Source organism: Tauraco erythrolophus, chromosome 4 (assembly GCF_009769465.1).
Source record: "Tauraco erythrolophus isolate bTauEry1 chromosome 4, bTauEry1.pri, whole genome shotgun sequence".
In the NCBI taxonomy this organism is placed as follows: Eukaryota; Metazoa; Chordata; class Aves; order Musophagiformes; family Musophagidae; genus Tauraco; species Tauraco erythrolophus.
The window spans coordinates 75,277,728-75,421,906 of record NC_141468.1 but is presented as its reverse complement, the minus strand read 5'-3'; the positions used below and the strand labels follow the sequence as shown (position 1 = coordinate 75,421,906).

Below are 144,179 nucleotides of genomic sequence, written 5' to 3'. Positions count from 1 at the left end.
GTGTGGAGGTGCAATGTGGGATTTAACAGTATGCAAAGTGTTTGAGATCTCATGAGGGCAAAGCACTGTTGTTTTATGATCACACCAAGCTTAAGTCTGGCATCAGTACTGCTCTGATGGAAATGGATTCCCTCACTCCAGGTAAATTTAAAAAAATGAAATAAAAGAAAAGCAGTTGTACCTGACACTGTGAGTGATAAATATCTTGGCCTGGCAATGCTCACAGAATGACCTTTGCAGGTTATGATCACCAGATGGTGATCAACTCTTTTGTTTTGTTGTTAGCTGATGGTTCTCACATGAGCAAGGTGTGGTGCAGGTCACACAGTGGTGGAGGAGGAGAGCTGATAAAAGAGAAATGCTTTTGGGTTCCTTTAGTCAGACTGGCCCTGGAAAAGGCAAGAGAAACTTTCTCTGAACCTGCCCCATCGGTGACCTTGGACCTGATCAGAGGGACCACCCTCAAATCTGGATGCGAGGTAAGTTAAATTACATTCTGCTGAATTGTCCTAATACTGCCAACATTTTGGGCAGAAGTTGTAATAATGATAAAAAAGCCCCAGTGTAATAGATACCATCATAACTCTGTAACTACAGTTTAGGTTTTGAAAATTACAAATATGTGTTTAAGTAAGGCTAACCAGAAAGTACTAGATGGTGCTTTAACTGTGGCCAGCTGTCTAGTGTTTAGAAATTAGAAAAGAATGTTTTTTCCTTCCAAAGTGGAAAAATTACTGCACGTTTGTACACATTGAGCTGGTAATCATTTGTCCAGCTCTACCAGGAAGTGACAGGTTATCTGTTGTATCAAGAGATGACAAAGTACTTTGTAGAACAACTGCACAAAACACAAGGAAAAGTGGACTCTGTAGCCTTCAACTTACGATGTGCTTCACCTCTTATGGATCAGAGATCTCATTTGCAGCCACTAAATTTCATACATATATTTTTTTATCAGACCCTGTCAGTTAACAGGTTGCTGTCAACTTTGCTTTCTTTAGTAACAGTGAGATTCATTTTGTCTTGAATTGTATGTGTGAGAGTTATTTCAGAGATATTTCTTCAACTAATGCACACAACTCTGTTCCTTCCAACTCACCTACCTTTGGCTGCTGATCTCTCTGTAAATGTATATGGCTACAATTCTTTTTCACCTCTACCATGAGTAAGCTTCACACCTGACCTCTTATTCCACCTCCCCTTCCTTAAGTTTCTCAGACGTGGAGCAGCTGGGAACTTCAGCTGCCGATGTCTGTGTCTGTCAAACAGAAAGATGTTCTGCTTCCATAAGCCACTGTGTAGAGCTGCTGACTGCATGTCAGACAGAGACTCGGTGAAGGTTGTGTGGATGAGATGAGCAGAAAGATGCAGGAAATCACCTATGTTAGCAAGCCGAGAAGTGGGCATTAATGCCGCCTGAAAACATATGGGCTTTCCTGAACTCCTCCTTGGCAAAGGTTATGCTGAAATCGTTGGTTGTTCAGGTTTGACTTTGTTTTTGATGTCTGGCCAAACACAGTTAGTTGATAGGTGTGAGTGGCTGAAAGATTGCTCTCATTGAGGGGGATTGACAAAATGAGCTTTTTATTTTCTTCCTTTTTCCTGAACCCACAAGATTACCCTGACGAGGACAACTTCTTGTTGGCCTGTTTCTCTACAAGAAATTAAGCAACTCTGGAGGACAAGATTGTATAGTATTATTTTACTTAGATGGAAAATGGAAAATGCAGACCAGGAAGCAACTGGGTAAAGAAACTGAAAATGCTCAACCAAGAACTGACCAAAACGGAAGAACGATGTAGGCAGAAAGAAAGATTGAACAAGGAGCCAGGGAGAATTAGAAGTGTATGGTTTTGCTTTTCCCTTTTTCATCTGATTAAAACAATTTCGGCCCAATGGATTCACATCTAAGTGGTTGAGTGGCCGCTAGATAATATCAGTGTAACTGCTTAGATGGGAGAAGAGCATTTGATAGCTACCTGTATGTAAATCAGATAACAAGTTATTTATGGACCACAGACTCCAGTATGTAAGAGATGCTATCACTAGGCTGGTTCTTATCAGAAAAAAAATGAGACCTCCCAGTCTGCCAAAAGTGGTGCCAGGGAGACTTCTGTGTGATGTGCCTCTGAGGGTCTCATGGGATCCATCATTGTGGACCTATCAGTAGGAAGTAGTAGCAGCAGGCTGGGAAGTTTTAATCCTATTTTTTTTCTGTCATGTATGAAAAAGCAGAGTTAAATTAACATTTCTCCCCCGTTCACAGAAAGCACATAGAGATTATGGTTCAGGGTGACTTAGTGATGAAGCAGGAATGAAACAACTCTGTCTTATTTTAAATCATTCTCTATTGGCCTCCATTAACTTGCCATCTTTTAATTGGGTTTTTTTGTGTAAATCTATGTATAAAATATACATAGACACATCTTACAAAAATAAAATATAATGAATAGCATAATACAGGAAACTACATAAACTGTACACCATAAATAAATAAAGACCATCAATGTGCTGTTAGAGGAAACTGCCTTTGAAGGAACTAAATTGTATCAACAATATTTGTTGCCCAGTGAATTCTACCAGAGGGCCAGCAAGGGTCTGTGACTGAATCTTCTTAAAAAGGCTGTTGAACTGAATTCACTTCAATGTTGGGGGCTTTTTTATGGAAACTGGTGGGAGCTTTAAATGCAAAACTTTAAATCATCCTGTTCTGCTCCATTTGACTGGAATTTGAGGACTTCAGTCAAAAAGAGGAGTCTGAAAAAAACAATCGTATTGACAGATCCTCACACTGGGAGGGAGGCAGGCTGCAGATTTAATTTGACAGAGAAAGAGAGAGTTACAAACGCTTGTTTTCCTATCTTTGTTAAGAGTGGATGGGAAATGGCTGGAAGTGTAAATGGTTCTGTGTGCTCAGAGCTCAGGTTAAGCTAACAGGGTTCACTTCTGCGCCCCACCACCAACATTTGGAAAAGCAAACACAGGTGAGGTAAGTGCAGTGAAGATAGTGCTCATTCTGAGAGGGAGGATGTCATAACAAAACAAACCAAAAAAAAAAAAAAAAGAGATAAAACATAGCTATAACCAAATTAGCCACGACTAATTTACAATGCTGTGCTGGAGACTATCAGATACAGATAAGTTCAACAAATTGGCTTCAAACCACAGGTGCCTCACTTAAGGTTTTGAGTCCCACACATGTGAGATTAAAGGAAATTCAAGAACGTAGTTATTTGCAGTGTGTTAAAGAGTTTACATCAGATTTTTTTGAAGGAGTTTGTAAAAGCAGGTATATTATAGCCTATTTACAGGCTAAATACCAACCTGGCTATTATGTTTTGCTTATTTAATTTCCTTTGCAATTCTAATTGCATGCACAAGTCTTCTTCCCCCCTGCCCTCTATGGCTCTTCAGTGCCTGCTATGCTCTTTGGCATTTCTTTGAAATATAACATAAGCCACTGTGTTGATACAAACAAGCACTTCTCTGTTCTACAGCTAGTAAATGTTATATGAAACTGAATTCACACTCACAGAAGGAGCACTCAGGTAATTGCAGCCCTGGCTTTGGCTCACAAATGCAACACGCTAAAATAACTTGAGTAGCATCCATGTCTGAACTTACACTCCACATATGTCTTGTCCAGACAATATGCTTTTATTCTCTTCATCCAATTGCAGTTCATGGCCTGAATGACTTTTCTGAAGCCAATGGAGCATTGCTATTAATTTTGTCTAGAGAATTTCATTAATGACTGAACCTTTTCCTCTGTCTGTCTCTCCCCACCCCCTGTTTTGTTTGATTCTTCTACAGTGCTAATGCATTAGACCCTCTATAACACATCAACCTTACTTTTTGCTTACCAAAAAAGAAACTGAGGGGGGGGGGGTGCAGCATGGGGGGACACGGACACAACTAAGCAACAAATATTTGATAGGTTCTGCAGATCTGAAACAGTTTTCCACACGGACAGATTTCTGAAGGTCTGCAGATGCCTGGTGAGATTTTCGTAAGAGTCAAGAAAGATTAGCTATGTGTCATATTTAGGTGTGTTCATGCTTTTTTTTTTTTAATCCAGTCCTTATCTCCTCAAAATCTGGCTGTATAACAAATGAGAAAGTATGTGCTAAGGTATTTACAGAAAGGCTTTAAAAAAAAAAAACAACCCACCATGCTTTCCTGACTAGAACATAAAACCAAAATAGATTGGATTTGGTAGAAAGTAATGTTGTAATTTCCCACTCCCCACCCTTAAATTTAAACCAGAGATGACATACATAAAACTTGAAGCAAATTGACAATGGTATTGGTGCTTCAATTGGAACTTGGGAATAGAAACACTGATATACTATAAGATACCACGGCGATATGATTCAACTAACTGTAAACCACCTACACAGAAGAGCAAATAATCACTTGTTAATCGGTGGAAGAAAGTCTACTGACGGAATGACTTCCAGCCTCTTCACCTTCAGCTCACGGCCAATAAATCTCATTTGAAAAGTAATACTGCCCACTTATCCTTTCAGCACAAAGAGACTGTCATCACCATGCTATATTACTTCTGGCCTCGCAGTATTTGCTCTGCTGCCCTATTATTAATCAAGTTATATCATCATCATCCATGACTAAGTTGGTTTGTCAGAAGCCCATAGGTAGAAGTATCCCAGGTCACTGTGGTGCTCACTGATGGAAATAAAAGCACTTTTCTGTGGAAAAGAAAGAAAAATGAGAGGGATGGGTCCATGTGATGGGGGAGGATGTTGTCTGAGTGCAGCTGGTGACAGATCTGATGTGCATCCTGATATGTGGCTGTAAGTAGCCCGAGATGTTTGGATGCAGTAGCTTATAACTGCACACTTGTTACATGTCTTGAAGAAGTAAGATGCAGCTCAGGAGGGCTGAGCTTTATCTTTACGCTGCTCTTGATGTTCTCTACGGCCTTGAGCAAATTGTGTAGGTTTTGTCTACACTAGCAAGCAGTGAAGCATAGAAGGATCAGATCTGGAAACTGAAACAGTTGAAGGCAAGGAGTTGACGTTCACCCTCCACAAACACACAAACCCTGCAGGTTTGGGGTTTTTTTTCCAAAAAAGTCTCTGCAATACTGAACATCCCTGAGGCTGGCGCACATCAGGAGCCCTCTTGGTGTGCATCTTGATATAGTTTCACCCAGGGTGAATCCAGCTGTTACTCTACAATCTCTCCACAGTATAAACCAAAGCATAGTAGGTGGGGACAACCAGGAGATTAACTTCACAAGGGCACTAATGGTGCAAACAGAAATGCCAATGCAGATAACCCTTTCTCCCCTGCTGTTTCATAGGGATATTACTCTACCACGTTCATTTATGTGTGACCTGTTTAACTACTATGATAATGATAGTAGATGTGATAGCATATTTTATTTCAGCATTCACTTGACAATATGCAAGCAAAGATTACATGATGTTTAGTAGGTGCAGAATTAGCAGAGGTTAGACTGAAAATGAACAAGGAGGTGGTTCTTCACACAATGAGTGATTAAGCTGTGGGGATCCTTGCCACAGGGTATTGCAGATACTAAAATGTCACAAGGTGACAAAAGTGGCTGCACAGGTTCCCAGAAGCAAAATCCATGGAAGGATATTTTTTTTTCAAAGACTTTTCCTGTGTGTTGGGAACTCTGAGCTGCAAATTGCTGGAGGATAGGAGAGTGTACTTGGGAAGAATCATTACATGCTTGCCCCAGGTACCCAGTATTAGCACCTGCCAGAGATGGAGTAATGCAGAAAGACAGACCTCTGATCTAACATGTTATGACAATTCTTGAATACACTTATTTCTTTAAAAACGTTTAGATTTTTCAAATTTAATCATTCAAATAAAATAATTCAATAGTTAATTTCAATGATTCAGGTTTGGAATTATTTTTATTTGAAATATATCTCTCTGGAAATTATGTTGTGGTTTCATAGGGATAGGGAAACTGGATATTCATTCCTTCTTCCAGAATAGCTGAGATCCTTCTACAGACTCAGTTTCACAATAGTGCCACAAGTCTTCCCCTGAAGATGGGAAGTGGTCCATGATGGGAAAGGACACAAACTCTGTTTTCTCAATGATGTTGTCGTAGAGTACTGAAAACTGAATACTGCTATTTCAGCCTCAATATTTTGAGGACTGGGTGTTCACGTTTTTACGCAGAACTGTGATTTCCACAGAACCTAGATGCTTTTTAGGAAAACAAATCCCTTCAGTCCAAATCTCAGCATCCCACCAAACAACAAGGAAAAAAAAAAATCCCTTACTGGCTCACATTGAAGCTTTTAATCTGCTACTGGTGGAAAGCCTCAGTGCACACATATGATGCAGTATAAATCTACAGCTTATATGGGCACAGGCAGCTAGTGTCACTGTTGGCCAAGCTCAGACTTTTCCATATTCATCAGGGGATCAGATGTTCTGGTGGTTCAAACTAGGTCTGAAGGAGCAGCTCCATAATACTCAGAGGGGTTACATACCCTGTGACAGGCTTCCTTCTCAAAGCCAGTTTGAAAATCTCCTGCTGCTCAGTAGTCTTTTCAAACCCTGTGCAGCGCTTTGCTATCCCGTCTCTATGGCTGATGTAACTCTTTAAGCACTTGTGTTGTAAACCAGGTCTTTTACAAGGTCTGTAAAAAAAAAAAAAAAAAAAAAAAAATCACTGCTTTGCTGTGGAAGGTGTTTTAACCCAGGTGCTTTGAGCAGTTCATAGGTCATTACCTTAAAAGATTGCATAAGCACAACAAAGCAGCTATAAATAGCAGCACAAGGGTGTGAAAAAAAAAAAAGGAAAAACCCCTTCACTTTATCACAGAAGTAAGATGCATACAGTTTGGTGTGACTATAATTCCTTTGTCCAAATTTTGGCCTCAAAGCAAGCGGCCTTCCTCCACGATCCCACACACAGTTACGTTCTTTGTGCAATTCAAAATGTGAGCTTTGGTTGACACTGTAGGAAAAGCAGTTTAACTCCTTTTCCATAGACTGGACGAGGTCTGGCACTTTTTTCCTTTTGGATCTGTCTGTCCCATGCCATAAAATGTTTACTAGGGGATGGGGATTAGGAAATCCCATCTATAGAAGTGAAGCAGCTGATACCGATCTGTTGCATCCTAGGGATTAATGAATTCCAAAATAAAACCAAAAAATCCTGTCATGTTGTGAGCCTCCTAGTTTGTAAAGCCTGAGTAAATTTTTTTAAAACCTGACTCATCCTTTTAGAGTAGTTAATTTCTGCAGAAAATTCAGAGGTAGGTTAAACCACTTTCTAAAGCTACCAGAAATCGCATCGTTTTTCTTTATCAGAGGTATGTTTATAAGTATGGCGAACGCCACACTGATCAAAACCATCCTGTGCTGCAAAAAAAAAAAGAAAATATATGGTAATTGATAGTCAGAGGCAAACTCCCAGCTCCTCTTTTCTGTTTTATAGTTGGAGCTGACAGTACAACCTACCATTCCTTGTGCTCAGCACTCCCTGATACTCTTTTCAGCACGAGGGTTTTGGCAAAATCTTAGTGTTTGGGTAGAAATTTTCTCTGCCTTGGGTCAGTTTTTGCTTCTTAGCCAAAACATGCCTGAAGTTTTCAAGCATGAAGCTGTGGCAAATCAGACTGACTGTAGACCTGAGCTGATGGGTGCCAGAAGAGGCAGTGAACGTGCATCCTGCCATGGAGGAGCATATGATGTGCTGCCTGTTGCTAATGAAAAGTCTAAATTTGCAGTTTTCCTGTATTAAAATAAGCATGGATTTCTCCCTCTCTCTTTTTTGGGGTTGTGGAGTTTTTTGTGTGTTTGTTTTCTGGCATGCTGTCAGGCTGCTGAGCAAGTGCTCTCTAGTTCCCAGGTGGGATGGCCTTTTTGTCAGGTACGCAGCTTTTTCCATCTCCGACAAAACCTACAAAAATACAAGAACTGAGAAACTTTTGAAAACCAGCATCCTGCAAATGCTCAGTCAATAGGGATATGTTAGGCTTCCGCACCTGGCCGCTACGTCTTTTTAAGCAGGTAGAATTTAGGTGCACATCTGTTATAGGTGAAACCATCAGATTTCACCAAGGCTCTTTGGTATTGAATCATCTTAAGTTTTCATCACCAAGTGTACTAGAAGCCTAAATCTCTGCTGTGGAGCATGCTCTGAAGTGTCAATCTGACCTTCGAAATTCCTGCCTTAGGTCACGAGGGATTCATGGGTCAGGCATCTCTGCAGCCTCTCAGGTCCCTGGAAAACCCAGTTTGTCAGGTGTGCCAGGCCCTTTTCTTCTCAGGCACTAGACTAGGCCAATTACATGCCACCTCTAGGACAGGCCAAATACTCTGAAGGGGACCTGGTCATGATTGTTCTACAACCTTTGAACAAAAAGACAGGATAAAAAGATGAGGAGAAATCTTAGAATGAAAAATGGGATTTGAAGGAAAAATGCTGGCAGCCAATGGGGTTAAAATACTGATGAAATTAACTGTTTGTTTTTCAAGAAAGAGCATTTATTTGTATAAAATCTCCCAAACCCAAGGCAATTCTCAGTCCCAAAGGTTGTCGTGTAATTGTGGTATGGCATTCAAGCTGTTCTGCTGCAAGAGTATGCCTTCAGCTGTATTGCTTGAGAAAGATTAAAGTCATCCTATTGAGCTGCAGCAGCACAGAGCTGTGACAATCATACTGTGGTTACTTTAGCTTAAGCGATTGCATTTTGAAATGGGAATAATGGATTCAATGCAGAGCTGGAGAAAGCTTTGTGGTGACTTTAATTACTCAGTTCTAGTTGTGTAACTGGATTAAAATGGCATTGCAGAATAGTAGCACTGTACTTGACATCCCAATTTTTCTTTCTTAAAGGCTTTTCCATGTCTTGAGCAGCTTATTTTTCCCTTGCAATAAGATTCAGGATATGAGTTTGGATGGCTTAGGTATATGTTTCAGCAATATCAGGATTACTCTTTCTTTAGCTTTTATGTTATATTGATAGATAAAATGTAAGATGCCAAAAAAAGTGACTTTAAAACCTCAATACATATCCTTTTTAGCAACAGAGCTGTATGAAAAGCAGGATAATGTGTTTGGTGTTAGAAGCTGGTTGTAAAGGGATGCACACAAAAAGCTGTTTGCAACACATGGAAGGAAGTTTGATCTGGTTCGGGAGAAATAAGTGCCATCCACTGAGACTTCATCCATCAGCAATTAGCATATCTCCATACACATCTCCCTTCTCAGAGGTATTACTATTCCGTTTTTCAGTTTGAAGTTTAAATTTTGTGAAATGAAGCTGTGCAGTAAGGACAGAAAATGGCTCAAAGGAGTCAGCACAGAACAGTGAGATCTGTAATCTGGAGTAGAGTCCTGGGAGTGCAGGAAGGATGATTCTGTCATCCCCTTGAGATCACTGCTATGCTGAAGCATATTTACCCATGCATTTATGCAGTACTTTGCCTCGCCAACATGCCAGGGCATAAAAATAAAGGGCAGAAATGAGGGCCAGACTATCCAGCCCGATCCCTTGCAAAGATAATGTTTTGCAATTAAGGAAATTCACTCTTTTTCAGCCAAGGCAGGTAATGGAAACCAGATTAAGCAGGCCACCATCTCTGCTTGTGCTCTCTGTATCGCTGCTGCTTTCCTGCTTTTACCGTCCCTGCTTCCTCGCTGTTCCTCCAGCCCCAAGGAGACTGTGGGTCTCTGCTTTGTGTATGATGGATCCTCAGCCTCTGCTGTGTTTCCCTGGACCCTGGGCTGAGTTTACCTAAGCATTTCCCAGGTATCTGCTTGCAGTTTGTGGTCTGAGATGGAGAGCTAGACCTTTGGTCTGACCCACAGCCATGGCGTTTGTTGCTGTTATCGAGCTCCTGAGCTGTCCTGGACAGAAAGTAGGATGCAGATGCATGAAGAGAGGTTCGTGGCTGGGGATGTGAGGCAGGTTTAGGAGTCTTGGTCCAGCCAAATTTTTCTAACAAGAAGTTTCTCTTGCACACAAACAAAGTGTAGCCAGTGCTAGAGTCTTCACTAAACTGAGATTGGAAAGAATACTAAAGACAAAACAATTCAAGGAACAAAGCTTCCCTTTCTCCTCTGAAGATTTTAACCCACAGGCCAGTAGATTTAGTTGACAAAAGGACTGGAAAATCTGATACATGCAGACAGATGCAGACATGTGTAAGATATATAAAGTAGTTACCTGTGGGCGTAAGGATTATAATACAAACATACCCATTTTGTCCTTGCAGAAGTGGGAATGTCAGTATAAACACTGAAGTGCTGGTTTCTATACCATCATGTAATGAGCCATTTTTGACCCTTGATAATGTACAGGGCAAACTTACTTAACCATTCAGCTGCCGAGCACAGAAGCAATGTGCCCCTCCGATAGCATGGTATCACCTGGACAGGCTGCAGGAATGATTCAGGTGTCTGAAATCAGCTGAGATCTTTTCAAGACTATATTACAACCTGTCTGGGCTCTGGCTGCCCCTCTGGAAAGGTGTGTACCTGCCATAGCTCCTACATCACATCTGCCAGCCTGGTGCAGGTAGCTCAGCTCAGCTAAACCATCTATTGTGGTGCTGCAGATCTGCGTGCAGGCACCTGAATTGCTCCCCTCAGGAGCTCAGCTGGAGCCCATATTCAGAGAGAATTACAGCCAGGCAATAGTGGATTTTCACCATTGGGAAGACCAACACACTGTGGAAGTAAGAAAAAAATAATAGATTACACAGGGATTGCCTGACAAAAATGCTACCAGCTGTGCACGGGAGCAGGGAGCTCTGTTAGAGCTAGCAGGAAAGGGAGTAAAATGCCCAGTCTGTTAGTTTGGGGAGACCCTATTTGTAAAGTTCAAATCTGCATTCAGACCAAAGTCCAGGGTTATTTTGATCAAAGGAATGAGTATAGGCCGCTGCAGAGACAAAAACAATAGCCAGATTGGACGGGCAGAGAGCAAGCTGAAGCTTTCAACCACCAGCTTCTCATTTCTTGGTGGATTGAGCCTGGATACAGCTGTCCAGGGGTGAATTAATGGACAAAGGAGCTGCATTTGGGAGCACTGAGGCTCTGTTAGGTAGATAAGATACTAGGAGTAGATTAGATTGCAGTATGCTGAAGGAGCATCTATTTTGGGGAACTGCAGGAGGAACAGAAAGAAAAAGACAATACAAAGTGCAGAAGTTAAGTTTTTGACAGTGTTGTCAATAATTCAAATTACTGGGTTTCCAACGATGTTCTTGTTCAACTGTCGGTGAACTTCCCCGCTGCTCGCTGCTGGCAAGGAGCTGTGCCATCACAGGAGGTGCGAGGAGTTTGCGTACCACGGATACTGCAGGGGAAAAGGGCCAGTTCAACGGCCACACTTGATTTAAAGTGGGGAACCACACCAAAGGCAGCACTTATGGTGCTGTAAAAGAAGCATCTGCATTGCGCAGGGTTACTCAAGAACTATCTTTATCAAATCACTCGTCGGGTCAGCAACATTAATTTAACAGCGCAAACCCCTCCTGCTCACCTCTTTTTATCTCTGCATGATGTAGTTTTGTCCTGAAAAAATGAAAATAAAAATCAAACTGGTCCTGACAACAGTCATTTGAAGAAATAAAAGTGCTGACAGGACAGAACTGCTCAGCAGCTGACACAGATTTTGCATTTAAGGCTGCAGAGGCTACAGAGAGTTCTGACCGCTGCGTTCCCAATGAGGATAACATCATTGATTTATTTCATAATTTCACCTGCCTCTCACTGCTAGCTGGCTGCTTATTTTGATCCCTGGAAAACAGTTCTGCACAGTAACATAGGTGCATTGAATGCTCCAAAGGTCAAGCAGCTTGAGCATGGGAAAATATTTGTGAATGAGGCCCAAAAAAACTACTGAAAGAGGTGATTTCTGGCTCAAAGATTAGTCTTCATTTAGAGACTGAGAATTTATTGCTGCCCAAACCAGCATTATCAGCTTTCTGTCAGCAACAATCATCAGGATTTCCTTTCCCAATCAACGTGAGCTGTGACCTCATCGTTGCAAAGGTGAAACCCTGACAGGGATTAAAGGCTAATAGAGAGAAATGAGGTAGCAGGGCTAAACAAAGAGGAGATTGTTACACGGCAATAGCGAACTCAGGCAGAACGTTACAGCTGAAACATGAACCGCCAAGCCAAAGGGGAAAAACAGTATTTTTAAGAAGAGCCTGAGTAACGCTGGGTCTCTCCGTCTTTCAGCGGAGAAGGAAGGCAGACTGCCATCAGAGATTTTTGAAGCGGGGATTAGCATAGCCTTGTGGTTTGTCAAGTGTTTAATTGCAATTCTGCAGGGACGCAGCCTGAAAGACACTGGAACCCGATTTAACAATCGTGCCTATCATTATATACACCAAATTGCTCCTGTGCACACATAATATTTAGTAGTCTGAAACAGAGATGCCGCATCTGGGGGCAAGGTTTAGAGCATGAAAAGTGATGAAAGGCAAATACATGTCTGATATTCATCAAAGCAATTTAATCCATGGCCGAATAGTGAAAAGAGGTAAAAAGGATTTTATGTTGTTGATCTGCGAGTTATTAATTTTTTTCACTCATCTCCCCACTCTCTGGAACCAACAAGTGCGGATATTTATTCTGGGGGATCCTCCTCTCTTAAAGGTCACTCTCGGCTGCTGCAATATCTTTTCATCTTAAAGCTCACCGCAGCCTTGATTCAAGTCCCAGTGGAAGCAGTCTGTGCCATAACTTCCAGTGGGCTCTGGATCAGTCCCTTTGGCAGTCTCCAACACACCCCTGTTTTCTCCAGCAGAGGTAAACTTGTGCTGTGGTCCAGATCCAGGTGTTGTGAAAGTTCATAGCGTCCGGGTTGCTTTCTGCATGTTTCAAGTGTCTTCAGCCCACCAATACAGGGTACCATCTCCTCCTCCTGTGTGCTGGGCCCTCTTTAAAAGGGACCAGATAATTTGACCTCCCAGTGGAGCACAGGAACAGTGCCGAAGGTACGCAGCACCTTACTGCACGAGGTCTCCAGGTTGCGATTGTTTGTGAGTGTGCAAGTAGAGGATTAGAAACCAAATCCAGCTCAAACATACAAGAAGAGTATTGAATTTGACATGGACCTGTTATATTTGACATGGTCTACTTGCATCACGTCTCAATCTGGCGCAGTGATTTCAAGTGAATCTTGAGTAGAAAGGCTAGATAAAAATATTTCTATTGTGATGATGATTAAGTATACATATCAGGGTCCTTGCTGATACTTAGCCTTCAGAAACTACTCAGAATAAAAATATCTCCAGCCTAATGCATTTTAGGGCTTTCTGTGAGGAATCAATGCATCTTTAAAACCTTGAAGGTGCTTTATTCTTTATATTTTAGATACTAATGTCAGCCACAAATGCAACAAGGTTAAGTCCTTCTCTAGTAAAGAAATAACCAACTCAAGCAATCTGGCTGATCCCCAGCTCCCAAAAGGTGGAGCTGCAGGAACAGCCTTCAGCTGCTTTTGAAATGCTTTTAGGCTTGCTCCAAAACTTGAAGTCACATGTGAATAATCTCCAGCCCAAAGGGAAGCATTAAGATGCATGGTTCGTATCTGTGGAGGGTAGCCCAACTGAAGTTTGGTTCCTAACTAATGATACAAGCATGCAGCAGCTTTTGGAGGCTGGACAAAGTCAGTGCCCTTTCTGGGCTGAGTTGTGTGGTTTTGGTATGGCTGAAACTTTTTACTCAAGGGCATTAAAATATTTAATTGTACGAAAATCTTAGAAATATCAGGATTTAGCAATGCTATGGCTTGAGCTCTATTTTTTAGTGCTATCGGGCTAAGAAATATGAAGCCTACTGGGGTAGAGGTATGAAGAGTCCTCTAGCAAAACTCAAAGCTATCCAACATCGGAAGGCAAGTGGCAGGCTTTAGATTTGTTAGACAGTTTTCAGAGAGGAAGACACATACATCATGCTGAACTGAAGGGGAAATTAAAGTAGGCACGATGTAATTACCTTGCCTGGAATCAGGCCAGGAAGCCAGACTGGGACCTTTATTCTCAATGAAAACTGCATGGATTTATGCTTGGCAAACTAATTGCCATGAATAATTTATTAATTTATATGGTCTTTTTTGTTTTCAATTTAATTTTTAGTGACGACCACCTGCAAACAAAGTTAACTTTTCTCTTATTTTTCCTTTCTATCTTTAGTTGTGATCAAACACTCGTCAGGATCCATTTCAGTTGCTGCCTTTTTGGCGAAGTTCTTGTTTTGTTTTATTTTGTTCATGCTATTTCTGTTTCATGGATGGTTGGATCTCCAGGTGCAAGAAAACTAAAAATATTTGAAGATCTCAGCCTATTTAAATGTCAGGTTCGAATATTTTTACCAACACTTGAGTTTGCGGGTGGTGGTTTTGCAGACTTCTACAACGTGGGAATATTTTAAAGACAAAATCAACAAGTGTTATGTCGCTTGTTAATGTCTTCATTCCTGATAAACATGGGAGGTTTCGAACTGGCATGTGGCATAAAGCACCTGTATCTCCCTCAAATCACAGGGTGTGTTGGCACAGTAATTCCTACTCAGTCCTGTGAAAACTCTTATCTTACAGAATTAAGATAGATTCCTTCAAGATCTTTGGCCTGGTGGGTTTCAATACAATTTTATTTGTATTGTAATCAACTCTAAAGCACGCCAGCGAGGGAAAATAGCTGTGCTTTCCTCAACATAACCTATTAAGGGCAGATCTTCAGCATAACCCTGCTGCAACTACCAGAGCCCTCCTCGTTTCCTCCCTCTCTCTGCAAACACACTAATTTGGAGTGAGCTGGAACTCTTTTTTTCACTATATATATTGAAGACAGACTCGGTGTTTGTATTGGCCCAGGGCCTGTCATGGCATTTGTGAGGATGAACCACAAGCATGCGTGCTCCAGCTAAGCTGAGCTAGGAAAATGTGTGCTACAACCAGAAACTACCTTTTCCCTCAGCCCTCTGTTTCTAAACCGATAAGGCAAGGAGGAAAAGTGCACTTCAAGCTGCTTCTTTCTAACCTGTAGCCATGGCTTCCTCTCTTACATCTCACCTCTCTTGAGAGGCGCACACTGAGACTGCTTCGCAGCACTAGGAACGGTCAGGGCTGCGTGAGCGAGCTCTGTGGGATGGCTTTTGCAGAGGCGGGAGAGGAGGAACATGGAAGTGGTCATAAATGGACAGCGCTTTGGCTTTTTTTCCAATAATTTGCAAGGCAACACAGCTCAGCTTTCATGGAGGAGAAGATAACGTGCTCCTCATATGCATTGTAACCGAGCATGTTCTCAATTGGAACAAGGAGAAGAGAATACTCCAAGGAGGCAATTACAATTCTATATTGTACATCCTTGTCTCTAAACTGGAAAGACAAGGTTTTGATGGATGGACCACTCGGTGGATAAGCAATTGACTGGATGGTCGCACTCAAAGAGTTGTGGTCAACGGTTCAATGTCCAAGTGGAGACCAGTGATGAGCGGTGTTCCTCAGGGGTCAGTACTGGGACCGGTGCTATTTAACATCTTTGTTGGTGACATGGACAGTGGGATTGAGTGCACCCTCTGCAAGTTTGCAGATGACACCAAGATGTGTGGTGTTGTGGACACGCTGGAGGGACCTTGACAGGCTGGAGAGGTGGGCCTGTGAGAACCTCATGAAGTTCAACAAGGCCAAGTGCAAGGTCCTGCACGTGGGCCGGGGCAATCCTAAGCACAGGTACAGGCTGGGCGGAGAATGGATTGAGAGCGGCCCTGAGGAAAAGGACTTGGGAGTGCTGGTGGATGAGAAGCTCAACATGAGCCGGCAAGGTGCACTGGCAGCCCAGAAAACCAACTGTATTCGGGGCCACATCCAAAGAAGCGTGGCCAGCAGGTCAAGGGAAGTGCTCTCGTGAGACCCCACCTGGAATACTGCCCTCAGCTCTGGAGTCCCCAACACAAGAAGGACATGTAGCTGCTGGAGCGGGTCCAGAGGAGGGCCGCAAAGATGATCCAAGGGCTGGAACACCTCTGCTATGAAGACAGGCTGAGAGAATTGGGGCTGTTCAGCCTGGAGAAGAGAAAGCTCCAGGGTGATCTTATAGCAGCTTTCCAGTACTTAAAGGGGGCCTACAGGAAAGCTGAGGAGAGACTTTTTACAAGGGCGTGTAGTGATAGGACAAGGGGAAATGACTTTAAACTGAAAGAGGGCAGATTTAGATTAGATATAAGGAAGAAATTTTTCACTCAGAGGGTGGTGAGGCAGTGGAACAGGTTGCCCAGAGAAGTTGTGGCTGCCCCATCCCTGAAAGTGTTCAAGGCCAGGCTGGACAAAGCTTTGAGCAACCTGATCTAGTGGAAGGTGTCCCTTGCCCATGGCAGGGGGGGTTGGGACTAGATGATCTTTAAGATCTCTTCCAACCCTAACCATTCTATGATTCTATATCTCAATTTTATCCCTGATGTGCTCCTGGAGTAGCTCTGCTCCTAGCCCCGGCTAGCAGTAACTCACGTTCACACATCGCAGGGAGCAAAACTCCGCCGCGTCATACAAAGACGCGTTCTGTAGCAAGGTTAATCTGAAATGGTGCGATAGAGTGGTTTGGCATGTGGAGCAGCTGCTGAACTGCAGAACATTTTGACTTGATGGTCAACAGTTCAGATCTCACCCGAGCTGGTAGCAGCCCAACTCCCCCAGACAGAGGCTGTCCTGTTCTTGGGCGTCTTTCACAGGGAATCGTGGCTTTCTCACTGTTACCGCAACATCCAATACAAATAACACCTCCATGCCTGGTAGCTGGCCTAAGATAGACTGGTCCTGTGCCAACAGAGCCGATAATTGATTGCATTTCAACAGGCACCATCTTATGGTTCTACCTTCACTGAGGGTTTGTCGATGGAAGTGCTAGAAACTGAACGCCAGCTGAGACCCAGGCTACTTCTGTCCTCACTGCTGCAGTATGGAAAAAGCTCCTGGGATACTGTCCTGGTGGTATTTGTGCCATATTCGTTCTAGGGACAAACCCAGACGTTATTTTCCAATAAATTCACGGACTGGTGTAAGGAGGAGGTGAAACTTGTGTTAGTGTACGTGAGTCAAATCTGATTTAGGGTATAAGGGCTTTCCAAGGACCAGCCTCTACAGAGCAAAGTAGGCCAGGTTCAGTCCCTGGGTATTGAGAGCAATGCTCAGAGCTACAGGAAGCAATCGGATCCTAAGAGAGGAATGGCAACCGCGCACCGGGGTTAGAGAGATGCTCCTCCTTGTTTGGGGCCAATGGGATCTTCTAGATCCTGGAGTAACTTCCATTGTCAAAGCCATCTACTTCCCATCTGTGCTCAGCAGAAGGTTGTTCATCTCCTGGACGTAACTCCTACAAAATATCTTCATTTGCAGTGTGACTGGAAAAAACACTGTCACTTGAGCTCATTAGGCTCATTTGACTAATTCATTCAGTGAAATCAAGTATTTCTTTTGCTAAACAAGCAAATTCAATCTGTACTTTTTTCATGTAATTCCACGAGACTGTATTGCTGGCACTTAGTATTTGCAGTTCTGTACTTCAACTGATAATAAAAGTAGCTGTGTGTTGTCATTTCTACCCAGATTAGGATGCACTCTGTTTTCTCTGGTTTTATCCAAATGCTGCAAAGCTTTTAATGGAAGTTTCTTTCCTCCTTCACATTAAAATGTTCATAAAAATTTTTTAAAACCTGGACAATTTCAGACAATCACCTATCTGAGAAAAAAAAATTATTATTGTTTTTGAAAAAAAACCCTGGACAACACTTCATTTCATCCAAATTCAAAATTTTAAGAATATAAGTTGGAAAGCTTTGAGACAGATGGGTTTATAAACTGTCACAAAGTGGATATAGTCTGATAGGGGTTTTTTTTGTGATCGAAATGGATAAAACCTCTTTCTATTTAAGGTCAGCAAGAGCCAACTGAGACAGTCCACCTGAACATCGCCGCCAAGTGAATTATTAAGAATGCAAAGGTAGACACATTAAGAAACTCCAGTTAATATATTTCCCTGATACATTCCCCGGTCATGTACACATCCTCTTTTTGTTTAATCATTAAATCAGTCAATCTTTTATTTTCTGCTTCACATGTGTCTAACACATTGTTGTGTAGGGATCTTGGACGTTTTTTCCCTCAGAAACCCTTCAGTGATAAATCAAAGGAAAAAAAAATCAAGAAAAGAAGGTTTGTCTTTTAACAAGCAGGCTGGCTTTACTTCTTTTGGAATTTCTTCCCCTTTACTCTTGTTAAGAAAAAATAATCCACCTATCTAGCTTACTATGAAGTCCTCTTGGCAGGTTTCTTAAATGCAAAAGACAAGTAGGATAGTGCTTTTAAGAGATGTTATTGGACAGAGTGTTTGTAGAGGCTGAAATGTAACTTTATAAAGCAGATATTTTTAAGAATCTTGGCTTGAGGAAGAAGGTGGAAGCTGCTGTCAGCCCAACTCTTTGTTTGCCAGAGGTCAATGAGTGATGAGAAGAGATTACGCAGCAAGTAAATAATGTTGAGTAACGAGCTTTGAAACTCTGCTGAAGCTTTAAGCTTGCGTTTACTTCTTTCATTTCTTCTGCACTGGTCTGTATAAATCTTCTTAATTAAAAAAATCAACATCTGGAACAAACATTGATTTGTCCTGTAAACCACAGTGCTCAACAAGTCTTCTTGCTGTTCCTGGCATTAGCGGAGTGCTGAGGGTGAGCGTGTGGCTGCGCCTGCGCTGTACCAGCTCAGGGGACTGACTCTCTAGAGTTTTCTCCATCCACCCTTTCTCAGGAACTTTTTCCCCTGGACTTAATTCTCTAGAGCTTTCCATTCACTGGCATCTTTCTGCCCTGTGCTCAGACAGGTGTTTGGCAGCTCCACGCTCGCCTGTGCCAGGAGGGGACAGAAGGGATACAGATGGCATTTTCTGGTTGAGGAGCTGCTGGTGGCTTGCTCAGGGTCTAGTTTAGGTTAGATCTGCAGTAACTCTGGGCCATGTCGCAGCAGTACAGCCAGCTGTGTTGTCTGCCCAGCACAAACTGCAAAGTTTATCTTCCTCTCCAGCTCTGACCTGCCTCCCCAAAATCACTCATCCTGTCGCGCTTTGCAGGAAGGGTGGCAATGCCAGTTATCATTCACATCCTGCCCTTCCACGCTTCTTGTCCCTCACTCCTGCAGGTCCTCATCTCCTCCCTTGTGTTAAGTGTTGGGCCACCATGTGGTGGACGGGCATCGGGAACTGATCTGTATGGAAATAACGTGGCGAAAGTAGAACAGTCAGATCAGGTCACCACGGATGTGTGGCCACAGAAACACTCACACCAGCACAGCATGGGACGCGGTGAGGTGTGGGACACCAGCAACCCAGAGTGGGCAGGAGGAAGGAGGGCAGAGAGTGCTGGAGTTGGCTTCCAGTCTTCCTGCTGGATCAGCCCTCTGAATCGGCTTGTTCTTCTGCCAGGTGAGTGCAGGGCTGCTCCTTTCCGAGAGCTGTCAGCTCCAACATCAGTCTGTGGCCATCGCGTGCGCCTGGCTCAACTCGCTGAGCCAGACCATTGGCAGTCACCACGAGTGCAGGAGGGAGCCTAGGCAATTTCAAGGCAGATGATTTAAGTCATCTCCAGAGAGGCACAGTCTACCACAGGGTATTTACTACTCTTCCCCTTGTCCTTGTTTACCTGCCAGGGAATGCCACGGGGCAGAAGCAGGGCTGTGAGGCTCATTGGTAACCTCTTCTGGATGTTTGCCATTGCACCAAGGGCTGAAATATGCCCCAGTTAATGATACCCCAGTAAAATACCAGCATATCAGAGCAGAGCTGCATTGCCCATGTTTAAAGGAATATAGGAGAGGCCACACTGTTGAGAACCAAGGTATCTTCTAAAATAAGGAGAGGCATTTTTCAGAAAGGCTTTTTGCGGCATATCAATATGCGTCGATATGGGAATAAAGCAGCCCAACTCATTTAAGACTGGGAACATTGTTAAACAGTGAACACAGCGGCTGAGTCTGCTGTCGTGGTTAAATCTCAGCTATCGTTAATGGGATGGGAGAGAGGAGGAAGAAAGGACAAAAATGGCCCATTCATGACAAAACCAGTCGTTATTTCTTCCTTTACAAACAATGGGGAAAAAAGGGAAAAGTGCTCTCATGAGAGCCTGTATGAATTTCCTTAAGAGGGTATACTTTAGACGGAGAATAGGCTAAACTCTGTGAGATATTGGGGTTTCTAGGGTAGCAATGCAACGTTTTGAATACAAAAGCAAACAGATGTATAAGCCCAAAGTAAATCATTAATGTGCATCAGTATTTTTGAGATGGGTTGGAGTGACTTATATATTGTAGTCCCTCTTTATTTAATATTTCCAAAGTGTTCTTTGATTTAAAAGCAAACACTTAATAGGCCTCTTTTCAGACAATTATGCTCCCTTTTCTACACAGCACTCTGAGAAGAAACTAGTCATTGATGCCATCTAATAGAACAAACACACAATCTTGATGGAGTCAAACAGAACAGAGGGGCCTTGGTACATCAAGAAACTTAAACATAGGCATTATTTTAAGGTTACAAATCATCCCAAGACTGCTCAGTTTCTTGCATACTTGAATTGGCTTCAGCATCCTCCTGAACTAAGGTTTACTTGTTCAATCTGCATTATACTTTCTAATTGCAGTTAACAATTTTCGATAACTTTTTTTTTAGCTAAGTTTTTCTACAATAACAAATGAAAAAGTGAGTATAGATAGCTTGGGGCTGCACACAACTTTTTCCCAAGCAATTCTTACCTGCTTATTCATACCATTTTCCTTTTTTAATACAGTTAATTCAGTCCAGGAGACCTGTTTGTAACTGCATGATGAATAATTCCTAAAGTTAAACGCTCAATTGAAGAGATTTCTTACAGGATCACGACTTGTTCTTGAAAGGTACTGAACATCTAGTTGCTAATGGTTGCTAATAATCGTGAATGAATTTTTCCCCCAAGATCCAACTATTGTTCCAACATCTCTTCCCATCTTCGTCACTATTCTAGTGACATACTCAAAGTTTGGGCTACGTATTTAGCAGTGCTAAAACACAGTCTTTTAAAAATGCTACTAAGATGAAACAAATAGAGCTAGAGGTACTCGGCTCCTTGAAGTTTAGAACCAACAACAGAGGATTATTTCCCAGAAGAAAAAAAAATACTTCACATGCCTAACATTATGGAAAGGAATTAAACTATGATCTGCAATTAGAGAATCTTTGTAACTACTTTCGTTAGTCCAGTAGAGAAACAAAATTCTTCTCTGATACAGGAAGAGTTAAATCTGTGGCAATTTATTCAATGCTGGAGTTTTTGCAGTTCATAATGTACGTGACTGGTTACAAAAATAAGTTCTTAAGAATTTAAGAAGTATTTCTTCCAAGGATTGCTTTTGGAAGTTCCTATTTGCTGCATGTTATTCATCTCCCTTCCCTCCTGAAACGTGGCAGTGAGTTTGTAAGCAGCTTCTGTTGCAGGTCTGAAGAATGTGGGTAGATAAGGACTCCTCTGGTTTCTGCAACTCTGTTATGGTCTAACGAAACATACTGTTTCTTGCAAATCTTGCCTTTTTTAGGCCACCTCGACTACAGAAAAGCCCCACTACTCTCAGACACAGAGGACACCCTGCTACTGGAGCAAGCGGTTTCCCTGCAAAAGTGCCAAACCAGGACACATCTCTCTCGGGACATCCTGCCGATCATGCTGTGAAGAGACATGCACGTGTAGGGGAGAGACAGGATAGAGTGGCTGCATGGCTGAGGCATGGCACAAGGAGGAGGGGGATCTCTGCCGACCTTCCCTGGGGAGCTCCCAGCCGGATGATGGTGCCACACCACATCACTGCTGACAGTTCCCTGAGCAGATTCCTTCCATGGGTAATTAGCCTTCACGAAGCATGAATGGACTAGTTTTCTATCAGGAGACTGAATTTTAGCTGACAAATTAGACAGATTCCCCGAGGCCAGAGTTATGCAGCTTTGCCAGCCTCACTGATTTATAACAGATTCCTCGGTAGAGGCACTCCTTGCTTCAGGAATGAAGGTGCACTCCATACTCAGACTCTTCAGATGGTCTTATAAACCTTTGTCTTCTGCTAGGAAAAACTGACTCTGTTACCTGCTTTCGATTTATCAAGTGACTCCTCTTTTGTCCAACTGACCATGACGGTGCTGGGAAACTACAGTCCATATTCGGAAGTCTGGCATGCACAGGCGTAAACAATATTTTAGGAGGTAAGGTGACGTTAGTTTGGGAAGTTATATCAGATGCATCTGGATGGAATTTCTAGCTGCGAAAACAACTGAACAGATGTTGTCTTAAGATATAGCTCTGGCTTTTGACGATGCTGGCATAAAACAGAAGCAGAGGAGCAGAGATTATGGCCTGCAGAGTTCAGGACTCTTATGTTGCATTAATTATATGAAAAATATCTCATCCTGCATGTTCCCCTGCACCGGGATGCTGAACAGCGTGAATCCTGATGCCTGTTATTTTTGAGCATAGCGCGAGGGGCCCGATGAGCCTGCTATGCTGATTCACCCTGCAGGCAAGGATGGCTACACATCAGTGGCGGGATGAGCACGGGTAACAGACAAAAACAAAGTCTAGCAGACACAAATGCCATATTCTGCTTTATTCCCCTTATCGTCCTGCCTCTAAACCAGACCACATAGAAAGGGAGACAAACAAGATGTCTTCCCAAGACTTATGGGAAGACCCAGAGTCTTGTGCACTTGCAGAGACCCAGGTAAAAAAAATGATGGGCAAGGAGAAAGGGGATGAAAGAAATAAGAAAGAGGAAGAAGGACTTTGAGGTGTTGGTTGTTGAGAAGCTCAACATGAGCCAGCAATGTGCGCTGGCAGCCCAGAAAGCCAACTGTATCCTGGGCTGTATCAAAAGGAACGTGGCCAGCAGGTCGAGGGAGGTGATTCTGCCCCTCTACTCTGCTCCCATGAGACCCTACCTGGAATACTGTGTTCAGCTCTGGAGTCCCCCACACAAGAATGACATGGAGCTGTTGGAGTGAGTTCAGAGGAGGGCCACGAAGATGATCCGAGGGCTGGAGCACCTCTGCTATGAAGACAGGCTGAGATAGTTGGGGCTGTTCAGCCTGGAGAAGAGAAAGCTCCGGGGAGACCTTACAGCAGCCTTCCAGTACTTAAAGATGGCCTACAGGAAAGCTGGAGAGGGACTTTTTACAAGGGCGTGTAGTGATAGGACAAGGGGCAATGGCTTTAAACTGAAAGAGGACAGATTTAATTAGATATAAGGAAGAAATTCTTCCCTCTGAGGGTGGTGAGGCTCTGGAATAGGTTGCCCAGAGAAGTTGTAGATGCCCCATTCCTGGAGCTGTTCCAGGCCAGGTTGGATGGTGGTTTGAGCAACCTGGTGTAGTGGAAGGTGTCCCTGCCCATGGCAGGGGGGTTGGAACTAGATGATCTTTGAGATCCCTTCCAACCCTAACCATTCTATACTTGTATAAGTCGGGAAAGGCTTTAGAATAACACTGTTCCAGACTCAGCTCTTGGCAGCTAAGCTCCACCTCCAACTCACCACTGGGTTTTCTCCTTATTTAGGCCTTCAGTGAAACTGATATTTATATTCAGCGAGTATCAGCATTTGCTCCGACGAAAAAGCAGGCTCACCCATTCCCGACAGTGTCTTGAACATGTCTGTGTTTACACAGTATTAATAGTTAATATTTAATTATTAATTTATATTACTTAATAACCGCATGCAGTGTTACTGAGATACTAGGCACATTCAGAGGCTGGTAAATGATGGGAGGAGAGGCTAATAAAATCCATGTAGTCTAGATCTAGCAAGCGGATAACATGCAGCAGACAGATGCAGACACAATGGGCTGATTTTATTTGTAAGAGTTTTGGCCTTAAGGAGGACAAGCACAGGTGAACAGATGGACAACTCCTTCCTTCAACATTTGCTTTTATCTCCATGTGAGCTGGGAAATTTATAGCTCCATAGCATTATTACTCCCACTCATTAAAGAGTGTGGGATATGTAAATTTAGAAAATTAGAATCCCGTCATGTAAATACAAATAATGACTTGTGCAGAGGCCGCATCTTATAATCAGCACGGGCAGAAGGAAATTACCTATTTGCATTGATATTTGTGGCTGCTTAAGGAAGTTAAGATGGCGGTTTAAAAAGCTGATATTCTATATGTCCCTTAACTTTAGTCTACTGACATGTTCTTGCAGGAAAAAACATACAAAACAAGAATGGATCAAAGCCTCCCTTCAGATACAATATTAGATTAACTTTTTGGACAGCCTTTACGTACTGGTTTAAAAGAAACATAATTTTCTTTTTTTCAGGTCCACAAGTATGATAGCAAACTTTAATCAGGTATTTCTCTGGTGTGTTAAAGTTTTGAAAGTAAAAGGCAATAAAATATCCTCAGATTCACAAATCTTCTGAAATCTTCTGAAGATGCTACTTTAATACCAGTATTTGTTCCCTTTTTTAAAGTTTAGGTTGCTTGTTTATTACAAAGGAATATAAAGCTGGTGTAGGACTATTCTAAAATAAAATGAGATCTGAGGTTTTTAACTAGATCTTCACGAGTTTCATAGTATTATATCAAAAATAGCACCATTTTCACTACCCTTTTCTCATGACTATTAAACTTTTCCTATAGCTGCAAAAAGTGACAAAGACCTAAAGAAAAAGATTCTGGAGAATTGAGTTTCGACCCTTTATTTCTCAGTTCTGTATCTGTCAGTCAGTCTAACAACTTTCTCTATATAATTGGATATATTCTGTCCTTAGAGACAGACTGATAATGTATGTGGCAAATTCTGAGTTACCAACAGCACCTTCTCAAATATTATTTTTTAAGACGAAGTAACACTGGCTTTCATAAATGCTCCAAAACCAAACTTTGTAGGTTTGTCTTTCCTTACATGCAAAGCCCAGTCCTGTTGCCCTTGTCTTACAAAGCTTATCTGCTGACACAGTATTTCAAGTACAGAAAACCTTCTAAAGTCTTGGGTTTATGTGATTTAGTTAAATCCTAACTTTATTTCTGCGTGGACTAAATGAAATGCTGCAAATTTACCTATCATCTCCCGTGATTTTAGTTTACAATAAAGATTCATAGAATCACGCATGAAATTATTTTATATTTCACAAATGGAATGAACAAATGGAATGAACAAATTAAATGAACTGAACATCTGTCGTGAATAATACAGACTCAGTACTGTCATTCAGGGAGACGATTTTAGGTTTTCTGCAGCCCATTATTTTACCTCCACTAGATGTCAGTCTGTGGACAGAGCTGGAGGAGTTTAATCCCTGTATCATAGTAAGGCGCATGGTCAGAATCACAGCTACAAGTCTTCACTTCCAGTCACCAGCAGTAACCCAAAATAGGAGATACTCTGAGTCACTGTATTGGTTTTTCTTGTTCTGTGCTCTTTTAGCCCCTGTCTTTTCCCTCCAGCAAATTTCTCAGCATTGACAAGGTCCAACCAATGCTGATAAATGGGAGCAGTGACGAGTAATGCAGGATCCCCTGTGGGCATTTCCCTGCGTTCATCCATTCATAAGGGGCCAGGCTTGACACATCTGCTCAGGAGGACTACTTCACTTGTGAGTTCCTCAAAAATATTTAAGCGCATGCCTTTTTACTCCCTGACAGTGACCAGCTGGTGAGGAGCTTTTTGGTTATTTCTCTTCCTTAGGAGAAATATTTATTTTTATTTTTTTGGGAAGATACAATTTTAGAAAGTATTCTTACCACTCCAATAGTATATTTATAAGACAGCTGAAGGAGCCAGGCTTGAGTGCAGGCTTAGCAGATGAATTAAATTCCCCAAGCAGCAGAATCAAGATAATATTTCCAGGTCTGTACACAGAATTTTGGAGGAATTTGCACACAGATGGTAACTGGTGGCTTCCGTAGCCCTGAGAAGGTAAGTTTCCCATGTGCAGCTCTCCGAACATCACGCAAGCCCAGCATGTCAGGTTTAATGTGTACGTGGAGAGTGACTACACACTGCACACACGGGCAGTGAGTCTGCTGGAACTCTCAGTCCTGTGACACTGAGTTATTCCGTGTACCCACAGAAGCCTGGTGAGCTCAGTACAGAGCACAGGAGGGATTTATGTGCACGTACTTAACAGCAACTTTTTGGATGCTCAGCTGTCCAGGCTGCTGAAGTCCAGAAAAACTGTTGCTGCTATCAAAACACAGGAAACGCCAAGATTTTCACATGAGAGATGAGATCCAATTGTATTTGTATGGGAAATCCGCATTATATAGCACAACTTTCAAACTTAGCATTGCTCATGGGACTATTTTCACATGGGAGTCTCGGACTTAAAATAACTCCGGATAGTTGAAAAGGTCAGAAGAGGGGACTAATAACTGCACACCCTCACCTTCGCAGTCCTCCTCAAGAATCCTCCTTTCTCACAAAATCTTAAACAAAATGCTCGCATCTTATTTCAGATATCCTGTCTCTGCAGCATGATCCACTTCTGGACATGCTTTTCTGTAAACTCGCTACTTGCTGTCACGTTCCCCAAACTCATCTTTTCTTCTTTAGTCTCATAATCAGTGTCACTGGCAGCCTGCCCTGTGGAGATAAATGTCCTTCCCTGCTTTCTGTATTACCTGGAGCATCCTTGTCCTTTCCCACAGACATTAAACTGCGGTAACATGGGTTGTTTTTTTTCCCTGCCACAGTGTTAAACTATATTATCAAGTGACACCCCAAAAGAGGAAAAATCAGTGACTTTGTTAAGGTTTAGCTTTATCCAAGTTTGCATTACCTGAGAGTACAGGGAAAACAAAAATGTCATACACAGGGTCTGAGTGAAGTGGGCTGTATCCCACCTTCTCCTCTATAAGTTCATTTTCTATTTTGGCCACGCTCAGCTCCTTAGCCATCCCAATGCACATTTACCCCGTCTTTCGCAAAAATGAGAACGTCACTCCCCACGTGCCAATCTGAGTCCTGATTTAGTGTGTACTGTACAATAACATGTAACAACTCCCCAGGCTTTTTACAGGTTTCCCTGTCTCTGCTATCCGACGGTATTATACATGTAAGGAGATGGAAACACAAATGCAGGCACGCGCAAACTGAAGAGGACATCCATTTCTGTAGTGGTGGGTGCTGTGTGCTGCAGACGAAAGGGATGCTGTTGTGCCTGTCAAACTCTGGGCTTTTAAACAGGCAAGCCCTGTACGTGGTGCTGCTCCTGTGACACAGAAATCAGTACAGATTTTGCCACTGGGTTCCTCCCAGTCCTGGTAATTAAATCCCAAACTCTCTGTCAAACCCTGTAATAGGGAGAATCTCTATCCATGAGAATAAATTTCTAAAGAGAAAGAGGCCTCTCCCTGGCCAAGGTTATTTTGCTTTGCTTGTGCCCTCACAGCATGCGAATTGCCTGACAGGAAGGGAGAGGTTGCTGCGGCAAGAGAGGGAGCCAGTGGAAAGGCAGGCAGAGAAAGGCACTTGTTAGGATCTCCAGAGGACGCCTGGGCAGCTTGCATCCAAGTCCAAGCAGCCCAAGAGGTATTTTCAGGTACAGGATGGGAGAGGCGGCAGCTGGGAAATGTGCGGAAGGTGTGCGGGCAGAGCATATGGGTCGGGATAGGGAAAAGGAGGAGGTGCTAAAATAGCACAAGTTTTTCCTCTGTCCTCGGAGGCAGCTGTTGCCAACGGCAAAGCCAATGACAAGAAGAGAAAGAAAAAAAAAAAAAAAAGACGCCTCCCAGGGTGTTTCCTGGTCGATACTGTTCAAAATAGGAATGATGGAGCAGTGCAGAGGCGATGAGCCAGGGCTGGATGCAGCCCTCACGCTCCCAGGGCTGACACGTACTCTACTCATGTGTAAGACAATCTCTGTGTCCGTTACACACAGAAAACTGCAGGACTATGTAATAGTGTACACATGGCCTCCTTTAACTTAGCAGCAGCCTTCTTACAACTCAGCTGCGTTTCCTGCCATACCAGACCAAAAACTGACGTTAAATTCTACATAATATAAATCAACGGGTACATGAATGAGGAGAAATTCATGTACCATGAAATTCCACAGGTGATGAAGGAACTAGACTTTGGGTACCAGATATCCTAAGCAGCATCTCTCTGATCCAGTAGAGCAGAGCAAGGATTGTGTCCTTCCATAAGCTCATGCAGTTGCCCAACATGATGATGATAACGCTGATTCCAACAAAAACATTCCCTGCAGATGTGGTATAAAAACTTTGTGAAGGGCAGATGACAGTTACAGAATTCTTCATTCATTCAGAATTCTTCATTCATTCTGGAAATTGGACTGCAGCTAACAAATGAGGCGAGAGTATCTGCAGTGACTCTGAGCCTGACAACTGTACAGCAGACAGCATTTCATCCATATTTACCTCTTGGAAGACATCATTCGTTTCTGTGACAAACTGCAAGTACTTAGAACAACTCCTCCAGGGCTTTGCAGGCTTTCTTTCAAGACGGAGGGATTTCTTTCTTATGAAAAATTAAATTTACTTCTGCTATTACATAACAAAGAAGCGACACATACATCTCAACATCAAACGCAACCACTCTTTTATGGCCCCCTGACACACGTGTAACATCATCTGAAGCCAAATAACCTCTTGAGTTGTTGGCTTGGAACTGCAAGAGCTATTCTTTGGATTAAGACAGTCTGCAGCATCCATTTCATATGGATCCTTCATTGCTCTTGAATACCTCCAAAAAACATAAAAGCTGTTTTTTGTTCCACTTCTGCTGGTTAAGAAGATGGTGCTACCTTCTCCCAGATGTGCTCCTCCTCGTCTTAACACAGGTGACATCAGAACTCCTTGGCCAGTTACTGTATTTTGCCTGGTATAAGTGGGAAACTGAGGACCGGCACGAGGGTGCGGTGTGCTCCTCAGCTCAGTGGATCTGCTGTGGGACTCACTGCTCAGCAACAAAGGCTAATCAAAAGCATTTTCCCGAGTGCATCAATCAATTTCACTAGATCCTATTAAATACTAGACCAGAAATAGAAGCTTTGGTCTACAGCTTCAAAGCTCTGTGGCCCAAGTCATATTTAATCTAATACAGGCCCAAAATAAGAGACAGAAAACTAATATTTATGCCGGAAATATAACACGCTGCAGGGTTTGCTTCTTTAGTGTAAAGTAACTTTTTCCAGAGCCTAAATTTTATCTTCTGATGGAAGTTACCTCCAATAAAACAAAGGCAAGGCTAGTATACATCTTTTGATTAAAGCGACCATCTCTGAACATTTGAGACATGAGAGATTCAAAGTCTTTCACCCACTTTGCCTCCTGCAGAGCCAGCGTTTGCTGAAATGGGGGAACTGTCTCCCTCCAGAGTCTCAGCTGTGATGGATCTTTCTCTGCATCCAGCTTCAAACAAGCTTCAAGAGACTGGTCTACCTCTTAATTTGATGCAGAACTCATAAAAATAGGTTCTGCATAATTTCATTTTCAGGTAGAGCAGTCAGATATAGGCAGTTTGTTTCCCTTCTCATAGTTCCCTAAATCTGTGCTAAGAAAAACTACGTTACTTAGATCGTAAGCTCTTTGAGGGGAGAATTTAAGGGATCTGCCTGTGTTCACAGAATCAGGCAGATCAGATGAGATCAAAAGATAGCATCTGTGAGTAATCTGGTTAAAATGACTAAATTCTATAATTGATATCCCTGAGACCCTGTAAAACTCCCTTATGAGAAGCCTATCTCAAAGTATTGCATAGCCTTTTAATAAAGGTGGTTTCGAGTATGTTGTTGAAAATGAATGAAAGCATGGAAAGACCAAAATGAGGAAACCCAAAATGCTGTGGCTGTTTAAGGCAGAAAAAAATTCAAAAGAGATCATACAGCCAGGCAAAACTATTTTTCACAAGGCCCCACAAGTAATAATCAATAATACCAGCTGAGGAGGCATTTGATGAAACAGGCAGCAAATCTAAACAGGATAAAGCTGGCCTGTGGAAACTGTTGGCAGAAGATAACACCAAGATCAGGACTCTGTTAAGATTGCCAGAAAAAGGACTTTCCTGTCCTGCAGTGCTTTTCAACTGTTCTTAAAAAGAAAATACTTATATGTGGATGTGCTGTATGCTGTCCAACCTTGCCCCAGGGTAAGTACAAGTGACCTTTATGTCAGCTGGAGTTGAGCCAAAGCCTGAACAAGGTATTATTCTGAACTAGGGAACTACCCCATCCCAATGTCTCCAACACCTACGGTTTTAGTCTGTATTGTCAGCTATTTGATCTGAAACATTTTACAGTGTAACTCATCAGTACACTACAAGAAAAACCCGTGTACTTAATGGAATAAAAGCTGGTTAATGGTCACCTGAAAACATCAGATGTCATTGAAAAAATCCCTAAAGATAAACATTTATATGGGGTAAACAAAAAAAAAGTTGCTTACAATATTTCTGTTTGACAGAAGGCAGGCAAAATGGCAAGTAAAAGATGATGAAGACTGAGTAAAATTGGACTGCTGGGCACAGTGTCCCTTCCCAAACAGAGCAGGAGAAAATCCAATATACAATTACATATTTGCAGGTAATTTTCGCAGAGTGCGTGTGACTGTTGTTGGATTTTTGTGTGCTCTAGTGCTTCCTTCATGGAAGCTGTGATCTGCTGGTTGCCCAGACAGACTGAATCAGTGGTCAGCAAGAAGGCGCAGAACAATGTTGTTACGTGCTGTAGCCGTTATCTTTTCCAGAGTCATCACTGTCGGGCACAACACACTCGGCCGCAGCCAGGACACTTCTGATGCTTCACTACTTAGTCTCAGGTTTCACTGCAGTTGAAACAAATTACTCATGAACAGGCAAGTCTTAAAAGCAACAGGAGCTGTTAAAAGGAAAAACTGGCATGATTGCAAAGGCTCTTGCCTGGCATCTTAACTTCTGCTTCTTATTTGAGCCAACGTATTTTTGCTGTAGAGCTGTCGAGAGCTGCTTGTTTGTGCATTAAATTCAGTATAATGACCAGGAAGAGGCCTGGAAATGGCACGCACTAATGGACAAACGAATTTGACAGTGGGCTTCAAAAGCCCACCCCACCGGCAACCCAAGACGCGCAAGCCTATTCCTAAAAGAGGGATGGATATATCCTTCGGGTGCGTAGGGGCTGGCTCTGGGATGACAGCGTGGTCCCCTCCGCTCGCCACGGCACCAGGTGCCGCTTACACGGCTTCAGGGACGAGGGGCGGAGGAAGAACCGAACGCCGTCCCCGCGGTTTATTTTTTACGGAGGGAAAGGCACGGTTCGCGCCCCGCGGACCCACAACGGGCTCCCGCCGCCTCACAGGCGGGACGGCCATTTTCCTGCCGGGGCGGCCCGGCCCGGCCCCGCGCCGCGCCGCGCGCACAGCCCGTCCACCAGGGCCGGGCCGCCGCCATTTCCGCGCGGCGGCGCGGCGCGGGGCGGGGCCGGGCCGGGCCGGGCCGCGACGGGGCAGGCGATGGCGGCGGCGGCGGGAGCTCTGCCCGCGGCGGCGGCCAGGCTGGGGCGCGCCATGGCGGCCGCGCCGGCGGCCCGCCTGGAGAGCGTGCGGGCGCTGACGGGTCTGCTCCGGGAGGCGCAGCCCAGGTAGCGGGGAGGAGGGGCTGCCCGCGGCCACGTGGGCCGGGGGAGGGAGCTGCGGCCGCGGGCAGCGGCGGCGGCGGGTCTGGGTGGGCCCTGCGGCGGCGCGCACGCCGGTGCGCGGGCATGGAGGGCTCTGGTGTGCTCCGAGCGCAGTCCTGCCCCTTGGGGTGTCCGTTGGGGCTGCGCTACGAAAGGGGCTCCCAGTGCCCGCAGCGGAGCGGCTGAGTGCCGCCGCTCTCTGCGGTGAAACCTGTTCCTGCCGCAGGTCGTTCGTGTGGGGCCCGGGGATCACCTGTGGGGCCGGGGGCCGGTGGGGGCGGCCTGTCCCTTCTCCCCTCCTTTCCCTTGGGGTCCCGTGGGGAGCGGACAGTCTGCATCCCTGCACCTGCGGCAGGCCCGGGGCTGGTGGGAAGGCTGTGTCTCCCAGTCACAGGTGGCAGCAGCAGGTACGCTCAGGTGGGTTGTAACTGTGGGAGTAGGTGCTGTGGGGTAAAAAGCCAGAGTGAGCCCTGCGAGGTGGCCAGAAACGGGTGAGCTGTGCCCCTGCAAGGCCCTGCTGGGTGACAGCGTTGTGCCCTCGTGAGGACGAGGGCGGTGGTCGTAGGCCTATGCAGCAGGGTGGGCTGCAGCGGCTTTGGTGGGAAGAACCATTGGATGCCCCTTGGTGGCTTTAAGATAGGGAGAGAAAGCGTGAGGTTACTGGAGAAAGCAAGGGGCTGGTGTGGAGTGTTGCTGTTGCAGTAAGGTCGGGGGAGACCTCTGCAGCACTGCATGGCTCTGCAGGCTTTGGCAAAGGTTGGGCGTGCAGAGGTTCAGCTGTGTGACTGGGCTTACAGTAAGGGTTTCTGCTCTTCCTGGAAGGTGGGAGGTGGCATAGGTTGGTGTGAAGCATGTGCTCATCCCTCCTAACACTAGCTGTTTGAAGGTTATAACACATAAGAAAGAAGAAATCAAGCTCTAGCTTAACATAAAATTGTGTTGGTGTTTGGTGTTTTTTTGTTTTGTTTTGTTTTTTAATTCCCAATTTAATTTTAAAATTAATTATTTTTTTTAATTAACCAGTTTGTTAATACTGGTGTTCATGTCAGTTTCTCTAGGAAGAGAGGAGGACCTGTGCAAATTTTGCACATGCATGCTGATGCTTTCTCTGCCTGTTTCTTGCCTTCATCACTGAAACCTCTATTGCTGTTTGACAGAGGAGTAGATGTTCCTCAAAATGGCAGCCAAGTTTTGTGGGTGCAAGTGGGCTGGAAGAGAGACACTGTAATTGCCCTTCCAGAGGACAAGGCTGTAGTGTTACCTTACATGCTATAGGACGTGATGGAATGGATCTGAGAGCAACTTTGGCAATAAATTTGTCAGCTGTGGAGAGTACTGTTGTTGGTGCTGTTGAACCAGAAGACACAACCCAATGGATGTTTGGTATTTGAATTTGTGATATTCAGTGACAATTCTTTGGTTTTTACATAATCGTTCAGTTCTTGTGGAATCAAAATAATTTAAAAATTTGAGTTCTAGTGATCTGTAATTCAGAAGCAAATAAGGCGAGGAAAATAATGCCACTTAGTATTTTACTGAAAACACTCTAAGGTTTTTTTTGCTTTCAGTCTAACAGTAAGAGAAAAGTTGACACAACAGCCCAGTATGTTTGTGATCCAGTAGCTGACTAAAACTTCTGTTCTGCTGCATAGCTCTGTAACAAGAGCAGAAACTCTTTGAGGATAAGAATAACTTCAAGGTGTCTTTTTAATGGCAGAGTCACAAGAATGTGCATAAAAGTACCTACAGCTTTTTTTTTTATTTCTGTTTTACCAATTTCAAATAATTGGATGTTGTGCAGTAGTGCATGTCTTGCACTGACCTCTGGTTTCTGTATTTTGAAGTTGGGTCAGGAAATGACCAGTTTCATGCGATAATCCAACACATGGCATAGCCAAATATAAAGGAAACTGCAGTTGGGCTGAGAGTTTTCCTATTTTAGAATAATTTCAGTGTTTAAAAACTCAGCTGACAAACAGCTAATGGTTCTATATGGCATCTTCACTCAACACAGAAAACACGACTTTTGTATGTTTGGGATGGGGCCTGACTGGGCACTCCTTCACCAGACTGTAGCTCTTCTGACGCTTAGAAAAACTTGGGTCTGGATGCATTTACCATGTGTACTGTGGTGGTATGTCAGCCACTGAATCTTCTTTGGCGTGCATGCCTGTTATGAAGAGGCAGGAGCTGCACCACTTCTTGTAAGTCAAAGGTTCAAGTCCCACGAATGTCTTTTCTTACGTCTTAAAAACAAAACCAAATTCCAAACCTTCTTTCTGGTTATGTAAGCTCCACTGTTTTCTTTATGACTGAGGGCCAGCTCTGCTTTTGGTCTTTGTTGTGCCACTTTGGTATTTTCCCCTCAGTCAGTATTACACCACTGTAAAATGTAGCTGCCTCTTCCCCCTCGCCCCCACAAATAATTCTCATTCATGCCGTGGTGAACAGACCTTAATATTGGATGTGCTGGACTGTCAGTAAGATGTAGGCAAACAAGAAAGTGTCACTATTGGAGCAACAAGAGTGAGAAAAGGCTTAGAAAACATGAGCTGTGAATAAAGGCTGAGAGAATCAGTTTTGTTTATTCTGGGAGAGAGAAGTGGCAGGAGCAGAGACGAGAAACATGATAGTCTTCAGATCGAAGGGTGTTAGAGCTAGGGCACGTAGATGTGATGTCTTGCGGTGGACTTGGTAGTGTTAGGTTAATGGTTGGACTTGGTGATCTTAAGGATCTTTTCCAACCTAAATGATTCTATGGTTTGGTTTATGGACGTGTGATCACTTATGATAAAAAGTAGGTAGAATTTCTAATCGTGCAAATATTTAGACATTTGAGTGAGCAGCAGAACACAGGTAACACTGTATAATCCAGTAACGTTTGATCAAGAAATTTTTAAATTCTCCTTTAGGAAGAGTTTTCTGTGTGAACATATTTTGTTTAATATTACTTTCCATTCCATCTTGCTTTCTTCTGTTCATAGTTTAGGAGGTATTTCTCAACCTTATGTCTCACATCCTAACTTTCCTGTTTGATCTTGAGTACACAAGTCTGTTTAAGATTCAAGGAAGCTGCATCTGGATTTCCCCTTTTTTTTGACTGGTCAGAAGTATTGGGTGAGCAAATTTATTGTGCTTTCCTGTAGCGGTGCCATAGACACTCTTTGGTGTGGCTTCTTTTCACCAGCATGTACTATCAAAACTGAGTTAGCAATGTTTGTAATGTGTTGCCCTCATCTCCTTCCTGAACATAAAATCAGGAGAGAGAGTATAGGAAGAGCTGTAGTTTGGAAACATGGTGCGTATCGGCGTGACAGATCACCTGCAGATGCGTGCGTTGGTCCTGGGGAGTTTGGTGCAGCTATGTGTGCAGCAGCATCAGCTCTCTCATCTGTTCCTGTAGTATCTGTCTGTGTGCTTATTGTTTTGTAGTGTTGTTTTCCTTCGTCTTGATACTCATAAGAAGTGGCTTGATATTTTTTTCTGTGTGAGTAGTTTTCTGCTGAAATAGAGAGAATTGACTCTCTCTCTTGGCTTTGATTGACACACTTCAGAATGATGCTAGTGCAGCTACAGGCGTTCTTCACAGCTCTTTCTCCCTCTGGTGAAATTTGTGGCAGGCTATTTTATAATGGAACTTCTGATACCACCTTCTTCTGAAACATCTATTGCTAATGTCTAAACTGTGTTCATTAATTAAATCAATTCCTGATTCTTAAACGACATGCAGTGTCATGTATAATCATGCTAGCTATATGCATTAGGGAGACTGTCTGTTTGTTTGTTTTTTTAGATTCCAAAGAGCTGTTGGAAAGCTGTAGGAATGTTAAGGCAGTGCAGCTCCCTCACAGCTCCTTTTCTGAAAAGGCCGGTGGGACAATTGTGTGCATATATTTTGCGGTTTCTACTTGAACGACCTTGTATACTAAGGATAGTTACAGATAGATGCAGAAACATCTCTGGGTTTGCAATAAGAAGCATAATTGTCATAATATGATGCTTTTTGATAGCGACTCTTTTTTTTGTTGTTCACTACAAATTTATTTATTTCAGAGAAATGGCAGAAGAAAGTATATTTCGGAATCTCCTGGAAATCCTGCTGAGCGCCTCAAGTGAAATTGAGCAGGCCTACAAGGACTCCTGTGAATTGGCAGATCTAGACACTTGCCTGCTGCTCATAGCAGAGTGTTTCAGATGTCTGAGGAATGCCTGTGTTGAGTGTGCCAAGAATCAAGATGTCATGAGGTATAGTTATGATCCATTGTAACCCATATAAAAATATCACCGTCTGATGTTTGTGTGGTTTTATATAGAGATTCTTATTTTACACTGCTGGGTTAGTCGATTTATTAACTGATGTTTCCTGCTTGATGCAATCACTTGAAATGGAGTATGCAAGGAACAAAAATAGCTGACCTATTTGTAGGTCAGAGTTTGGGGCACTGTTGGATAATTAGAACAAAGTGTTTGTGTCCTTAATATGAGTTGATTGTGCAAACAATATAAGCCTTTTGAAAGTTTGACTGTAGAACTATCCTTTTTTCTCTTTCGTTTGTTTAATTTTTTGGAAAACATAATGAATAAGTAAATAGTCTTTATTATCAGTTAAATTAGTATGTTTTTTAAAGGTACGTTTAGATCTGTCTGGCACCCATGGCAAAGTATAGTGTGTAGAATTTTGCATATCAACCCTGATACATAGACAGGTAAACTGATATTTGTGGATAATAGGTCATTCTGACTCCTTAAGTTATTTAGCCTCCCTTTTTTTTGCCAGCATCGTTCGCAACATTGAGGGGATGCTTGGGCTACAACCAGCTATAGTTACTGAAAACCTGGTAGTCTACCTGCTGTTTTTTAAAAAAAGACAAAACGAAACAACAACAAACATCTCCCACACCAAGAACCCAAAAACAACCAAACAAAAAAAAACCCCAAGGACCTGTTACAAGTTTGTTAGATCAGGAAGAATTGTTGTGGAGTACAATGTTAAAATTTGGTATCTTGGGACTTCTCAAATATGGTTTATTTAACTAAATGTAATTTTGACATGGGGCAGAGTCACAACATAGAATCATAGAATGGTTACGATTGGAAGAGACCTCAAAGATCATCTAGTTCCAACGCCCCTGCCATGGGCAGGGACACCTTCCACTAGATCAGGTTTCTCAAAAGCCTCGTCCAACCTGGCCTTGAACAATTCCAGGGATGGGGCATCTACAGCTTTTCTGGGCAACCTGTTCCAGTGCCTCACCACCCTCTGAGTGAAAAATTTCTTTCTTATATCCAATCTAAATCTGCCCTCTTTCAGTTTAAAGCCATTGCCCCTTGTCCTATCACTACACACCCTTGTAAAAAGTCCCTCTCCAGCTTTCCTGTAGGCCCCCTTTAGGTACTGGAAGGCTGCAATAAGATCACCCTGGAGCCTTCTCTTCTCCAGGCTGAACAGCCCGATCTCTCAGCCTGTCTTCATAGCAGAGGTGCTCCAGCCCTCGGATCATCTTTGTAGCCCTCCTCTGGACCTTTTCCAGCAGCTCCATGTCCTTCTTGTGCTGGGGACTCCAGAGCTGAGGGCAGTATTCCAGGTGGGGTCTCATGAGAGCAGAGTAGAGGGGCAGAATCACCTCCCTCGACGTGCTGGCCACGCTCCTTTTGATGCAGCCCAGGATGTGGTTGGCTTTCTGGGCTGCCAGTGCACATTGCCAGCTCATGTTGAGCTTACATGTGTGCTGGTGCAGAATTTTGTTAATGCCACAAAAGTTGCAGGACTTAGAAGGCATTAGTTTTAGAATAACGTGAATCTAAGTTCAGGCTCTTACGTTTTAGTTCTTGGCAGTGCCAGTCTGGGTTCCTGGTTGTAACTTATTGTAGCTCCATAATTACTCATGTTAACGAAACGGGGAACAGAGTCGCATGGCTGATGGGTGGTAGGATTGCCCTTTTCAGTAGCATGACAAATACAACCTGGTTATGGATATCTGAATTCCATTAGAAAGCGAAAACTTAATTTTTGCTTTCTAATGGAATTCAGATACCCAGCCTGCTTCTTAACAAAGATGTGCTCTGCACTGGTTATACCTGTGCTACATACTTGCCCTCATTAGGCAGTTAGCATAGCCTTGCTCGTTTAGGAAGCTGGGTGCTGATAACTGTCCTGTCCTTTAGACTGCAGGAGAGGGAAGGCCTGTGTGCATGGAACGTTCTGACCATGTCTGTAACAGGGAAGGACTCGGTGGGTCACTCATTAGATGCTGTTCTGGCTTTGTAGCAGTGTAACAATTTATTGTCCTTTTAATACCATGCTGGCTGCTTTGAGCCAGCTGTATATGAGCCATATGTTTGTGTTGATTTTAAACAGTTGCAAATGCATAACATCTTTAGGATTTCAGTGTCCTGAGCGATCAAGAGTTGTGAATGAAAGTTGGAATGTGCCTTTGATACTGGTTTCAAGTGCGCAATGTTTGGATATTCCAAAATACCCTCCGATACTACAGATTGTTTGATCAAAATCAAGACTGGTTGTTTCTAGGAAAGAATGCAAAGATTGTTAACACATGGGTTGTGTAACAGCTTTGAAACTATAGGGGAATATGAAGCTTTGTTCCTTACAGGGCCAGTTTTTCTTCTTTGTGTGCTGTGAAGAAATTTGAGGCCTGAATGAACGTGAAATGTTTTGGTTTTAATAGAGTGTGTGTATACCAGTGTACATGTGTGTATTACGTATTTATAAATGTGTCTTTGGCTTCTCTTCTGTGTTAGAACTTAATGAAGAAGAACGTATGTTTGTATAGCAAACAACTGCAGAATACAGTTATTCAGCATTCATATGTGATGATATGATGTTTTTCAAGTAACTCATGAATAGATGTGGAGGTTTGATAGAGATGGTGTTGCCGTGTTCTGAAGTTTCAGCGACTCTTATATATCTTGGCCAATCTCTTCTCAAAAAGCTTGACTACCAAAGGACAAACAAGTTAAAAGCTGAAAACTTAATCTGTTTATACTGTATTCTTTGATTTCCGTTTTTTATTCCTGTTGCATGCACATCCTGGTATATATGTTGTCTACCTCCAGGATTGCTGATCTTTGGCTGTGGAATTATTTTGGTGTTTGATTCCAAATGACTTCACTTCACTGGTTATCTTTGCTATCACCATGTTTTTCTGTGTCTGGAAGTGTTCAAGGTCAAGCTGGATGGGGCTTTCAGCTACCTGGTCTAGTGGAAGATGTCCTTGCCCATGGCAGGGCTATTGGACTAGGCGATATTTGAAGGTCCTTTCCAACCCAAACCATTCTGAGATTCTACCTAGGATTCCTTCTCACTGAAGAACAGATAAATGGTTGCTTGAGCTTCCCTTTTGTATGTTTCCCTTTGAACTGACTCTGTTGTTCGTTTGATGGCCCTGACAAATCACTTTGTTGGTATTTAAAAGCCTCAAAGTTTACTACTAAGTAACATACGTTGACACTTTCCCTGAATGCTTGAACTTCAAACAAAGCAGAGTTTTTACACAAATAAAGCTGTTTAAAATGCAAGAATAACCTGCTATTTTTTAGGATGTGATTTAGAAGGATACCAAAAAGAGAGGAAAGGATATTTAGCTCTGAAGGTACTGTGTCCAAAATTGGTAATATGCAGGCTAATGCTTAAGTAAACCTGTTCCTTTTGCTTCTGGTGGTAGTAGTGTGGCTTCTGATAGTCAGGCACAGTTAAGTAGGATAAATTTCTTTTTATTTCAGAGTTTCTGAAAATACGAAAAACTTGCTGTTAACTTCAGTGAAAAGCCTTTTCACTTTATTTGAGTGTATTTCGTATCAAGTGGGTTTTTTTATTTTTTTTTTCTCCATGTTATAATAGGAACTTGGATCTCATCTCTACATCTGTCCGTTTGATCAAATTGCTTCATGGAATACAAGTCAAAGACGACTTGTTATTGACAGGTAAGGCTGTGGATTTTGTTAAATATATAGCCTGCACTACGTGTTTTTTTTTTTTATCTGGGGAGTCTTGTGGTGGTATGATGTTGCCTTACTGAGGCCTTTTTTTCATAAATAAGCTCAATTGTTTCTTTAATTGGAGTTAAGAATTGAGAGGCCTTCTCTTATGCTACTTGAAAAAGATCTCAGCCCCAAGTCTAGTCCAATCGTATTTTCCCTCAACTGTTCCCTGTAGATTGTTAAAGGAAAGATATGTGGAAAATTCTTTAAATTAACCAGGATATTTGAATTGCAAAAAGGAAAAGTTCCTGTAATACCTCCATTTAAAATATGTTCTGCTGTTTTACTGTCATTTTATTTGATCTGTGAACATCTGCGAAATGAAGAAGTTCTTCTTTTTGATTTTGATGACACTTGAAATAATTTGTCTGATTTCAGGAATCAAATATTGACTGTGACTTTTTAAAAATTATTTTATAATTTTCATTTCTGTACTGTGGTTGCTGGCCAGTCAGCGTAATATCTGCCAAGAACTAAGTACTGATTTGAGTAGTGTTCACATTTCCTTAATGGATAAGTTTTTTCTTTTCATTCAGCGAAGAGAAAATCTGACATAGTATCCTTCCTCCTTCATGGCAGTTATTGCTACCAATTTCTATCAGAATCATTTCACTGGATACTAAGCCATTTTCAGTAATTCCCTTCACAATCTGTGTTTCCCTGTGTGTGCATGTGGAGCTTGACACAGGGCATTGGACCCCAATCTTTGCTGTCTGTGGTTGCAGAGAGCAGGGAACATTTGGTTTCTTCTGCTACTTTTCTTTCTTTTCACTCCCTGTACTTGGATGAGGTTTTTACTGGGTTCCTGTTGCTGCTTTTCTATAATTTTTGTGAAAGCAAGGGTAACTACTGTCATACAGTAACTTAACCACCTTTATGAAGCTGTGAAAGAGCAGTGAAGTCCAGAATTTTTCCTTTTATTGCTATATTAGGCTCAAAATGAAGCACGTGACAGTATTATGCTTAAGCTTTTATCTGTTGCTGGAATCCTTCTGCCAGGGGAGGATCAGTGATGCTAGCACAGTCCTTCAGTGTGGGAGGACCAGAACTAAACCCTGTGGGTGGCAAAAAAGGGGTCTTCCTCAATGACCGTAAACAGGAACTGATAGCTTATAGGAGTGACTCTCAAGCCGTGTCACAGGGTTGGACAGGGAGGACTGGAAAAAGGCATGGAGGGCAAGACTGTCCTGCCCCACAGTTGTGAACCCCTTCGTAGACCAGTGAGAGAAAAGGAAAAGTGGTTGGAACTAAAATGCTGGTTTTGTCCAGCCTGACATTGTCCCCGCTAGCATCCTTGACAGCACTAGGCTCGAAAGGCTGTCCTGGGAGGTGGACTTCCCACCTTCAGCTTAGTCAAAGCCTCAGGAATTGCGTTGTAGAACACCACCTTTCATTGGTGCCTCCTAGCATCTACAGGAGAGCAAGCAGGATGCACCCCTTGGTGGTTACACGCATGGCCTGAGGTTTCCCCCTCCATCTTGTGGCTTCTGACCTCTCCTTGGTGGGTTATCATATGCATGTGTGCTGTTCTCTTGCTGCTGGGATCCGAAGAAGCAGCAGTGAATGTTACTCAGCTAAAAAGAAAGGAGAGGGTGCAACCCAGTAATTTAGTTAACTGCTTCAGACTTCTTTTCCTAGCCAGAGGATGTTGTAAAATCTCTTTCAATCGCCATTGAAAATTAAGGGAGACATTGACCAGGAAGTTTTTAACAGTATTTCAATAAAAAGTATTTTGTGACTGTTACTCTACATAGCTGTTCAACAAATGAGTTTGAGTTATACCTAAAATTTGATGCATTGACCCAGGATAGATGGTCATTTGATACTGTATGTAGTATTAATGTCATTGGGAAACATCTGTCATGAGCACGGCTTGTGTATTCCATTTATGTTAGTAGAACAAAAAAAAATTATGACAATCAAGTGTTGCTAATTCATTGCTGAGTGATCTGATGAACTTTGTTATAAGTGAAAATCAAGCCAGTGCCCAGAGTTCCAGCTCCTTCTACAGGGTGTACCTCAGAGGTTAACAGTTACATTCGACTGTAGGTTATTAGTTGCAGTTTCAAAAGCAAGGCAAATTGCTAAATTGGACTTGGATAACACTGCTGAAACAAAAGAAACCCATGAAATTAGTATATGTTATTGTGTTTGTTAACTATATTTCTGCTTCATGGTTTTCCTCCTCATATTTCGTATAGGAAATCAGGTCACAAGGCTAGAGTAGCATGTGTATTTATTCTAGCAGATAATTAGGTGTTAAGTGGAATATTTCAAATTGTTCATTTGGATATGTGTCCTATTTCCTTCTTTAAATGGCTGCTTGGATTTGATGATCCCTCTTGGTGCCTTTTTATATCCTTAAGGTATTTTAAGTACCTTCACGTTGCTTCCACAGCAACAAAATACAAGGGTAAAGAGATAGTGCTGCATTGCACAGTGAACACCACTAATGTTTCGGTTCATGTCCCTGTGAAAAATTTCCAGAGCAAATCATTGTAGGCTAAATAAATTTAAAGTTCCAACATTATTACATTTATGAAGAGGAGAGATTGAAAATTCTTTATGCAAACTTGTTTTAACGTGATCTGTGTAATGTTTTCACACTCTTATCTGTTGCTAACTATTAAGACTGGTAAGTCTCTGAGTGGTGTGATAATTTTTGTAGGAAAGTTCAGTATAGTACAATTTGTAATGGATAAAACCAGAAATGAAATAAAGTATATATTCTCTGGCAACTACTGTGACCAGTGTGGTGGTTCTAAGGGAGGGGACGAATGGCCTGTTCTAACAATATGTTAGTGATCAAAGCAGCAAAAAAGGAAGTGCTGTGCAAAGTGGTGGGATTAAAAACTGTTACTAAGATTCATTCAATTAAATCCAGACTCCTTTGCATCTTCTCTGCTAGGAGAAATACTTTTTTTGATAGTTTATCTTAGTTATATACATGTTTAATATGGCTTCTCACTTCAGTATGTTTACTGAAACAACTCTACTGCAAGTTTTCATCATATCTGTTTTTGTTTTTTTTCTTATGCTGTGAAAAGTTAGATAAATTCCTGTATGCTTGTAATGTATGTGTCCCAGCCAGCTGTGGAAAAAGCTGTTGTTCTGAGTACATGATATGCCACTAAGGCCAGCAAACCTGAAGGTGAGTTAATGAGCTATTCCAGGACAGACATATTAAGACTTCAGATAGGTTTAAAAATAACTAGTCAATTCGTACATGTGGTATATAAAGATTGTCCAACCCCACCTGCAAGCCAGCCATCCCTGTAATAATAATCTTCTTCCGTTTTAATACATATATTAAAAGAATATTTTTAGGCCTTTCCCATATGGTGTTGCTACAGATAGCGGTTTGTGCCCACTCTTCCTCCCCTACTGTGCTCTGAGGAGTTGCACAGTGAAAGCCTACAGCTAGATGAGTGCAGGGGCTTGATGGACAGTGATGATTAACAAGTGTTTAACAATTTGTAGCCCCGCTGGGCAGTGTCAAGACCAATTTGTGTCAGGTAGGTCACACACACTCGTGAATGTGCTCTGCTTTCTTATTGCTCCAGCAGTCCTCCCTCCTCCTCCTCTCTGCAAGAGGCAGAGCTTCCCGGTCAAGTAGAGAAAAATTCAAGTGCTACACTTCTTGGATAGTATCTGAAAACTGGACTTAACCTCAGTGTTCTTAAAATATACATGCGTAAAGTCTAGGAAGTGGTTGATTGTGTAAGGAGGTACTTAACATTTTAGATTATGGAGCTTGGATATTCTTGGTAGGAAGACAGAGATGACAATGCTGTGCCCCTCTCCCCCGTTCAGAATTAACTTGAACAGAGATTGAAGATGCAGCAACTTTACCTACTCATGTGGAAATGCTGCATGCAAGAAGGTCCATTGCTTTTCTTCGTTAACCGATTTGAGACCACAGTCTTCCAACAAATAGCTAATAAGATACTAAAACGTTTACTTTGAGTCAAAAAAATGAAGTCACAGAATGTAGATTTAATGGAATTTTCATAGTACCCTCTCTACATCCCTTTTGCTTTAATTATTTTTTTTTTATTTAAAAAACCAAAAGCCTTATCGTAGCAAGCTTTATTTTTTTTTTCTGCTGTGGGTGCAAAGACTAAGAACACTTGCCAGAGGAGCAGGCTGATGAAGCTGCCAGATGAACTGTAAATGAACTTAAAGCAGACTCCGATCTCTTAAGAGCTAAGAAGTAGTTCAGTATGTTAGGGATTGCAGCAGACATAGGAAATATCCTTGTCAGAAACCCAAGTAGAAAATCTCCTTCGCTTCATAGCATGTGTCTTGATTTGGTTGTGGGGTTGGTTGTTTTTCCCTTTTCCTATGGCAAATCTTAAGCTTTCCAGCAGAATCTAGCAGGCCTTTGGGAAGGTATGTTGAGGTTCATCAAGGTGATGGATCTTCAGATTCTAGAGTGTGAGATCTGGATTTAGGATTCATCTCTGAAATCTGGAAAAAACAGGTAGCTTTGTTTCTCCTTAATAAACTGCTGTCAAGGCAAGCCTGTTTTGAAGCAAGCTTGCGTTCACTAGGCTGTGTCCCATTTGATCCTTTCATTGGTTCCCACCCCCCACCCCATCCTGGACAGAAGGAGCTTTAATCTTTTTGTTTGTAAATAGATCTTCTCAAACCTTTCACCGCTTCAAAATATTGCCGATGCTGAAGAATGTGCTTTGAATTCCAACGTGATTGCTTAAAAAGTATTTATCTGCCAAAATACTTTTTTCTCCTCTAGGATGAAAAGACATTGAATGCCTGATAGCTGCCCTGTGTGGGGAACAATTTGTTGTGCAAGTCCTCTGAATGAGTTGATTGTCCTCTCTGAGCAGAACCGAGCAATACCGTGCTGTTTGTGTGTGCCTGAGAGAGGAGCTCTGAGCATCGCATCAGCGTTCCTCGGTTCCAGGCTGCTGGTGCTACTCGAGCTAGCTTTGAACCAAGAAGCATGGGGGTTGTTATTGTTTTGCCGTGTTGGTGCCGTGCATCTTAAGTTCTTAGGGGTTTTAACCAGCCGGGGTAAGCTGCATAAATGTGCATTACTGGGAGAGTATTAACAGCGTTTGTTAATGTTGTGAGTACTCCTGGAGATCTCAGTCAAAATCAGCAGAGACACGTGCTAGCTGTTGTACCAAGGGTTAGGCCGTTCGCTGCTCTTAGAGTTACGAAGTCCAGAAACATTGGGTAAGTCACAGTGGATGGCAAGCTTGGGTCCTTGAACAGGAATTTGACTTTGCTTCCAATTTTCTGCAAAGTGTTCGGGTGTAATTAAACTGCTACAGATACTCTATTCAGAACAGACCTTAAAACATTCCTTTAAAAGCAGTGATGAAAGATGACTCTATGTAGATTTTTTTAATACTGCGCTTTATTATGGTAACTTGAGCATTTTCTGGTGGGATGTTCGGCAACATGAATATCATGTGTCTAACACCTGTTCACACCTCCTTTCTTGAGGGAGGATGTGTGGGAAAATATGGAATATCTTGTTTTAAACATTTTTAAAATACTCCAAATGCCAAGTACTTACAAGGGAGCTTTAAAGAAATGTTTATTGCTTTGAGCAGAAGAGGAGAAAGCCTGTGATGCTGTTCATGTAAAGACAACCACAATGAATCTGAAACTTTTTCAGTGCTTTATTTTATTTTTTTATTTTCCTCTGTCTGCCAGCAGCATTAATATTAACTTGGATTCAGCTTCAGTCAGTGTGCTTTAAGTACTCAAACTGATTTGGACCTGATCAGCTATCATGTGTATTTTCTTTTAGTTTATGAAAAAACAATTGCTCTTGACCCGTTGCTGCCTTATGGGTTGATCGTGGTCTAGGAAGAAAGTGCATTGGAAAGCACTTTTTAGTCTGTCAGTGTGGAAGAGAAGTAATCTGCAGAAGAAGTGGCAATAAGTAACCTTGGAGTTCAGAACTCTGTAAAAATAGAAACAACATTGCTCCTTTAGAGAAATTAAAAAGAGGCATAAAAGGATGTGTGTGCTTCAAAAACAAGAGGTAAGTAACCTAGGCTGGATATAGCTTCCAGAGATGATATTTGTTGCAAAAGCCAGATGGGATGGAAGCGTTTCATCCTTAATGAAATAACAAGACAAAAACTGTCTCTTGAGGTCTGCAGGAGGAGAACATCACACGATTGAGCAAAGAGGGAGGATACTCTTGGAGGTGAAGGCGTGCTGTGGTAAAAAGCCACTGAATCATAAGCTGTGGGAGTTCATGTAGTACTAGAAAATCATGTTGACATTTCATTATGAGAGATCCCTGAAAAGAAATGGGGAAGAGCGAGATCAGAAATTCTCAGGAGCTGCATTAATCCTTCTACGAAGTTGTTAATTCAAAGTAATTTTCAAGGGTTTAAAGAAAAGGAGATGTTTAATCAAGTACTTTTGTTTTCCTGAAGAAGAATCTGAGTACAACAGGGAGCTTTGAGTGGCTATGTTTGCAAAAGTATTCCTGAAAACAGGATGAATACCAGTTAAACGATTCAAGTGATTTGTGCTTCCTCAAGAGAGACTAGGAGAAACAACCCTTTCAATTCTGTCCTCACTCAGTGAAACAAAGCATAAGATGTTTCTTTGCTCTGATCTGTTCCTAGTTCTGCACACAACCATTTGCAAATTGCAATTGTACTGGAAAACTGAGACTGGCTAATTTTGAAGGCATGGAAAAGGAGGGGAAGGTGATGTTATCACACCTCCTGAAGAGCACTAAACTGATTTTCCTTTATTCTTTTTTAAATGAGCAGTCGTATGTCCTTAACCATTTCTTGATTTTTGTCAATATTTCTCTATCTGTTTGTTTATTTTCTTCCCCTAGAAGGCAATGGCAACAGCAGCATTGCTACTTTTGGTCCCATTAAAAAGATTATATCTTGACAATAGGAAAATGAGATAAAAGTAAATAATCAGATCTTTTCAGGATGCATCTGAATGATACCTCTGCAGAACCATTTAGCTTGAACATCAGGGCAGTTAGGGCTCATGTGCTGGCATAGGAGTCCAACTATCTAAAGCCTGTTTTTGATACTTTCTGTTTTTTTGTACCTTATCATTTGGAATCACTGGTCGTTCAGCAATGTATTTTAAATTAACAGGAAAGAGAAACAGAGTGGTCAACTATGGAACCTAAATATTCTTTAATGAATGCCAGTGTTGACCAGAGGATCTGTCTCTTTTCTTCTGTGCTTCTTTTATTTCCTGTTCAGTATCTTTCATGTTTCTGTTTTATTCTTTAAAAAATTTGCATTCTGATTTCACTGTTTTTTGTGGTTCTTTAATCATGTTGCACTGAATGATTTCATTTCTGAGTTACTGCTTGTGTTTTAGATATGAAAAATAAATATTTTAAAGTACGCCTGGAAAGTGTGATGGAACAGTTAAGTTTTTACTAGACAGACATCATAGCAGAGTGAATATCCAGAGCTCACCCAATGCATTTGGGGAACCATGCCGAGTTTTATTGCCTATAAACAGACATCTTTTTTGCTATCTGAACAACAAGTGTTTCCACACAGGCTTGGTTATATGGATTTGATTGTAATGTCACTACGGTTGGAGAAGATGTAACTTTTAAATTGTATCCTGGAGACTCTGAAACACAAGGGCTACTAAATTTAAACCAACAGGACTAAGGAAGGAAAGTTAATCTTTCCCCTCTTCCCACATCAGTGCCTTCTATATTTATCTCTGGAGGAGGAGGCAAACTGTTTTGTTGGAGTTTTGTCTTGTTTTGGTTTTGTTGTTGTTGGTTTGTTTTTGTTTTTTGTGAGAAAATACTGTAAATTATTACGCTGCAGATTTGTTGTGTGAGTCGTATGTTACATGCTGATTTACGTGAAAGGAGAGAGTAAGTGGTTATAAAGCTTGAACCGTTTTACTTGTCATACAGAGTCAAAACATCATGAACTGTTAATAAGCGATATTTGTCAATGGAAGTTCATATTCATGTTAGCTTTTCTTCCAAGGGAGAGGAAGTGGGAGAGAGCAGTTCCCGAATGGGCTCAACAGTCAGTGGTGTTAATTCCCAAACAGCAACATGAAAGGGGCTTGGAAGAAAGGAGAATTTAAAAATCATCACTTCCATTTATTTTTGTATTTGGGGTTTCCTTTTGATAATTGTTAGTGTAATTAAACTACTTACATTTTACAGCTTAAATAAACCAGATGCTAACTTAAACAGACATTTTTTACCTACATGAATAAGGGACAACCCTGATCTTAAGAGTTGCCAGTTTCCACGTGTGATCTTTGCTTTGTCTGTCTAGGGTTTTTGTATGGGGGATTGGTGCCAGTACTTTGCTGCCGCTGTTAAAGTAAGAACTATAATTACATTGTCAAAATAATATTTATAGTATTTTCGGGGAATAATTGTGGGAGTGTGACGAATATATTATACTCATCAAACTTTTATGTAAACATAAGCATGAGTTTTTTATTTGAGTTATTGGTGTTGATTTTGGCCTTTGTGTTTTTCCAATCTGTAAAAATAATATTGGGATTTTCATGGTCTTTGTAGCGTTTGCAGAGTGTATGCCCTAACAATCAGTTGATACACTATCTGGTAGAAGTAAACTGCTATTTGCACTTGTATTGGGATTTTGGTTTCATGTTTCCATAGCTTAAGAAAATCCTGTGTTTTTTTGAGTTTTGCTATCCCCTTATTATTATAGCTCAGAGCATTTTACTGCTTTGCCAAACAGGAAAGTTTTAAGTAATTGGTTTGTTCTCTTGGTACCATTTGGGGTTATTTGGGTTTTTTTGTTCCTTTGTGTTTAGCTTGTTAGTTTTTTTAATTATTTATTTTTCAGTTGAAAGTGAGTCTGAGTGCTTTTGAAAGGTGGCAATGTGTATCTTCCAGAAGCATCTATGCTGGGAAGCAAGTACTAGGTTTTCTAACAATAGACAGTTTCCCCTTTGCTAGTTAATGGTATAGACAGGACTTAGGCGTTCTTGCTTCTGGGTGATGGTAAGTTACCAGGTGTAAAAACACTTTAATCCTGCCCTATACTGTGGTTTTAACTTTACAGCTGCTCTGTCTGTGCTTTGTTTTAGTGTATGTTGCCACAGCTCTTTAATGAACTGTTTGTCTTTGAAATATCTATGGCAAGGATTACAGCCATGCAAGCTAAGCATGGGAACCTGATGCTACCTTCTGTAGAGGAGAAGGTTCTCTTCGTCTTCATACTTTGGTCCAAAATCCATTGAAGGCCATGGAGAGACTGGTTTGGGTGGGCTTTGTTCCAGGTCTTTGTTCTCTGGCCTTTTTTCAGAAACTGCAAAATTAGGAGCCAGCTCTTACACCTCTTTCGGCTGTCCACAGAAGGAAAAGCGGCAAACCTGGACTAAGGTGAATCAAACTGATGAATTGTCTTGAGTTCGAAAACGCTGAATTCTCTTTAGCTCTTGTGTGTGTAGTGTTGCTCCTGTCTGCAGTTGTAAAGTCTTGCCCCGTGTACCGAGGCTCCCACACTTCGAATCTCTGCAGTGCCTGCAGGCACAGCTAACCATGTGCTGCTGCCCTTCTCCTGGAGGGGTTGTTTTTTTATAACTGTGCCCTGCATGGCTAGTACAGTCAACTATATTTATGTAATACAGCAGTAACTGTCGTTTTGAGTAAATGCTGGTGTTAACTATTGTTTTCAGACTGACACATCTGTGTTCACGCACGTGGCTTGACCGTGACTTCTAGTATTAATATGGAAACTTTACTCATGCCTTGATTTCTTTTTCTCATTTTGTAACATCCAGAGTGGAATGAGGTTTGAGGAGATCAGTTTCAGATCCATTGAAGGAGGGCAGCTTTAGGACCAGGGATGCTACTTAAATGCAACATATTCTTATGTTAATGGAGGAGAAAAAGGGCAGAGGTAGGTAGCAGTGGGGCTTACAATTTAAGAATAAAGCTTGAGGAGGGCCTGCATCATCATTACTAGATCCTTGATACCACAGGCAAATGTAGGATCTCATGTCTGAATACAGTCAACTCCAGGTTTCACTGTTTACCCCTTGTTAGTCCTATGGAAGATTACAGTCCCTTCTTGTTTAAAAACCTTTTCCTAACTCTGGTTGAAATATCCTACCAAGTTTGAATCCAGTGGTTCTTGATAGTATTTTTTTTCCCTTCCTTGGGCTTTATTCCCTACTTGAGTCCTATTGCTTCTGCAGTGACCGACTGATTTAAGGTGTTCTGAGCTGAAATACTTTATTTACCGTGAACTGTGAGTATAAAAGTGTATTATTGCTCCGGCTTGTTGAGATACAGTTTGAACTAGAGACTGGATCCTGCCTAGCAAAGTTCACCTGTCTGATGCTGTTGCTGTGGATGGCATTGGAAGCAGACTTTGGAATAGTGACAAAAAAGCCGGTGTTTTCCAACAGTTTGGTGTTTGTTGCACTGATGATCAAAACTGTCCTTTTTATAATACTCGTGGAAAAAATTTTTGATTGTTGTACTAGGAGACAGAGGTGGTGACTGTCTCAGAGTCAATGTAAATTATTCTGCTCCTTCTAGGAGAGAGACTAACCTGAGCTAATATCCTTGAGTTGTAACAATTAGTAGATCGATGGGCTGCCTGGTGGAGTTCCCTTTTCTAGTTGCTGATACTGCTTTTAGGCAGCATGTATAGCTGTTTTGGTTTTGTTTTGTTTTGTTTTTCCTGCGATTTGGAGGCTTTCTAGTACAGCCTGCCAAGATGTTGTTGATTTATGACACATGCATAGTGGTTTTATAATGTGGACTGATATCCACTTGGAGCACAAAGGAAATGGGAGTTTGCTGATGCCTATTTAATTAGAATGGTTTCTGGTTACTTTGGTTGAGGCTTGAAATGAACAGTAATGCCTATATTTCTGTGGACCTTTAAATACAGTGTTCTGTAAGCCCTTTCCTTCCTTCCTTCCTTCCTTGCTCTTTACTGTCCCCTACCCTACCAGCAAATAATGTCAACAAGATTCATAATGAGGCAGGTTTCTAGTCTACATAGGTATATGTGAATCAAAACTTGCAGAAATCTCTGTAGATTTAAGATGGTCACCATTGGTTGCCTGTAAAGGTGTGTGGGGAGAATATTTCTGTTCTGTAATGGATGGAAAATTTGTTGCCTGCCTTTTTCTATTGGTGTAAAGGCTGTGGTGTTTGTAATTTGCTCTGACATTGTGTGCTGAATGGGCAGCTGCACAGAGCAGCTCTGGTGTGAGCAGGGCCAACATAATTCTGATGATCTTATCTCGCAGCAGCTGCTCGATGACTGTTTCTAGCTTCCCTCTACATCAAAGGCAGGAAGAGGAACACTTGCTGCTAGACTTTGGCCAGAAAAGGGCAGGTATCGATTGGGTTTGCCAATTATTTACTGTCTGTAATAGAACCTGTGCTTATTGGCAGTGATGGGCATCGTGCAGGTCACGTGCTTCTTCTCTGTCTTATGGCTGTGATGGAGGAGGAGCAGAAGAGAGAAAGGATAAATAATTGTAAAGATTACCTTGTGTTCTGTCCTGGTTTTGACTGGGAGAGAGTTAGTCCTTCTTTTTAGCAGCTAGAAGAGCTCTGTGTTTCAGTTGGTCTGGGATTTGTTATGAGAAGAACGTTGATAGCGCACTGATGATTATAGTTGGTACTGAGGCATCAAGGACTTTTCAGCTGCCGTGTCTTGCCAGTGTGCGGGAGCACAACAGGCTGGGGGGGGAGCATGGCTGGGACAAAGGGTCCACAGCTCCACTGGTGACTTAAGATTGAGGTTTAAATTGGCCAATGGAGTGTTCCGTATCATGCAGTGTCATGCGCAGTATAAAGATGTGGATTGACCAGAAAGAAGGGCTTTTGCTCTTCTGAGGGCTCCCTTGGACTCTCGGAGTGATCTCTCTCTCTCTCTCTCTCCCCCCCCCCAATCCCTTTTAGTTATCCGTGCGATGATACAACTTCCAGACTTTCTAGTTACATGAGCATTCTTCTCATGGTAAAGGAGGGGGCTATCTGTAACTGTGGCTTTCCAGACACAAGCTACAAGACTTTTTTCCATTCTGCAGTATCCTTTTTACTACCAGGTTTGGACTGGGAGAGAAATGCCTTGTGCCTATCTTTCATTTTTCAGTGAGAATTGTAAGGAATATTGCCAGTGTAGAAAGGAAAAAGTTACAAGATTTGTACCAGGAGATATCAAGGTCTTTCCCTTTCTTCCAACCTCTGGACATACATCATGTGATACAGAAGGGACCATAACAAGGCAATAAGAAGTTGCAGTCTGCTTTTGTAGAGATATAAAAGAAAAATAAAAAATAAATGGGAATGCCCCAAACCGTGGATGCTAAATCTATTGCTCTATGTTAAGGTGGATATGCAAGTAAAAATGCTAAATGTAAGTTTACTTGTTGGTCTCTGTCTATTGCAAGAGATCCACATGATCCATATTAGCCAGATACAGAATATGAATGGTCCAGGGGGGGCGGAAATTTGATATGCTTTCCACAGACTTACAGAAGAAGATCATTTAGCTTTTCTAGGGAAAATATAAGCACTTCAGTGGAAATTTTGGTTTAAATGAAACAACATGCTCAGTATGCCATCAAAAATAATTGGACAAACTTGCTCATAATCTTGGTTAGTATTTTAAATGTTAATAATTTTCTTTTCTTTTTTTTTTTTTTTTTTTTATTTTAGACCTGTACAAGGTATCATGTAGTAGTGTGTCATATGGTTAAATACCACGAATAACACATAGTGGGTGGCCAGTCTTTTTTGTTATTTTTCTTGGTTTCCTGGCATGGTTTAAGTCCAGGTTGAGACTCCCCAGTACTTTAAATTTGCTGATTTTGCTAGAGCAGGGTCTTTAAAGAGACACTGTCTGTTAGATTCAGGCTCAACTTTCAGGTTGATTCAAGAAAAAGATTTTATGTCCTAATGCATGCAGGAAGCTTATAAATGCAGTTCCCAAGTCTGCAAGCACTTACACATGTTTTACTTCACATAGGAGAGTAATCTCAGGCATGTGTTCTTGCTACTTGTGGTGGTATAACACGAGTCCCATTTATTATGCCTTCAGACTTTAATAGATAATTTATTAAAGAAATGAACACACTTATGGTGTTTACTTTCTAAAATAAAATGATGCAATTAAAATACCAGAAGATAAACAGAATGGTTCTGTTACTGTATTTAATAAGCCTTGCTAATGCTGTATGGATCAGCATCAGTATGAAACTGATGTTATGTCAGGCAGTGGGCTGTCAAACTAACACTTTTCCTAGGAAATGCAGAAATAATTTTTTTAATCTACCATTATTAGATCTCATTAGAACTTAATTTACATCAGAGGCTAATTTGTTGAGTGGTCCAAGAGTTTCTTCCAGTTCTCTTCTAATTTACTTGTAACTCTGCATTTTTAATAGTGTTGAGGTTTTTTTCTTGTCTTTGAGTTAAATTCTCCTTTTTAATATGAACAAAGTGTTGATATTTTGCCTAGACGTTTATCTTCCAAGAACAGAATGGTTGTCCAGTCACTGCACATAATGTTCTCTTAATATTAGAGTTGGCATTTCTGAAGGGAAAGAAAAAAAAAAAATTAAGAGTGTTACTTTCTCCTGGAGGTGGAGGAGATGAAGAATGGGAACCAAAACTTATTAAACACAACATTCTTGGTATTCCACAGATGGTAAAAATGGGTTACTAGTCTGCATTGCAGCAAGTGCAGTATGATCAAGGTGGAAATGTAATCAGTAGTTAGACTTTCATTTTATTTACAGAAATAAAATACTAAGCACTATTTTAATAACTTTAAATGACAGAGCCCGTATATGTATTGTACATTCAATTTGAGTAGTCTAGACAGACTGTTTTCCAAGGAAAATACATTTTCATCAGTATTTGTGGTATGATTCATGGTGGTGAAGAGGCAAATAACTCTTTTTATGACTGGAAGTTGCTTTAACTTGCAGCCACAAGGAAACAAGTCAATGACCGGATGATAGTGGTGGAAACTGACATTTTATAGTAATAGAGGTCTACACCTTATGCTGAATTGAAGGGTTTATTTTTCCAGGGATGGTAATATATCACAAAACATTCTGCCTTTGTTTACAAACAGCCAAAGGTGGTCTGTGTAATGGCTCACAGTCCACAATTTAGATTTGCCAAGCTCACAGACAGCTGAAAAGGTGTAGCGGCTGTCGGGAGGCTGTGTAGTTGTAAACCTTTGTGCATGCCCTCAGTGTAGAGGGGGCACACCAGCTCTGTCTGTCTTGCATAGTGAATAGTTAGCAAAGCATTGAAGAGAGATATGCAAGTTTGCTAGCCTTATGTGTGCAGTCTGGCAAGTGATGTTGTACAGCTTCATACGTGCTTTGATTGGATTTATTTTATATCTCTATGTATATCTCCAGTAAAGGCAAAGTATTGTACTTATAACTCTCTCTGTGCTGTTTGCCCCAAATAAAAAGAATGGCAATCTCTTTTTACAACTGTTGTAAGCCTCTGCAGCTGAGGTCGAGGTTTTTCAAAGTGGTTGGTGAGCAAGTTCTCAGGTTCCTGTTCTTGACTACAGAAATTGTAGTAGGAATTTGAAAGATAAGTCTGATTATCTACCATGAAAAAACTCACGTTCTGTGAGGAAGATGTAAAAATGTGTAAGAATATAAACATTTAAATAATATACAGCAAAATATGTTGTGTAATAACATAATGGTTGTGTGTAGCAATCTGATCAGGGAAGATAGTGAGAGACAGAAATTACAGTTAATCTTGTTGATAGAGGCTTACCAGCAATAAACTCTACTAATTATAGTACTGGAACTTTAATAATTTTTTAAAAAATATTATTCCTTAACCATGTGGAGCAGAAGGAGACAATGTATTGCATTTTTAAATCATAATGCTTAAAATCTTTGTCCTAATAACTTAAAGAATTTAAGTTTTCATCTAATACACAGTTTGATTCTGCAAATGACACTGTGTGAAGTGACGTCTTCGTGAGGAGCATGCCGCAGGGTCAGGCCTGTGAAAGGTTCACGTGTGTCCTTCAGACCATCTGGGTACTACTGCAATATAATTGTTAAATGAAAACTGTGCTAGAGCTCAGTTCGGTTAGTGTGTGATCATAAGAGACTGAAAGGCAAGTGGAGCTGTGATCTTGAAGGTTCTGAACTACTGGAATGCATTTAAGCTGTCCTCATGCAGGGCCATAAAGTACTGTCAGCTGCCTCAGCTTTTGCGTAAGTGGCACTGAGCAACTCTAAAAGATCAGTTTACACATAGATGAACATTTAGGTACCAAAATTCATTAGGGAAAGAGTCAGTGTTTCCCCTTGCACACATTGCCCTGTTGTATTAAGAGGTTATTTTTGTAGAATCTGGAAAATTCTCCCCGTTGCAGGCTGGTTGTAGAGGCAATATATAATCTGAGTATTTACATTTGCCAAGGAACATCCTGCTTTTATAGGAACCATTGAAGTCTCAATGACGGAAAAAGTTCTTCAACTCTAGGGTCGATTTGTGTATCAGAAGTTACATCTTAGTACATGTAATTTCACAGTGGTTCACCATCAGGTTAAAAATAGTCTTGTTGACCACACACAGTGTAACATTTTTTAAATTAAAATTTAGCTGCACCGATAGCTACAGAATTATTTGTTAAAGCCAGTGCTTATAGACACCAGCAGCTAGAGGGTGGACTTAAGATGTTAAATAAATCAGTCCTACAGAAAAGGCATACTTTTTTATAGTTGTTGTGAGTAGTATTTCCCAAATACTAACTGCTGCAGCTGGAAAGAGTGGTTGTCCATCATTTTAGGCTTCATGAAGATCTGTAAGTTTTCAAGGAAAAAGTGAAATAGTCTTGTTTTCTTCTTTTTTTTTTTTCCTCCCTTCCCCTTTCAGACGGCACATGGTTTATTGAATGGATAGCAAAATGGTTTCAGCTGGTATACTGTGTGATGAAGTCTGTCTTAATCTGCTTCTAGATTTTTCTTGCTTTTTCTATAAGGACAATGAAATTGTTGGAAAGGTGAAAAGCAGTATCTGTATTCTACAGATTTCTAAGCATAGAGTTGAATCATATGTTACAGCAGGCAAGTCCAATAGAGGTAAAACAAAAAAGAGAAACATGGAAGTCGAATGCTAAGAGGAGACTTCCATCGTTGAGAATGCAACGCTTCACTTTTATTGTAGAGTTTGCGTTCTTTAACAGATGCATACCTTGCTGTGAATTATCAGCTCTAGTTAGATTTTTTTGGAGGTTTCTTGTATAAAGCATAAATATCAAAGTATAGATTTCCAATGCTCATATCAAAATTCACTGTCTCTTGGTAGCTTGGTGCTAGGCTGGTACGTTTTATCTGGAATCCTCTTCGGAGAGAAACACTGCATATGGGACATTTGGCTACTCCAAGACCACCAGGCGCATCCATGGGGTTTTGCGGGGTGGGGGGGGGGTGTGGTGTGTGTATTTGTTTTGGTTTTTTTTAAGCATAACCACACAGATACTACTGTGATGTGATTCAGAGAATATGCTGTGATGAGCTACTCTAGCTGCGGTGCTATAGTGACTTTTAATGCTGTTTGCCCCCCATCGTCATTGGCTTTCCATCTGTGACTGCTGAACATGGCACACAGAATCATAGCATGGTTGGAGTTGGAAGGGACCTTTAAAGACCGTCCAGTCCAGCGCACCTGTCATGGGCAGGGACATCTTCCACTAAACTGGGTTGCTCAAAGCCCTATTCAACCTTACCTTGAGTCTTGATGCCCCACGATGGGGCATCTATAACTTCTCTGGGCAACCTGTTCCAGTGTCTCACCACGCTCGTCATAAAAAGTTTCTTTTTTGTATCTCGTCTAAACCTACTCTTTTTCCATTTAAAACTGTTGCCCCTTGTCCTATCATTACAGGCCCTGGTAAAAAGGTTCCCTCCACAAGCCCCCTTTATATATTCGAAGTCTGCTATTCAGACTCTGCCTCTGAAGTCTTTCTCTTCTCCAGGCTGAACAACCCCAACTCTCTGTCTTTCTTCATAGGAGAGGTGTTCCAGCCCTTTAACTGTTTTCATGGCCCTCATCTGGGCCTGCTCCAACAGGTCTGTGCCTTTCTTCTACTGGTGACCCCGGAGCTGGATGCAGTACTCCAGGTGCGGTCTCACTCTATAAGTCTGTCCAGCTTTTTGGTGAAGACCCTCTTGTCCCACTGGGTCGGGTGAATCCCATCAGCTCCCAGCAGAACCAGCTGTAGAACCAAAGATAGATCCGTGATCATAGAAGCCAAAACATGAGTATTGACATTCCAGTGCACAGACCGTATTTGGCGTATGTCACTGGCCTGGCATCACACACATCAGAGTAATCTGAAATCAGTTATGATTTTTGTAATATGAATTACTTTTTTTTTTTTTTTTGTAGGGAAAAGTTGTTCAGGCACTGCAGAAGCAGTGTAGCTGTTGCAGTGTAGTCATGGCAGAGCATGTGAATTGATTGGATATATTGAGCTAGATCCTATGGTGTGTAATCCGTGTACCTGGCGTAGCTCAATTGCCTCGGGTGTTTGTAGAATCTCATCTTTCTTTTGAATTGCTGAGATTCATCACATGAGATTACTTGCATGGAGAAATGTTGCATTATCCAGGCATTCTCTTTTTCTTCTTTATTGTGAATAGATACAGTTTCTTTTTGTCTCACAGATTACCTGCTTGCCCATATATTGACTTGTGTCTTCCAATTTAAAAAAAAAAAAAAAGTGGTGAACCATTTCTGGTTAAAAACGTGCACTTACAGGTAAAACCGTTTTTTTTCCACGGTGCATCCACAGAATTGTGACCTTTTCCTGGATCTTTCGTGCTTGTTCAGGCCATCACAATTGAACAACGACAGTGCTGGTTGCTTTCACAAATACTAAGACTCCAGTGTGTGATTAATGGAGAATTTGTAGATATTTGTTATCATATTGCAAATGTGTTCATAGCATTTAATCATTGTCACAGTAAGAGTGACAACTTTTAAAAGACCTTTAACTGCTTTTTTCCTAGTCTGTAGTATTTTTTTGCCAGCCTAGTCTCTAACGATCAAAGTGTAACTGATAGCCGAAAAAGGTCAAGTGAATTTCAGGTAAAGATTGGAGTATAATCAACCAACCTCATGTCTCTCTGAAAGATCTTTCTGTAGTAGAGTAGGTAAGGAGTTCACTAAGAGAAATAATACCCTATTCCTAGGATTTACTGCCTTGTTAGTTTTTTCTGTTAGGGAATCAAAATGTCTGCTAGAAAAGTAGCATGTCCGTGCTTGCTGTCCTTTAGAAAAATTCTGAGTCAGCAGGATGGGAACCAGATGGATGGGAAGAGCAAAAGCATAATGACGGGCAGAAAATAATGAAAAAGTGCAGATGTGCAGGGGGAAAGAACAGAGATCTTAAGAACTAAAGTGTAAAGGAGAATCGTATTCAAAATGCGGTATGGAGAGGACATGTATGTTTTGGGCTTAAAAATATATGTGGAAAATAAAGTTGCTATTCCCTAAGGCCAAGTGACCTCATTTTAGAGCTGCTTTCTTTTTGTTCCCAAGAGGACATATGCCCAGACCTCTGTAGGAAATCTGGCTGCCAGCTGGCACAGCACCTTTCAGAGAGACCTAATTTTATATTTTCAGAACCTGGCAATATCAGCCACCTCCATCTGTAATAGACTGCTGTTTATGGTACCTGTTCAACTGCATTTTAAATTTAATTTTAACTTTCCTTGCCAACCTATTATTAATAAGGGCCAGGCTATTGAGAGCTGTCAATAGCGCCAAACAAAGTGTTTTAATTTTGTGAGGTCTGTGGGTTCATGCTTTTGTTTTTCATGAATGTGCGTCTTTTGAAGGGCTCTAGAATGTTAACGTGTGTGATGAAATATCATCTTGCCTTATTTTAAGTCTGTATTGAGAGGAGACTGGAATAAATGCTTTATAGTAATAGTTGAAGTCTGTCATATTAAATTCAGTTACTTGGAGTACTGGCTTTAGTTTTTCTGGGATAGAAATCAGAACGTATTGAGCACATCATCATATTATATGATGATTTGTCCAGCTAAATAGAATTCAATGTGGGTAGTGAGGGAACGGATTCAGTTCTCTTGCTCTGGCTCTACCTGCTGCAAGAATATTTTCAAGCCATCTCTGGCCAGCTTGGGGAGAGTGCCTGGGGAGCTCTCTTGGCAGCAGGCAGATCTGCTCTTGTAGAGTCCAGGTGATGACAGGCGGCCTGTTTGTGTTAATTTAATACAGGGAAGAAAGCCACTTCAGATCTGGAAGAGATGAAATGGCCACTGTCGTGTGGCAGCTGCTGGTTCAGCATGGACCTGCTTCACTTTGTGCTAACTGTAGCTTCAAGCTTTCATTGATTTCAGTCTGTCTTAAACTTCGACAGAGTCAATTAATTCTTGTAATCACTAGGAATCAATATTTGCTATTCATGTAAGTCTAACTGAGGAAAAAATTGGTTTCTTTTGTGTATAATTCTGCAATACTTTGTAAAATCATTTGCATTGGAAGAGAAGATGCAAATATTTATGTACAGTAGCAGTGAAATACTGCACCCAAAGCTTAATTGAGATGGATTCTGTAGTGTATACCTGTAATGTTGAGAAGTTTGTCATTTATATGAAATTTATTAATGTTTCTTTGAATTTTTATTAATATATTTTCTGGTGTGTTTTTTTTTTTTTCCAGCTCTTCGTTGTAGCCTCCAATTTCTTGGAAACATTGCAGCAGGAAACGTAGATTCCCAGAATAGCATTTGGAAGTGTGCTTTCCCAGATCTCTTCTTGTAAGCATGGATGCGGGTTTTTTTAATAATGTAATTTCTGTGGTTATATTCAAATCTTTTGTACATTATAGTTGTGCCTCTACTAGCACCATGAAGCTTTGAAAAATAACTCTGGGGAGAAAGGGGTGGTTGAGACCATATCCTGTAGATGTTTTTTTTTGTTAGTCAACTGCAGGGGTCAGGACCTTCAAAAACCTGTTTGTTCTAAGCTAACAGTAAATTGATTTCATCTCACAGAAACTGGAAGAAAACTATTTCAAATGATGAGCTTCAAACATAAGATTTATTTCAGAGGTGTTTTCAAGTAATTATACTCATTTCCAAGAACATAGCTTTTTCTTTATTTGCTTTGCTGCTGTCAGATCTGTCAGTGTTTTGTGGAGCAGATGGAATCTATAGAAGTGACTTATTTTTTGTCTTCAGTCCTTTTGCCTTTAACCAGTTTGTTTTCCCAGGGTCAGTTTTAAATTAATTTCTTAATTCCTTGTTTTCTCTTGAAGAACGTGCCTAACGTACAATGATGAGAAAGTTGTTGCCTATTGTTGTATGGTCCTGTTCACCTGCCTTAATTTGGAGAAAGTGAGAACACTACTGGATCCTGGGAACTTGACTGTGGCTCTCCATGTCCTGAAAGTCTACAAAGAGCAGTTGGAGTCTGAGTGGTCGTATGTATCTTTAAATTTCCCTCCCTGCCTCACCATCTTAATTAAGTGTTTTCCTAGTGTAAATCTCTGTATTAAAATGTCTACATTTGTGACACTGCTAAGTAGTAAATGAAGATCTACTTAGAAGTTAGTAATTTGATATAATTTTCATGGTACTTTGACTGTTTTGATTTCTGCTGAAATAAAACTGGGGTTTTTTTAGGATATAGACAGGAATTTTAAAATCATGGTATTTTTTTTTTAATGAAACAAGGTTCTAGAATGCAAACTAATTTATACTTGTGTGCTGGTTTGTGGAGATTTTTGAAATAAAGTTAATGCAGAATGTAGTCTTACAGACTTGAGTTATTGGGCCATGCTAGGAAGACTTGTATGACTAATACTTGAGTACTACATAAAATGTGGGGTTTTTTCTTCTTTTTTTTTTTTTTCAAATCTGTTGTCTAATGCATCATGCAATCATTTTTATACCAAAACAGAGAATACGTTTTGTTTGTGAATCTTCCACGTTTCATTTTCATGCTTTAAGAGCAGCTAATCAGTGGTTTTATTCCATCGAGCTTTTATGTTTTTGCTAATGGCCATTCTTGTAAATATTGTTGTCAATTTGCATTTGAGAAATGTTCTGCCTTGCATCAGGAGGGATACACATTCAGTTAATTGTTATATGATGCATTCCAAGGGGGAAAAAACGGATAGTTTGCTTTTGTAGCATTCTTTTGAAGATCATGTTTAAATTCAAAACTTAACTAGGAAGAATTGTTAGTGTTTTACTAGTTATTTGGGAAGTCTCTAAAGAGAATTAAGATGATTGAATGAAAAGCAAATGTCATTTAATAGTTTGCTTTTGTACTGAAAAAATGACTTCAAAATTTGCTTGTGGCTGGAGTTTTTTTCATAACCGGGTCAATTTGCTTAGGACATAAATAGTTTTCAGAAAGCCAACTTAAAGTTTCAGGGTTGGGTGACCAGACTTCTATTTCAAAAGTGACAAACTGAGTCTTTAGTTTTGGCGTCTGTCAGTATAAACACATGTGAAAGATTGCTTTTCAGATAATTATCTTGATCTTCCTTCATTTTCTTTATGTATTGAAGATATGCTGAAATGTATTTTGACTGAGATACAAAAGCCAGCTTGAAGGGTTTTCATGGTGTTAAATTTATATTTTGAAAGTGATTACAGAATAAATGCAGCATCAAAATAAATCAGGTATCAATTTCCCTGATCTTTGTAGTCTGAAGTGCATTCTGTTGATGTTACGATGAAAATGTCATACCTCCACTATGGATGTTGTTGTGGGTTGGAAACAGTCTCTCTTCAGAATAGTCTTGAAATTAAAAAGGGACAAACTTCTCTACAAGACACAAGACCATACTGAAAGAAAAGAGATGGGTAGAAAAGAGTAATCCTAATCCTGTCATAAGACAGATGTAGAATGTTTGCCCTCTAATTCCTGTCAGAATGCTGATTTCCTCATAAAGGGAGTATACAAAAAAGCATTGGAATGTCTTCCAGGCATTAAGAAAATAATACATTTGTTTTTCTTTCATAGTACTTTAGGGCTGGCTAGCTAAGTCTCAAAGCTCATTATCAGTTTTCTCAACTGAAAGAAAAAGTAATGAGTTTGCAGTATAAGTTTCTGGTTTCTGTTTCACACAGTTGTCTCGAACTGAATTATAAATGGAAATCTTTCAGTAATGTTGGCATTGTTTTCAAATCAGCACAGGTAAAGTGTATTCACAAGTGCAAAATCTAAACCAAAAAGTGTATTGCAACAGTCCAGTATCAAGCATTGAATTCAAACAGCATTACTTTGAAAGTGCTGGAAAGGGGCTGATTTTTCTGTCTTTGTAGCTCTGGAGCCTTTTTGTGATTCATCTTGTACCTATTTCCCCCCGTTTCTTGATCCTCACTTCATTTGTTCTTCTCGTCCTCATTTTCTTGTATCTCTCAAGAAACACATTTATTCTCTGGCTCTCCCTTCTGTTCATTTGTTCTTATTATGAGATAATATTTTTCATGGCTGAGGGTAATTTACATGGCAAAATGTTATTTCTTCATATTAGATTCTTTTTTTTTTTTAAAAAAAAAGTAATTTGCATCCTGAAAGAAACTATGATATTTATACATTAGAATACATATAATATCTTTGGTCTAATACGTGTGGAGAGGGAGGTAGGAAAGTAACATTTTCGCATCCTTTTCTATTTAAAAAAAAAAAGAAAAGATTGGCGTAAGAGGTTTATTTGTCATATTTTCAGTTGAAATCTGCTAGAGTGTACCATTCCTTACGCAACACTGATTTAAACAGTCCTTTTTTTCCTAGTTTTGGTTATGATATATTTTCCTTCTTTTCTTTCCTTTTCAGTTAGCCATAGGTCAGCGTGTTACACTACTGTAATGCTTTTATCTTAGACCATACATGCATCTTAAGAGCCTGTAACTGCATGTTGTATTTCTGTGTAGTTAAAGGTTTAGGAAGAGCCTACAAAGTTAGTAGTCTTGTTATAAGTAGAACAATCATTGTAAAGTCTTGCAATATCTGTTTTTTCTTCCCCCCCTTCCCCCCCGCCCCCCAAATTACCAAGGGTTTTTTTTCTTATTATCTTGGCAGTATTAATGCAGCATGTGTTTCATAGGCAACAAGTAGTTCTTTAGCTTTAATTACAGAGGATATTCTCTTAATTCTATGAATAACTGACTACATTTTCACAAGGTACCTGCAGCTTGTATCTTGATTCTTTTTTGCATTTTTCTGTCATTTTTCCATTTGTAAAGCACGTACCGTGAGAGTGTTTATGAGTATTACACCGGATATCACAGCTGAATCTCCCAATCCAAATATTTTTGTCTTTTTTCTGGAATATTAGAATTGTTTTGTTTTGAGGTTAGTCTTGAGTTGGGTCTGAAAGCTTGTTTCTTTTATTAGCACTAATCTTTCGACTGTGAGATAAATGTGGATGGATACAATCGTGTACTGTAATGATGACACCAGGTTAACCTTTCTGTTGCTTACTTTCTTTCCTTTTTCCTATTCCTAAACAGCAGGAAGCAAACAGCCAGCTCTCGTGCTGACTTTCTTGTGTCCTGCCTACTCAAGCAGTTTTTTCTGCTGGTTCTCTGAATTCAGGGGAAAGCTCTACTGATGCCAGCCATATTGCTCCTGTTTTCTGCAGGAAACGGTTGTGAACTTTTCACTGCTCTCCATTTACCTGCATAAAGTGCTGCTCTGTTCCTGTGATCAGACAGAGCAGGCAGGCTTCAGAAATGGCTTCCGAACATGTACTTCGCTGTGATCAGAAAAGCTAAGCAGGGTTTCTTATTTTGGTAGCAGTAGTGATGGAAGTTGACGATTCTTGTCTGGGATATTAGAAAGTGGGGTTTTTTGGTTTTTCTTTTTCTTTTTTTGAGAATAAGTGAAAATCTAAACTTTGTCCTTGGGTCAGTGTTATTCCTGACATAGTAATACTGTCTCTTTAGGCCAGCTTTTGAAATTGTGTAGGTTTGCATGGGCCTTGTGCTGATAATAGCTATTCTTTCATTAGAGCCTTCTCTTTCTAAAACATTTTCAGATATTGGATGAATTGCAGTTTTCTGCAATTAGGTGTGTGAAAGACAGACATAGTCATTTTTGCTTTGAGCATATGTTTACAATAAGTTTGGACTCTGGTCTATTTCTGCTCTTGTTTTGGTGTCCATTTTATCCATTTTTATCACTGCACATAATCTTCCTACTTTGAACTAATTCTTGGTTCATTACTAAAGCACATTGAGTAACTATGTTGCTTTCTAATATGGAGGAGTATGTGTGAGATATAGTAATGTAAAAGTGCACAAAAAGATTTCTGTCCCTTTTCCTATGAAGTCAAAGCTAAGTTTTGGACGCCCCTCTGGCTGTACTGTAGAAAAAAATCTTTTGTCAGCAATTCATTGAAAATTTGGAGCTGTACTTCAGCTCTCACTGAAGCACATACCACTAGGATTGCTTAAACGAATTTACATAGCCGCGGTATTTGCAACAGAGCCAGTACTCTTGCGAAGATTCGGGTCCCTTGCGCCACAGCTAACGAAGTGCACAGCAACCATTTTTAAGCAGCTGTTACAGCATGATATGGCTGAGCCGAAATACAAACTATTATTCTTCCAGGAGGTTATGCTCACTGCTGGACTCACAAATGACTGAAATTAAGATGTTCTTACATTTAAAGTTAAAAATATTACTTAATTCCTGCCTACCTTCTTGTCTCTCAGCTGGAGCATCCGGTTTCGCATTACACCAAATAAAAAGTGAATGCCATGTGTGTTTATTCCTCTTGGCTGGATTTTGTTGCTGTCAAATGTTGCTTTTAGGTATTAAAAATCTTTCTTTGAGTAACCAGGTGAGTTTTAGTTGTAGATAAAACTTTTATTCACGATTTTATTCCTTTTTCTTTTATTGTACACTGAAATTTGTGACTTAATGTTCCTCTAAGTTAGTATCCAATGAATTCTACAAATAAACACTTATGATGTTCAAGTTATTTTTGCAATTGCTGCCATGAACCATTAGGACAGAGAGAGGACATCCAGGACAAATATTTGGATTTAAGGCCATTGGCTGAACTCTAGTCTCTCCCATGGGGTCCTCACTACTCCATTTGGCTAGCACATGTTGAGTTTTCGGCTCTTCACCCGTCACAGGAGGGCAAGCATATCTTTAAAATCTTTTTTTTTGTTGAACTGGCAATTCCTTATCTGTTCACCATCCCGCATTCATGTTTAAAGTCCAGTTTTCCATCTCCAGGCTGGAAAAGTCCTTAGGGAAAGTTCAAGAGGAACCTCTTTCCCAGTGTGACACCTTTGGCTTCTCCATCTAGTCTTGCAGCAGTTCTGTAGGGAGAAGGCTTTGTTAGAGGAAATCTGAGATTATTCTAAGCAGTTCCTCAGAGCTCCTTTTTTAGAAGCAGCTGTTGGTAGTGAACCTTTTGCAATTGCTGTTCTGTCTGCAATGAACCCCTCTCCCAGTTAAAGAGAGCGGAGGAAATGTCTTTAAAGACAGGATGTAGCTTTCTGGAATTTTCCTGTCGCATTTGCCTGCTTCTTGAATCACGAGATGTTTGGTAGAACACAAGTCTCCTGTTGGGGAAGAGGGAATGTATGAAGTGTTGACTATGTTTCCTGAGAGGGGTGAGTTATGGGAGATAAGGCCTCAGTTTAGCATCTTCTGAATCTAATCCGTGATTGAAAGCCATGCCACCCACGTTTTAAGCAGTTTTTGAAACAGAAGAGAACTATTTTGCAGAGCAACATAGTGAGATTTTGAGACTATAAGCACTGATGCATTTTTAAAATGTGTTTGTAGATTGACAGCATAACAAAAATTACCTCAGAACTTGGAAGAAAGAGAGGTAACAGTGCTGTGATGCACACCTAAGTGTGTCTTCATGAGTGATGTAGTTTTTATTGAGTATTTTCTGTGGCATGCCATGAGCTAGGAAGTAGTTAATAAATTTAAGAAGGAAGTCAGTTCTATAACAATGCTTTGGTCAGATTTTGTATTCAGTCCTTGTATTATCATACCTGTTTATCCAGACCAGATGGTCTGAAGGCTCATTTCATTAAGCTTGTGATTACTCGTAAGCATCAGAAATGCTTCTATCTCTGAAATCTGTGAAGTTGCAGAGTGTAATCCACGCATTTATTAAATACTCTCTTGATTTAAGAACTCATACCTCCTCCTCCTTCTCTTTTAGAAGCTTGATCCTCTAAACAGCTCCAAGATTTTTTATTGTTGTTACCTTTGCCATCTTTAATACTAGATTCTGAATGGCATTTTAAAACAGCATTAATTAACATATATTAGACAATGTATTTTTAAACTGCCTCTAAACTTCTAGTCAACACAGCTCCTGAACTTGTTTCAGGCTAGCAATCCTGTAATCTTGAATACTAAGAGCTCTTCCAAGGTTACTGCTGCTGGTCTAACTCCCAAGAGCAATGACCTGAGGAGGCAGATTGTGTATCTCCAACTGAGGTGCTTCAAAACATTGCCTGACTGGCTGTATACCCCTTTGTTTTGTAGCTTTTGGCTAAAATCTTAGAGCAAGAAGAAACTGGAAGTTTTCAGGAGTGGAAGCCGTTGAAACTTACCTGTCTTGTCCTGAATGTTTGGATCTGTAGTTGGGCTTGCAAAGAGTGCCCAGAGCTCGCTGCTCTCAGAAAGTTTCAAGGAGCACGATGTTACAGAAAATACTTCAAAGTGTATGTCTCTGCAAAGACACTGGCTCTGCAGAAACAAGTTAGTTTCCTGTCTTTGATTTGATTTATGGCATACGCTAATTAAATGATCGTATCTCCTTGATGGTTCTTTGCTGTGCAGTTGTCTTCTAGAAAACGTGTTGGTTTTTGCAGCTACTATCTAGGCTATCAGCTTAAGAATTAATATCCTCTAACTTTCCATGCTGCTACAACCTGGTGCACGACTGACCATTCCTGTCCTGTCTTTAGTTCTGAGACCTTTCAGGGGTTGGTTATGATCTGTTGCTTCCAGCTTGCTCTGCTAATGATCATAGTTGCGGGATTAGCATTCCCTCTAAAATACTTCCTTGCACATGGAAAGGTTTTAAACCTCTCCACTTTAGTTCTGTTGCTTCCACCCTCTTGTGATCTTTTTTTTTCTTCTAGTATTACTTAGCTCCTTTCTATCTCTTCCCTCACAGCAGATCTCTTAAACTGTGATTGGTCTTCCTGCATTATGCATCTTTTGATTCTGCTTCCTCCATCCCTATGTTCCATCTTCTGTTTCTGTTCAAAGGGATGAGCATAGTTTTCAAGCCTTTATGAGACGATAATTTATTTTCTCTGTATCTTCCGTCTTTCCAATATTCCTCTGTAGTTGTATGCTGATTTAATTCTTCTGAAGTGGTGACATATTAAGTTGGGCATATCTTAAACGTGTAAGCAGATATACTTATTCCATAAGCTAATACTCTTTTTTCTGTGCTGCTTTCTTTCAACAGCTGCTTCCTACCAAAGGATGCTATGTGGGATATGGACATAGCCCTCCTTTAGGAAATAAAGCTGGAATACACTGTTCAATAACTGAAATGTATTTATTTCCTACTTACTCTGTTTCTGTGTGATTACTACTGAGATCTGAGGAGTCCTCAGTAACAAACCCCCTTGCAGTTCCAAAGAAAGAAGAAAGCATAAGCAATATCCCATGTCGTATGTGCAGTACGCTGAAAAGGCTTGCCACACACTGCCTTTCCCCATCCCCAGTAAAAGCTTTTTCTTAAAACATGCAGAGAGCTACGCCTTAGGCTCTGGAAAATTGCGGAGCCGTTAAAAAGTCATTCCTCTGTGTTTCCCCACACATCCACATCCACTCCCTTTCGGGTTTGTATTAATCAAGAGCAGAAAAGTGTGTCACACAGTTTAGAAGCTACTGTATTTAGAAGAGAAACCAGCACAGAATGCCACATAAGATCTATTTTAGAATATTGAACCTGCAAACATATGTGTTTTGTAAAATAATTAGGAAAAAGTAGTACAAAATTACATTATAATTTATCCAACCGAGACCAATGTGTATTCTAAAAGCTGTTTATTTTAGAAATGCTTTGGTGGTTCTGTTAGAGAGGAGAGTATAGCTTATGTCATCAGTTTTTCCACGTGTGTGCATGGGGCAGTGTAGCTACTATGGAAAGAAAAAACAGGTTGTATTTTTGATTCCTGAAGAGCAAGGAACAAAAATCCTCCATTTTAAAATAAGAGGCGTAATATGCCTTTTGGCTTCTAGAAAAACGGTTCTAAGAGTGTGGTCAGCTGTTTGGCATTGGAAGTAAGATTTCTGAACATCCACTTTCTCTTTTTGAAACCACAGCTCAGCGATGACTGTGAAAATTAGGATGTGGGGCTCCCCCTCCCCATTTTTTGCCTTTGGTTATTTTGTCCTGGCTTATGGCAAAGAAGTGTGGACAGAAACTAGCGCTCATGTGGCAAGGACTCTCGCCCATGGGCGCAGATTTAAAGGCAAACATGGAACTTCTCAGTAGAGTGCTTGTTGCTTAATTGGTATGCATGTGGTGCAGAAATCAGAAAATGTTACCTTTTTTTGTTTTTCTCCCCCCTCCCCTCATTTTGGGCTGGTAACTCTGTCTCTTCTCTCTGACAGTTTAGGGTATCCCCTGCCCCCTTCTTCTATGCTCCAGAAAGTAATTCTTATTTTTAATTCCAGGAAAGTTGGAGTTATGTTAAAGGTTCCAAGTTCAACTGTGGTTTTAAATAGAACTGACAGTTGGAAAAGTTTCCTTAATTGTAGAGATCTGAGTAGCTTCTACTTTCTGTTTGCAGTAGCAGTGTATTGGCACAAGTTTCCTGAATCTTTCAAAGCCCAGCCTCACGCGTTTATTTATCTTGTCACCTCTATCTTCTTGTATATTTTGCGGAGAGAGGGGAGCAGGAAGTGATTGTATTGCTAATCATCTTCCATTTTTTTCTTGGTAGCTCTTAAGAAAAAATGATTTCAACTTTGTGCGTAGGTAAAAGTAAATCTCTCTATAGAACCTTTCAAATGTAGCTATCAAATTGAATGAGAATGTCTTCTGAATCAGAGAAGTAATAGAGATAATCCGAACTCCGTCTTCTAGACCTGCGAGTTGACTTGGTGGGCAGTATTGTAGCCTGTAAGGAGAATGTATTCGTTATGGATGATGCCTTTTGAAGATGGAAGGATGTTCACTCTTTTGCTTCATTCAGCTCAGGAGAGGAGTATTGTGATGCTTGATACTTGGAGTTGAGCATTAAATTTGGAAATATGTTTCCATGTTAATTGAGTGAGAAGTGGAATGAATTATCTAGTTTCCAGAGGCCTTTGTGACAGCACGTCTTCCATCTGTTATTAAATAGCTTTATACTTGTAATTGTTTTTAAATAGTTTTGGCAGGGTGCTTATATTCTTGTGCAAGGACAAAAAGTACTTCTGCTTCTAAAATATGTTCTGGTCCCGAGCAACTCCTTGTGAGGCCTATTGCTTTTTTAGCATCTAAAAAGACTGGTGATAAGGCTTTGAAAGGTTAGCTGTCTAAATTTTCTTCCTTCTTTCTTCAAATTTGGTTGTTTTTTTTACATTTGTTTGTTAAACTACAGTAAAAATAGTGATTTCGTTCTTACTGAGTATTTGGGATAGAATGGCATTGTTGTAGGATGATGAAAATTGCTTTTGGTTTTGAGATTGGAAGAGGGGTTTGCTGATCAAATAGAGAATGGCCATGGGTTTTTCTTCTTTCTTCTGAAACAATTGTGAGGGTTTTCTTCCGCATTTTCTATGACCAAGGACAGTGTTCTCTAAACTTGCTAATGGGATCAAATCAACTTAATATAGAGCATGACATTTGATGAGAAAGTTGATTGCTTACACCCAGCTTTGATTGGAGCAAGCTTAGTGGTCATTTGGAATATACTGAGTGCAAATGTAGCTTATACCATTTCATCTTGGCTGCTTCTCAAGTTCAATTTGATACAATGCAGCCCTTGTGCTATTGTCAAGTCTTTGAACTGAACATCTCCTCCTGTATTTATCTACTGTGTAAGCACTTGATTTTTTTAGGATTTTAGCCAAACAGTTTTTAAAAAGTCAAGAAAATTGGCATATTTAACACTGTTCATTTGTTACTGCGTTACGCTTGCATAACAACTTCAATTTTCACCATTTCCTTCACTAAATTACAGTGGTCCTCAGTCATCCCAGTGGTTCTGCTGTTGGCCCCCAAAGAGAATTTAAATCTCCTACCAAAGCCTTTGTGTACATCTGAAATGCCATATTCAGTCAGTAACCCAAAACTGAATGTCTTTTTTTATTTCAGAGTTGTGGATGGTCTTACTTTTCCTCCTCTTCTCCCCTACCCCAAATGAAAAACAGGGGAGCTGAAGGCTAAGGATATTAGATTTAATTTGCTGCGTCCTTGCTTAGCTACCAACAAAATTTCTGGGCAGGGTAGCAAGAGTTGAAAGTGCTTTATTCCACTGCTAATTCTTCTGTTATCTCTTGGTGATGCTTTTGTAAAATATACTAACGCTCCTATCTTTTATGATACAGTAATGCAGGAAGTGGGTAAGGTAAAAGAGAAACTTAAATACAGAAGCAGAAATTTCTGAGATGTTGTATCATGCCATGAAATTAAAAGGGTAAGAAGCATATACAGAAGTCTGTGCTCTTCTATAAGCAGAAACTTTATTCTGAAACACTGCAAGCGCCTCAAGCAGTAGAGATCTAAGCCGCAGAATGTGAAATGTGTGTCTGAATAACTACAGGAGCCAAGTAGTGACTAAAATACTGCTTTGCAATAGTAATCGCTAATGTGCACCTAGTAGCATTAGATCTTTCTGTCATAATTATTGATTACTTTTTAACTACAGGGCAAATAGTCCAGAAGATTTCCTGAAAGTAATGTTAAGCATGAAAATTAAGATTTAAATTCGTAGTCCCGTCTGCAAAATTAAGAAATCGGGCTTCGGATTGTCTCCTTAAATGGTCTTTTACCATAATTCATTGTTAGCTGAAATTTGTACATTATGAGGCTAAGTACTGTGTTCTGCACAACTGTGATTGTTATACGTTTTTCTTTTGCAGCTCCAGATAAAAACTTTGCTTCTACTCAAATCCTTGAAAAACAAAGTCAGTTGTTACCGTTCTGAAGGTTTAACTGTGGATGGCTGGTATGCCGTGAATTGTTGGTGCAGGAACTGTAGAAGTGTTCCCCTTGACTGCCCTGCTGGTGGCTTGGTTCAGCTGTTACGGCCGAGTCTGCGCTGCTCAGTTGGAATATATTTGTGCTGTTGATTTTAGGGAAGTCTGTGGGTTCAAATTTGTGTTGAGAAACTCTTGAATCAGTGCTGCACTGCTCAGAATGACAGTTTTAAGTTGATTCCCTATGCCTATGCTATTTTTTTCCTTGAATGCATGTGCAAGTATTAGTAAAAAAAAGCACAACACAAAATAGCTTTACATCTCCCTCCCCCTCTTAAAAATGTCTCGTTTACAGTAACTGAACCAGATGCTGGTTAAGTCCACAGTTACCGTTAGAAATATAATAACTATTAATCTTTTGAATCTCTTGTTCTCTATTTCCCCAATTGTCATTGAATATTTGTCCAAAAAATACTTTGTTGCAGCTGGAAGGCTTCTCTGTGATCTTCCTGTTAGCTGTGTAGTGGATTATGGATGCACAAAATAAGAGGCTGTCAGCAAAGTGAAAAGTAGGGAGGAGAGGGAGGGAATATTGAAATCACTTGGTTTTCATATTATTTTAGCTATTCTTTCTCTGTAGCTTCATCAGCTCAGAGGATGCTCGGACATTTGACCTGTAATTATTTTGTGTTTAGTAGATAGACACGCTGCTTTAAAAATGCATAATTTAGTATGTATATACCTATGCAGCATATATAACACTGTCAGTACTCCTAGGAATGTGATTTGGGGAGAAAAATATTTTTACATGCTTTGTTTTTTCCCATAGTGCTGAGAGTACATGGCTCAGTTGAAACTAAATGAGTGTCATCTGCTGTTGACTGCTGTGAATGGTGCTTGGGAAAGTGATCAGTGTAAATACTGGCATTAGCACGAGCGTAGACTGACCATGCCTACCTCTGCCTCAGAGAGCAAGCAGTTAGATTTGGTTATCATCTTAGGTTCTGATTACACGAGGAGGGTATTTTTTCTAAGTTGAGAACAATATTTTGCTGCCTTGTATCTGACAAAGAAGTTTCCATTTACTTTGATGCTTTGTTAGAGTTTTTTAAAAAGAGACATTATTTGGGAACTTTTTTGACTGTTTGGTGGGCTTAAAAACAGTGTTGTGACGAGTAGCATAATAGTTTTCAAGCTCGAACTTTGGCTTTTTGCTGAGATGCATAAGCAATTGGATGAGTGTTTTATTATTTGAGTTGTGGTGTGCTTTCTGTATAACTGGCAAAAGACTCTAACCAGCTTTCCTTCGATCATTTGAGTAAAAGTGTGCTGAACTGATGGGAAATGGTCATTGTTGTGTTAGGAAAAATACTACAATACGAGACGCAATTATTTTGTCACAATTTGCATCTATTGTCAGTAAGGACCAGAAGCTTGTCACACGGTCATCTACAAGTGAAAATAACCAGCACCATTTAGAGTAAATGCAGATGCTGTTTTTGTAGCACCAGTAACACTTTTTTTTTTCCTCTTTAGGTTCTTGATTGTTACAGACCATTTGCTGAAATGTCCAGAGTTGGTAAAAGCCCTCTATGCCAAACTGAGCAATCAAGAAAGGTAACCCCAAAAACCAATGTGGCTTTTAGTATTTAGCATTCCATATAGAGTATCCTGTTCACATGATTGAAAAACTGTGTGGTTTCATAGTTGGCACAAAATCTCTAAATACATGTTTCTATGTCAGTAATGGTTTTAAATTGGTTGGTTAACATTACAGCTTAGCCACAACTGGCAGTGATTTATGTAGGGTTGCAGAATCCAGGTTGGCGCCATTACTTGGTAAAGAAATACTTAAAAAAAAAAAAAAAAAGAAGACAAGATTTCATGCCTGTGACTTGATTTCATAAGAGCACCACACCCTGCAGTGTTTTACAGCTGTATTTGAAATGCCCACAGCTGTTCATACTCCTGTTGTAATTACAAGAAATTAAAAGGAAGCTTTTACTAAAGTTGGAAGTGTGTCTGATTCTGGTTTGCAGAAACTTAAAAAGTAAATATGTGGATGCTCATGATTACTTAATCTTTCAGTATTTTCACTATTGAAGGTACAAAATGCTTCAACAAACCTTCACCTGGAAAGAAACTAGGTAGTTTTCTTTCAGGTGTTTGAGTAAATTTATGTTGAATTGATGGGAAATGGCCATTGTTATAATTGGGAAAATGCTCATTTACAATTGCTTTAATAGAGGATTGTTTATTGAGAATAATCAACTTTAGGAAATCCTGTACTATGATTTTACAACTCCTCCAGCTGCTTGAAGATCTTGTGATCTTGTTTATATATTCAACATGGCTACTTGCTCCCCATTTGGCCCGGAGAAAACTGCAAGTTCTCCCCATAGTTTTTCCAGATGAAAGATGAGACAGAAATCAAAACTGTCCCTTAATCTTTTTTTCCCTTTTTTTTTTTTTTTTTCTGAGACTGAAGCCACAGTGTTACTACAAAAGGAGGTACAGATGCTTATTAGAGACTATAAAGAAACAAAAGGTATGGCAGGCAAAGAAAGAGTATATGATGGTTTGAGAGCCATAGATTAATGTACCATTGATGTCTAGGTATGGGATAGAAAACAAGGTATGGGAATGACAAGGAGGGAAGTACTGTCTCCCTCCTTTATTCAGGCTGACCAATTGGGAACGAATATGAGCTGTGTGCTTACTGTGCCTGGAGGTAGAGGCTTCTTAACCAGTTAGCAGGAAAGACTGTTTTAAGTGAATGAGCTAGGCTTAATTATTTTGAGGGGCGTCATGAATGGCAGTTGTTTCTATGTTTTCATAATCCCCTTGAGGACAGCCAGGACTGGGCTAGGGTGTTCAATTGTACTTAAAGCAATATTTGCAATCAGTTTCTAGAAAGGTCTTAGCTGGATTTGTTGCACACACAGAGAGCGATCGGCTATCTCAACTGAAAGGCTTTTGGTTTAGTCATCATATGGATGATCACATGTGGGCTGGCTAGTCACAGCATATTTGCTGAATGTATTATCAGTCCCAGGAGTTCTGCAAATCCAGTAAACTCGGTTAAGTTTTTCACAAACGTGATCACTGTACAGTTTATTATGAATTTGATACTGCTTAATTTACTGTCAAACATATGGCAGTAGGTGGTGTAGAAATAGTCCTTTTACATCTGAGCTATAGGAGAAAACTCTGCGGTGGCATCTTCCTGTAAAATGTTAGCACATTTAAGAATGCATTCTTTTGAGATCTATGAGGAGACAAACGTAATTCAGATAAAAACATTTTGACTGTCATTAAGTGGAGAAAAAAGTAACCGTATAAACCAAAGCATAGGGAATTCATTGTTTCAAAACGAGACAAGGAGCCTTCACCGCAAGAGTTGCCGCATTGGGTGTCCAATAAGGCTGACTAAGTCATATAAATGAAGAAAGGACAGATGTGGTATTGAGGTGTCTGGGAAAAGCAGCTTGAGCTCATGAATATATGGTAACTCTCAGTTACAGTATTCTCTATCATGCACATTAAATACATTTACTTTAAATGTATTTACTGAAACAAAATTAACTATGCTGAGAAAGTTTTCGAACGCATACGTTAGTGGTGACTCCTAAAGTTGGCAGTTGCCTTAGACAACCAAAGTATATGCAGTTGCGTAACCGCAGTTATTTGCACTATTTGTAGCATTTGTACTATTCAAAGTATTTCCTGGAATTGAAATCTAGTGCATTGGTGATCCAGTGGCCATGGTGTGTGCCATGAAGCAGTTCTTGTTGTAGAAGTGGATCTGGAATCTGAATTTTCAATTAAAAGAGAATTCCTGACTTCTGGACAACTTTCTCTTTCATTTCCAAACAAATTTGAGCACTTTGACGTTGGCGTGTCTGAGTTTGCAAACGGCCTGAAATAAATACCATGATAATATGATCAGTTTTTATATTGGTATTCTGGCTTTGAAAAGTGTATGATGATGTGACAATGCCTGCTGTTTTTCTGCAACTGATTATTGCAGAAACATATGGCTACAGTATTGAGCCAAAAGATTGTAGATTCTTGAATTCTTTGCCAGACTTGAGATTTCCCTGCATGTGTGTGCAAATATTTGGCAGAAGTGTCTAGTAAAATCTTGCTTTCGTTTAATCAGAGTTAGCCTTGAGCATGGACAAGGTACGTTAATGCCTCGATAGACTTAATTACATTGTAAAATCTTCAAAATGCGTACATCTGTGTTGTCCCTCTTAAGAAGATGTCTTGCTTTACTTAGGAGCAACAAAAATACAACTGAATAGCAATGGAATACCTTCAGGTGTTTTTAAAATGCTCAACTACTTGCATCTTTAGTTCTGATTTTTGTGTTATTTCGTGTGAAGTGTTCTCAGTGAATGCTGTAGCCATTAATCAAATTACCAGCTGTGAAACGGGCACTGAAGTAGTCTAAGTGGCACTGCTTCTTGCTTCCTCTCAGCTGCCGGGCTGCTAACATCAGTGTTTCGGTGGGTTTTAGTTCTTGGTAATGCTCACAGACACAGAATAGCCGAAGGTAGCATTAGATTATAGTCCCTCACAAATTTACCAATTTTAATTTAATAGGATGCTTACAAGTATTGATCAAAGATGAAAGAATTGAAAGTTTCAAGGAAGGACCTGATTTGTCTCATAGAACCTGTGCTGTCAGTGAAGTGTTTCAGGAAAGAGAAGTCCCAGTTGCAGAGGAGGAGTGTCCCAAGTGTCTGGTACTTGCTAAGAGGTTGGAAACCAAGCACACTTGATGCAAAAATTGTTTGGTGATAATAAAATTGATAGGATTTTACAATACTATTTTTAGACAGGCGTAGTAGGACTTTGCTTTAATTTGCAGTAATGAGCTTCCAGATTTAAATTGCATTTCAATGCAGTGGTTTATTTGCAGGCTATAGGAATCAGCAAATACTTTAAAGTAGTTGTTCTTGAGTTCTTGCTGACTTGGTCAGCTTCAGGAAGAACTGGTTTAAATTTGGCTAGAGGAAAAAAATAGCAAGAGATTAACAAAAAAATCTTCCTAAGTAGTGCCTAAAGAAAAGAAAGATGACACTTAGGGCATGATCACTTCCAAACAGAAATATAATCAGAAATATAATATACCAAATAATATTTTAGGTATTGAACTGAATGTTAACAAAAATTCGTGATGAGACATGCTAAAACTGATACTAACAGTTGTCATATCTGTTGTATTTAGCTATAGAAAAACAAGTAGGAACAAACTCTGTCATCTGAATGGCTAAACAGTTGTGAGATCATTTAAAAGAAATGAGCAAATTGCATTGTGTGGGAGAACTAACTTGGAAAAATTTGGGTGAGTCTTGGAAGAAAACAGAGAAACAATAGAAGAAAGGAATGTAAGGGAACTTGAACCAGAACAAAAAGCGTTGCTCTCAGGAAATTGTTGGCTGAATGGCAAGACTTGCTTGAAGTTCTGGGGAAAGATGGGCATGTCCTGAATGATTGTGTCTGGAAGAAAACTCAGGGAAACAGTTTTGACATGAATGACCAAGAGAACAGAAAACTTTAAAAGAAGTTACACACAGGTGGTGTTTTAATGTCACTCCCATTTCTCTGGAAGGCTTACGATTGTCTAAAAGAGCATCTGATTATATTGCAAGAGGAAGAGTAATGCAAAAAATTTCCCTATTTGCAACAATTCCATCTCACTAAAATCAGTTTATGGAAGTATGTGGTGACCCTCCAACTTCTTTACAGAAGGATTGCTTGTCATTTTGAAACGCGTATTATATGCATTATTGGTGCAGCAATAGCTGACTAGAATTCTGTTACACAGGAGATAATATTTTATTGGAATAAGTCCTGTAATCACTCATTCCTGTGAGCAGCCTGTTTTCTTGGCTGAGCATACACTTAAAAGGCTCTAAACTTGGTAAAAACTGGCATGTAAAATCTAGCCCTGTCTTGGGATGAATGACACGTCTATGCACTTAACTTGATTTTTGTCTAGTATGCCCAATCTGGAAGCCTTCCTTCAGTGAGGGATGTTGGGTAACCGGACTCTGGTAGTTTGTAGATGGGCAAGCGTGTGGTACCCCGTTGTAACCCGCAGAACAAACAGAACGACTGTTCTGTGTTGGAGCGCCATCGTACACGTAAGCAAAGCCTGGGAGAGAGATTTCCTGTGTTTGACAGCCTTCTGTCTGGAGTCCACCCTTTCCCAAACGTGTTGAGTGCATTTCTGTGCTACCGTGTTGAAAAGCTTTTTGTCCTCATTCAGATAATTGTTTAATGCAGCTGTATTAATGACGTTGAAGGTTGAGTTTAGCAAGAAGTGAGTAGCTGTTCCGTGATTAATAGGGATGGGTTCTTGGAGGTTAATAAAGCAGTGACCGTGCTTTTTCGACAGAAAAAGACTTTTTCTCTTCCCCTTGTGAACAACCTGCTTGGTAAACTCAAAAAAAAGAAAAAGCATTTGAACTATTCCACATGTTTAAATGTCAGTCCTTCCATCTGAATTGCAAATACTTTAGTGAAAGAAAACCCTGAGCCTGCTGAGCCTGCTCTTGAATTCATTCAATAAATAGCGCGCTTTCAGGTTGAGAGAATTACAGTGGGACTTGACTAACCCACATGTTCCTCTGCACTGGAGTTGAACAGGGAAGCTGTAGAAGGGCCTCTGCCACGTTAAAAGTCCTGCTTCCACAAAATATTCGCAGTCTACCTTAACAACATGAAGGAATATCAGAAATAAAACTACATGGAAGCTGTCAAAATAAGTGACCCAAGTATATTTAATAGAGCAGCTTCGTTATGTATCCCCTTACTTGCTAGTCTAATATAATGAATAACTCTTACTGGGTATACAAGTAATTAACTTGGATTTACTGTAGTCCATCTAATGGCAGTTCTAAAACAGCTGTAAAGAACTGCGTGTATGTATCAATTTTCATTTCCCTCATTCCTTCTCAGAATTGGTTTGGAGTTGGGGAGAAGAATTAGTGAAGGACAGCGTGCAAGGCAAGGGCTGTGAAAAGCTGCTGTTTTCAAATGGACCCTGTCAAATAGTTTGTGTTTATTTTGCTGAACTGAACAACAGCTTTTAAGAGTTATTTTGGTAGAAATTTTAGACATATGGAATATGCACTTACAGTAGCGTTATGTTAGGACATTAGAAATTAGATATTGAGATAGACTTGAGAAAATATTGACTTGACTGTCTAGCCAGATTGTATTAATTGAACGATGAATTAAATTAATGGTGTGCAGAAATAAACCAGCAAACAGAAAGTGATTGCCAGTGTTCGTAAAACTACTTAATTTTTATAAATCAGCTCTGTTACTAACATGCTGATAGTTTGTATCATTTTTGACAACTGTGTCTGCTTATTCTACTGATAATTCTATATGACTTAGTGAATTTATTAACAAGTTATTTTCTGATTCTAGAGTTACTTTGTTAGAGCTGATAATGGCAAAAGTAAGTGAGAAGAACCCAGTTACCAGTGAAGAAATGAATGTGTTCATGAGACATGCTGACTTCCTTGCAGGCTGTTTCCAAGAGAAATGTGAAGCTGTGCTCAAGTTAACTTCTGCAGTGGATGCAGAAGATGAGGTATGACGGATAAAAAGCATTATAGTGCTAGAATCTGAAGTGGTGAATCTTCATTGCCACTGTTTTACAAGTGGCGCTTGTGTGCATTTCCAGTTTACTTTATGTTGAGAAAGCAGTGACAGAGTTCACAGGAGAATCTGTAAGCCAGCAGCCCAATTTTGCTTTTAATTTGAAGATGACAAAGAATATGGTGCTTCAAGATAGAAATAAATCTGCCACATTGTTAAAGATCTCAAAATTTTAAATATGTTCAAGTTTCACATGTTTGCATGTTTTATTATGTTCTTACTAAATATCACGTCTATAATTTATATGTGTTTTGGATTATATTTTATTCAACTGTGAAGCAAAACTTTATTTTTAAGTGAGAAGCAGCATCTCTTCCCTCTCCCCTTTAAAATTGGGATGAAAAATGGAGTAAATACTTTTTTTCCTAGCAGTACTAAAGTAAGTAAATTTTGGTGTTTTTTAAAAAAACTTGAGTAGCCGATGATGACTCGTGAATTAACACATCATTAAGGTCAGAAATATCAGTTCTTTGAAAATACATTTGGCTACTTGTAAGGCAGGTGGTACCTGGAACTTCCAGTTTGATCATGGAGAGCTGTGGTGTGTGTGATCAGCTCAGCACAGGGGAGCTGTCTAAACTGTATAATGATCCTCCCGGCTTGCGAGGGCTTTTGTTACTGACTCTTCCCCATTTCCCAATGATTTGGGGCTCTCTGGTGGACCTTGTGTGACTCTGACAAGGTGACACTCCTGGGGCCAGCTAGTGTCCACAGCATCAAGTTGCAGAGCTTTCAGGTCTCTTAGTGGCAGACAGCTTGTGTCTCCTGAGCACCCAGACACTTGCCCCAACTCCAGTCCACTTGGAAGAAATCTGTTATTGCTTCAGACTTAATGAACTGGTTCTGTTGAGGATGGCCACAATGAAGTCCCTTTGCAAGCTAAATAGGAAGGCTTTTATGGGTCACACATGGTTTGTGGGTTGCACTTTGGGAGCCTCTGATGGAGAGCTGAGTCCTGGATGGCCTTATTTTATTTCCTCCTTATGAAGTGTCCAAGAGTTGCTGGCTACTTGCCACACCATCTAGTGCAGTAAGGAGGTTTAGACCATCTAAGGGTAGAGGTCTTTTCAAATAATCTTGTGTTCTATTTTTCCTCTTGCTTTCAAGAAGCTGCTTGAAGATCTAACAACGCCTGTGGGAATACAGAAAGCAACTTGCACTGTAACTTGCAGTGACCTTATTTCTGCTGTGTTAGGTCATCGTATTGTGAGCAGGCAGTGCCAGGTCATACTGGTCTCAGTTCATGATCCCTCTCGTGTAGATAAAGTTTTAATGTTTTCCACTGTTTTAGGGGTGAGTTCTTTTTTTAAGACAACCAGCCAGAAAACTAAAAGCCTGAGAAATCCAATATGTTTTACTCAAACATAGAATTATTAATCACTAGTTCTCACTGATTAATCATGCTTAGTTTCAGAAGTGTAATTAATGTATTTTCATAATATCTTAAAAGGATTCTTAAAAAAAAAAAAAGGTCATATCTAGCTTCTCTCTTGCTAAGTGACCATAGTGGTATGTTGAAACTGCATTACCCAGTATAAGAGTAGTTGGAAGCATTTAGTTGTTAAAACAGAATTGCCTGTAATAGTTTCATTTGTAGAAACAAGAGTTTGGCTGTCATAACTAATTTACTATCAAAGTGAAAAAATATTGATCTTTAAATGCTTTTATATTATAATGTTACACAGTATTTTACTTACTGATTTTTTGTTTGTTTACATGGACACAAGAATTTCGAATGTATGTCGAGAGGTGTTATGAAAAGATATCAAAACTCACTTTATGAGGAGATGATAGTTGGATGCATTTAAAAAAACCAAACAGCCACACAGCAATCTCTTCTTATCTGTCCAAGAAGCACAGCTTCCCTCCCTCCTCCCAACTGCTTAGTCTAAGTTATGTTAGAAAACTTAATTGACTACTTCTGGAAAAGGTATCAGCTTGGCAGGAGGAGGACATATACTGAGACAATTCCATCTCCCCCAGCCCCCACCTTTTCTCTGTTACTCCCCCCCCACCTCTCCTTCTTTGTGTTTTTAATCCTGCGTGGTTACGTTCCAGTATTCTGTGGTTTCAGTTCTTGGAAAAAAACATTTGTTTGCGCCTAGCAGGAGGAGGTCTCTGTCCAACTTGGAAGGTGCTGGGACAGCAGTATTGAGAATATTACTGTATAACTTACCCTGCTTGACACTGACTTTTTATCCTTCTCTCATGTAAACATGTCATATGATAAGTTGAATATCACTATTTGGTGGGAAAAATGGATCATTTAATGAGCACAAAATAGAAGTCATAATAGCTGAATAAATGGAGAGCAATGACAACAGTTTTCTAAAAGTGTGTGTATATGCATGTTGTGTATATACATTTATTGTAACATATGCTTGCAATAGGAAAAGAGAAATTCCAGCTTAAACTCATAGAGCTGTTTCTTTTCTTACTAGAAATGATCAAAAATTGCACTAATTTCTCCTCAATTATATAAATATTTTAGTTCTTGCATAAGAGTTGTACTTAACTGAAAAAAGTGCAATTGTGCATGTAGAGTCTGTCATTAAAAATGCTTTAGGCAACATCTGTGATATTAAACTAAACTCTGCCCGGACTTTTTTATGTCCCTGAAGCCAAGTGCCTTGGTCAGGCTACGTCTGTACTAGTAAGCTGTCTTAGCCTCCAAAACCAGGAGGCCTCATTTGAAAACTGCCTTTTGGGAAGAGTCCTTGAACTGGCCTGACTCCCAAAATGTTGTCTGGGTGTCCCATCCACTGTTTAATTTATTATATGTAGACACTGCCTTTTTTCCCCAAGGAACCTCAGGTCTTGTAGCTTCCATCTCAAACCAATGAAAAGCTAATCATATGCTTCTGCACTGCTTAAACCAATGTTTAAAATAGCTTTTCCATTATAAGCCTGACTTCAACATCAGTTTGCTTTCACTGACTTTCAACCATACTTGCAAAATAAAACCCTTCCCTGAATTTGAAGTTCTTATTTAATCTCTTGATGAGGAACATCTTTTCTGAGTGTCTCTCAAAATAGGTTCATTTAAAACCGCTTCAATTATTTCCTTATTTACTTTCCACTTTCCAGATCGTATCCATGTCAAGATGACTGTCGGATTTCAAAATATTTATATATATCTTACTGCTGAACTTACAAAGGAAATATTCTGCTTTTTTGCCTTTCTTTTGTACAGGTGGAGGCTGAAGGGAGAAAAGATGGAAAGTTGAACAGAGATGTTTAAACAGTTTTTTGAAAGTATCAAATTTCAAATGTAGATAAGAATTTGGAGGTTCTTTTGTACTTTTAAAATAATCTGGTTTTGTAGGTTCTTTTGTGCTTCTAAAATAATCTGTTCCTCTTCTCAAATCTCAGTGAAACAGTTGCTGAACTGAGCTAGATGGCGGAATAAAAGAAAGGGAGAGATGGCAGTATGAAATCCTGGGAAGAAGTATGTAGAGGACAGTGAAGAAAGACATTGAAAAAAAAAAAGGGTTGTGTGTGTGAAAAAGGATAAGACTGAGAAAGGAGAAGCCACACCTCATAGTATCAGCTGCTACAGAGCTTGCGTTATGTACTTGGGCAATGGTGAACATAAAGGCAGCAAGGGCTGGTGTACCTTACTGGTGTGACTTGTAGTTGCCTATTGATGCTGGTTTGCTTTACAGTTGTAAAGCCTGTAACCTTTTCTTGTGCAAAAGTGCCAAGTGTATGAGCTCAAGAGGCGTTTGGTTAAGCTACCGTCTTGTAACAATGCAAAATGGCTTAAAAATTGTAAATACCTGCTTACTGTCTCTGAAATACAGTTGAGGTGTTCTTACTTTATAACAGGACAATGAGCAGCGTTTTCAGAGGCTGGTTTTGTGCTGTTGAAAGCAATTTATTGAATAGCTTAGGGCAAGACCTATACCTTCCTACACCTCTGCAAGTGAAAAATGAAAGTACAGCTTTAGCACCTGTACCCTATACCAATTTGCCGTCTTCAAGGAGCAAAGAATGGATATAATCGCGGTAATTAATTACTGAACACTATCGTTGATGATTTCAGTTACGTTATATTGATTATATGGATTCAAAAATATACTGTTGGTGAGTAAACATCTCTCTGTTCTGGAGCAGACAAGGCAGGAATAGTTACTGTGACCTATGTCTGAGCCTTTTCAAGGCTACTTGCAGTTTATGTACCGCACCTTGTGTGGAGTCATCTTGTAGTCACAGTCTGGTTCTTGAGCAATATGTGGTGTTCCAAATTATGCCGTACACTCTTAAGGTAGTTTCCGTAAGTGCTGGATTGTCATTATAGGCACACATCAACATAGTCTGTGAGAAAAAATAGTTCTCTGGCTGAATAAATAATATGCAAATGAAATTGTGCGTCTTGTACCTAACCAAAATGCTGCATCTATGATCCCAATCCTATTTACCCAAGAATAATGTAAATTCTCGCAGCCAAAGTTCATTTGACCACAGAACTTTACAGAATTCCTGCGGATAACAAATTGGTGTCTTGCAGGCGGTGTTTGTGTCTTTAAAGTGGGACGCTCCTACTGAATAAACTCAAGGAAAACATTTATACAGAAATAATTTTCTCAGCTAGTAATTTTCTGCATTTCTGCTTTTGGAAGCTACTGTGTTTTTGTTAAAATTTTATCCCTTATGACTCTGTTTTGGTTTCCCCATGATTTTTCAGGTCACATATAACACTGATTGTAGAAAAGAAATTATTACAGTGTAATACATTATTGTTATTGTAGAAAGATGTCCTCATTTTATATAAATTTATTCTTGGCAGTTTATAAGACCTGTAAAGAACCTGAGGTGCTGAGAGGTCCTGTTCTCTGTTTTGATCTTCAGTTTTATGTTCTTATGATATCCTTCATGAACCATTTTCAGGAATGTAATTTTCATTTACAGGAAGCACTGGTTACAATTCGTCTTCTTGATGTTCTTTGTGAAATGACATCAAACAACGGACAGCTAGAACATCTACAGGCTTTGCCTGGTTTGCTGGAAACAGCCATAGGTGAGTGAAAACCCACAAGTTTATTAACTGTTGGTTTACTCCAAATCATGTTGCTCTGTGAATGAAAACAAGTTTTTCACAACTGGTGGTAATTATGATTCTGACCTTTTAATAAAATAAATAAACAGGAGATTGAGTTAATCTACATTTTCAAATATTTGTTCCTGGAATTTTTCTGCTTCTCTACTTGCTCTGTTGACTCCTATTACCCAACAGAGCCTTGATTCAACTGTCAGCAATGTGTTATTTATACAGTAAGAGTTGTGCAAAGGACAGCTGCTTCCTATGTTCTTCCACTGGTGGAATGTGTGTGGAAGAATTTCCTCAAGAAGTAGAAAAAGGACTTTTCCATACCTGTTCCCTTCTGTTTCCCAAATTCCTGAAAGCTGAAACTAAGTACAGTTTTAATGTTCTTAACCAAATTCAGTGGCTTTTAAAGGTCAGTTTAAAAAAGCTTTCTTCTGCTAAGAAGCAACAAGCGAAGGGATGCACATAAAGAAAAATAAGCCAAGATGGTCCAGAGAGACCCTATATACTTGGGAAGAAAGGAGGAGGAAGTATGCATATACTGACCTGTGCCTTCCTAAATCTTAGCACTTTCTGAGACTGATGTATGCCACCATTTTCTGATAAAATTGTAAAAGTTTATGTATTTTAAAGAGAAATACATAATATTTTGGCCAAAAAAAACCAAACGTTGAAACAGCTGTTAACTATGACTATTTTGAGATGTTTGGAGGGTCCTTGCTGTAAAAAAAAAAAAAAAATAATCCAACAACCCAAAACGCAACCAAACCTCTATTTTTGATGACAGTTTCATAGTTTTATTGCTTACAGTAAGATGACTAACAACAAAATCTATTTTGTGCATGTGTACATTTTGAGAAAACTCGAAGTTACGCATTGCATCATCCAAATGCTTGTATAACTCTTTCAACTTAAACGAGAAGTTCAAGGAGCTGCAGATCAGTTAAGTTTAGCAGCCTATAGGCCAGTCCTCTTTTCTCTACCTGCGTGCAGACTGACTTCTCTCCCCAGCTGTCTCCAGGCTCATGAAACATGGATGCAGACTAGAACATTGATTGCTACCATGTGCATCCTACGTGTTTCCCACATGCCCTCAGCCAACAGGGTAGCCTTCGCTGCTCCTTGTAGCCTTTTGGCTACAAGACACCTTTTAATCCTGGATTAGCAAAATGGGTAAAAAACTGTATTGATGTGTTCTGTGGCCTTCAGTACTTAGTTCTGAAGACCAGAAGAATAAAGATAAATAGTGCAAAAGATGTTCTTTTAATAGATCTTGTGATGAAACAGTACTTCAGTTTATATCATGAGAAATTTCCCATTGGAAATTACTAAAAGATTGATTGAAAGATCTGAAAAATGCTTGAACGATCTTTTAAGAATCAGCTAAGGAGTGTGTTTTGCTATTTTCAGTAATTGTTGGGTTAAGTTAGTAATACTGTAGTGTTAATAATATCTTTAGCACTGTTAACAGCTTGATTGCACAGTGTTTGGGGAATATCACCAAGGAGGTAAACAGCCTTTTGGATTGAGGGGCATTTTGGAAGAGTTGCTTTTTGGGATAATGAGAGAACAGCAGAATAAGGTGTTCTGTAGTTGAAAGCATGAGTGACATCCTGGGAGCAGTTGCTGTGCTGTGTTCATGTGCAGTGTTTGAGAGGAGCACTGTTCTCTCTGGGTTGGCATCGTGCATGGAAGGTGGCTGCTTTTCTTCCACCTTTTCCTGTTCCTCCCTTTACAGGTAGGTACATTGCTCATTGCGTTTTTGTCTGCACTGTAATAAAATTTGGATACTTTACTTTTTTGATTGATCTTTTGCTTTGTTTTATTTTTTGGTTTTAATCCTTTTGTTCAGGGTCCCCTCTTAAGGGCAGGCAAGAGGTTTGGGAAGACCATGGAATTCCCTCTTATGTGTTTGTGTGTGGGAAAACACTAGGACTATAAGGCAAGGAAGCACACAAAGTGAATAATGTGAGAAGAGTGTAAGACACTGCTCCCTGCTGATTTTTATGAATTTACAAAAGCAAACAAATTTCTATAAAAGATTATGCTAAAAGCTGTTTTATGATGACACTTGAATGATTGATGACAAAAGATTGATTGGCTTTTCCTAGTTCAAAATATGAACAAATGTAAGTGGTGGCTCTGATACGGGAGGCCTCTAGGCCCTATTATAGTTTCATATTTTAAAAAAAACTACCAAAAATTTATTTTTTACTTTATCGGCATAGTTTTTTGGGTTTTTTTCTTCTGTGTCAGCCATCTAGAGTGAAACTATAAAACAACGACTTATGAAGTTTCTTCTAATTTAAATCCAGGAAATCTAGTGCCCATACCACTATATGTTTGTCATATCTGGAGCAGAAGGAGCATAGGGCTTAATGGCTGTCCTGTGCTATAACCTGGTTTTGTTATGTCGTTATTGTTCCAGTGTAAGTTGTATGAAGCATCTTGGAGACAGTGGCGTGCCAGGCCATTTATTAGTATTACAGGTTGCTTAGAGGAGAAATACATCTTGGTTTTCAAATAGAGGCAGAGCCTTTAGTTAATTGGCCTCTCAAATCTATGGGCTCTCAGGTGTTCACATGATTCCAGCTTTTCTTCTGGGTGTGGCCTCTTTGTGGAATGTTGTTTTCACAGATTTTAGTTTCTCTTCTCTCTGATTTCCCTCTGGAGCATTGTAGAAAAAATCCTAGGTTTTTTGTAAACTAGCATTTAACATACAGGAGCATTAGTATTTCTCAGTTGACAAGAGTATGGCACTGCAGGATTTGTAAAGATGTGTCAAAGTGCTAGATAGACTCAAAATCTTTTCTCGTACTACAGAGCTAAGAACAGACTGGAGAAGAGAGAAAAAAATATCTAATTAGTACGTGTTGCTGTGACAGGTTTGAACTAAAAGAAGTCTTCTAAAATACTTTGGTTTAGAAATATATTTATGGTGCCAGAATCATCTACAGCATTACAAATTCTGGCTCTTCAAATAGAGATCGATAGCACCAGCCTTCAGACTTCATGTCTGAACTATATATGTGTGTAAAAAGGATGCAAAAATACCTTCTGACCTTGGGGTGGACTTTTATGGTTATACTAGCACAAATTAAGAGATTAAGAAAACTTTCAAAGTTCTTTTGATTTATGGCTGAGTATCTATGCATACTGATACTAATTTTCATGTGGTAATTAATTAAAATATTCTTGTTTTCTGTAGATACCCTGCGATTAACTCATCTTGCTGGGAAACAAGCTGTAAATATTTTCACTGCCACACATGCTATGACGGGGCAGGAAGAAATTTCACATCCAGCTGTGGGTTTTAAATCTCATCTCATTCGTTTGATTGGAAATCTGTGTTACAAAAATAAAGAAAACCAAGACAAGGTAAGTTTATACACTTTTCTGGCAGAACTCTGACATGTGAACAGATGTGTATGCCTGACCATGACTTTAGTGATGAAAATATGTTGTTGATCTACAAATAGAGATTAGAATTGGTCATTTAAAGGAGGTAACATTTTTTTTTTTAGTGTCTTTAAGTTACTGTAACAGGTATGCTAACTTTTTAACAACAACGTGATGTGTGCCTGTCTACCTTTTACTAAAGAATGCAAGCCAGTGCCTGATTCCTTTGTTGTTTTCGCATTTGCACTTTCTTCGAAAAGAAAATGTCTAATACCGAACCTCAATTTCACTTTGAAGGGAAATGGATGGGAATTGCTGCACGAACTTAATTTTAAATCCTTGAGTTAGTCTCTAATGCTTTTTCCCTCCCCTCCTTGAATTTTTTCATTCCAGTTTAAAAAATGTAGGTCTGCTTCCATCAAATCACTTTGAACCCTTTATCTTTACATTTCCTGTATGGAAAATTAGTTTTGTTTCCACAATGAGGAAAAAGAGGAAACAGCAGCATGTTTTTTTATATGAAACCTTTTTTCCTTAGAGTAATAAAAGATATGGCTTTCCTTGAGGACTTTACTAGCCGAATTTCAGCAAGAAAAGAAGTCATGAAATAATGTTGTCTTACAGTTCATCTGAGCACGTCTCGTTTGGCCTAAGCAGCCACATAGTGTATTACAGTAGCCTCAGCTTAGTGAAATCGTAATGTTTCTCTTGTTCTTCCTTGCAAGTGTCTTGTAGAGAAACCCTCTGTTGATTCCTGTGTCTTTCTTTTCTCTTAGAAGTGTCATTCCTTATGGCAGCCTTGTTCCGGAAGGAAGTAGTCTTGAGTAGCCTTCGTTACTGATATTTGTTATTGAACAGGGAGATTTGGGTTTGTTTTCCTTTCTTTACTTCATTGATGTGAATCAAAGTTTTCACCTGCTCTCAGGAAAGAAATGTGTAGGCTGGAAAATGAAAAGCTATCATAGAAGACAGGCTGTATTGAAGAAGGAGTAAATGAAATATTGGATATTTTCACTTCTCTCTCATTATGTCAAATGAGGCCCATGTCGGCAAGTACCAAAAATACAGCAATTAATACTGGTTGTGCTGCAGAAAGTTACCTATGATGACATACTCTGAGTCTAATTCTGTGTTGCCAAGGAGCTATTGGGACATCGAGTACTGCAAAATCGATCTGTTAGAAGCTTCTGTTTTCTGAATACTTTTTTGTGGTTGATCGTTTTGTTTTACAAAGATAGTGGATTCTTTTGTACTGATGCCATCACATTTGGTTTCAACTGCTGCAGTGTCTACCAAGTTAGACTTTTATAATGGCAGCAGGGAATTTTCATAGTGTATGAGGAGAGCACCCCTATTCCCTTGTCGTGTGTGTTTTTTTTTTTTCCCTGCAGGGTAGAGATGGAAAATCTGAGGAATGCTACCCTCTTTGTCTGACAAATGCTAATAATACGGGCATATACATGGGAAATATGGTAATGATCCTCCCTTTCCCCATTCATATTACAGTATATAATAAAATATTTTAATATTTCTGAAAAATATTATTAATCCTATTAATCACTCTTGCACAGTTCTGGCTGTGACCTATTATGATGTAATATGTGTTTATGTAAGTGGAATACATTTTTGTGGAATACCTTACGATAGTGGAGGGGAGGGGATTGCTTCCATTTTGAAAGGGTTGATTTTGCTGCTTATTGTTCATTTTCACTGGGATTTCCAAAGGCCCCTGAAGCAATTAGGCATGCAGGCTTAGTGTTTTCAATGGAAGTTGGGTATTAACTTGCCTTAAACTGCTTGCAAATATTATTGCTTTATGCTGTCTTGAAAATGAAAATTACTTAGATTCTGTGTGTGATACCTTGGAACGTTAATCAAGTGCCGTTGAAACTTTAGAAATGCCAATAGTATGATTTCCTGTCTGTATCTTCAGTTTATTTCGTAGATTTAAATTGGTTCTAATAAATGCACTTGTCATTTTTAAGGCAGTCTCCATACATAAACATATCCTTGTGAGGACAGGGCAAGCAGCCCGTATCATTGCACAGATAAGAAAACTGAAGTTTCGAGATGAGAGTGAATTGTTCGAAGTGGTGCAGTGGTCAGACCTAGAACTGAATGAAGATGAGGTTAGTTCCTGGGTTCCCACGTCTCTCTTCAGTGTAGTATCTTACAATATAGGTCTTCTTTTATATATCCGTTATGGGGTTTACACAGAGTTTACGTTCTATATTCAGTCAAAAGTAATGTAGTAGAGGGTAGATTGAATTGTTATGTAACAAGCCAACTGACCAACGTGTCTGAGAGACCTGGAGCTTTACCACTGGCTGTTGCTTTGGTGTGAGTTACCGTCTGAATGGTAGGCACAAGCTGGGGAAGTGGCTTTCTCTTCAGTCAGTTTAGCTGGTTGCCTGGCACGAGAGGGTTGCACATCACTTACCAAGGGCTGTTGAGCAGCACTGTTAGTATTCTGACTCTTTAATGAACTGAGGCTTTCACACTTGTTTTCTCTTATGTTTTTCTGTAATTTCCAGTCTCAGTAGAGCTCTTTTCCCAGTAACAATCATAATGCATAAGTAAATAGAGTAATAGCACACTACTAATAATAAATAATAAAAAATATAGCCCCTATTTTTATAGTATCACCTTAGTGCTTGATGTTGGTCTGCCTGACTTGTTCAGAAAACATAAGTAGTTCCCAAAGACTTGGGATTCGAACGGTGATTTGGGCTAAGCCCTCCAAGTGGACAGAGTTGCATCACTGTCTTCAGGACCTTCTTCAAGAGTTGAATGACAACCTGCTTGTTCTCTGGGAGGTGAGTCTTAAGCTAGCCTATGCCTCATGCAGTGTGTGTCTCCTGAAGTATAATGGTGCAGTCCTGCTGCATAGGGCGCTAGTGACAGAGTTAAAGCTGCAGAGAATGCCTGGAGTGGGAGGATAATTGCTCTCTGCAAAGGTTGCTTCTCCATCTTTGTTTATGGTCTCCACCTGCTATGAAAATAATTGCAGCGGATTAGTGCACTGGTTTGTTGGCACTGGTGAAAAATCTTGTAATGCTTTGGAACAGGGAAATATCTTACTAGTGCTTTATTGCTTCTTCACTTTACGTTTAAAACCGTTCTTTGTTTTTAAAAAGCATTCTTTAGCTTGTACTCTGTTAGCATTAGGAATGCATTCTTTACGTCTGTTCTTCCTCATAGTTCTGTTTACACTATTGTGATAAGTTCTTAGGCCATAAGGAAGTGGGTGACGTTTAAGCCGTAAACCAAGATGCAGTCATTAAAGTGGGACTTGCCAGGCTTGCTGCCGCTTGCATGTTTTGTGAGGCTGGATGGGTTGGTATTTGTAAGAAGATTGTTTGCCAAAATGTTCATTTTGGACTGATAAATGTTGAATACGTGCTTGTCCTGAGTTGCACACACTCTTGCATGAAGAGGAGAGAAGAACAAATGAAAGTGCTGTACCTAGGACGCCAAGTGTTGAGCTAGTTCCGTGTTGAACCTGCCGAGATCTTGCAATGCGTGTGCAGTTCTCCTGTGCTTTACCTTTTTGTAAGAAGAAGAGCTGTCAAGAGTTAATTGTCATACATGTGAGGCAGTCCTGTGGCTTGTATTTTGACTCTTGGGCCTCTTTCACAAAGATGTGTTGTGTGTTTTTATTAAATGTACTGGAAGGAAGGAGGTGGGTTCTCAGGCTGAGCAAGGAGTGAAAGTTTTGGCTGGTAGTTGATGAATGAACTTATCAGAAGGAAAAAGTGAAAATTCCTCTATACTCTCCTCACCTTGTTTGTCTTGCCGTCTAAACAGCTCAGTTTTATCATCTGGACAGAATTTATACTGTGTTCTAGCTGGGAGGTTTTAGGCACTTATTTTCCGCTCTCACTTGTAAAACTATGAAGTGATGGATTCAGCTCAGTTCTTTCTACTGGTTTAGTGTAGTAGAACTGTTCTAATAAAGAATAAACATTATGAAAGAAACCTAATGAATTGCCTACAGACGATTGAATCCTTTATTGTAGAAATGAAACAAATACAAAACAGGTCACAGCAATTCATCTGCACCCCTATTTCTTTGTTCATTTACAAGAATACTTGCTGGAAGGTGAGATGTCTGATCTCTGCCTTATTGTGACAGATGATGGTGCTCTGCACAACCTTATCACCTTTCCCTAAAACTGTTGTTTGTTGTGAGGGGTTTATGCAGTGTGACTTGTTTAAAATACTTAAATTCATTTAATTGCAAGTGTCATCAGTACTTCAATAAGCAATGGAATAATGTAGACCTTATTCTGCATTGTTTCGCTTCTTCTCTTGTATTACATAGACTTCAATCACATAACCTCACTGGACTTAGTAAATAGGGAATCGAAAGGAAGTAGAAAGCTTGACAAAGTTTAATTGCAGTCTTTATTCAGTATTCGCTTTAGATCACTATTACCTCTGAGATCAAATGTGGCAATCTGAATTGCCTGGAGGTTCTGTCTTGTGAAAACTACTACTGAAGGATGCAGCGTTGTCTGGAACAAGCTACATGTGAGACATGAGCTGCGTTCCTTGCAACAGGGGAGCAGCCAGCTGGCAGAACATGGGCGTGCTGAGATCGTGCTGTGCTGTTGCCTCTTGAGAGGGTTCCTGAGGGAAAAATAATGATGTTTCTGAGTGCAAAGTTAAGCCTGGCTTAGTAAGAACAAGGCACTTAGCTTGGGTTTGGTGCTGTAATTTGGCCACATTGGCTTTGCCGTCTTTGACTCTTGTTATTGATAGGATAGATAGTTTATTGCTATCTGCTTACTTTGTCTAGCAATACAGTTGGTATGCTGGGACAGTTTGACACATGGTGAGAGATCTCTGTCCCCTGCGGAATAGTGAATACGTGCAAGTTTATTTTTGAGATGTCTCTTTCTTAATCAGCTTGTTAGAAGCAAAACCAGTCCCCTCAGGTAAAGAAAACAATCCATACCCTTATGCCAAAGACATTTTAGATACTGAGGATGCTGATGGACCCAATGATAGGTTATTAATCTCAGAATACGTGTGTCTCATGGCAAAGTTGTTCTGTTGTTTATGTAGGGGGAAAAATTTTGAATACAGAGTTGTCTTTGGTACTGGCACCTGGCACCTTCTTACCTAAATGGAATCACTCTAATGAGATGAACAATTTATGAGGGAAGTTTTTTCACATGCCTGGTTTTTATTTGAGGTGGCAGCAGTGCTTCCTCTAATGCAATTATATTGTTTTTTGTCACTGCAGAATTGAGAAAGGAAGTCTTCTGGGAGAAATGGAAGGGGAGGAAAAAAAAGCTTCTACAGTTAAAATTAATAAAAGTAGCAAGTAAAACATCTGGGTACTGTTTATGTGTTTAATGTAACTTAGATTTTTTTTAATATATGTCTAAGCCAAATTGTTTCATATGAGACGAGCTCCCTAATTTGAAGACTGTTCAGCCTTAAAGTATGAACAAGATTTGACTTGTTTGGAATTCAGTTTTCTATTCTTTTTTTCACCGGGGCAGGGTGTGCAGTGAATCCAGTTAGAAAACGGTGCCAACATCCATAGATCAAATTGTCACCATTCAGCTCCTTAACTTAATCTTCTTGCTGTAGTGATTATAAAATAGAATATTTCAAAGTAAAGACAAATACTTTGTTTTATTTAACAATTGGCTTTTTCTCACCGAAGATGTTCAGAAAGACTCTATAAGCATATCTGTTTTTTTTCTTCAAGATTAGTTTAACTTTTTAAAGTAATTATGTTCTTCCTGGCATGGCAAGATTTGGAGTTACTTGCAATGAAGAACATCCCATCTGCATAGACTGTTGAGAGAGGGAGGAGAGGAATAAACCACTTTGATTTCTTCATAAGAAACCTACATAATTATGATTATTATATTTTCCTATTGTTAAACGTAAGCCTAAAATGGAAGACATTCTTAGTTTAGAGTTGAGCAAAAAAGGAGGAGCCTTTTGGATCTGGATGCTCTGAAGTGGTAAGCTTCTTCACACCTAACTGTAAAATTCTGCATGATTCCACTGTTTGGATGGGGCTATTCTAATGTAGCTATCTGTATGTTTTAATTCTTTGCTAGATAAGGACAAAACATTCAAGGTCTTGCAGGACTGAGTCCTTTTAAGTTTGTCTAGGTATAGCACTGTAAAAGCAGTAAAGCTTAAAATGGACTTTCTCACAGAAGTGCTTTAAAAAAGCCAAAGTTTTGCTGTGGAAGTGAGATCTCTACCTAACTAGCATAGAGATACCCCAAGTAGAATAGTGTCTGTGGTTCAAGATTGCCTTTAAAGTATCTGTTGCGGCACATAAGGTAACTGTCTCTAGTCCTGGTCACGTGTGGATTTCATGTTAGTCTTCAGCTCTGTCACAATCATGAATCCTTAACGAAGTGCCGAGATTTTAATCAAAGTGCTAGAGACTGTTAAATAAAAAAGAATCTTGAGATCTCTAAGTAGTGGGACAATATGAGTAATAAAGGGTTGGTGTGGATTTTTTTTCTTGTCCTGAGGTCAGGGTTGCATGCCTAACGCAGTGTAATTTGTAAAGCACTGAATTGTTTTTATAACAATATGATTCGGGGTTTGTTTTAGAGAGTAATACAAAACTTTATTCTGTTTTGCTGCCCCTTTATAGGCAACAAGTTAATGTTCCCTCTTGTCCTGCTCCTGTTCCCCTTTCTTCCCTGCCAATTTTTGGCAATTGATCAGTTGATCCAGTCGTTCCTTGTGACTTGTCCAGTTTGAGCAATTTCATTTGAAGCCTAGATCATACAATGCATAGAAAGTTTTCTCTTGCAAGGAACTGAGATGCATTTAGGTACAGTCAAAGTTTCATGTTAAAGGTAATTTTAGTAGTGCATAAGCTATTTCTTTGTTTAGGTTTTATTTTAAACAGATTCCATTTGATACTTAAATTACATACTACATAGAGACATCTTCACATATTGATTGCCTAGATATCCTGAATCATAGAATGGCATAGGCTGGAAGGGACCTCAGAGATCATCTAATCCAACCTCCCTGTCATGGGCAGGGACGCCTCTCAACTAGACCAGGCTACTCAAGGCTCCGTCCAACCTGGCCTTGAACACCTCCAGGGAGGGAGCATCCACAACTTCTCTGGGCAATTTATTCCAAAGTCTTACCACCCTCGTACTGAAGAATTTCTTCCTAAGATCTAACCTAAATCTGTTCTCCTTCAACTTAAACCCATTTCCCCTTGTCCTATCAGTGGACACTCTTGTAAAAAGTCCCTCCCCAGCCTTCCTGTAGGTTCCCTTCAGGTACTGGAAGGCAGCTGTTAGGTCCCCCCGAAGTCTTCTGTTTTCAAAGCTGAACAATCCCAGCTCCCGCAACCTGCCCTTGTAGCAGAGGTGCTCCAGCCCCTGGATCATCTTTGTGGCCCTCCTCTGAACACGCTCCAACAAATCTATGTCTCTCTTAAGGTGGGGACACCAGAACTGGACGCAGTATTTGAGGTGGGGTCTCACAAGAGCAAAGTAGAGGGGGAGAATCACCTCTCTTGACCTGCTGACCACACTTCTCTTGATACATCCCAGGATGCAGTTGGCTTTCTGGGCCACATGAGCACACTGCTGGCTCATGTTGAGCTTCTCATCTATACACACCTCCAAATCCTTCTCTTCAGGGCTACTCTCAACCCACTCTGTGCCCAGTTTGTATTTGTGCCTAGGATTGGCCCGACCCAGGTGAAGGACCTTGCATTTTGACTTGGTGAAGCTCATGCAGTTTGCACTGGCCCAATTCTCAAGCCTATCAAGGTCCCTCTGGATGGCATCTCTTCTCTCAAGTGAGTCCACGGCACCACACAACTTGGTGTCATCGGCAAACTTACTGAGGGTACACTCAATGCCGTCATCCATGTCGCTGAAGATGTTGAACAGCACTGGACCCAGAACAGACCCCTGAGGGACACCGCTTGACACTGGTCTTCATGTAGACATTGTGCCATTGACCACAACTCTTTGAGTGCAACCATCCAGCCAGTTCTTTATCCACTGAGTGGTCCATCTGTCAAATCTGTGTCTCTCCATTTTAGAGACAAGGATGTCATGTGAGACAGTGACAAACGCATTGCACAAGTCCAGGAAAACGACATCCGTTGCTTTACTCACGTCAACCAGCACTGAATGTTTAGGTGAAGGCTGATATACACACAGTACCATACTTTCCCTCTAGTGTATTATTGGCCTGCTTGATGTAGAGGATTACTGTAATTACCATCTAACAGATAAAGGGGTATAAAGATCAATCTATATATTATTGTGTTTTCATGAATCATAGACTGAGACTTTGACCAAACCTTGAATATACATAAATGTAAACTACATTGGCTTCTGCCAATGTGAAAATGTCTGTAGAATGATGATTTTGTGCAACATACATTTGCCAAAAGCAAGAACAGGACTTGGACGTTTTGGAGTAAAAGACATTGCGGGAGGAGGATTATTCTTGTGAAGTTCATAGTGTTTTAAATTAAGATGTTGGATAGCTCTAAAAATGAAATTAATTGCTTTGATTTATAGCGGAGAGGGAAGATAGAGAAGAGTAAGATGACTAGGTGTCTTGTAACATTCGTAATTAAAGCAAGCTGACTCTGCATGCATCTTCAAACAACCAGTACGAATTTATAGGCTTATTGGCCTCCTCTTGACTCTGAACATTTTTTTTGAACCCTATTTGGTGTTGAACCCCACTACCACTGCAGCACAGCACAAGACTCTAGTGCTTTTTAAAGTAAAGCTCAGCATGCTGTTGTCAGATAGCCATTTCCAGATTTTTTCAAACTCATAGTTAGCACTTACTCAAAGTGTTGAAACTGTATAGAATCATAGAATGGTTGGGGTTGGAAGGGACCTCAAAGATCATCTAGTTCCAACCCCCCTGCCATGGGCAGGGACACCCTCCACTACACCAGGTTGCTCAACGCCTCATCCAACCTGGCCTTGAACACTTCCAGGGATGGGGCATCCACAACTTCTCTGGGCAACCTGTTCCACTGCCTCACCACCGTCAGAGTGGAGAATTTCTTCCTTGTATCTAATCTAAATCTACCCTGTTTCAATATATGCATCGATAGCATTGATATTTAATGCCTGTTTAAGGTGAGCAGCTCATGTAAAAATAGTCATTTTAGGCCACACTGAAATCTAAAAGTAAGCTATTGACCTTTATATGGAGGAGTTCTCAGAGATTCATGCGACTTCTTTCCTTTCCTGGTCTCCCGCGCTGAGTATTAGTTGTACATGTGGCAGGCATAAATTAACTTTGGTGTTCACCAAAGAGTGTTCATGCTGTTGTGGACTTTTTAGACTCGTTGGTTTGCAGAATGGCCTCACACAGTACTTACCTGAAAGGTCTATTGTGTGGCAGTCCCTGCTGCTTGGAGTGATTTCTGTAAACACCAGCATGAACCATATGATGAGGGGGTACCGCTGTGCTGCGGCTATCGCAGTTGGTTCTTAGTGTGTTACCTCCTTTGTAAAACAGGAGCGTTCTCTCAGGCTTTGCAGGTACTTTCTCTCTTCAAGAACTGCCTCAGCATCTGTTGGGCAAATGCCCTGGTTTAAAGTCTGCTGAAATTGGAAAATGTCTTTGCTTTCCTCAGCAATCTCGTCAGGTGATTGCTTTTTTTCAGATCACCTTTCTTTTCCAGGTGTGTATTTTGAGGCCCGTGAGGATGAGAGGTGACGTGGCCTAGCTTCTAGAAAAGGAGTCTGGGAGTCAAGACAACTTATTGTGTTTTCCTTCCTACAGCTTGGATTCAGATGCTTTAGTTAAGAGATGGGATGTTAAAATTCTAGTAGCTTGCAAAATATTCTGAGCTGTTAAGAGATTTTTTTTGTTGTTGTTATTGTTGTTCCATATATTATTCTCAGTTGAGTGAAGAGCACTGTATCAACCAAAAATGTTTCTTGCTAGTTTACTAGGTGGTGAAGAACTGAATTTGTTTGGAGTACTCAGTGTTAGGAAAACTGTTGCTAAAATAACGACCTTCTGATGTGGCTAATAGAATATTAAAACAAGGCTCGGAAGACATACAGTACCGTGTGTTGGAGGAAGAGGATTTATCTGTGTTTCCTGCTTTTTGCCAGTGTTATTGATTGCTGAGGCAAGACCACCATTTGTGGAACAATGTCTGCCTTTCTGAATACTTTTTTTCCAGCTCAGATCTGAGCTGTTAATCCGAATTCTTTCCATTTTTACTGGTGTCAGATACAAGTGACGTAAATTTTCCATTACTATGGCAAGGAATTTCATTAGTTTTCTATGCTGTTTTTCTGCTCTTCTAACCTCAGCATGACCTTCGAGTTTCCCAGTACTTTCCTAACTACCATCCCACTTTTTTTTTTTTTTTTAAAGCCATACCAGATTTCACAATGGGCTGATGTTAGCATGCTGTGAGTATTGAATATGATCCCTTTTGGACACATACAACTTTTGCTTTCCACTTGTAAGAGGTTCTGTTTGCTGTTCTAATTATCCTGTGAGACACAGGAATCAGTCATCTTTTTTCATCTATTTCCTGGGTAGTTACTAAGTTTTGGTTACTGAGAGATACTGAAGTTTCTCTGCTTGTATTTTTATGACAGTCCTGAAGTTTGTAAACATAAGTACAAGCGAAAAAAAAAAAGATTTTCTGTTTTGTTGGATGTTGAGATTTGGCCGTCACTACTTGTAGTTTGTCAGTTGAGTTCACTTTTTGGAAGCGTCGGTGAAATAGTTTCATTGAGGAAATAATGGAGCATGACAGAGGTGACAGACTACATTTTGTGATGAATTTACTGCAGTAACTCATGGATTTAGTGGCACTCTGTGCTACATTCAGGGTGAGGAGGACATGAAGGAGATTCTGTGGAAAGGCTTGTGGAATAGGGTGGCAGAAGATCCTTTACCCTTGATCAGCAAGCAGGATGCGGAACGCATGTCACTGAATGCTGCTATTAACTTTCCCACCAAAATCGGAGGAACATCGAGCTAGACAGGAGTGTACAAATGTGCTTACAGAGGTCTGGTGTCCAGTTTCTGTTTCATCGCAGTGGGGTTCGGTTACTTAACTCCCTCCACTTCTGCAGCAGCCCATCACCAGGCTCAGTAGAGGTATAATAACGTCTTGCAGGCTTCAGCCTGGCTTTGCCTTAATCAAGCAGCTGTGAGCCTTCAGTTCTCTTTGCCTGTGTGCCTTCGAGCCACTGTAACTTCTGTCAGCAGCCCTGAAAATTGGTTTCTAAAACTCTTGTTGAAGTGCATGAGGCCATATGAGAGCACCTAGCCTTCAGATAGACACTGAACATTTTGTTTTCTTAGGCTTTTTTCCCCGCTTTCTCCTGTTTTCCTTTGTGTCTTTGGGAAGAGAAAGGAAACTGCAGTGACTGTCATCTGCAGTTCTGAATTTCTGCCATTGGGCGATGCTGTTTGTTCTGAATTGTGGACCTGCAGTATCCTGCTCCTTGCTGTTCAGCGTGGCAGTGCTTGAGCAAAGTTTGGGGATGCCGGTGGCCAAAGGGAACCAAAATACTTGAATAGTCTCATTTTTAAAGGCTGCAGAACTAGAGAAGTGGGGGATGTTCTGCATCATTTGTTTTTTTCTTTCTTTTTTTTTTTTTAATTGTACTCTGTTAGACAGTGAGAGCTACATGATTGAGTGGTAAGCCTGGTTTTTCCTGCATGTCAGAATCATGCCAGGTCATAGAGGAAATGCATCTGGTGAAATTGTGCACCATTTCCAACATAAACAGTCCCCTCCAGGATTATTTTCTTTCCATTTATTTATTACCAAGCTTCTAAATATGTCCCCAAAAAGGGGTACCTGACATACTGTAGAGACTGATGATATTAAAATGTCTAGATACTGGAGCTTGCCTATTCTTTTGAACTTTAAAATTTTTGAAAGGTACTTTGAAATTTTCAATTTTTTCTGTAGAGTTCCTACATCATTCAGATTTGTAAAAGGAAGAATACCTATTTCAGCGCTGGAAAATATTTTTGATCCTACATAACAAATGAGGATGTTAAATGACTCTGCAGTGGTTTGATTTTACTCATTTGTGTTTTGCTGGTGGCAGCAATAACATAAAATTAAAGAGTACAAGATAAAATGCTATTTCTTCCAATTTTCTTCCAAATGAGTAATTACACCAACAGTTCATGTGCTATATTTGTCTTGTTCTGGTAAAAATTTAATTTCTGATCTACTTTGTAAGTCAAAAGTAGGAGCAATAAAAGATATATTTCAGGCACTTGGGAAGTTTTTGCACTTCAAATCATTTTTATGTGTGCGTATTGCAGTATTTAGGATTTTAATCTGTTGACTGTGGTTTACGCTTGAGAAATATTAAAGAATGGAAAAGGACGTTTTGTTTTGATACTTGCTGAAATCAACTGATAAACTGATGTCACATTAGTGTTACGGTGTTTCACTTCTTTATCAGGTGGGCAGGGAAAAGCCTGGTCCTGATTTGGTTTTGTCGTTTCTGCAGCAAGAGGGGATGGACTGTGATTAATGGCAGTTGTAGAACAGACGAAGAGAGGAAAAGTTCTTGTAATCTAAAGGAGACTTAAGAAAAATATCTCTGTTCTAACATTGTCGAAGGACTTCATGAATAGTGAGGATATTCCATCTGTGTTTTGAGGGGGGAAAAAACCCTTGAATATTCCCTTTACAGTCATTGATATCTTTGTTTTGGCAATTCACATGGACTGTGCTTTGTGAAATATTTCTATTCTTTAATCAAAAAAGCTCAGTGTTTTCATAAAAAAGTGGCAAAGATTAAAATTGCCTCATTAGTGAGCATTTAGATGTTTAAAACTGCATGTCTCCAGGTTCACACATCATAATTGCAATCAGTCATACTTTTTCACATTGTTACGGCAGAAGTGGTTTGCTGGAAAGATCTTGAAGGGACGTTGACCAAAGATCTAGTACAGACACTGGAAAAACAATCGGCTTTTAGTTTAAGTTCATTCAATGGAGCTCTGCCTACATTTAGATACTGTAGGAGTGGGAGCAGCATCAAAATACTGTGTCAAGTGATCTCTGTGCTGAAAGTCAGAGCACCAAGAAGATATTGAATTAATCTTCTGTTTTTTGTGAAATGCAGAATAAGCTAGATTTGCAAAAACCATGATGATGGCTTGATTGTATGTATTAAGCTTTAGTTGATTATAGACTGCTAGCCTGATTCCTTCCATCTTCCCTCCAAGCATTCCACACCACCGGACTGGGTGCTTCCATCTCATATTCTGATGCTAAGCTCTTCTCTAAGGAAAGCAGAAACCTGCACCTCTAATGTGACTTTTCTTCTTGCTCGTAAGGTTATTACTCAATAGGGTAAGATTAAGTGTTTGCTAATAATCAATGTATATTCAGGTGGAGGGTCGCCATGGGTTTACCATGAGAGAGAGTAGCTGAACAGACAACAGCTTCATACATCTGTTTATCCACCTTCCAGACACTGATACAGGCTCCTGTGGACTCTAGCAGGGTTGTGTCTGCTTAGAAAGGAAAAGTGACGATGCGAACATAGTGTGCCCAAACAATCCTTATCTCCAAGACTAATTTACTAAATTTTCAGATGCGTCCTTGCAGTCTGAAATTCTGAAATGAACTTTTTTGCAACTGATTGAGGATTGAGAGAGAACAAATGTCTGTGTGCAGGTTCCAAATGGCTGAAATGGATATAGAAACCGTTGACAGTTGTGATACACAAATAAGAGATGGTTTCGACCAAAGTTGTTCTTTGCGAGATAAAGCAAGACTGAAGTTCAGTATAATAGCTAATATGTAATCATTCTGGTGGGTTATCATAAATGTCCTGTAGGTGTAAACGTTTAGTGATCTGAGGAGGAGGGACAGAAGAGAACACTACTTTTTTTTGCATGTGCTTTGAGCACTAACTTACACTCTTGTAACAATTTGTTTCTGAAGTTGCAAATATAGCCTTTCTGTCAAGGTGGTGTTCTTGTCTTACCGTTCACTGTTCTCATTTTGAAATGGAATATTTTCCATAATTCTAGGGAATAGGGATGTTGATAAGAGAAATCAGCCATTTTGTGGTTTACTATCTGTAATCTGTATAATTTTATATATATATAGGCATGTGTGTATGTGTATATTTTTTTCTAAATATATGTAGCCACATGTGTGTATATATAATATATAAATATACACATTAATATAAATATATACTATATAAATACGTACATGAAAAAGCAGTGTGGTCCACAGGTCGAGGGAGGTGATTCTTCCCTTCTACTCCACTGGTGAGACCCCACCTGGAGTACTGCATCCAGCTCTGGGGCCCCCAGCACAGCGAGGACATGGACCTGTTGCAGCGGGTCCTGAGGAGGGCCACAAAAGTGGTCAGAGGGATGGAGCACCTCTCGCATGAGGACAGGCTGAGAGGTGCTCTGGGGAGACCTTATTGGGGCCTTTGATACTCAAAGAAGTCTTACAAGAAAGATGGAGAGAGACTTTTTACCAGGATCTGTAGTGAAAGGACAAGGGGTAACAGTTTTAAACTGAAACAGAGTAGGTTTAAATTGGCCATAAGAAGCAAATTCTTTACTGTGAGAGTGGTGAGACACTGGAACAGGTGACCCAGAGAAGATGTGGATGCCTTCTCCTTGGAAGTGGAGCCAGGTTGGATGGGGCTTTGAGCAACCTGGTCTAGTGGCAGCCTGATCTAGTGGAAGATGTCCCTGCCCATGGCAGGGCTTTGGACTAGGTGATCTTTAAGAGGTCTCTTCCAATGCAAACAATGCTATTATTCTATATACATACATATTTTTATACACACACACACAAACTGATCAGTTGCCTCAATATACTACTGTGTATGGGCTTCTTTGGAAAAAATGCAGAAGAGGGGTGTTATTTTTGGTTGAAACTAATTGCACTGTACGTCTTTGATTTACTAATCTTCCCACAAGCAGTGTTTAGGTTGTATTAGTCATATGTACTCCGAAAGAGATTTTCTAATATGAGACTAATTAATCTCTAGAGTAAGAATCATAACTTTTGTTCCATTCCTGGGAAAATAGATGCATTGTTAAATTTAGAAAAAAATACATAATAGAATAAGTCCTATGTACCTTGTTAGATCTTTTTTTCATTGATGGCAAGATGCCGTCTTTTGGCGTCTCTCAATGACCTTTGTGAAAAATAAGCTATGGAGCAATCTTAATGATGTGAAAAGGAAAAAAGAAAAACAACACTGATACTTGAAAACATGAAAAATTTCATATGAACATAAATTATATGAATTTACGGAGTCTGAAAAATCTTACTTCGCAAGCCAGCAGTACTTTGAAAGCTACAAATGCCAAAAATGTGCAAGTCTTGAACAGTGTATGTATTCTACTGTGCAATTTAGATATGATACAAACCATGGAAATTATATTCCCCTGATGATGGTTTCCTGAGGAACAGAACACCCAGTGTAAGGGATCTATTTGCAATAGGAATGCGTATAACCAAGGCTGTTGCAGTATTTTAATTTGAGCTTGAGAATCATTCTGCTTGTGTAAATTCAGAAATATATTTTTGCTGCTTTTAAGTGTAACAAAAATTTTGTATTGTTGACTGCCTCTAAAGTAAAAATACCTGTTGTGCTTCATTTCAGTGCAATAATTTTTGAGGTGATATGTGCAATATTTCAGGTTGCTTAAATATTTTAATATAATCTGACTAATATTTCAAGTGAAATATTAAAACTGGACTTAATATTGAGGATTAGCGTCATCTTGAGAAAATAAGTTTTTGTATTCTTCACGAACTAAAATAAGTATTGAGTTGCTTGCTTTCTTTTTTTGTGTGTGTGTTAGTGTTACAGTCTGATTTGGTTTGACATGAATCTTACCTATGACAAAATAAGAAGGATTTAGATTTTGGTCTAGCAGTTACTGTTCCAGAGCACAATTATGAAGCTCATTGAATTTATATTGAAGTTGGCAACATTTCTGTTGAGTTTCAGTAAGGGTTAACTGCAACATTTACCTCCAAATTGGTTTTTTCCCTGTCTTTTTAGAAAAGGAGGGGTGCTACCCATGGAGGTGTTCAGGGCTTGGAATTTTCCATAGGATAGTTTCCTACTGTTTTAAAAATCCTTTCACCTTTTAGGCCATCAAAGATGTGTATTTGGCTTTGGACATACCGAAGGCCTTTATATGAGGTGATTGTTCAGTAAAAAAAAAAAAACACAGCGTTTTGCCTGTGACAAAAATGGAAACAGTTCAGTGAAAATTAATAATAAACTGGTAAGTTCCCTTCAACTTGCATCTAACTTATGTTCCCTTGAAGGAAGATGTCACTACCATGGTATTTTCCAAACAGATCTGTTTCGTTGTCTCAGGTCTGCCTGTTCCCCGCAGCTCTAGTCCTGAGAAGCTGACGCAATTTGAGAGGACGTTCACTACTGCTAGTTCTTCTGGAACTTGCAATCCAATTGGAGTATTTGGTGGTTGGGAGTGCCTTCTTTTAATTCCAGCTCATGAGTCTTGCTGTTTCATGAGCACTTCACCATTTAATGCATTTTTTGAAAGTGTTTTTAGAATTTGTAGCTGCTGATCAAAAAAAAACCTTGAAAATGCTTTCTTAATTTTAAAAGTAAAAATGTCATTTTTAATGCTCCTACAATAGATCAATTTGGTGGCAGCTGATTGAGGTTCTGATTCAATGCTTTTTCTCCTTTTACCTTCTGACCCACCATTACTGTCAACCTGCTCCTGCAGGCTTTTCTATAAAAGTGTCGACCTGTCCCTTTGAAAATCAACTTCAAAGAAAACTGTTTATTAATAAACTCCTATAGAAATTTTCTTTGTTCTTAAAAAAAATAGTGACTCGTAGGTCTTGAGTTTTTTTAAAAAATGTTTCTAATTTTATGACTGCATTTATTTTTGTACAAATTTTGGCTGCTGAAATCTATCCTCCAGCTCTGTTCACATGAGATCTTTTTTTTCTTTAATGGACTTGCTAGGAAGAGTTGCTGTGCATGTGTAGATTTCCTTTAATGAAGTTTTAATAATGTTGTGGATATATATACTTACTATAGAGTAATGAAATTGTGTCTTGAAACAAGAACTCCTTCAAGTTTTCAGTTAGAATCTGCAGTCTTGACCTTATAGGGACAGACCTGTAATCAAGTTAATCATCTGTTGCAAGAAAGCAAATGACAATATAAATAAAGCTAAACAGAACATTTAAAATTTTATGAACAATTGGCTTAGTGCCTGAGGAGATACATACATGCCTTCTTTTGCACAGTAATAATTTCTTGTAAATTTACCATATGAAAGGATACATTTATTATGGAATTTCTTAAACAATTTGAACGCCTTTACAGATTAAAAAACTTAGAATTCTGTTCATCATGAATATATGAGTTCAACTAGAAACTGGGAATTTTGCTTTCATAGTACCTGCCATTATTACCAGACTGCAAGATATTTAGAGACACAAACACTCAAAAAACCCTCTGGTAGTTGTAATTTAGAGGTAAATTAAGAAACGAGTATACATTCTCCTTGTGTACAGCTTCATGTACCATCTCGCTCAATAGCCCAAGGCATTAGCAAGCTCTCAGCATGAAATTTAGTGCTAGAGCATGCATACCTGAGTTATTGTATATCATGCACACTAAATATATGGCTTTTATAGACATATAAATCACAACATCAGGATTCTTCTGTTTTCTAAATGTAAAGTTGATCTTAATCTCAGCAAGGTGCTTAAATTTATCTTAATAAGAGAACCTGATCCCGTGCAAAGGTTATGCTTGGTGAATCATTAAAAGAAAATGCATATGCTTAGAATTTCAGGTGAGTGTAGAGAATAATTGCTCAACTTTCTGTAAGTCTGGATTGTCAGCAAAGAAATACAGTCAATGGCACATGAGAACTGGGCCAGTCCCTCGTGAGTACAGCAAGTAAAATATGTTAGGGACATTTCTAGCCTTGAGGGCAAGTTACAGAGTTTGGCATGGCTCACATCTGCATGACAGAATTCTCCTTTATGAGTTTCTCTTCCTTCATCTTCCCCCACCAAAATCAAGTCACAGAACAGCTTTTCCCGTACCTCTCCTTGGGAAGAGGTCATAGCCTACACTATATACCCAGCCATTCCTGAATGTTGTCCAGAGGAGTGCTAGTTGTCATGAGCCAGCAGCCCCTCAGGGACCATCCGAAAAGTACAGCAAGAAAGGGCAGTCAGAAGCCAGTGCTGAAGCCTGACATCTTGGCTCTGCATCTCTTACTAATGCAATTAGAAGCTCTGCTGAAATGAGTTGGAATGACCCAAGTTTGTTGCAGCCTTCAGGCTTCACTAGTGCATTCTTCACCTAAGATGAGATTGATGATTCTTCTCCTTTCTTCCACCCTATGCTCCGCATTTCATGTAATGATTCTTATACTTAATTTTGATCACAGTAAGAGGAATTATACCTTAGGTCCATTGGCTTGAACCGTGGAGACACCACCCCTCCACCCCTCCCCCCCCAAGACATTCTGTGTAGGTAGACCTTTGATTACTCGTTGCTAGTTCATTTGCAGATCTCTTGAATTGCAGCACATGATTTTGAAGCTGCTATGCCCTGTTCCTGTGTTAACCTTATGACATTCTCTAGTTCCTAACCTTTTAAGTAGCCTGTTTTCCTTGAAAAGTGTTTTCCATGCACAGATAGCTCCCAACCTACAGGAGAGGTTTAAGTATTGTGTTTATCTGTTTGTCAAAAGGCGCTCCGGGGGATAGATATGTGGAGTTGGCAGTGGCATTTCAGAATGCAGTTGAGCTGGGTTATGAAGCAAGTGGACCATGTCATTTGATAACTGGTTTCCTCAGCTGTCATGGAGGTGTAGTGCAAGGATATATTCTGCTCTTGCATGTTTGCACATAACTGCTGGAAGGGGCCAGTACTGAACTATAACACTAGCATAACCTAGAGTATAATTTGACTTGCTTTCTGAGTCCTTTTTGTGGTTTGGCACTTTGCAAAACTGTAACGGAAAAGTTATGGAATCTTTATGCCGCCAGGATCACGCTTCTTAATGATTGTCACTGGGAAACTCTAGCAGTTATTTTTGACTGCAGTTACATTAGCAAAAGGGGTTGCAAATATCAAGAATGACGAACAGTCATTAAAGGATCAACATTCACGTTTCTTTTTCAGTTAAAAATGAAACACCATTACTAGCAAAATCCTGAAATTGTTAAGGATTTGGTTCTGTTTGTATAAAAGCTGTAAAAAAAGACCCCAAACTAAAGTGAAACCCTTTTGTTCTGAAATGTGAGGAACATTAAATGCTTGAATAGTATACGTGCACAGGGATTTCCCCCACTTATTTAGTTAAGCTGATAAAGAATAACCCTTTAATACCACTGTACCAGTTTACAAACCTTAAGCTAATATTTTTCTCTTTAAATGACAGAAAAAAGGCTGGTTTGTCATCTTTTCACACGTTGATATTTTCCATGTTTCATATTAGCATACTATTAGTGCTGCTAGCCACTCCATAATAGGTTGCAGTTCAAAACACCTTCCTTAGTACATCCCTACTTCTCATTAAATTTAATGACTAGTTTATATAAGTTACAGCTGATGAGAAATCAAATCAAATTTGATTTTAAAAATAATCAAATTTATGAAATAACATTTCTTAAAATAATAATTGTTTTTCACAGAGTGCCATAAAGTGAGAAAAGCAGACACATCATGTTACTGATTGTTAACTTGAATGAAGCTTCTCTTGATGTATTTGAACACTTTTTCCATAGAAAAGTGTTTCCCTCGTACCACAGCTTCCCTTGCAATAGAACTGCGAAATCTTTTAAATACGTCGATGAAGGTCTTCTGTTTTCTTTTAACGTTCGGTTTCAGCATGTGAGACATCGTTCAATCTATCTGAGATACTCACTGTTTTCAAGAGAGTATCTTCTTCAGGTGAAGTTCATAACCACGAGAGTTTTTTTATTCATAAAATGTGTGACTGTAGTTGTCCGAGTGCAGATGTTGCTGAAGTAGTTTGTGACGTTATTTCAGTCAGGAAGAAATAAATTCAGACTTCTAAACGGTGCTAAACTGAACTAAAAGTTACTCTCTTCATTTTATAACAACATAATTTATGGTAATTTCTTATTTTGACACTGTTTACAACCAATTTGTTTTACTTTGCAGTAGGTACTTTCTACAAAAGCACAATACCAAAGAGAGGTATAAGAAACTTAAATACGTGAACCCCAGTATCTGTCAGTTAATCTGTTTTTGCTACATATGAAGCAAATGTGGTAGGTTTTAATTGCCCTTTTCTAGGTGATATGGGCAGAAACTGATAGCTGAGTATAGAGACCCTGTGAAAGAGGTTTGGAAGGAGTGTGGTGTTTGATCACGTTTAAGAGAGGACCCAGTACTCATTATAGAATCATAATAGAATGGCATAGGCTGGAAGGGACCTTAGGGATCATCTAATCCAACCTCCCTGTCATGAGCAGGGACGCCTCTCAACTAGATCAGGCTACCCAAGGCTCTGTCCAACTTGGTCTTGAACACTTCCAGGGAGGGGGCATCCACAACCTCTCTGGACAATTTATTCCAAAGTCTTACCACCCTTGTACTGAAGAATTTCTTCCTAAGATCTAGCTTAAATCTGTTCTCCTTCAACTTAAACCCATTTCCCCTTGTCCTATCAGTGGACACTCTTGTAAAAAGTCCCTCCCCAGCCTTCCTGTAAGTTCCCTTCAGGTACTGGAAGGCAGCTATTAGGTCCCCCTGAAGTCTTCTCTTTTCAAGGCTGAACAATCCCAGCTCCCACAACCTGTCCTCGTAGCAGAGGTGTTCCAGCCCCTGAATCATCTTTGTGGCCCTCCTCTGAACGCGCTCCAGCAGATCTATGTCTCTCTTATGGTGGGGACACCAGAACTGGACGCAGTATTTGAGGTGGGGTCTCACAAGAGCAGAGTAAAGGGGGAGAATCACCTCTCTTGACCTGCTGACCACACTTCTCTTGATACATCCCAGGATTATGAGCTTAAGCTGAATGCTTCAGCCTTCTCTTACCTTTCCTGAATGTTCGAGTGAAAGTTGTTGGGATTTGTGTACTGAGCATTGAATAAGTAAAAATTGTTCTAAATTTGGTTATAAAATGACTTGGAAGAAGAAATGAAAGGGCTTTACAGGGAGGTACCTAGACCAGGATTGATATTTTGTACAGGATTATAAAATAAAAAGGAAGACAACGAATTACTTTTGAAAAATGAAAGAAAACGTACCTGCTTTGCTTTGTTTGAAATGACGTGCTGCCTATTCTATTTTGGATGAAGACTACTCTGTGATCTGAAGATATTATAAAGGAAGAAGTTATTGGGAAGAAGATATGAATCAGTCTCTGCAGAACAGTGTACATCTAAGGCTTCTTTCCTCCCAACTTGAGACGTGATTTGCACCTGTATTAACCTCCTTCAAAATGGTCCCCAGTGGGCTGTATGTAAATCGAGACCACATCTGTTAGTCCTGAAACAAAGCAATTATTATAATTGCAAGATTGGGTTTGTTTTGTTTTGTTTTGTTTTTCTTATGAAAGGACCATAGTTTTGTTCTTTATATGTTTTGTGGAAAATGTAACATCTCGTATAAAATGGAGTGTGAAATTGGCATTGCTCAGTGAGAAGTGTTATTTACTGCGGTGTTAAGCAGTGGAGTTGTATGGCTGGCTGCAGACTTCTGAAGGCTTCCCTGACTCGTCTGATTTAAAACACAAGCAGCAAACACCATTAAACTGTCTTCCAGCTTTAGTCGTCAGCCAGGTCCCACAGTCTACCATTTACAATTTCTGTAGAATTCTAGAAAGGCATTTTACAGTCCTTTCCTGAAACACTTGCTTTATTTTACTATGCTTTAATCTAGTGAAAAATGTAATTATCATCAAGGATAGCTCTATACTTAACATGTAATGGAGTGCACGTCCTTTACACATGTACTGGAAAATTAATGGTTTGTTCTTTGACCCGTCACTAAAATCTTGGAAGCTCTGCACAGGAGGGAATGTGAAAACAGAGAATAGCAAATGCCGTTAATAGTGTCTATGTGCTGTTTTCAATCTTCAAGCCTACTAGCTTTCTCTTTTTTTTTTAATGTCCCTCTGCTCCCTTTGGCTGTGAAGTTTGGGGTGATAAAAATACAATCAGTAACTTATTCTTTAAATAAGTTCCTTGAATTCTTTAAAGTTATTATTCTTTAAAGTTCCTTGAAAAAATTTTATCACTACTAAAGTCACTTCATAATTGCCATGGGAAACTCTGGGGTGTGTCAGTATGGGAAATTGCCACCACTTGGGTGGTTGTGGTACTTTGCGTTTAGTCTTGAGTCTGTCAGTGCAGCCCAAGTGCTGCAGTTCAGCGTGGCATGCTGTTGTATTTAGCTGCAGAATTTTACCACGAAATGCAGCAATCACCACCACAAGTCATTGTACATTTTGAAATCGTCCTAGATCTTTTCTCACACATAATTTGCATTGTTGGAGTATTGTGTGTTGCTGTCTTTGGCACAGATGAATGTGTATGTCTGACACTGAATTTTTTTAAACCCTTGGTTCAAAGTGAAATGAAAAGAGAATGCTAAGTAATGCTAAATGCAGCAAAAGTCATCATTAGAGCATGGAACATCTGATTGGCGTTTATTTTTGCTTGCTGAATTCGGAAGTTTCCAAAGAAGAGTTGTAATCCCTGATGCTGGGAGTGGAAGGAATTTTGGAATACAATAGTAATGTGGGAGAGTGCTGACACACGAGGCCTCAGTGATGGTGTGTATTCATCAAAAGAGGGTATGAGTCTGAATTTTTTTTCCTCCTTTTCTGTTCCCACTCACTCAAAGTTGTAAGCAGCTGGCAGTTTTGGGAGATATTTCAGCTGAACTGGATTTCAAGGAGCAGTTGGAATGTTGAGATAAGGTAGCAGCAAAGCAGGTGTGCAAGCTGTTGGGGGAGAAATGAAGTACTAAAGCTGGCATGAGTAGTAGAGTGAAGAAGTTAACAGAGTCACAAGACTGTTGTGCTGATTTTTGGCTAGAAGAGTGTGTGATCATGTGTAGAATGGTAATGAAATCTTCAACAGAAGCATTCTTTGGTAGTCTATTTTTCTGTCAATGTCAATGATTAAAAATTGGGATTTTTATGGAATGCGTGGATTTTTGTTCCAGAAGAGAAGCTATTCCAAAATCACATAAAATGTGAAAATAAGGAAAAAACCCAAACCCTACACACAACCAACAAAACCAAGTCCCTCGTTTTAATGGAGGGATGCTGAAAATGCTTTGTTAAGCTTGACATGGAAGACAAAAATACCGTAGCCACCAAAACAGTGGCAGCTTGCCAGAAGGACTTGGAACTTCCTATTGCAGTGGTGATTATAATGGCTGAAATGAATCACGTGACTTACCTAACCTTTATCTCTGTTTTTTTTCCAGAACTTTAGAGTAATTTGAAGTCTTTGGTTTTCACTCTGTTTTGGAACAAAATTCAATTTTGGAATTTTTATGATCTTGTGTAAGTTGTGCCCTCTGTCCAGTTCTAGTCACGTAGCTAGTTCTTAGATTTAATTTCCTTTAATTTTCTTTTTTTGTTGTTCTGATGAAAGAAAATAATTAAGAGAACCTCTTTTATCGCAATGATTTGAAACCAGCAAACTAAAACCCTCTAATCACTGGTTTTAGTGGACTGAGAATAATGTAGTGAATAACTGGAAGTAAAGAAACATGTAACAGAAACATAGTGCAGCGCTATGACCTGATCGGCATCACAGAGACATGGTGGAATGACTCCTGCGATTGGTGGGTTGGACTAGAGGGGTATAAACTGTTCAGGAAGGACAGGCAGGGGAGACGAGGAGGGGGTGTTGCCCTCTATGTCAACGAACAGCTAGAATGCATGGAGCTCCACCTGGCAAGTGATGACGAAAGAACCGAGTGCCTGTGGGCCAGGGTGAAAGGAAGGGTAGGAGACTTTACAGTGGGGGTGTGCTACAGACCACCCAATCAGGAGGACCAAGTGGATGAAGCCCTACATAGGCAGATAGGAGTTGCTGCTCGTTCACAAGCCCTGGTCCTCATGGGGGATTTTAACCACCCTGACATCAGTTGGAAAAACAACACGGCGGGGAACAAGCAATCCAGGGGATTCCTGGAATGCATTAACGATAACTTCCTTATCCAAGTGATAGAGGAACCAACGAGGAGAGGTGCCATGTTAGACCTTGTTCTTGTCAATAGGGAAGGACTGGTAGGTAATGTTGAACTCGTGGGTAGCCTTGACTGCAGTGACCATGAGATGGTGGATTTTGAGATCCTAAGGGCAGCTAAGAGAGGGAACCTCAGCAAGCTTGAAACCCTCGATTTCAGAAGAGCTGACTTTTGCCACTTCAGGAACCTCCTTGGTAGTGTGCCATGGGATGAAGCCCTGGAGGGAATGGGAGCTCAAGATTGCTGATTGACTTTCAAGGATCATCTCCTCCAAGTTCAAAGGCATTGCATCCCTAAAAGGAAGAAATTGGGCAAAAACACCAGGAGACCTATATGGATAAACAAAGAACTCCTGGCTAAAATCAAATGAAGTTCATAAAGTTAACCTCTTGAAGTTCAACAAGACCAAGTGCAAGGTCCTGCACAGGGGTTGGGGCAATCCCAAGCACAAGTACAGGCTGGGCGGAGAATGGATTGAGAGCAGCCCTGAGGAAAAGGACTTGGGAGTGCTGGTGGATGAAAAGCTCAACACGAGCCGGCAATGTGCACTGGCGGCCCAGAAAGCAAATCGTATCCTGGGCTGTATCAAAAGAAGCGTGGCCAGCAGGTCGAGGGAGGTGATTCTGCCCCTCTACTCAGCTCTCGTGAGACCCCACCTGGAATACTGTGTTCAGCTCTGGAGTCCACAACATAAGAAGGACATGGAGCTACTGGAGCGGGTCCAGAGGAGGGCCACGAAGATGATCCGAGGGCTGGAACACCTCTGCTATGAAGACAGGCTGAGAGAGTTGGGGCTGTTCAGCCTGGAGAAGAGAAAGCTCCGGTGTGATCTTATAGCAGCTTTCCAGTACCTAAAGGGGGCCTACAGGAAAGCTGGAGAGGAACTTTTTACAAGGACGTGTAGTGATAGGACAGGGGGCAATGGATTCAAACTGAAAGAGGGGAGATTTCGATTAGATATAAGGAAGAAATTTTTTACATTGAGGGTGGTGAGGCTCTGGAACAGGTTGCCCAGAGAAGTTGTGGATGCCCCATCCCTGGAGGTGTTCAAGGCCAGGTTGGATGAGGCTTTGGGCAACCTGGTGTAGTGGAGGATTTCTCTGCCCATGGCAGGGGGGTTGGAACTAGATGATCTTTAAGGTCCCTTCCAACCCAAACCATTCTATGTGTTCTATGAAATACAAAAGGGGATTACACAAAGCATGGAAGCAGGGACTGGTAACCTGGGATGAGTACAAGGAAGTTGCTCGTGTACTGAGAGACCGGGTTAGAAAAGCTAAGGCCCTGACAGAGTCAAATCTGGCCAGCGATATTAGAAATAACAGAAAAGGATTTTATAAGTATGTGAGAGAAAAAAGGAAAACGAGAGAATGCGGGGCCTCTCCGGAAGGGTGCGGGTGACCTGGTTACTGAGGACATGGAGAAGGCTGAAATATTCAACAACTTATTTGCCTCAGTCTTCACTGGCAACCACTCGAACCACACCACCCAAATCACAGAGGATGTTGGCTGGGTCTGGGAGAGTGAAGAACCACCCAGGGTAGGAGCAGATCAGGTCCGGGAACACCTAGAGAACCTGAAGGTGCACAAGTCCATGAGACCTGATGAGATACATCCATGGTTCCTGAAGGAACTGGCGGCTGAAGTTGCTAGGCCACTAGCCATCGTATTTGAGAGGTCCTGGCAGTCTGGTGAGATTCCTACAGATTGGAAAAGGGCGAACATAACCCCTATCTTTAAAAAAGGGACCAAGGCCAACCTGGGAAACTACAGATCAGTCAGCCTTGCCTCTGTGCCAGGTAAGATCATGGAACAGATTCTCCTGGTAGCTGTACCAAGGCACATAAGAAAAACCCAAGTGGTTGGTGACAGCCAACATGGCTTCACTAGGGGCAAGTCGTTCCTGACTAATTTAGTGGCCGCCTACGACAAAGCTACAGCACTGGTTGACGTGGGTAAAGCAATGGGTGTCATTTTCCTTGACTTGTGCAAGTCATTTGGCACTGTCCCACATGACATCCTTGTCTCTAAAATGGGGAGACATGGATTTGACAGATGGACCACTAGGTGGATAAAGAACTGGCTGGATGGTTGCACTCAAAGAGTTGTGGTCAATGGCCCAATGTCTGCATGGAGACCAGTGTCAAGTGGTGTCCCTCAGGGGTCTGTTCTGGGTCCAGTGCTGTTCAACATCTTTGTCAGCGACATGGGTGATGGCATTGAGTGTACCCTCAGTAAGTTTGCCGATGACACCAAGCTGTGTGGTGCCATGGACTCACTTGAGGGAAGAGATGCCATCCAGAGGGACCTTGATAGGCTTGAGAATTGGGCCAGTGCAAACTGCATGAGCTTCACCAAGTCAAAATGCAAGGTCCTTCACCTGGGTCGGGCCAATCCTAGGCACAAATACAAACTGGGCACAGAGTGTGTTGAGAGTAGCCCTGAAGAGAAGGATTTGGAGGTGTGTATAGATGAGAAGCTCAACATGAGCCGGCAGTGTGCTCATCCGGCCCAGAAGGCCAACCGCATCCTGGGATGTATCAAGAAAGTGTGGTCCACAGGTCCAGAGAGGTGATTCTCCCCCTCTACTCTGCTCTTGTGAGACCCCACCTCGAATACTGTGTCCAGTTCTGGTGTCCCCACCATAAGAGAGACATAGATTTGTTGGAGCGTGTTCAGAGGAGGGCCACAAAGATGATCCAGGGGCTGGAGCACCTCTGCTACGAGGACAGGTTGCAGGAGCTGGGATTGTTCAGCCTTGAAAAGAGAAGACTTTGGGGGGACCTAACAGCTGCCTTCCAATACCTGAAGGGAACCTACAGGAAGGCTGGGGAGGGACTTTTTACAAGAGTGTCCACTGATAGGACAAGGGGAAATGGGTTTAAGTTGAAGGAGAACAGATCTAGGTTAGATCTTAGGAAGAAATTCTTCAGTACGAGGGTGGTAAGACTTTGGAATAAATTGCCCAGAGAAGTTGTGGATGCTCCCTCCCTGGAGGTGTTCAAGGCCAGGTTGGACGGAGCCTTGAGTAGCCTGGTCTAGTTGAGAGGCGTCCTTGCCCATGACAGGGAGGTTGGATTAGATGATCTCTGAGGTCCCTTCCAGCCTATGCCATTCTACGATATGCTGTGTTGTTCATGCAAGTTTGTACAAATTCAACTGATCTAAAACACGGATTTAATACTGGATGATGCTTATGACTTATGTTTTCTCTTATTGCTGCTGCCAGGATAGGCAAAGACCACACTAGCAAATATTGTGTGTTTCAAGTGAAATCCGTCTTGTGTTGGACCATACTTTATCCATGTTAAGTAGCAGATCTAAACCTAAAAGGAGCTGGGATCCTGCTCGTCATAGCAGCGTATGTTTGTTAGTGAAAAGTGACTTCTGTTTCAGGAACTGTAAATAAGTGAATGATGAAAGCCGAATTGTTTAAAAAACAAATGAACCATTTGTGTTACTGTCTCTTGCGGGAACCTATTCTGAATTCTTAGCTGTTTATATTATCATCTCAATGGCTGGAAACTCCTGTGTTTTGCTCTTGGAAATGCTAGTGGAAAAAATTATTCAGCAACTGAGATGGCTTGTTACCCTCTCCTAGTAGCTGGACACTAGCTTCTGCTTGTTTTGGCTCAGGCCTCATGTGTGCTTGGTACCTTTGTGTTCTCTTCCCTTCCCCCTCAGTAAGGCCAAAACTGTCATCTTCTAAACCAGTTCTCTTTGGAGAGTTTTAGGACATTACAAAGGAATCTCAACTTTTAGATTCTAAGATTATTTTTTTTATTATTGATGCAAGGGTCACCTCTTTTGGGAGCGTTGAAATAGACCTCATGTCTCTCCGGGAAATAATGCTTAAAGAGGGAGAAGACACTTGAAATTAATGTAGCAGGAGCAACAAGTTTTGTTGCTGTGATTTCTGAATTTTAAACATTAAAATGTTAAATACATGCTTACCTAAACAATGTAGTAGGTGGAAGAGTATTCTTGAGACACTGCCTTGACTGAAACGGACATAAAGATTCAAAGTCATTCACACTGGTGGAAGGAGCTCTCAAACTAGCTAAGCAAGTCTGCTGTGATGTCCTGGAGAAAGGAGCCTCTGTCCACAAGTATTTCAGTAGATCTGCAGGATGTGGTGAACTCCAATAATAGACTTGATTGCCACAAGCCACAGCTGCCTCTATTCTAAGCCAAAGTGCCTGTAGTCTGCAGTAGACCTAGGAATCCACTAGCATTAGGGGATTAAAATGTTCTTTTGTCCTTTGAAGTAGAATCTCCTGTGTATCTCCTGTCACTTCTGCTGCTTGGAAAAACAAACAAAAAACCCTCAAACCGAGACTCACAAATGAACAAAATGAAGTAATATTTTTCAGTGCCATCATAGCTGCAAAGGAAGCAATTTGTGATCCTAACCAGTTGATGTATTCCTACTCAATTTATTAAGCCGCTCTGTTACTCAAATCAAATGCTGGATTCTGCCCAGATGTCTAATTTAATTTACTTATCTTGTTGAGAAGGTCTTAGAGGAAAAGTGACTCCTGTTGGTCAGCCGGTTAGGTGGCAGAGCCTGAAAGATATATTTCTCATTATATAGTCATTATGTAGTCCTCATGTGGTACCTTCAGAAGGAATAAGTCTTAAACATATCTTTAATGATGACAAAAGATTGGCAACAAATCCCCAATATATATTTCATTGGATTGCTTTTCTTTGGCATGATTTATTCTAGTATGATTTTCTGTCTGAGAAAGTCATGCAGACTTAGAGTCAGAAAGGGCTCAAAGGGTCATAACCGTTCACCTGTCCAGAGCAGAACTGGTTGCAGTATTCATGGTTAAGATTTGTCAGGTCATTTGTGGAGACATGCAATATTGGAGACTGCTCCAGGAGTCTTTCAGAATCATGCTTCAGTGTGTTGCAGTGCTTGACTAACTATTACTGTTAAAAATACTTTCTGAATGTGCAACATGAACATTCTGTTCATTAGACCCATTTCTTCTCGTCCTCTTGGATGTAGATAATAGAACATACTTTTTTCCCCTGAAGCTAATTAAAGGTTACTGCATTCCTTAGCAAGCTTCTGCCATAGGTTAACCATGTTGCTTATGCTCTCGCTCTTTTTTTTTAATGAGTTGTGGTTTTTAGACCTCACTTTTATTCCTTTCTTTATTTTCCCCCCAGTCAGCCCAGATATTTCTCCAGTATATCGGATTGTGCAAAATTCCTAACTTTGTACTCTAGAAGACATTAAGTCATCTTAGATTGTTCAGTTGAGGAATCCTTTCTATTTACTCTCAGGCATTAATACAAAGTTTTATGAGTTTATAGGAATAAATGTATATGAATGGTCTGGCATCCAAAATACAAATTATTTTAAGATTTCTCTGTCATGTGAAGCCAATGAATATGCAGATTATTCCACCAATGGACAAGAACCATAATATTTTTTCTGTATCTGTTTGTTACATACTCTGATAAATTGTTTCCAAGAACTTTTTTGAGCTTTATAACCAAGAAAGGTCACATTAGGGTAGAAAGAATCTAGTCTTGAAATGATGTGAGGAAAGGAGTGACTTAGGCTTCTTTCCATAGTCTCAGCCCTTTCATTTTTGTTGGAGTGAGACGGAAAAGTCTTAGACTTACAGAGTCATTCAGGCTAGGAGGGATTTCAGGAGGTCTGTAGGCCAACCTCCTGCTTAAAGCTGAATTCAGAGCAGTTGCTTCTAGCTTTACCTAGAAAAGTCTTGAAGACCTCCAAGATGCCCACAGTGTCTGTGGGCAATTTGCTCCATATCCTCATAGTAAAAAAAAATTTTATTCTATGCAGTTAGAACCTTCCCAGTTTCATTTTTATGACTGTGGTTTCTATATTTAAACTACTGTAAACCTGAGTCAGGAGAGTGGCTTTGTCTTCTTAGTAACCTCCTTGTAGGTATGGGAAAGCTGCCATCAGGTTCTTCTGAAGCCTTCTCTCCAGGCTAAAAACAAAACCGAGTTCCCTCAACCTCTCTTTGCATGGCATAGCTTCAGCCCCTTGAGTAGGTTTGATCTAATGAGTACCAAGGAGAATAATTGCTTCCCTTGATCTACTGGCTATGCTCCTGTTGATACAGCTTAGAATGCTGTTTTTTCATGTAAGATGGATGTTAATATTTTGATGATTCAGCTCTTGAGAAGTATGTTGAAAGACAATAATTTCATTAATCTAGGGTACTAAGAGAAAACAGAAAATAGAGTCAATAGATTTGTTTTCTGTGACCTTAATACGTTCTTCAGGTTTTCTGTGGTCATGCCATCCCAGCTGTGTTATTCTTCCTCTTCTCCCTTACTTCACCTCCTCCAGATTTTATATCCATTAGCCAATTTAAATCAAATTTGTCGGAGAAATATGAGTACCAGAAATATTGTTACACTCCTACTTTTTGCCTCATGAGAATCAATGTGTAGGTAAATGAGAAACCCAAAGCAGTGGTCCAGGGAGGGGAAGTTGGGTAATAGTAGCTTAATCCTTGACTCACTGCAAACTGAGGCTGATGTTTGGCAACCGATCAGTACACCTGGACCTATGAACCATGTGCTGGTACTTGCATGGTTATTGACACTTTTAGCTGTGTGACAGAACTAGGACCATTGCAAAGAGTGTAGTGAAGGAGCCAAGTCCATAAAAATTCAAGTTTCCCAGTTTTGTTGCTCGCAGAAACCTTTTTTAAATTCAATAAAGAAAGAAAATTGGAATTTAATACTCTAGAGCTAAATGTGGTTGGAGATAGACTGACTTTTTCTCTGATAGGAAATTGGTGATCTGTAAAGAATGTTGGATCTGGAGTTTTCAATAATATATGGTTCCTACTTGTTCCCATTTTTGACTTGTTTCTAAAGTATGTATGTGTTGTTGCCCCCATCCTCCAACCACTTTTTATACTAGAGATTTGTCTTTCTATTTGTCAATGTACTTGTCAGTAACATGTAAAAGAAGAGCAAGTGTTAGCATGGAATGCTCAAACTGTTAGCAGTCCGCTTCTCTTCATGCAAATGCCTTTCCTTTTGCTTATCTATAGTTACACCAAATGGAACTTCGAAGAAATAGAAGCATTTCTGTGGCTGAAACAAACACGTTTCTCCTGCTTTCTGCATTGATTGAAGACTGAGAATCGGTTGCATTCTAGTGGAAGGACAATTTATGTTCAAGCTGTTGTTATCTAAAAGCATAAATGTACCTTTTGGATAATATTATTCTTGTAGTTGACTAGGCGATGTTTCTAAAGCCTGAAGTGTTAACGATTCTTTGAAGGGAGTATTTTTGCTGGAGGTTTTCTGTTACTGTCTGTATAGTTGCTGGACCTGGAGGTTGTAGTTGCATTTTACTAGATGTATGCAGATTTCTTGTTCAGCAACAAGCATTGTCATGCGTGGAGAATTTGCATTCTTACCCCTGAGCTTGGCTCCATTGCTGCGAGAGGGAAAGATTCAAGAAACAGTCTATGGTTAATTTATACTTTCTTTGAGCTCTACTGTGAATGATTATGTTAATGGTAATTACTTCTGTGGATTTCATAAGAAAATGCTGGGAAATTGTCAGAGGTAGTTCTGTTTGGGCAGATATTCTTAGTTATGCTAGTAACCTTATTTATATATTGGTCAATAAATGTGAATTCTGGAAGATAACATAAAATCTTTAATTTTAGTCTGAATATATTCATTGGTCATCAAGAGAAAAAGCATAGTTTTTTCCTCAGGACTAATGTGTCCCAAACCATCCAAATAAAACACTATAGTGTTCCGTGGCCGTGAGAGCAGTGGGCATATATGGTCTGGGTTGGTCACTTTCATAAGCTCTTGTTTAGTATTCATGTAACACCTCTGCCTTCATGGGCTTCTGTTTAGCATCTGGTTTAAGTAATTGAAATAGATTGTTAAATTCCAGGTGCAGAGAAGGAGAAAAAACCTAGCAGTTCCTTTGTCACTGGGGAAGATGTTTTCTGTTAGGTGTAATACATTTACGTTTCTCGCTGGCATGATACCAATCTTCATTATGTTTCGAAGGCAAGTACAGAAAACAAGTGGGACAGCAATATAAAGCGGTGTTGTGAAAGATGTTTTTCTTAACTGACAGGGACGGACACCTGCCTTTGAATGCTGGATGTTCTGTTTTTCTGCTTTTTAGAAAACAGCTTCAGAAGCTGACACAGTAACATTATGGCAAAATTTCTGTTACTGGCTTGACTGAAGCACTAGAGATCACTAGTGCAGTGCTGTGTGTTTTTAATTTTAAACTTGTCTTAAGTCACCTTTGTAATTAACTTAAATATGATTGAGATTTCAGCCTACGCATAGGCTGTAGCTTCGTTTATTCTCTCAGTGTAGTTCAGAGTAAAGCATTACAGTTCTTCATAATAAAATAACCTTGTAGTTTTTTTACAGTTCAGTGCAGTTCCATATTATTGGTCAGCTATGTTGTCAATAATGTAAATGGAGAGTAGGTTCAGTGATGTTTTGTAACACGGGCCAATCTAAGCAATTATGTTTACAAGACAGACATCAGAACTGTCCTATTCCTTAGTTTCTGTCTATAATTTCTCCCAAAATCTGGATGGTTCACAGCCAGTTTCGCACCAACCACTACATGGTTTCTTCCCAGGACATTTTTGCGCCTTATTTAAAGTGAGACTTGAGGCTTGTGCAATAGCTCCCAAGCTCTGCAAAAGATCCCTGCAAAAGATCCACTGACTTACTCTGCACTGTGCATTTCAGAGACATTTCAGAGGAAAAACTATGACACCAGTAATTAGTTGGAAAAAATCACTCACCTCTTTGTATTTGGCAATATAGTTCCAGTAAATCCATGCAAGAGGTTGAAACCTAGGCTGACAGTTCTTGATATTTACAAAATCTGTGGGTGTGGGAGACTACAGGCAGATGAGAGTGAGAAGATTTGAGAGACTCAGCATGCAAGTGGGACAGCCTGGTGGAGGACAGTGATTCCTTCCTTTGTGTCTGGCAGTCTTGTTGCAGAAATGGCTGTGCTACATGCAGAAGAATTACTGAACTGAGTCACTTTGTAGCCCAGATTATTACAGTACACTGGCATGAATATGAGGTTGCCATGAACTGCCATTTCAGTGGATCACTGGTGGTTCACGAGCAGGTGGCATGGACTGGAACTTCTCTAGCAATGATTGCTCAGGAATTGGGGCTCTTCTCCTCACGAGTTGATCTGAGAAGTATATTAATTTGTCTTGAGTGGACACGTTGTAAGGTTTCTCTTCCTTGCTTCACTTCACTGTGTAGTAAGTCACAGATGATATACCAAAGCTGGCATACTGGTAACAAAAGCTGTACCTAACTTGGTCAAATTTGATGTACAGTTTAATTGTAAGCTCTTCAAGAGACTCTCAGTGGGTGTGTAAGGCAGTGGTAGTTAGCAACTGATTTTTATGTTAAGGTATCACTAAAGCTGTGGTTTGCTACTTCTGTTCACACTTAACTTTGAAGGAATCTCATTATATTCCTGCAGTAACTTTTTGAATAATATGTGGATTTTAATTAAAACTTTACTTTCCCCAAATACTTACTCTGTTAACTGAACATCTTGTTTGAATCCAACTGGAACAGATTACATGGTTTATTTCAGCTGACAGCACTTAATCTAGATTAATTTGTACTGTTCAGCATTTCACTGATGGAAAATAAAAGGTAACATTGTAGGCATACCAGCGTTTGGCTACAGCATAAGAATCAACTAACATTTCCCAAGCACGTGCAAGTACTGTATTACTCAAAGGTCAATGTTTGTTCAGGCTTTGAAGTGTGACATCATACATGATGCATGACCTTTGGAAAACACACAAAAATTTTGTGGAAAGAACCGATATTTTAAAACTTGAGTTTGAAACTTCGTTTCAGGTAGGTGTAGTTACACCCGTTAGCACAGATGTGCCACTTAGGTCTTAAGACCTAGCAATGCTCTTTGCTTTTCTTACATATAAGCCTTTCCTGTTTGTATATCCATCTCTGTTAATTTCTCATATTATAGCTTGAGACTCTGCAATAAGATTATCTGAAAATGAACTTGTAAGAGATATAGGATGTGCTCATTTTGTCTCTAAATTCAGTTTTAATGATTGGTATTCTGTTTGGAAGTTCACATCTAAATCTCCTCCAATGCAACTTTCCTCTCTGACCATAGAAATTGCATTTCAGAAAGCCCGTCGATCCTGCAGTGTAAACTTTGTGATTTGATGTTTTACATGGTACATAAAAATGCATCTTATTTTGGGCAAAAAAGAATCATAGAATCATAGACTGGTTTGGGTTGGAAGGAACCTTAAAGATCATCTAGTTCCAACCCTCCTGCCACAGGCAGGGACACCTTCCACTAGATCAGGGTGCTCAAAGCCTCATCCAACCTGGCCTTGAACACCTCCAGGGATGGGGCATCCACAACTTCTCTGGGTAACCTGTTCCAGTGCCTCACCACCCTCTGAGTGAAAAGTTTCTTCCTTAGATCTAATCTAAATCTGTCCTCTTCCAGTTTAAAGCCATTGCCCCTTGTCCCATCTCTACATGCCCTTGTAAGAAGTCTCTCTCCAGCTTTTATGCAGGCCCCCTTTAAGTACTGGAAGGCTGCAATAAGATCATACCGAAGCCTTCTCTTCTTCAGGCTGAACAGCCCCATCTCTCAGCCTGTCTTTATAGGAGAGGTGTTCCAGCCCTCTGATCATCTTCGTGGCCCACATATAGGTCCACTCCAGCAGCTCCATGTCCTTCTTGCGTTGTGGACTCCAGAGCTGAAGACAGTATTCCAGGTGGGGTCTCATGAGAGCTGAGTAGAGGGGCAGAATCACCTCCCTCGACCTGCTGGCCACGCTTCTTTTGATACAGCCCAGGACACGGTTGGCTTTCTGGGCTGCCAGTGCACATTGCCGGCTCATGTTGAGCTTCTCATCCACCAGCACTCCCAAGTCCTTTTCCTCAGGGCTGCTCTCAATCCATTCTCCGCCCAGCCTGTACTTGTGTTTGGGATTGCCCCGACCCACATGCAGGACCTTGCCCTTGGCCTTTTTGAACTTCATAAGGTTCTTACAGACCCACCTCTCAAGCCTGTCAGGGTTCCTCTGGATGACATCCTTTCCCTCCATTGTGTCGACCACACCACACAGCTTGGTGTCATCTGCAAACTTGCTGAGGGTGCACTCGATCCCACTGTCGATGTCGCTGACAAAAATGTTTAACAGCACTGGCCCAAATACTGACCCCTGAGGAACGCCGCTCATCACTGGTCTCCACTCGGAGATTGAGCTGTTGACCGCAACTCTCCAGGTGTGACCATCCAGCCAATTCCTTATTCACCGAGTGGTCAATGGACCACATCCATTTGATGGATGCATCAAATCCCTGTATCTCCAATTTAGAGACAAGAGTGTCGTGCAGGACAGTGTCAAATGCTTTGGACAAGTCCAAGTAGATGATGTGGAAGCATGAAAGAGAGAAGATCATGTAGATGTAGAAGATGGAAGAGAGAATCCTATCATCAAGCTGCAACCTAAGTCGATGTTCTGTCTAAATTCCCTTGCCCTGCTAGTTCTTGGTATGAAATTAAATTTTAAGGAATTAAAGAATTTGAACAAGTGCAGTTTGACTATCATAGAATCACAGAATGATTGAGGTTGGAAGGGACTTCTGGAGAAACCTCTCATTCAACCCTTCTGCTTAAATGCAGATCAAGCTGTCCAGGAGCATGTCTGGATGGCTTAAAGAATATAAATAATATACAGGTATAAGAATATAAATAATTAATCCTCATGCTTTCGAGTCTTTTTAAAACTACTGTTGTAATTTAAAAAAAAATGCTTATATGTCTTGAGAAGGTATTTCCAAGGTTGAAATTTTGCAGATAGTTTAGAACAGGTTTTCATTTAAATAAGTAACGCTTTCTAAAGCTATCAATATGCATTATTCATAGATTCATAGATTTCTAGGTTGGAAAAGACCTTAGAGATCATCGAGTCCAACCATCCCTAATCCCCATTAAACCATATCCTCAAGTAGCTCATCCATCCTATTCTTAAACACATCCAGGGATGGGGACTCAACCACTTCCCTGGGCAGCCTATTCCAGTGGCTGACAACCCTTTCAGAGAAGAAATACTTCCTAATTATGATGTATGGTGTTACAGTGTTCCTTAGAAGTCTAGATAAACTTCTTATGGAATATACTTTTCATAAAATAATTATGCCACATATTTAATGTTAACATCAGCTTGTCCTGTGTTCTTAGTGAGGGGGCGTACGTATGTATGAGTCTATTAGGATTATGCATTATTATGTCATCCACACACACAAATATATTCGTGTAATTTGTGAATTCACATGTGTGTGTATATGTAGAAAATAAAAAATGACAGATCTCAAGACCTCATCTTTACTGGTTTGCTGTTAACATAATGAACACCTTATCAAAGGAAAAAGGTCAGTGGCTCTTGGTATAAAGAATTTGTGCTTAGCTACATACAGGTAACACGTTGCTTTTGAAGGTTGCGTAGATACAGAAGACACGTGGCCCCATGCTAATTTGTGAGCATGTGTATATGTATTTTTCAACTTTTTATATTTTTCTGGTTTTTTCACCCTGTAGTTTTTTTGTGGTTCTTCCTTCTGGAAGCAACCATGAGCTGTCAGTAAGCATCGCTTTTCTGTCTCAGTGAGAGAAGCACGACCTAGGAAACACCTCAGTCAAACATAGACTAAATAAAATTAATGTCTGCTTGTGTTACTATTTTGTGATACTTACTGCTGATAATACCAGATTTACTCTGCAATTTATGTTAACATGTTTAATATTTTTGATGAAGCAAACATCCCTGTTATATTTTTACATATTTCTTGCATGAAACATAATCAGTATTGTGGAGACATCTGTTAAATTAAACTTTTGGTTTTGTTTAGGTTTATGAATTAGATGGCATCCCCTTGATCCTGGACAACTGCAGCGTTGATGACAACAACCCTTGTATCCTTTGCAAAAGAGTTCTAATTATTGAATATGACTCATAAGAAAAGGTGTGGAAGTTTAATATATTTATGCCAGCATTGCTTTCACTTGGTACCAAAGTCTAACTGGCCTCATGAGTTTCTAGGTTGCATTTAAATGCTTGGTTTAGAAGTGAGCAAACTTACAAATATGCTTTCATGAACTGGATTTTAAGTAAGTTGAACTGTGGTTATATTCTTTTTCCTAAAATAATAGATATTACTGGTTTATAAATATCAATTCAAAGAGCTAACTGTGATAGAAATCTATATTAAAGCTATGTTTGGTCTTCGCATCAGATCTTAGAGCTTTTGCTTCAACTGAAATCTGCTCAGTAGACTGAAATAAGTACCCCATCAATTCTTTACGCTCATTAAATCTGACTGGAGAACTTATTCTAAGCACAGAGACAAGGCTAGCAAACTGCAACGAAAACATGTATAATTGAGAGAATTCATGATGCAGAGTACTGAAATGTTGGGGAAATTTTAATACAAATGGCATTGTGCTTCATATTTGGGATTTCTTTTTTCCTGGGGTTTAAGGGCAGAGCCTTTCTAAGATAGATTGCTGTTAGAAGGAAATAACTTTATGTTGAAGATAAACCGTTTTTAAGCAGACTTATCCTTCTCTTCATGAACTCGATAGTAATCCTGCTGGTGTGCTCAGTGGGTGAGCTATTATTTTCTGTCATATCATCATTAGCTCCTTGTAAGTTTCTGATAAGTGCATCTGGAAATCAAATGCCTTTCCTGTCTAGAGTAATGTCAGCTTTCTGATACTAAACACATGAAACAGATTTTATGAATTAATTTGTCAGAAAAAGATGACCTTTTAACAAGTATCATAAAACAAAAAAAAAGTTGTGAACATGTTATATATTCTCATAATTGTGTGCTGTAGAACATCATCTACATGTAAACGTAGAGACCGATGATAGCAAAATGTTAACAAGCTAGGTGGAGGAGCAATGGGTGTTAAGTATTTTCTGAGTTACTCACTTTGTTGCTTTATATGCAAGGTTTTTACATTCATCGCTATTCCTGTCGTTGTAGACCTGACAGTATGTCTCTTGACAGTGCACTGAGGAGCAGAGTTGGACTTTCATGGTCCAGTTCTGGTGAGGAGCACTGCTGGATGCAATGGGAAGGGCAGGGAAATTTACCTTTCTCTAAGCAGAAGAGCAACGCTGAGAAAACCCGATAAGTAGTTTTGAACCCAAGTTACTCTTCCTTTGCTGGAAAGCACAGCTGTGCAACGGCTTTTAGAATTGCTTTCTAGGATTAATCCTTCATTTTAGCTGTTAGTAAAAGGGGATAAAGTTTGAGGCCTTCAAAGGATAGTGTTGTAATTTATGATCCTGAATGAAACGAAAATAAAATACCATGGGAGCCTTTACTGCATTTTGGGCAATGTGGAACTTCTTACACCTTTTGATACAGGCTGACATTTTATGACTGTACTATAAAATTCTTGCCAGAAGATAAAACTTTGCTTACATGGTTTTTAAAGACTTACCAGACATAAGGACACCTCTTAATATGAACTTTCACCACTGATCATAGCGTACAGCATTCAGGTATATGAAAAAGTAAGCAGCACTTGGGCAGAGGCGGGGACTAGCCTGCTGTGACAAAGTTTGCTGTGTCAGCTTTTGGACCACAGCTTCTGGCTGCTACTCAGTTTATCCCTTTCACCTACAGCTATTCCAGGTGCTCTTGTGCTATATGAAGTTAGTGCTCCCCTGCTTCTCTCCTGTCTCTAACATTCCTCATTTGCTGCATTCTCAGCATGCCTTATGCAGGGAAGCAGAAGAGGAGTGTGCAGTCTACTTCTAGACATCACAGACCAAGTCCTTAGTAGCATGTAGGTGCCTGAGTCCATTGCGTAACATTCCTCTGAAAAGGTTTGACTGTTTCTGTCCTCCCTCTGTGCACTCAGTCCTATCTGGCACAATAACATTTTGTGCTGCTTGTAAACCAGAGCAATGCTCTTACTAAGATAGGAAAGCCTACTTGCTTAAAACTGAAACATCTTAAAATTGCCTGCGTTGTAACTTTGTGATCCAGAATGAATATATTTTGTCTGTTTTTAAGGAAGATTAATTAAAAGGAAGTATTTAGGCAGTGTTGAGAGGCAAATTTGAATACGATCACCCAGCGGTGCTACAGTTTGCCAAGATGATGTAGAAAGCTGTGAGGGAAAGCGCACTGTAGCTCCTCAGCCAAGGTTCCTTCAGGGACTCATATCCAGAAACTTCTTTTTACATTCTTGTTTTTAGTGCCTGTGTTTTTGTAGTTTCAGGCTGTGTTAGTTGGATTTCTCCTTGGATAAAGCTGACTGGAAAAAGTTTCGTTCGGATTCCTTTTATACAAGAACTTCTTAGATTCCTAAGTAAAGTCTTTGTAGATGCACATTTTTGTTTGAGCTTTATCCATTTTGGAGACACCCAGACTCTACAGTTAAGATGTCATTATGTTTTCTACTGAAAACAGAGTTGATATACTGATTGTCTACTGTTTAGTAACTAAGTTCTGCCTCCAAATTACACACACAAAATTTTCCATAGAAAAGCGTAACTTTTGTGGTAAAAGCGATGGGATTTTTTTTCTGGACAGAAAAAAAAAAAATGTTTTTCCTAAAGTATGCAATTCATCAGGAGAAGCTGAACTGCCATGTTAGATGTTAAAAGAGCTCTTTATTAACTTTGAGAGGAGAAATCTTTTGATCTTTTTATTTGTAGCATATGGAAGCATACTGAAAGAGGAAATGGGCCTGCTCTTGTCCTAAAATAAATTCCTTTGTAAACCTGTCATTACCTTAAAATTGCATCATTTGAGATCCTGAACAGTTCTGCAATGCACGTAGAAATATCAGGAGATTGATCACCTATGAGATTGCTAGCTGAAGGTCAACTGACATGTTTGCTTTGCTTTAGCTTTTTAGGTTTGAATTCATCTTTCAGTGCTCACTTTGGGAGAACTGTTATCTTGTCTATTTACATCTCAGACAGACTTGTATCTTTTACGTTTATACTAACAATATCCTTCAGCATGTTTTGTGAGTAAAAGCAACCAAAAAAAATTTTTTAGTAACAGACATGAAGATGATTATGGACAGTCAAAAATAGTATTTTTGTACCTCTTTCAAAGATTATTTGAATTGATATTTTAAATTTTCAGCTACTGTAACTTTCCATGGTTCCAAGTAAATTCAATGGAGAAATGCTGAAAGTTGCCAAATTTTCAACTGCTAGCTGTCAGACTTTTAGCATCAGGAGAAAAGGTAAATAGACTGAGATGGGGAGATGCAGTTCATTATAGACTTTGGGATCTGAAGAGTTAAACTTCAGAGAACACTGAATGTCACTTTAGGGTTTCCTGTACCCTTTAAATCTTCCATCTTGGATTGTCTGTATCCTAATAATAACAGTCCTTCTGTATGCAAAAGGAAAAAAGGGTGTTTCAAAATGCAAGTGGACTTGTTTGCCTTTAGATGAAGGAGAGGTTCTTTCATGAGATAAATTTGGGGTTTTGAAAATTCAGTTTCTTGTTCTGCTTCTGAAAAGTTGGGAGTGTTGTGCTTTACTTACGTAACCTAGGTTTTAAAAACAAATAAACTAAACCTGCCACAGAATAGCAGAGTGGGTTGGAGATGCCTATCTGGGTAATACCAGTAAAAAATTCACTCCAGATCCTGCTTTTCAGGTTATTTGGGTTGAAAAGGTGTTCTGAATCAAAATATCTTCTGTTTTGCTTTCTGAACCACTGTTTTCCTCATCTCTGACAGACTCTAGCATGAGACAAGAGCCCTTTCTTTTTGTCTTGTCTTTTACCTCATCCTAAGCTCTTACTGCTCCCTCCAGCTTCATTTCTGACCTTTCACAGATTCCACTTGCTCTTAAGGCAAACATAAGGAGGGAGGCCAGCCCATTCTGATCAAAACACTATTGACCCTAATGTTACAAAACCGGTGCTTGTGAAAGACTTTAAATAAACTAACCTGTTTATTATTGAAGACTTTTCAGTTTACCTTAACTAAATTAGTTGTCTGTTTTTTTCTCTCTTTCTTAACTTTTAGGCTCATGAGTAATGCACAAAGATGTGTCATCTTTTAATTTATTTATTTATTTTTGATTTTAATGGCTGTACTTAAAAATATTTATTACTATTTTGGGAAAAAAACATATTACCCAAAGTGCTACAATGTAATAGCTGTTAGTTAAACTGGCAAAACTTGAAAATCAGAAATTAAATGCAGTTTTGAAGATGGACTATTCTTGTTTTTTCAGGATGCTTGCCAGTCTTACCCTTTGAGATTCTTATAGTAGGTCTCTTGATAAATCGATTTTGTGGATGTGTAAATTTAATTGAAATGGCCTTATGTGAATGTCCGTATTCTATTAACCCCTAATGAGGCATTTTTTTCTGTTAGCTGAAAGTGCAGTTGTACTTGAAGAAAAAATATCCTGCTGTGTAGTGTTTATATATATGCTCGTATATATGAGTAAACACACAGCTGGCTATGTTTTAGGAGTAATAATTTTCAGCATTTGCAAAAGGAAAATGTGTGGTTGCTGTGGATATCCATACATAGGCCCCTTAGTTTGAATAATCGATGAAAATTTAGAAAAAATAAGTGAATTTTCAGATACTCCTTCTCTAAGCTTCTATTATATTCAGTTTGAAAGTCATCTGAGAGGTAGATTGAAAATACTTTTGACTTCATGGCAACAGCAAGTATAATTGTGGTTCATGAAACTTCTGGCTAAAGCTAGAAGAAATCAAGTTGCTATGGTCTACAACAATGGCAGTTTGTTTTTGTGAGATGCCAGCAAGACTTTTGGGGGAGCTGACAGACATTTCATTTCTAAGTTACAAAGTGCAGCCTTAAACAAGCCACATACTGTAAAAAAGCCTCACAGCTGACTAGAAGCCAGTAAAAAGCAAAAACAGGAGTATGAGTTAACTTTTTAGAGTAAATCATCATACAGTTGTGCATTTTCACGTAAATGTGGCTATCTCATGTATGTTGGCAAGAAAATACAGCATAATGTTAGATCAGTAATGGTTGCCTTTCTTTGGAAAGCTCAATTGAGGCACTGCCAATACATGTAGTAGTTTGAGGTGACCTGTTTGATCCTGTATTTTCATAACCATACAGAAAATCATGTTACTTCAGTGAATACTGTCAGTGCAAAGGACCTAGACTACTGATGATAACAGTAATGACCTCCTCATGCCCAGTCGAGCTCTTCCCACTGGGAAGAAATTACCCTTTTCCTCATCCCATTGACACTTGCCTTGTTGCATAAGTAAGTCCGAAGTCTACCTGGGCTAAATGGAAGTGAATTTTTTGGTAGATGGCTAAAGTTTTGCATTATCACAGGTTGCTGCTGCAGCCCTTATACCCAGACATAAAGTGCTATTGAAGTCTTACTTTCTGTAAACCACTACTGATTGTCATTATGACTTTTAACAAAAAGGTGGATAGTAAGCTTTTACAGACCTAGCAGTCCTAGTTTGGCAGTGGAAGAATGAGACTTGTCAGCACAGGTGAAGAACAGAAATTTGTTGGCCTGCGCCTTTAGATTCCTAATGCCAAAGACAAAGTATCAACTGAGTGGCAGCGAACTACTATGGATGGAACTAGAATGGAAAAAAATGGTCTAGCAAGAAGAAAACGCTATATTGCCATACTCCAGTTCAGTCCTGTTCAACTCCTATGTGCTGAGAATTCTTCTCTAAAACCCTGGAGAAAGCGGAGGATTTCTGGTTTGTGGCATATGCACAAACCTTAGCTCCTTCTGCGTATCTTACAATTGTATTCAGATGAACTGGTCAGACTAGAAACTGGAACAGGTACAAGTGTGGTTATTCATTGAGCAAAAATAGTCTCTGAGAGGGGCTTATTTCTTTCACCTTATTCAGCAGACCAAATCATACCCCATTCCTGCAAGTTGCTGTGAATTCTTTAGAGCTGTTTTTCTTCAGATACTAATGGAGCCTACGGGTCTGTGTGGCTCACAAGGGAATACCCCAGTGTTGTATGATAAGGGGTTGTTTAGCTGTAGTGGTGGGCCAGTTTCCTAAATGATTCCCAAGAGGCTTCAACCTTCTTGTTATTTCTTATAGTGAAAGGGGAAAAACACAGCTATTCCCAAACATTGCTTTTGGTTTTATTTGGGAAGGTCATCTGCCCACCAATGCCTTCTGCTGTCGCTATGCATCAGGACGTCCTTACACTTGTGAAAGAAACATTGGAAGTAACTGGCCTTGTGCTTACAGAAGCGCTAATGGACTAAAGAGGTCTAGATTTCATTCGAAGTAGGGTTTTTCTATACAATATTGAGTAAAGACTCAAATGTGGGATTATTGTAAAGCTCTGAAGGGGTAGGAACTAGGTGCACAGTCCCTGTTGAAAAGGGTTCAGGAGACATTCATGTAATCTAATCCTATTTTAAATCACTCTTGACATTGGCTTTATATTGGAAGAGTTGGGATAATACAACTTCCATGTCTTAACCTATTGTTTATCTTTTCTGTATGTTGCAAATTCTTTGGAACAGAACTCACCTAAAGGTGAAAAAACAAGAAAAAAGCCTACAACATCAGGATTAAGCATGATATTTGGCAGATTTAACTTCTGACTCAAAGACTGCACTTCTGCAGTGTTTGTTGTAAGAAAATCATAGAATCACAGAATGTTTTGTTTGCTTTAGAATACAAACAAAGATGTGAAATTTTCTTGTGAGATGATTCTACATCTGCTAGCTATATCAGTAATCCACAGTTTCCCCAACAAAAAAATTTCTCATCAAATGCAAAGTGATCTCTTTAACATGAAAAAGACTGAAGACCACAGGAGGAATGCAGTGTGCAGTACAGGAAAAGATACTCTGGGAAATGAAAGCACTGTCGTCGTCCCCTCCCCCCCCCCCCTTTTTTTTTTCCTTCTTTCAGAAACGACCACAGATTAAATTTTGTATTTGGACATTTAAGAAAGTTATGATTCCTAATGGTACATTTCAGGTTTCTGATTCCATAATTTCAGGATGCAATTTATTTAGTACATCTACAGGATGATTAAAATACTGTAATTCAGGGGCAGGGGGAAAGTATTAATTTTCTTGAAAGTATATAAAATACTAAAACAGATTTGCAGAGATGTAAATATGAAGTCTGTTCTTCAGTATCTCACTTCTACCCAGGCTTGAGTAAGTGACAACTCCCATCATTAAGAAACCTGTGTGATGTACAAGGTCCCTCTTAGAGCTGGAGAAAGTTAACAGAGGTATACAGAATGCAAAAAGGTTCTTTCAAATGTTACATTATAATATTTCTAATCCTTTGAGAAGAGTAATCTCTGTAGGCACCAACTCATGCATGTAAAAGTAGGGAATTAAAGTTAATAACTCTATTTCTAAACCAAATATTGTCATAGTTGTCTTCTGCCCTAATCCTCCTGGTGGATTTAAATCCATGACAGGCTTGAATTCTTGAAAGAAAGCGGATCTTTAGCTACTAGAAGCACCAAAAAAATGCAACAGAGAAAATATAATATTTCACTGCTTTTATAGCTCAAACAGCTTGCTTGATATTTCTGTAGACTTTCTTTTGAAAAATTCCCCTCTGGGCTGAGACAGAGCACTAGAAATTGGAGACTCAAAGGTTTTTGTTTTTTTTAAAATAAAGCTAGGAGTGGTTCAAAAATATTGTTGAGAATGGAATGCCTTCTACAACTGCCTTATCATATTTCAGTCTGTCTTCTTGACATTGTTTCTTGCATGCCTCCAAAAAATATTCAAATGTCATATGGCCAGTGCTTTGCATAATATCTTTATTCTGACATAGAAATTTTTCTGTTGTCCTCTTTTTGGCCACTATTATTAAAATAATCTGTAACTTCAGCTGGTGAATGCATTGTCCTGGGTAGCTCCTTCCTGATCCTTAAATCGTTTTCCCTCACTTACCCAGTTCTTTGTTTAGGCTTTGTTCTTTCTATTTCTGAAATGGTTTCTAAAATCTAACCTTTCTTTCTCACTAAGGACATATTTGCAGTGCATTCCACTGACCTTGTTGATTTGTCTCTTGGTGTTCTGAGATTTCTTCAAGGAGATGCAACCATTTCCTGAAATTGTAGTAGATATAATTGCGGGTAATGGCTATTTTGCAAAACATAGGAGAGAAACCTTAGTTGGTTATAATTTAGTTGCATCTTTCAAAACACCCATTTATTTAACCATTATTTTTGGATACACCCTGGTGTCTATGAAAATGGAACTGGAGTTTCATTTACCTTCATTGTTTTGATTATTTGTCATGAAGTGATGTTTGAAATTACCAAAAGCAGCAGGGCTGGGAGTTATGCCACATAAGTTATTCAGAGACTCTGAATCAATAAAATACTCCAGTACAATGCTGAAAAATAAGCTGCCATTACAGATCCTTGCTGAATTTGTGTAAATAGATGTATCTCTAGAGATTATAAATAGAAAAAGAGCTCCTATCCAGGATGTGAGTCGTCTTATCTTCTCATCTACCTTAGAGTGATAAATTATAATTAGCTTGACCGCATCTCAGATATTAACTAGGTTGAGTTTTTGAATCTCATGCCAAATTTTTGAAAATTTTATTTGACTTCTGTAATTTCCATTTTAAAGCTTTTTAGAAAGGCTTTTAATTTCTATATGTGTGCATATAAATGCAGATGAGTATATTTCTGTGTGTCAGTGGAGGTTTTTTCTTTACCTGTCCAAGGAAGTTTAAAATTAATATAGTCTGCCTGATATTTAATGAGTTTGTGAACACAATTACCATCCCTCTATGCTTTAGTCCTTTGCATCTCAATGTTTGAGGTAGGTTTTAATAGTAATTTGATACATGAGTTTCAACTTAATGGAATTTTTCTTTTTTTTCTGTACCTGGGAAAAGAACATAAGCCAAGACGTTTTTAACAGTTAGGTAACAGCAATTGAAGCTTTTTCTTTTTAATGTAACAACCTACTAACTCTCCAGTACCTCTTAGAGATAACTAACAGATTTAGTTGTCATGAGTTCTTAAAATGGGATTAGTGTAATAGAAGGGACTGTAAGAACAGACTATTGTAACTGTGGAGTATTAGCTAGAGATTGATCAAGAGTGTGATTCTTTCTGTTTTAAAAACAGATGATTTATAGTTCCTTGTAAATTACGGGTTTCTATTAAAAATGTAAGTCATAATGTAAAAAAAAAATAATAATTGGCAGCCCAAGCAGCAAAAATGAATGTGTCATATTCATGCTTTTAAGCTAGTATTACAAGTCTGAATATAGGAAAAAGTAAAACAAACTAGAGGTTATGGCTTAATTTTTTTAAAAGTACTGTAAGTTTTGGCATAAGAAACATTATAATAAAAATAGCCTGACATAGCTAAACATGTGCTATGGCTATTGTGCTCTGGAATACTTGACCAAAATTTTGTGTTTAATTTCATAGTATATTAAGGTGTGTTGGCACTGTGCTTTTAAGTCCCATGGGGCATGAAAGGAGGCACATAAAATACGGATTAAATGTTGTTTAGCCAGCAGGCATTAAAGACTAATAGCAATCTGGGTGTGTAATACTGTTCAGTGATGTCTTGTGTGATCTGTTAACCTCTAGAAATACCAGTGCTCTGAGGAGAAAGATCCTCACATTGCTCTAGGTAAGAAACGTCTTAGTAACCCAAGCTAAGTAGTAAACAGCGCTTTAATGAACGTTGGATACCATTTAGCTGGACATCACTGAAGTGAGTATATAAAAACAAGCAGTCAAGCCTTGGAACTAGGAATGAGCCTCATGATTTGGCCTCACCTCTGGGTATCAGAATTGAACAGTGCTGAAAATGTTTTTCTGAATGACCTGGAGAGCTTGGATGCTACTTGTGGGAGCATAGCTAGGAGTGAGAGAGCAACTGCATATTGTGAGCTTTCATTGTTCACTTTTTCTGAGTTATTAATAGCCAGAAGGGGCAGGCGACTGCGTGACAGCTGTAATCAGCCATACAGAAAATTTTGGCAGAATTTGTTACATAGCTCTAGTGCCTGTGCTTCTAAAGGGATGCCGAAAAATACAAATGGAGGGAAGAGGGAGGTGATTCTCCCCCTCTACTCTGCCCTCGTGAGACCTCACTTGGAGTACTGCGTCCAGTTCTGGAGTCCCCAACATAAGAAGGACATGGACCAGTTGGAGAGGGTCCAGAGGAGGGCCACGAAGATGATAAGAGGGCTGGAGCACCTTTCCTATGAGGACAGGCTTAAAGAGTTGGGGCTGTTCAGCCTGGAGAAGAGGAGGCTCCGGGGTGACCTTATAGCGGTCTTCCAGTACCTCAAGGGGGCCTACAGGAAAGATGGGGAGAGGCTGTTCAGGAGGGCCAGTTATGATAGGACAAGGGGTAATGGTTTTAAAATAGAGGGAGGTAGGTTCAGGTTGGATATTAGGAAAAAATTTTTTACTATGAGAGTGGTAGAACACTGGAACAGGTTGCCCAGAGAGGTGGTGGATGCTCCATCCCTGGAGACGTTCAAGGCCAGGTTGGACAAGGCCCTGAGCAACCTGATCTAGTTGGAGATATCCCTGTTCCTTGCAGGGGGGTTGGACTAGATGACCTTTGAAGGTCCCTTCCAGCCCTAACCATTCTATGATTCTATGATTCTATAAGAGGTACAAGAACTATGCAACGATTGGAGTATCTCTTTCAGTTTCTCTCTTTAGTTCTTGCAAAAGATGCTTACTGAGTGCCTTGATCATGATCTGTGAAATTATTTTTTTTTTATTTATAATGAAAATCAGTGTTTTGAAACAATTCTAAACAAATCTAAACCAGAAATCAATCACAGGTTGTAATGAATGAGGTATTTACCCACTGGACAGTTTATTTAGAGACACATCAAAATCTCCTGGTCAACATCGGATGTCTTTCAGAAAAAGGTGTGAAAATATCTTGTACCTGAAGCAGAATTGAGAGGCTTGATCTCAAGAGCGACTGACCTATGGTTGTCTGTGTTCTGTGCAGAATTGTTGGGCAAAAGAGGTTTAATCTTCCATTCTGATCTTGAAGTGTATTTGTTGGCCATAGATAGTTAGATGAGTGAATTTGCACTGAAAGTTATATATGAGATACAACATACCTGTGTGTTGATTAGACAGAAGATACCAGTCCTGTGTTAAAGAAACCTGTATCCCACAAGGGACACTTTAAGAAATGGATTTAGTATTGCAGATAGTAGGTAGGATGTTAAGAAACTGATATAAATACAGGTAGCCAGAAAGATGGTGTTTGTCTGCTAGAGGAAGAGGTAACTGTTGGTGTGGGAGGTTAATGAAAGCTTGAAAACTGGAAAAAAATATTGAATGTACAATTGTTTTCTGCTACAGATGTTTCCTAGTTTCTGTAGGCTGTGAATTGAAGAGGTTGTTGCCTTAGTATTGAAACCGTTCAGATGACTTCAAGTTGAGTAGTTTTGCTTGTCTCTTCTGAGATGGTATCATTTGAGATCTTCCTCTGGCAAAGCAATGTTCTTCTGCAGAGTGGAATTCCAGCTGCCAATCTCAGTGCAGGTTTTGGGGGATATGCTTTCTGTTTTTACCAAAGTATTTTGTGGAAGCAAATTTGTATAGGGAGTACCTGCAGTAACCATCAGCAGCCCACCTGGGTCTTCCTGTTCCAGTAAGGAGTAGGAAAGGGCTGGCTGCCGGCATCTGGTTTCATGTGTTTGCAGTGAAGCTTTGCTGCCACGTAGTGGTGGAGATTGAAGCTTGTTAGGCGGTGGATGGTCCAACCCTTCTAGTAATCCCTTGGACCAGATGAAAGTTACCTGTAGCAGAAGCGAACCTCTGCTTTAGGTTCCCCAGTGTTACAAATCTTATCCCTAAAAAAGCATGATCAGGAATAAATGCCTCTTCCAGCATCCAGTGGTGCCTCTCCACCTTGGAGGTTTCTAGGTTAGGTGAGTTGTGCTGTGTCTGCTATGCAAGAGCCAGGTCAAGCAGGGGAAGGACAGAATGAAAGACATTCCCAACTGATACGGCACTGCCTGCTCCGAGATTTTAAACCCAGAATGTGGTGGCTGCAGTCATAGGTGATAGTAAGTGCTATGGAATAAACAAAAATACAGGCAGCCAAAATATTTTAGACCGTTCTAGGCTGACTATTTTAAGTTTGTATAGGCTGAATTCCTGAAGTTTTCTAATGCTGATAACTTGATGTCAGGTATAAATAGAGTCCAAAGCATTAATCCTAAAAATATGAGTAATCTTCTTTAAAATAAGTGAATAAATTAAGATAAATGTTTACATTTTCTGTGATTACTTTTTTGGTAATGTCTTAAACACAAGTAAAAGTTACATTAAAAAGGTAAAAGAGATAAAAGGAGTTGCTAGTATCTTATACAGCTTCTAGGATTTCATAGAACTACTGAAACCCTCAACAGAAAGAAACTTGTAGACCTTTGTAAGCATTTTGGCTGACTGTGAGGGACCAAAATCCTGACTGTCTGCTACGTGTGGTCAATCACAGCACATTGATCCAAACTGTGATTAACAGTTGCAGTAGTTGTCTAGAGACCTCTTTTAATGGTGGGAAGAATTATCTTCAAGTTGCTGTGAAACGAAAAGTACTTAAAAGAACTGAAAGGCTTGAAGGGGAGATGGTTTATGTCTTTTCAGTGTGGTCCAGTCAGGTCTGTAAGAAGTGATTCTTTAATATTTCATTCCTGTTTACAGAAGATTTCCTGAGAATTGAATTACGTATTAAAGACGAGTAAGAAATATCATTAACAAGAATTGTATTTTCATTATCTGTGCTTTTTAGCCCTATTGATGTATTCCAGAAAAGCTCTTAGAGAAATTGGGTGGCTTTTGTTGCATAAACAGTCTGTTTGACTAGGGTTCCAGCCCATGTGGGTTGTCCTTCTTGATGAGGTTTTGTATCTCTTCCTATATTTGGTTAAAATGAAGCGAATATTTAAATAGTCAAAAATATGATTTAAATGAGGTAGTGGAATTTGATAAAGACTATCCTCTTTTTCTCATTAGGCTAAATGTCTCTTAAGGAAGAGAGTTTTCTAAGTAATCATTTAACTGTAGAAAATCAACTGTAGTGCAGGAAAATGTTTAACTAAAAATAAAAAAGTATCTAAACTATGCAATAAATCAGACTCTCCACCAAGGATGTTATATTTAGAAATTCCTCAGTATTAGTAAGTATCAAGGGGACTTAAGAAAACAGATACACGTATTTCATTCTCCTTGTCACCACTCTACAGTATCCTATCAGTTAATAATAGTACTTAACTTTTAAAACTTACTACTTGCCTTTTTCAAGCAACATACTTTCAATGTTACTTACACATTGCTGTATATCTACCTAGTCAGATTCAAACCTCGTTAATAAGTATGTCTACTATTTTTCAGCCACAAAATCCAAATTATTTTATAGAAAAATTCTTAGAGGTCCTGATGGCTGTAATAGACTTACCAGCAACATTTAGTCCAAATTCTACCTCCTAATAGGAGAATGAAAAGCTGGAATACTCTCTTTGGGAAATGGTTTGTAAACCTTCCTTTTCAGCAATACATTGCAATAGGATATTGGTTAGTGACTTCTGACAGTGCCCAGTTATATTTTCATACACCATTAAACTTATATGTCAGTTACTTTGCTACTGCTAGCATTAACTCTAGTAACCTCTTGGAGCAAAATCAATAAGAGAAGAAACAAGAAAAGTGTGAAAAGTTCCCTTTACAGTTAATGGCAAAAAATCCACAGGATTCAAGGGGCATAGATTTTCCTGGTTTATGTAGATTCTATGCAGTAAAGTTTTTCATCCTTTAGGGCAGATTGCCAGCACGTTTTCTCCACCTCTCTTTCTCCCTGTATGCCCCCCTCCCTGACAATTGAAGTTGCAACGCAGAGGAGTTTAGATGATAAATTTTAAATTGCTGTGTGAAGATCATACATGAGTATGAAACATCATAGGGCAAGTTGATTCAGTTTTGTTGCTGTTTGTATAAGTCAAAATAACAGGAATCCCATAGCGCACAGTACTGATGGATTTTTCAAAACAGTTGCTATAAATGCGTACGACTGTTTGCTTTCATTACCTAAACACAGGTAGTCTAGTAATGAAGCTCCTGCAAAATGAAATGAAAATTTTTCTTTCTTTTATATGCCTTCTACACTGTGACAGAGATATTGTAATCTTTGCTTCCTTCTCTATAGAGCTAATTAATTTGAGAGCGCAATGTGTCATCTTGGAAAAATCTAGACGAGTCTACGCAATCAGATCTGTGGTGCCTGCTACATTTCTTTTCTTTTATGCAGTTTCACAACAAACAGGCTCATGCTCTTATTTGTAGTAACTATGGAAACTTTAGAAGCTCTCTTTCTAAAGCTGAGCATACAATAAAGTGCTTAAAGTGTTGGTAGGATTAGAGACTCTAGAATATGTTTAATTTTCTCTCTGTGTCTCTGTCTTTGGAGAGGAGCAAGAGGGTAATGTGAGTATTAGCTGGGGACTGGCTTTAATCTCTGCTGACACTTAAGTCTGTCTAGGTCTGCACACAGCCATCCAAAGGTCTTCGCCTCACACAGCATGCGAACAAGGGAAATCATGCATATTCATGACTGAATTTACAATGGAAAACCTACATACAGAAAAGAGGTTTTGAGTGAGTGAAAACGTTATTGAAACCATTTTGCAGCTTCAGCTACAGTAGTCAATAATGATAAATGCCATAATGATGATAGAGTTCATAAGATAATGGGAATGTCTTAGATATTATTTAAGCATGAATGGATATGATAATGGAAAAACAAGGTTTACTGTGGGGTGTAGCCGTGGTTTTTGTTGAAGGGCATAAAGATGATGGTAACAGGAATATTCCCAAGGCTAATATATAAAAAAAAATTTCGAGAGTACTTTTTGTGGCACTCTGTGTGATTGAGAACTGTCATTCTTTGAAAATAACTTCTTTTTTTTTTTTTTAGGAGGTATTCTATTATGCAGATGCTGTATTTTACGCTGAGTTATGTTTTAGGAACACTAAAACATAACTTAGAAACTTAGAAAATGGTAAGACTGCTACTGTAAGAATGTATATGCAGTGGTACTGGATTTTCCAAATGCTGTCATGAAAGATTGCATGAGCAAGGCCTGTTCCTATATTTTATCCTTTTGACTAAAGTTCCCGTCTTCCACAACTGAGGAGTTTTCCTCTCCAGTCAGCCCCTGGCAAATGCCCATAAGAACGCTGTCTTATCTTTGTGCTTAGACACTGTCCAACCCAAAGAGAAGTCTGCTTCTCATCCCAGGAGCAGAGCCAAGGAGAGTGGTAGCACGTTTCTCACAGTCCATTGGGAGAACTTCATGTTATGGCACTCCTGAAATGCCTTAAATCAGACCTCAGAAACACCTGTTAGGTATCAGGCTTTGTTCATCTGTTTGTTCACCTGCATTCATCAGCTTGCATACTTTGCTATTCTGAAATTTATTCTCACCAATGGAACTGATGAGTGAGATTCTGCTTATATATGACTTGATTTCTTTGATATTTTATGGTTGTTTTATATACTCAAATGTGATCTCCAGTAGAAATATTCAGTTTATGTAACTTACGTAAGTTTGGCACTTGTCTTTTCACTTAACCATAGTAGTGATGCACTGACAGAAGAGAATGAATTGATATTCTTAGTCATGTTCACCAATTAAGGCTTTGATGTGATACATATTTGTTTTCTTAATTTCTCTCCTCTGTCATTACCCCACCTGGATCCGGTCTTTGGCTAGAATTTTTTAAATGAGGGAGGCATGCAGCATGTTTCCTGACAAAGTCTGAAGAACTCTGTGGGAAAACAGCCCTATAGTTGTTATTGCTTTGCCATTTTTGATTTTCTGTTCTGGACTGCTTGAACATGAAAATAAATATACACTGCTGTTAAAAAGCAGGAGGCTGTTTCACTGATGCATGCCAGCGCAGGATTGTTCCCCAGCATGTATGTTTCCTGTGATGTTTGTCCAAGCTACTCTTCCTTTAAACCCTTCTCTCTCTGTTGAGGATTTCTCATGTGCGTTTTGTTTCAGTTCCTTCTCTGTTTTCTTTTGGCATCGAAGTAGTACCGTGGGTAGGCATGGCTCATAAACTTTTTTGGTTTTGGTCTCCCGTATTCTCGATTATCACTTCCCTTCTCTTAAAGTGCAAACTTGTGAAGGCAGGACCGAGCCTTATATTAAGAAAGCTGCTCCTGCTACGTGCTGTTGTTCATCCACATTGACTGATGTGTCCAACAACCCAGCATGAGAGACTGCCTCTGCTGAATGAGTATAAGCCCAAGGGGTAGTTGGAGGTGGCAGCAAGGTGGGCACAACAGTCAGTTCAAGATGCACAGAGAAAACGGTTAAGACGGCTACTGTAAGAATGTATACGCAGTGGTACTGGATTTTCCAAATGCTGTCATGATAGATTGTGTGAGCAAGTCCAGTTCCTATATTTTGTCCTTTTGGCTAATGTTCCCATCTTCCACAACTGAAGAGTTTTCCCCTCCAGTCAGCCCCTGGCAAATGCCCACAAGAACGCTGTCTTATCTTTGTGCTTAGACACTGTCCAACCCAAAAGACGTCAAGGAGATGAGTAAATTATGCATGTTCTTCTACTGGATGTGAAGCTACATGTAGTAAATAATTGGTGCCCTGCAGGCAAACCACTTCTGCGTGATTCAGAATGGCTTGCCTCCCATATGGGTAACTTGGGAAAGATTATATCATAACATAGCTCTTCAGCTGCAGAATTGGGTCTAACATCTCTGACACTTCATAAAATGAACACTGTAGTTCACTTGGAAGATGCCTGACTGATAATCCTGGGAATTTAAATCCTTTGTCTACGGCCCTGACATGTGCCTCAATCCTGGCCTCAAGGGACCACCTTAGAAGGTGAATGAGTTGCAGCTTGTGCCCACTTAAACATGAGCAGGAGCTACCTGCTGGTGATCTTAGCGTTCTGTTGGCGACTTAGTTAAAGCACCCAGGCACAAAGAACCAAGTTTAGATAACATTAGAAGTTAAATATTTTTAAGTGTCCCGACATTATTTGTGCTATTTTGAGTTGTTAACCTGGATGTCTTTCTCTTTCTACATTTCTCCAACTTTTCAGTGAAAATAATAGTTGTCTTCTTTCCTGTAGCTGATTTACATCTCATTTTGTTTGCCAGTTCATGGAAGTGTAGTGCTGGAGTGTTCGGATTGTAAACACAGTGACTGGCTTTTTTTTTTTTTAATCTCACTAGGAAGATCATTGGAACATTCCAATTAACTGTAATTTTGGTTTAAAACAATATGTCCTTTTAGTTCCTGCAGTTCATTTATGTTCTGGTTTTGGTTTTTTTTTTTTTATTCAAGATAAAACGTAGTGAACTTGCCTGAAGTTAATGGACATACCTCATTTAAACTTAAATTACCTCATATGCAAGTATTTGCAGGTTCAGAGTCATAGCCTGTAAACGTCTTACTTTTTCAAACTCTTGATTTCTACTGTTTTTCTGGGTTTGAGGGATTGAGGGTCGGGGGGATGTGGGGGAGAGAATGCAGTAATATATTAAAATAAGCATTGTTTCATCTTTAAATAAATAAATGATCCTTAACTTTGTCCAACAGTTGTGAACCAGTGGGCAGTATATGCTATCCGAAATCTCACGGAACAGAATGAGAGAAACCAAGAGCTTATTGCGCAGATGGAGGAGAAGGGACTGGCAGACAATTCGGCCCTTGAGAGTATGGGTTTAGAGATAGAGAAACGAGATGACAAGTTAATTCTGAGATCTGTCAGGAAAAAGCCCTCATGAAGAAAAACTAACAGTCAAATCATTAAAAGAGGATTTCTCTTTTAAAATATTTTTTTTTCCTGCTCAGACAATCAAGAGTTCTTCAGCTTTAGTTCCAGTTTCCTGGAAGTGTTACGTTCGTTCTCAGAAAAACTGCCAAACGATACCTCTGCCTCACGATTGTCAACAAAAGGACACCTACGCGTTTTCTAAATACCTAGGTAAATTAACCTATGGAAAAAAGACCTTCTTTTCAGGTGGATGAGATTTCATTACTTTCTTGTTTCGTTAGGAGAAAGATGTCATGCGTGCAGTATTGAGTTGTTACAATTTCCATTGCTGAACCTGGAGATAATTATCATTAAAAACTCAAAAAAAACATAACTACTTTGTAGTCTGCCTTCTCTGTTTAAAAGTGCTATGCTGAGTCAGGGCTAAACAATGGAAGTTACTCGTTTTCAATCATAGTGCTTAAATGTCTCTGCTTACACAAGGATCAGTGGAACTTCGGAGGTACATAAATATTTAGTGAATTAAACACAACATGCCTTCTGTGTATTTAAATTATTAGTAAATTGTCTTTTCTACCTTGTTACCTTTCAGTCTTCATGACAAGTATATTAAAAACAAAGCTGAAGCTGTTGTGGCAACAGATGCTGCATTCCTTTGCACTGGGGCATGTCTCTGTTTTGGAGACTTGGGTGTTTGTTTGAATTTTATTTGTTCCTTTGGATGGTAAGTCAGCCCACTTTCCTTTTATTTTGTACTTCTCATGGGTTTTCTGAACTCTGGCAGACTGCTGAAGAGGTAGTTTCTCACTGTGATTAATTCTAGCAGTTTCTTTTCACCCCTCTGCCTTTCCAAAACATTGACAAAACTCATTTCCAGTTAATTAATTCAAGAGAGGCAGAAGAATGGAAGGCCCTGCCTCTTCATTTTGGGTACCCTCCTATATTGTTGTTGGACCCTGCCACTGTGGAATGTGGCATGAATGAGGTGGGGGGAGAAGGGGGGTGAAGAAAGGGTTGGAGGGGCATGGTTAACTCTGTGTGTGCCATAGCTTTGCCCTGGTAGCCAAGAAATGTAATCCTCCATGCCTAAGCAAAACAAGACTCGACTCACAGCTTAATGTTACTAGCACTTGTATATCCGTGCTGTCATTTGGTTATCTTCAGTTGTGTTTAACAGGAAGGTCCAGAAGAATTAAATTGTTCATGTTCTTGTCCTCGTTTAATACCATGGATTAAATGGAAAGGCAAGTTTGTGTCCTAAAACTACATGTACATGTAACATACACTCGGCCATGGGCATCAGCTTTTGCTCCTCCAGTTTGTTTCTTGATTTTAAAAATGGAAAAAAAAATGTAGTACTTTGAACTGTAAGAAATGTATAGTAATGCACAAAACTAGTGGTGAGTATAGCCAGTCTACTAAGATCTTTTCAAGTTAACCATAAGATTTCAGTGTCTGCCATGCTGACCAGGTGGGACTGTGGAATTGATGTAGTGGGATTTTGGTCATCTGTTGGTTTTAAAGGCAATGGTATAAAACTGCTGCTTTAGCAGTTTATTAAGTAAAGGATGTATATGAAAGCATAATGGCAATAGGAACAAAGACTAACGTTTTTTGCTTTTAATGACTTGTTACTTTAAAAACAAATGGGGGAGAAAAGTGTTATTTGTTTTAGCAAAGAATAAATATGTCTATAAGCAAAGTGCCTTATTTGCTTTTTGAAAAGAATTTGACAGGAACAATTCAGTGGATATTAGAAAGTGTTGTGTTTAAGCGCTAGTTTATAAAGTCATTTCTTACACAGTTAGGTGCTTTTTGCTTGCTGAATGGAAAAGGATGTATGTTTCTGGTTGTTCTTGAGCATGTGGTCTATCAGATAGTGAGTTTTCAGTGATTTCCATAAGCTTTAATTCTTGTATTTAGGCCAGGATTCATTTAGCAGTTTAATTACTGTGTCACATAAGATTTACAGCTGGTTTTGTCTGAGTTTTTTAATCATTATCTCCATAACACAGCAGAAAATTCATACCTCTAGCACATAAATGGCCCCAAAAAAAGAATTCTACTTTAAAGGGGGAAAAATAGAAAAAGATTTTATGTGGAAGGCTACATCATTCAACTTTAAAAGGAA

General features: G+C 39.9%; 1 protein-coding gene across 1 annotated transcript; it reads left to right on the top strand.

The window, feature by feature from the left end:
• Window positions 1–31,489: 31,489 nt before the first annotated feature.
• On the top strand, window positions 31,490–142,058 carry ATXN10 (ataxin 10). Its single transcript, XM_086610508.1, has 11 exons — window positions 31,490–31,623; window positions 35,713–35,904; window positions 39,518–39,600; window positions 59,360–59,456; window positions 59,957–60,121; window positions 72,328–72,408; window positions 78,241–78,406; window positions 83,386–83,494; window positions 86,730–86,899; window positions 124,114–124,177; window positions 141,871–142,058. The coding sequence occupies exons 1-11, from the start codon at window positions 31,496–31,498 to the stop codon at window positions 142,056–142,058; spliced, it is 1,443 nt and encodes a 480-aa protein (XP_086466634.1). The 5' UTR covers window positions 31,490–31,495.
• The last annotated feature ends 2,121 nt before the right edge of the window (window positions 142,059–144,179 follow it).

What these genes read in the sequence shown, in the direction of transcription:
- ATXN10 (XM_086610508.1), top strand. Translation starts at nt 31,496, where the DNA reads ATGGCGGCGGCGGCGGGAGCTCTGCCCGCGGCGGCGGCCAGGCTGGGG. An exon ending in AGACGACTTGTTATTGACAG is followed by an intron (nt 39,601 to 59,359) that starts GTAAGGCTGTGG and finishes TTTTTTTTCCAG; the next exon opens with CTCTTCGTTGTAGCCTCCAA. An exon ending in CAGTGGATGCAGAAGATGAG is followed by an intron (nt 78,407 to 83,385) that starts GTATGACGGATA and finishes TTTCATTTACAG; the next exon opens with GAAGCACTGGTTACAATTCG.